The 119,052-nt window shown below is 42.7% G+C and overlaps 1 protein-coding gene across 5 annotated transcripts; it reads left to right on the forward strand.

Moving 5' to 3' along the window:
- Positions 1–25,803: 25,803 nt before the first annotated feature.
- On the forward strand, positions 25,804–96,809 carry ALPK2 (alpha kinase 2). Of its 5 annotated transcripts, XR_008445526.1 has the most exons (13): positions 25,804–25,869; positions 26,946–28,678; positions 56,482–56,755; positions 57,496–60,060; positions 65,988–66,135; positions 68,910–69,037; positions 69,138–69,173; positions 75,167–75,441; positions 75,564–75,652; positions 79,393–79,610; positions 82,620–82,730; positions 85,554–85,602; positions 96,011–96,052. XR_008445526.1 is itself a non-coding variant. In XM_054033027.1 (12 exons), exons 2-12 carry the CDS (start codon positions 27,257–27,259, stop codon positions 96,225–96,227), a joined length of 5,421 nt encoding a protein of 1,806 aa, XP_053889002.1. In that variant the 5' UTR covers positions 25,804–25,869; positions 26,946–27,256; the 3' UTR covers positions 96,228–96,809. The 5 variants fall into 5 exon arrangements, 4 of the variants coding, with proteins under 4 accessions (XP_053889002.1, XP_053889003.1, XP_053889004.1 ...); XM_054033027.1 differs by lacking the exon at positions 82,620–82,730 and having other exon boundaries at positions 96,011–96,809; XM_054033028.1 differs by lacking the exons at positions 79,393–79,610; positions 82,620–82,730 and having other exon boundaries at positions 96,011–96,099.
- Positions 96,810–119,052: the final 22,243 nt, after the last annotated feature.

A 119,052-nucleotide genomic window follows, 5' to 3' on the forward strand; every position in this document is an offset into this window, starting at 1 on the left:
GTAAAAAATATTTCTTTATGTAAAGTAGAATAACAGGTTTACATTTAAATTACCTAGTCCTTTATTCCTGGCTATGAAAAGTATGCTGGGGAGAATTCTAAATAATTTAAATAAGGTTATCATATGGCTATAAATAATAAGGTTTTTCTCTTAGCTGATTTTGCTGGTTATTTGTATGTTATTGTTTATTATAAATCATTCTGATAGAATGGCACAATCAGCATCTGTCCCACTATAAGGAAACGTATGTTTTGTTTCTGCTAAGATTGCCTTCTAGCACTGTGGCATATATATTTAAATCAAAGTTCTATTCTTAAAATGATACATTTGTAAATGTAATTTTTTTCAAAGGAAGGATTTATAAAATACAAACATATACACGGAAATGCATTGGTGTCACTTGGCTATTCTCACATTCTAAGAACACAAGAAGAGACATTTAACTGATTGAGGACCTGATGTAAGATCCATTAAAGTTGATGAAAAGATTCCCATTGATTTTAATGGGGTTTGAATCAGGCCTTGAGAAATGCAAATGTGCACTTCGGTTGTGTATAAAATAACTGTGCGGTGTACCTAAAACAACATAGCATGTTTATTCTTCTGTCCATGTATAATTTACCTTCTTCCATACTGCCTAAATCACTGGATACACTTCCCTTATATTGTAGGTCTTGTAACCACTCTATCTTTATCCGATTCTTGTCCTAAAACTCACTTATTTCATCAGTCCTATCCATTCTATTTTTTCATTGTAACATTAAAAATGCAGTAATAATTGACTGCAAGAGTCTGATCAGGCACAGAGCTGTAGCCTACTGCAAGGTACTGAACACCTTCAATTCCCAGTACCTTGCAGGATGGTTTCTTACCAGACCTCATCAAGAAAAAGAGCAGCACTAAAAGCCCAGTCCTATCTTCATTCAACTTGTCTGCTTTATCTTTTGCTCTACATTTAGGGTCTGATCCTTCAAACACGTACATGCAAGTCATCCCTTTGAAGTCAGTGGGGCAACTAATGTGCTTAAGTTAAGTGTGCATTTAGGATCAGGGTCTTAGGATTGGAAGAGCCTTGGAAGAGAGACTTTAGTCATGCTGCGACCACTGCTGGAATACTGTGTCTAGTTCTGGTATCCACAATTCAATAAGGATGTGGATAAATTGGAGAGGGCTCAAACAAGAGCCATGAGCATGATTAAAGGATTAGAAAACATGTCTTATACTGATAGACTCAAAGAGCTCAACCTATTTAGCTTAAAAAAGGAAGATGGAAGGATGATTTAATTACAGTCTCTAAGTACCTACATGGGGAACAAATATTTGAAAATGGGTTGTTCAGTCTAGTAGAGAAAGGTATTACAAACACAAACCAATGGCTGGAAGTTGAAGCTAGACAAATTCAGACTAGAAATTTTTAACAGTGAGCATAATGAGCCATTGGAACAATTTACCAATGGTCATGGTGGATTCTCCATCACTGACAATTTTAAAATCAAGATTGGATGTTTTTCTAAAAGATCTGCATTAGGAATCACTTTGAGGAAGTTCTATGGCCTGTATTATACAGGAGGTCAGACTAGATGATTACAATGGTCCCTTCTGGCCTTGGAATCTATGAGTCAGTGGTCCAGATCAGGCCTTTTATCTTTTTTTATTTTACCCATAAACTGCCAATGCACACTGATGGTGCTATCACAACAATAACAGTAGTTCCTGAAACATAATAAACAAACATTTGTAAGAAGAAGCCCACATCCTGAACATATTTTCTGCCAATATGATTATTATGATGAGGCCAAGCCATGTTGAAAGATAACTACCAAAGTTAAATAGCATAGTAGGTACTGTAGTTAGATTTGTATTTTCCTAAATATAATGAATAAGTATTACTAAGTAATAGTAAGTATTCTCCTAATGATAAATTACTCGTATGTAATATATTCTATTCATATTCATATCATACTAAAATACTGAAAAAAATCATAGTGTGGAGGTACTGGTCATGAGTCCATAGTTAAGGTTGCATTCTGCAGGGGCTTTATGATGTGACATAAAATTACTGTTTTTCTTTACATATGCCAAAAAAGCCCTCTGCCTGTGATATTTCATATTAAGTTTATGTGCCCTTTGAATTTTCCATTATACTTTGCTTTTTTCCCCATAAAGTTGATCTGTTGCTGAAATTCCCCTGCAACAGTCCCACCATTTTCTGTCTTTTTTGTTTGCCTTTAAGAGGAAGGTCATTCACGTGGCTAAGATGCTAAACTGGGTCTGAGGCACTATGATTTCATTTCCCAGCTCTGTCACAGACTTTCTGTACAACTTTGGACAAGTCACTTAATCTTTCTGTGCCTCAATTTCCAATCTGTATAATGGTGATAATAATACTTCCATTCTCTCGTACTTGTATATTTAGCTTGTAAGCTCTCAGGGCAGAGATTGCCTCTTACTATATCAGTGGTTCTTAGCCTATCAATCATTGTGGGCCGTATATGCGGCCCACAATGTGTTACCTGGGCCATAGGTTGAGAACCACAGCACACCACACATACCACTATGTCCAGGGCCTCCCAACCAGAGATCCCTCCACAGAGTTGGGCCAGTAGCAGAGTCCCAGTGGTGGGGTCAGGTGGCAGGGACCCGGACCCTGTTGTGCAGGGCCGGGCGGCAACCCCAACCCAACCCTACCGCCAACCTGATCCCTGCTGTGTGGGTCCGGGCAGCAGCCCCAACCCAAGACCTTGCTGTGTGGGGCCAGGCAGCAGCCCCGATCCCAGACCCTGTTGTGTGTGGGCTAGGCCAGGCAACAGCCCCGACCGCAAAGCTGGACTCTGTTGTGTGGGGCTGGGCGGCAGCTCTAACTGAACCGCACCACCAATCCCGACTCCAACCTCTGCTGTGCAGGGCCAAGCAGCAGCCCCGACTCTGGACTTTGGTGTGTGGGGCCGGGCAGCAGCCCCGACCCTGGACCCTGCTGCAGGGGATGGGCAACAGACCTGAACCCAACCCCGGACCCTGTTGTGTGGGGCCAGCCAGCAGCCCCGACCCGGACCCCACTGCGTGGCAGCCCTTTACCCCGCTGCCCTTTAGCACACAGCTGGGCTGCAGCTGTGTGCTAATTGGGCCACATGCAGCCCATGGGCTGCAGGTTGAGAACTACTGTACTATATGTTTATACACTGAGGCCCTGATCTCAGTTAGGGCTTCTATGCTCTACTGTAATACAACTAATAATAAAAGTGTACCTTTAAAAACATTGTATAGCTACAACAATTAGTAGATGGATGAATTTTGAGAAGAGTTGGTACATAAGTCTAGCTCTTGAAAATAAATATTTAAGGTGATAATTTCAAGTTATTCATCACGCTGGAACCACACAGCTCTCTTTGCTGTATAAATTCTCTGTTTCAGTGAGCCATTATTGTTGACCTGCAGAAAGGCATGGATGGAACAAAGCAACTAAGTGTTAGGCTAAATTATTTGGCATTGTCACTTTTAAATGTCTATCATTTCAGGGAATTATGGAGAAAGTAAAAAGGTTTACAGGGAAAATGGACAGTAAAGGAGACAAAGGAGTTTCAGGTTTTTTTACATTCAGGTTCATGTGTCACAAAATTATGATGGACTCAGTTGTTTCTGAAGAGCTCACCTTACTTTCTATTCACTTTGACTTCCCAGGCTGTACCAGAGAATGGCAATGTCTGACTTACCTATGAAATATCTGATAATCTTCAATGTCTACTAATCTAATAAATATATCTCAGATGTAATATGGTAAGTGTAACTCATGCCTGCTAGGTATGGCACTCTGTCCCCCTCTAGTGGTGGCTAGGCCAGCTAGAGCTTGACAAGCCTGCTACAGCACTAGTTAAATGAGAGGTGTCCTTTAGCTCACGCAACAGTGGCTGATGTATTAAGCTCAAAAGGTCCCAGATTTGATTCCTACTGCTGACAATCCACTTAGAGGATGTTAGCATTACATTAAAAAAAAGCCTCTCTCATTTTATGTAGATAAAAAAAGACCTACTGTATGTATGATTTAGAAAGATATCACTGTTCAGTTGTATGTGGAAAAATCGTGGACAATATCAGAAAGGCTAAGGTACGAAATATGTTACAACTAGCAAGGGAGATAAAAGGCAGCAAGAAGATATTCTGTAAATGCACTTTTCTTTGTCTTGTTTTTACTTCCAATCTAATATATGTCCATTAGTTAACGAAGAAGGAGAGCAAATAACAGATGACAAAGAGAAGGCTGAAGTGTTTAATGACTATTTTGCTTCAGTCTTCACTATGAAAGTTAACTGTGACCAGGTGCTTAACACAATTAATATTAACAACTGGAAGGATCTCAGGTTAGAGGGAACTTAGGTCCTGTAGGGTCTGTCCTGAGACCAGCACTATTCAAAATTTTCATGAACAACTTGGAGGATGGAATAGGGAGTATGCACACATGACTCCAAGCTGGGAGGAGTTGAAAGCACTTTGAAGGGCAGGATTAGAATTCAAAATGATCTTGATAAACTGGAGAATTGGTCTGAAACCAATAACATGAAATTCAATAAAGACAAGTGCAAAGTACTGCAGTTAGGAAGGAAAAATCAAATCCACAAATACAAAATGGGAATAACTGTTCAGGCAGCAGTACTGCACAAAAGGATCTGGGGGTTATAATGGAACACACATTGAATATGAGTCAACAATGTGACACAATTACAAGAAAAGGCAAATGTCATTCTGTGATGTATTAACAGAACTGTCATATGTAGGAAATTGGAGTCATTGTTCCACTCTACTTGGAACTAGTGAGGCCTCCACTGGAGTACCATGTGCAGTTTTGAGCATCAGACAATAAGAAAGAAGCTAAAAAAAATTGGAGAGTTTAGAGGTGAGCAACAAACATAAGAGGTTTAGAAAATACATCCTATGAGGAAAGTTTGAAAGAATTGGACATGTTTAGTCTAGAGAAAAGAAGGCTGAAGGGGGACATAACAGTCTTAAAAAATGTAAAAAGTTGTTAATAAGAGGATGATGGATAATTGGGCTCCCGAGTGTAGAACAAGAAGTAATCAGTTTAATTTGTGGCAAGGGGGATTTAGGTTAGATATTAGGGAAAACTTTCTAACTATAAGGATAATGAAGCACTGGAACAAGTTACCTAGGGAGCTTGTGGCATTTCTGTCATTGGACGTTTTTAAGAACAGGTTAAACAAATACCTGTCAGGATGGTCTAGATATACTTGATCCTGCCTCAGTGTGGAGGGATGGACTCAATGATCTCTTGAGGTCCCTTCCAGCCCTACATTTCTATGATTCTGGGAAATGAATGGAGCTGTTTAGTGATCTGTTCTCTCTGGGTGAATTTCATTCACCACAATACCTGAGCTAATAGGGTTTGTAAAGTGGAGAATGTGTAGAGGTTAGGAAGATTCTGTTCCCTATAACTTACAGGCAGGGTGTGGGACAAACTGTCTGCAGCCACCACTCCAGCAATCTGGGCTGGAAAAGGGATTAAAACACTTGGTGCAAAAACACTGTCTAAATGGGGCTCATGGTCACTACGGTCAGAGATTCCAAGGCCAGAAGGGACCACTGTGATAATCTAGTCTGACCTTCTGTATAACCCAGGATTAATTCTTATTTGACCAAAGGCCATGGATGGTGGGTATAATAGGCCCGCTTAGCCTCCCCTGGGTCAGTCGCTGCCCCACCGTCGGACACCTGGGCCATGGTGAGTCTAGGGTGACCAGACAGCAAATGTGAAAAATTGAGACGGGGTGGGGGGTAATATGAATCTATATAAGAAAAAGACCCCAAAATCAGGACTGTCCCTATAAAATCGGGACATCTGGTCACCCTAGGTGAGTCTGCCTATTCCCCTCCCTGCTCTGTCCCTTCCCCAAGGCCCCCACTGCTGCCTGGTGAGTCCCTCCTCTCCTCCACTACACCCTCTCTGGAGGTCCCTGCTGCTCACTGTGTACCTCCTCTCTGGTGGCCCAGGCTGGGGGTCAGGCCGGCCCAGGGGTTGGGCAGGTGCTCGGACTAGCCGGTGGCCCGAGGGTCAGGACAGTTTGGCCTGGGATCCTCCAACTGCAGTGTGGGGGGAGGGGCTTGGGGATCTGGTGAGCAAGGGAAGATGGTAGGGATGGGATGGGGTGGGGCCTTGAGCGGAAAGGGGAAGACGGGGGGCTAGCCTCCTCAAAGGGGGGGTTCATCTACCCTCCAGGACAAGAGCCTATCTTTTAGAAAAACATCCAGGCAGGATTTTAAAATTACCAGTGATGGAAAATCCACCACAACCCTTGGTAAATTGTTCTAATGGTTACTTACCCTGACTGTTAAAAATTTGCCCCTTATTTCCAGTCTGAAATTGTCTAGCTTCAACTTCCAGCCCTGTGATAGGGGACCCAGTGACTATCATTGTGACCTGGCAACGTTACACTAATTTTGCACAGGTGTAAATGACTGCACAAGATTGCAAGGCAGTAGATTATCAGGTTCTGTATGTGCAAGATAGAGAGATGATCATCTAATCATCCTGTTCACTGGACAGTATGACACTGTGTTAGCTAACATGAGTCAAAACAGATCAAACTTCTCACCAGGCCTTCATGTCTCATCATCTCCCTGCATTCAGCAGTGCCTCTCTGCTCAGACAGTGTGTACAGACTCTTAACACTTTAGGAAAAAGAGATATGGCCAAGCAAAAACAAGGGGAGAACAAGATGCCAGCCAGAGATCTGCTGGTGAGCCTAGCAGTACTTCACCTACAAAGCTGCACAGTATAGAGCCCTGTAGTAACACAAAATAACACAAATCCTGGGTTGCTCTGAATGTACTCCTTGGACCTCTGGCCAACCAGACCAATTGCTCCCCAACCTGCCAGCTAGTAGTGGTACTGCCGTCCAAAAGCATTCAAAAATCATGTGTCAGGACCCAAAAAACATAAGATTGGCTTAAAAATCAGGAGAATTTTTAAAATAATTTGGGGGAAGGGGTATTTTTTTCTGATTTTTGCAGCTTTGGGATTCACATTTTCAAGCTTCCTCCACCATCATGAAGGCTAGAAATGTGTGTGTGTGTGTGTGTGTCTGTCTGTTTTTTGTTTTTTTTTTAATAAAAGCTGATATTTTTCAGGTAAAAACACGAGTCCAGAAGCTAGGAATTTAAACCCCCTCCAAAAACAAATATCATAAAACTTGCAATAAAATCAGAAGAGTAGTATGGTACCAGATACTGTTTATAAATTCCCAGGCAGAGAAATCAGTATGGAACACAAAGATCTAATCACCAGTTTTGTGTTGTTGACAAGAAAATGGGCAATAAAAGATGTTTCTACATTGCTGATGTGGCTGTTTCAGTGTTGTATGTATTTGCATGTTTGTGGGTAGAAGTGTAATAAAATATAATCCTTAGCCAAGGGAGCCAAGCCCCCGTTTGACACGCTTCACACATACAGTACTCAAAACTGTAGATAGCAGCAGGTAGATTTACTGATGACACAGTTTGCATTGTCCAGCTCCTGTCAGTACTACAAACCATTCAATTCCTATCCACATTTTTATTCACTTTTTTGTATCCACATTTCCAGGCAATCCCAAATCAGAGGTAATTTGTTATAAGGATGGCCGAGATATTAGAAGGCTGAAGGATTTTTCTAAATATAAAGTACTGGAGGGTAACCAGGTTCACACCTTTTACATTTTTTTAGATAAGAACTCACTATGTGGTATAATGCAGCTTCTTCTTTAGAACTCTGTGTGCCAGAAGTTGGGGATGAGTGACTGGGCATGGATCACTTCATGATTACCTGTTCTGTTCCTTCCCTCTGGAAGGCATTGGCCACTGTCAGAAGACAGAATACTGGGCTAGATGGACCTTTAGTCTGACCCAGTATGGCCGTTCTTATGTTAACTTAATTTCCTGAATTTCCTTCTGTTTTTATAGGACAACAAAAGAAAGGTATTTGTGTTGCTGTATGGAAGTTTACAATATAGCCTGACAATCCTTTGGCTATCAAAGCATATTCAAATATATTATTATTATCCCTCATTATTATATCATGTTTTTTTAACAAATAGCTTTCATAGCATATAAGATCTTTAAACGCAAAAAGGGGAACGCTACTGTCTAAAATTTATGCCCAGAAGTCACCAATAAATCTTGACCACAAACTGACACCGTAAGTTTAAGTAACAGCAGTTTTATTAAACCCTCCACAGAATTCCTGCATTTAAGTGCTCAGAGGCACTCATTCTCGTTTGAATTTCCTTAATATTCTCACAGTGCCTAAGAGAGATGTCTTCTGGAAGTCACTGATCATGAGATCTTGCGCGCCTAACATGTACTTAAGCTGCTCATTCATACCCTTAGGGATCATCAATAATCACTGGGATCATCTTTGTTCTAGTTTTCCATAATCATTCCACTTACAGCAGAGCTCTTCATACTTTATCATCTTCTCTTCTTGTTTCTCTTTTATGTTGCTGTCTGCTGGTATGGCAATATCAATTAACAATGTTTTGTTTGCTTTATTTTCTACAATTATGTCCAGTCTGTTTGCCCGCACCATTCGATCTGTGACAATTGCCACACCCTATAAAATCTTAGCCTCTTCATTCTCTAAAACAATTTAATTTTTGTGGTTTTTAATACCAAATAATTCATTTAAATCCATATTTGCCATGGAGGCTACAATGCAGACATTTGGTGACGTCATTGTGTGTCTGTTCAGATATTCTCTTCCAGCCAGGCTCACATAGGCACTCAACACATGCTCCATTGTCTCTTCCATTTTGGAAAACATTCTGCAGTTCAGTGAAAAATTCTATCAGTCAGGTTTGTTTTGAATGTAAGCCTTAAGCACTGCTCTTGTGTACTCACAGTAAGGTTCTCTGTCTCTCTTCTGAGGTATTCTTCTGTAAGCCATGACTCTGTTAATCTTCAATCACTAATGGGTTTGAGCTCTTTTCACCACTGTCCAAGCATTGATTTATGTATAAATCTTTTGAGTCTTTGGCAATTTACATTCTCCTTTCTTTTATGCTTTCCTTGGGCTGGGATGCATGCTTGGCCATCACTTGTTATCATGAACTGATGATCTTTTGCTCTGGCTGACTCCTCATATATGTTCATGTTATATTCTTTGTCAATTGTTTTCTCCACAGATGGCAAACCTTTTACTACATCACACCATCAAATGTACATGCTGTGCCCCTCTTGACTGATATTCATTGCTCTATGCATCTCCAGGAGCTTTCTTGTTTGGATATCAAATTTTTTCTTCTCCTTTTGATTCTACTTTATCATTCCAGCAGTGTATCATATTACTGGTATCTCTCACATATTAATGGTTCGGATCAAATTCTTTGAGTTGAGTTTTGTCCTTTAGAGTAATTATTATTTTGTGTGCAATATTCTTTCTTCGCTTCATGTTGTAACTCGGTTAGTTCCCGGATTCCAAGGTATTTGTAGGAGCCATGCTGAGAGATATCTTGGATAGTACCTTCATTAACTTGTGTGGCATCTGATTATTCATAGATTCATAGATCATAGATTCATAGATTCTAGGACTGGAAGGGACCTCGAGAGGTCATCGAGTCCAGTCCCCTGCCCGCATGGCAGGACCAAATACTGTCTAGACCATCCCTGATAGACATTTATCTAACCTACTCTTAAATATCTCCAGAGATGGAGATTCCACAACCTCCCTAGGCAATTTATTCCAGTGTTTAACCACCCTGACAGTTAGGAACTTTTTCCTAATGTCCAACCTAGACCTCCCTTGCTGCAGTTTAAGCCCATTGCTTCTTGTTCTATCCTTAGAGGCTAAGGTGAACAAGTTTTCTCCCTCCTCCTTATGACACCCTTTTAGATAGCTGAAAACTGCTATCATGTCCCATGCTTCTGAGGCTTCTCTTTTCCAAACTAAACAAACCCAATTCTTTCAGCCTTCCTTCATAGGTCATGTTTTCAAAACCTTTAATCATTCTTGTTGCTCTTCTCTGGACCCTCTCCAATTTCTCCACATCTTTCTTGAAATGCGGTGCCCAGAACTGGACACAATACTTCAGCTGAGGCCTAACCAGAGCAGAGTAGAGCAGAAGAATGACTTCTCGTGTCTTGCTCACAACACACTTGTTAATACATCCCAGAATCATGTTTGCTTTTTTTGCAACAGCATCACACTGTTGACTCATATTTAGCTTGTGGTCCACTATAACCCCTAGATCCCTTTCTGCAGTACTCCTTCCTAGACAGTCTCTTCCCATTCTGTATGTGTGAAACTGATTTTTCCTTCCTAAGTGGAGCACTTTGCATTTGACTTTGTTAAACTTCATCCTGTTTACCTCAGACCATTTCTCCAATTTGTCCAGATCATTTTGAATTCTGACCCTGTCCTCCAAAGCAGTTGCAATCCCTCCCAGTTTGGTATCATCCACAAACTTAATAAGCGTACTTTCTATGCCAATATCTAAGTCGTTAATGAAGATATTGAACAGAGCCGGTCCCAAAACGGACCCCTGCGGAACCCCACTTGTTATGCCTTTCCAGCAGGATTGGGAACCATTAAAAACAACTCTCTGAGTACGGTTATCCAGCCAGTTATGCACCCACCTTATAGTAGCCCCATCTAAATTGTATTTGTCTAGTTTATCGATAAGAATATCATGTGAGACCATGTCAAATGCCTTACTAAAGTCTAGGTATACCACATCCACAGCTTCTCCCTTATCCACAAGACTCGTTATCCTATCGAAGAAAGCTATCAGGTTGGTTTGACACGATTTGTTCTTTACAAATCCATGCTGGCTATTCCCTATTACCTTACCACCTTCCAAGTGTTTGCAGATGATTTCCTTAATTACTTGCTCCATTATCTTCCCTGGCACAGAAGTTAAACTAACTGGTCTGTAGTTTCCTGGGTTGTTTTTATTTCCCTTTTTATAGATGGGCACTATATTTGCCCTTTTCTAGTCTTCTGGAATCTCTCCCGTCTCCCATGATTTTCCAAAGATAATAGCTAGAGGCTCAGATACCTCCTCTATTAGCTCCTTGAGTATTCTAGGATGCATTTCATCAGGCCCTGGTGACTTGCAGGCATCTAACTTTTCTAAGTGATTTTTAACTTGTTCTTTTTTTATTTTATCTGCTAAACCTACCCCCTTTCCATTAGCATTCACTATGTTAGGCATTCCTTCAGACTTCTCGGTGAAGACCGAAACAAAGAAGTCATTAAGCATCTCTGCCATTTCCAAGTTTCCTGTTATTGTTTCTCCCTCTTCACTAAGCAGTGGGCCTATCCTGTCTTTGGTCTTCCTCTTGCTTCTAATGTATTGATAAAAAGTCTTCTTGTTTCCCTTTATTCCCGTAGCTAGTTTGATTTTTGTGTCTTTGCCTTTCTAATCTTGCCCCTGCATTCCTGTGTTGTTTGCCTGTATTCATCCTTTGTAATCCGTCCTAGTTTCCATTTTTTATATGACTCCTTTTTATTTTTTAGATCATGCAAGATCTCGTGGTTAAGCCAAGGCGGTCTTTTGCCACATTTTCTATCTTTCCTAACCAGCGGAATAGCTTGCTTTTGAGCCCTTAATAGTGTCCCTTTGAAAAACTGCCAACTCTCCTCAGTTGATTTTCCCCTCAGTCTTGATTCCCATGGGACCTTACCTATCAGCTCTCTGAGCTTACCAAAATCCGCCTTCCTGAAATCCATTGTCTCTATTTTGCTGTTCTCCCTTCTACCCTTCCTTAGAATTGCAAACTCTATGATTTTATGATCACTTTCACCCAAGCTGCATTCTACTTTCAAATTTTCAACGAGTTCCTCCCTATTTGTTAAAATCAAGTCTAGAACAGCTTCCCCCCTATTAGCTTTTTCAATCTTCTGAAATAAAAAGTTGTCTGCAATGCAGTCCAAGAATTTGTTGGATAGTCTGTGCCCCGCTGTGTTATTTTCCCAACGTATATTTGGATAGTTGAAGTCCCCCATCACCACCAAATCTTGGGCTTTGGATGATTTTGTTAGTTGTTTAAAAAAAGCCTCATCCATCTCTTCCACCTGATTAGGTGGCCTGTAGTAGACTCCTAGCATGACATCACCCTTGTTTTTTTACCCCTTTTAGCCTAACCCAGAGACTCTCAACACTTCCGTCTCCTATGTCCATCTCCACCTCAGTCCAAGTGTGTACATTTTTAATATATAAAGCAACACCTCCTCCCTTTTCCCCCTGTCTATCCTTCTTGAGCAAGCTGTACCCCTCCACACCAACATTCCAATCATGTGTATTATCCCACCAAGTTTCAGTGATGCCAATAATGTCATAGTTGTGTTTATTTATTAGCATTTCCAGTTCTTCCTGCTTATTACCCATACTTCTCACATTTGTATATAGGCATCTAAGATACTGGTTTGTTCTTGCCTCCCAGTTTTGTCCTGACCCTCCTTTCTCTCTGCCAATATAGCCCACACTCCCTCTTGTTTCTGACCCATCTCCCAGGTCTCCATGTTCCCCACTTACCTGTGGGCTTTGCTCATTATACCAATTTGCTCCTCTTTACAGACATCAACAAACATTTAGCCAACCCAACCATAGCTTTGTGTCTTCCCCAAACTTTTCTACATGTCATCAATCTCTGTATCCCCTTTTGTGACCGTCCACATAGTTTCAGATCATCCATGTATAGCAAATGGCTAACTGGTTGTTGCTCTTTGTTGATAAGGTAAGCACAGTTTGTCTCATGGACCATCCATGTCAGCAGCATCATTGCTACCACAAACAGCTTTGGTGATGGGGAAACTTTCAAGAGAAATCCTTTTCTAATTTGAACTCCATCAGCAAAACTCCCTTGCAGGTAGAGTTGAGTGTTCCACTTACCCATAGATTGCTGCAGAAAGGAAATGATCTTTGGATTAAACTTGTGTGTTTTCAGTGTCTTAATGATCTGCAAATGTGGGATGCTGTCATATGCTTTTTGGTAGTCTATTACTTTTAGTACCACCCTAGCACCTAGGAGCCCCAGTCTTGGACCAGGACCCTATTGTGCTAGGCATTGTATAAACACAGACCAAAAAGACAATCCACAACCCAAAGAGTTTACAATCTAAGTATAAGACATAAGACAACAGGTAAATACAGATTGATAATGGGGGAGGTATATAGATATGGGAGTATATATACTATATATAAATAACATTGTACAGAAGTATGGATGGGTAGAAATATGAACAGTACAGAGAAATGACATGAAGAATAGGTAGAAAACAAGAGAACAAACTTTGGAGAAAAATGCCAAAGGAAAGGGTTAAGGGGCAGATTTTCAAAGGTCCAGCGGGTAGTTAGGTGCCCAATTCTCATTGAAAGTCTCCCTTTGTAAGTCTCCCCCTGTGTATAAGAAGACTTTAAGCTCTCAGAAAAACAACTCATGTAAATGTAAAAGAGTTTACAATTAGGGAAGTTTTACACCCTGGTCCTAACCAAACAAAGTAGAGAAGTGAAAACCAATGAGTGCTATGAATGTTGAACAGAGCGGGAGGGAGAGAAAAATATAATTTGAGATACTTAGGTTTACCCAGGTTTGCAAATTTTGGCCAATGGCAAAAAATTCCCACAACCATCAGTTGAGGCAGCATTAGGCCCAGAATTCCCACTGAAATCAATGGAAGCAGGATTGGGTCCAAAACTATCCACAATTACAGTCCTTTCCCCTATTTCCCTCCAAGTAAAGGAAAACAGTTCAAAAATCAGAATTTTCCCTTCCATGGGAAAATTTGGTATTTCAGAATTATTTTCCTGAATCTGAATTGGAACGAAAAGTCAAAATATTGAAAACTTTCACAAAGTGGGAAAACTCCAACCATTTTCAAATTGGAAAGCTTTACATGGAAAACGTTGACATTTTCAATCAAAACAGTTTGACATGTTGAAATAACATTTTTCATTTAAAACAACATTTTAAAACCAGCATTTTCAGTTTTAATCAACATTTTTAAAAACTAGATTTTTTCACTGTTACAAAATGTCAATTTTAAACCAAATTTTTCATTTCAATTTTTTTGATCAATTTTTTTCTGAAATTGACATTTTCCCACAGGATATTTTCCAGTGGAAAAAAAAATTGACAAGCTCAAATAGCAGGTGTGAGAGTTTAAGAAGAATTAGATATATGGGAATTTTTAAAAGAGTAGTAATAAGCTATTTTTGAGACAGAAGGAAACAAACAGCAACAGACAATGCCAAAATTTCAAAGAAGGATAACTATTTAATGACCTGTAATGCAAAAACAACCTTTCTTCCCTTGCCTGAAGAGTAAATGTGGCATTTTCATACCATACTATTGTCTATTGCTCAGTTGCTCTTTGATAGAGCTGGACAGGAATTGGTTTTCCCATCCCATGTGAATTTTTGAGATCTTGAAATCTTTTCCTATCCCAAAATGAGACAAAAAGTCAGAATCTCAAACATTTTTGCAATCCAAAAATCCAAAACTATTTTCTGATTGAGTCAATCAATGGGATTTTGAAAACATTTTGTTTCAATTTCAACTTTAAAAAAAAATTAACTTTTATTTATCTGTCATTATAAATTACCTAAAATTTTTAAACAAAAGTCATTTTGAACTTGAAAACTAAATTTCAAAACTTTTTTTCAAAGAATTTTTTAATTGAGAAATTTGTTGAAGCCAACCCTTTCCTGCGAACAGTTTCAGTTTTGATGAATCAACATTTTCCAACAAAAAAATGTTTTGTCAGAAAATTCCTAACCAGTTCATTGCTGCCTGGCTCATTTGATGGTTTCAAGTCTCTGCCCATCACTGTGCTGCTATATATCCATCCCAAATCATTTCTAATGATTGTTCTCAGCTTGTCATTTTCATACTCATCTCTTCAGTTCTATGGAATTAAGCTTTAGCACCCAGTGCCAACAGTATGGGCTAGTCTACACTACCCGCCCGGATCGGCGGGTAGAAATCGATCTCTCAGGGATTGATTTATCGCGTCTCATCTAGACGGATAAATCGATCCCTGAATCGACGCGCTTACTCCCACCTCGTCAGGAGGAGTAAGCGCCATTGACGGGGGAGCCGCGGCGGTCGATTTGCCACCATCCTCACAGCAGGGTAAGTCGAATAGGATATGCCGAATTCAGCTACGCGAATTTGCGTATCTTAAATCGCACACACACACCCCTTAGTGTAGACCTAGCCTATGATACTGACAAAGAGAAACACTGCAGGCACAAAGTTGGCGGTGAGCAGTGTTGCTGGAACTAGGGGTGCTGTGGCGTCCCCTGGCTTGAAGTAGTAATAACAAACACCAAATACATGGTTTCCATGGTTTCCATCATCAGCACCCCCACTATAAACATTTTTCCAGCACCCCGGCAGTGAAGGTAAAGCATTAGAGCTATATAAGCAAAGCAATCAACAACCACGTGCCTTCTTCCCTGACCCCTTATACATTTTGTTTTTGAAGATTGTCTCTGATTATTTTTTCTTGTTTAATCTTTTGTGCGGCATCATAAAAGAAAAAAAGCAAAGCTGTTTGTAGGCTGGGAGACAAAATCTATTATTAGTGATTGGGGTCTGCTTAGATTAAGCAACATATCAGGGAATAGCCATTGCTTTAAAAGGAGCCTGATGAGAAAATATAGTTTAGCTAGCAGAATTTTTTTTTTATACATCAAAGGACCAAAAAAGGGCACATATTATTTTTCCTTTGCAAATTGCGAGTTTTGTTTATTCTTCCTGGTTAGGGCCACTGGAAACAGTGTCAGTTCTACCACAATTACAACGGGTAGTACTTTACTCATAAGTAGCCACATTGATTTCCAGGCCAGAATTTAAGACAACAGAGGCCAAACACCCCAAATGAGAAAACCTTTTATACATTTGAATGGAGTTAGTATTTTTCTCCTCCTTCCCAGTCTAAAGCAAATTAATATTTCTCAGCAAAAGGATACTAAGTTTGCTAGGAACCCAGTGTTGGATGTTAGTAAATGTTTCATTATTGGTCAGTGGCTAGTAAATGACCATGATTAATCTTTCTTCAGCAGCTAAGATTCTTGTATTGTTACCCACTTTACTTCACATAGGCACACCTTTCTTTTAGAATGCAGACATTTTTGCCTAAAAGCTATTTTTTCCAATACAGCTTTACATTTAATAAATGAAATTTTGATAATCTCTAATATATTCCATTTTACTCCCCAAAAGGAAGGAAAAAATAGCTGTGTCTTGATGTCTGAATTTATAGCAGTTTTCTGAGTGGTACATAAGTAGTTTTCTTGTAATAAAAAATTCCATTGTTGTATCTGACAAAATGTGCAGCAATCCAATCTTATTTTCATATCAAGAACTCTGACAGCTTTCCCCCCAGATGGTGAGATGCAGCTGAACTAAGATAATGATAACTGTATGGTAAAACTGCTTTTAGTAAAAAATATTCATGAGTTTATTCTGCATCAAAAGTAGTTACTGCAGCTCTGTTCAACTGGGAAAATTACTAGGTATTAAAACTTAAATCCATCCAACCAGAGCTGATGCAGCTGATCTTCTAAAAAGCAAATTAAAAGAGATTCAAGAGAATTTTGCAGGGAGTTTTAGAGGAATCAGCACAGCATACAGGTGGGTGAGTGTGTGCATGTAGTGTGTGTGTGGGGGGGATATCTATATTGCTAGAATACTGATATAAATCTGTGAAGAAGGTATTCAACTTTCCCTTAACATTTTTAACCTTCTGGGTTTTTTAGTCTTTCCAAAGATGAAATTGAAAGAAAAATGCAGTCCTGGGGCAATATGGCTCAGGGTAAGGATATGAAGTATTTTTCCTCTAGATTACTGATTCAAACTTGGTCCAGGTTGCTGATGTCTAAAATTCATTACTGTGCAATGGCCTATGTGAAGTGAGTTTACAGTCTTGGCCGGCTTACTAGTGGACGGGTGTCCACATCACTAAACCCCACCATCCACAATATACACTAATCAGCACCTTGCACTCACACTCAGTAGAAGACCAAGAATTGAATGGATTTTGAAATGAACTCCCTTCTTAGAATTAGATGAGGTCCCTCCAGAACAAAGCTGAAGCAGCTGGTAGAAGTAGTGTGGAGAACCTTTCAACCCAGCTGCCTGGGCTGTATCTATTGTATAAGTTGAAGGCTTCTATTTTTCAGGTTGGCACCTCTCAGAAATATTGTATACTTTATACTCAAAATGTTTGCTCCGTCTCCTTTTGAACTGCAGAACGTCTATGGTGGAAATCCCGTAACCAGGCTGAAGTCCTCCACTACAAATTTCTTCTTTGGTTCTTCAGTTCTGCCATCTTCCTAGCTAAACAATTCTACTTCTTCAACTTAATTGAATTTCATGCCCACAATCCCAGCCACTGTTTCACTACCTTTTACTCATTCCTCAAACCCTTCCCTCCTCCTGCCTTTACTTCTCTCTCTACCCAGGATCTCACCAAGGTTGATAAAATTGGTAAAATACAATGTGACCTTCTCCCTTCCCTCAGCTTGCTTTGCCTTCCCCCTTGCCCTCCTATAATTCTCTCCTCCTTTCTCCCATCACAAAGGCAGAAGTTTCTCATCCGTTCTCCTGCCCTAACCCCTCCATTTGCCCTAGTGGCCCTATCCTGCTCCTGAACTCCCTCATGCACACTCTCATTCCCTCCTTTACTCTTCTCCTTATCCTCACACTCTCCTCTGTGTCTTTCCCCTCACAATACAACCATGCTTTAGACTCTTCCTTCTTAAACATACCCACACTTGAACCTACTTGCCTCTCTAACTACCACACCTTCTCCCTTCTATTTCTAAGCTGACTGAATACATTATCTACAATCACCACCTGAAGTACCACTCCTTCAAACCCATCCTAGACCCTCTCCAATCTAATTCTGCCTCTTGCACTTCAATGAAGCTGCTCTTGCCAAAACCTCTAATGACCTCTTCTTAGCCAATGTTGAGAACCAGTACTCCATCTTGATCTTCCTTGGACTGCCAGCTGCCTTTGACACCACTGATCATGCTTTTCTTCTTGAAATCTTATTCCCCTGCCCCCCGTTGGCTTCTTGGTCACAGTTTCATGTCAGTTCTGGGATTGGGGTGAGTGACCTCTCTCCTTAGGTCAGGGTGATCACTTTATACAGTTTCAATTTCTTTGTCTGCCAGGCCTCCTGAATCAAGGCAGGCGAGTCTATGCTACTTCCCCAAAGGATGAAACTTCCACTGACTTGTTTCAGCAGTGGGGATTTGCATTACTTATTCCCCATTGACTTCAGTTCCTGCAGGTACCATCATTTAGCTCACCCATTGAGCCAGGGAAAAAAAATCACTAACCAGCCCATAAAGATACCTATACTATTTATAAAATTGATACAATAGTCTTAGAACTTTCCATGTGTTCATAGTGTAACCCACACACCTCCTGGGTGTGTTGTTCTGTCCCATCTGGGAGGAGGGAGAGCAAGAGCATGCGGTAGAGGCTCATGCACTAACCTCCAAAGGCCCCAGGTTCGATCCTGCCTGCTGAAAACTGGGGTCATCTGTGTTGCAAGTGGGGGCTCATCCGGGATTTCAATTGGGAAGTCTCTGAAGCTCAGGACGTGCTTCCTCAGCAAGGGGAAGTATGTAACTCACACACCTCCTTGGTGTGATGTTCTGTCCCATCTAGTGACACCAAGACCACTTAGAGAGAGAGATTAATGAGTTTGCTGTACAGCCGCAGCCCGGTGGCTTTTAGCTCATGCAGTAAGCTCCCGAGACCCCAGATCCGATCCCGCCCACTGACAACCGGGGTCTGTCAGTGTTACAATAGCATCCATTTCATCTCAATATAATAGTCTGTGAACATGTCATGTTTCCAAAGCATTGCATCTGTCACTATCACAGCCAGACTATGTCTACATTTTGCTGATTCTTTCCGCATAACATCGCTAAGTCAAGGCCCTTCCTATTCATCCACACAGCCAAACTCTCATCCATGCTTTCATCTTGATTACTGCAAAATCCCTCTGGACTCCCTTCTGAGGGGAACAGAGGCATCCATCTGCCAACCTGATAGGATGTCCTGGGAGGTGTGCTGCTTGCCTGGAGCCCACATCCAAAACATTACAGAAAGGTTGCCAATGCTCATCCATCCCTCTAATCTCTACCTTATGCTACTCATCCATGTAGGTACTCATGATACTGCGAGATCTGACCCTGAACAAATCAGCAGTGACTACGGTGCTCTGGAAGCTAGGGTGAAGGAGTCAGGGGTGCATTCATCCTCCCAGTTGAGGGTAAGGGCCCAGGCAGGGACACACACATCCTGGAGATGAAACATGACTGTGCAGATGGTGTTGATGGGAGAGCTTTGGCTTCTTTGACCATGGGATGCTGTGCCAGGAAGAAGGCCTTCTGGAAAGAGATGGGGTCCACCTGACCAAGAAAGGGAAGAGCATCTTCATGCGTTGACTCACCAACTTAGTGAGGAGAGTTTTAAACTATGCTCAATGGGAGAAGGTGACAGAAGCCCAGAGGTAACTGTAAAAAAAGATGACCTTAACAGAGGGTTAGATGTTGGGAGGAACATGAAAAATTACAATAGGTCAAAGGAGCAACAAGAAGGAAACCAGTGGGCAAATCTGATCAATATTTTAGATGTCTGTACACAAATGCAAGGAGTATGGGGAATAAACAGGAAGAACTGGAAGTATTAGTAGATAAACTACTAATTATGATTTAGTTGGCATCACAGAAACTTAGTGGGATAAGTCTCAGTATAGAGGGCTATCGCTGTTCAGAAAGGACTAAATTATGATTTAGTTGGCATCACAGAAACTTAGTGGGATAAGTCTCAGTATAGAGGGCTATCGCTGTTCAGAAAGGACAGGCAAGGGGAAAAGGGACGAGGGGTTGCATTATACATAACAGATATATACACTTGTTCTAGGTCCAGAAAAAGATGGGAGGCAGACCAGCTGAGAGTCTCTGGGTAAAGGAAAAAGGGTTAAAAAATAAGTATGATGTCATAGTGGTGTCTACTATAGACCACCAAATCAGGAAGATGAGGTGGGTGAGGAATTTCTAAAGCAAATAACAGAAATATGCAAAACATTGAACCTGGTAGTAATGGGGGACTTTAACTACCCAGACCTCTGTTGGGAAAGTAATAAGGCAAAACACAAAATTTCCAGTAAGTTCTTGGAATGTATCAGGGACAACTTTTTGTTCCAGAAAGAGGAGGAAGTGACAAGCCATTTCAGACTTGATTCTGACCAATAGGGAGGAACTGGTAGCAAATCTGAAGGTGAAAGGCAATCTGGGTGACGGTGATCAAGAAATGATAGATTTCATGATTCTAAGGAAAGGAAGGAGTGAGAGCAGCAGAATAAAGGTAATGACTTCAAAAAAAGCAGACTTTAACAAACTGTAGAACTGGTAGGTAAGATCCCATGAGAAGAAAATCTTAAAGGCACAACTGCAAACTATTCTGATGCAAAGGAAAGATCAGAAAAATAGTAAGAGGGCAATATGGCTCTATCAGGAGCTCTTTAATGACCTGAAATTAAAAAAACGAATCCTACAAAAAGTGGAAACGTGTTCAAATTGATAAGGAAGAGTACAAAAGAACAGCACAAGTATGTAGGGACAAAATCAGAAAGGCAAAATGAGTTACACCTGGCAAGGGACATAAAAGGCAATAAAAAGAGATTCTTTAAATACATTGGGATCAAGAGAAAGAAAGTGTACATCCTCTACTTAGCAGGGAAGGAGAGCTAATAATTGATGCCATCAATAAAGCTAAGGTGCTTACTGTCTATTTTGCTTCAGTTTTCATTAGGAAGGTTAATGACTAGATATTAATTGCTCACAATTATTATTAACCACCATGACCCTGGGGAAGGAATCCAAGCTGAAGTAGGAAAAGAATAGGTTAAAAAATATTTAGATAAGTTAGATGTATTCAAGTCAGCAGGGCATGAGGAACTAACTGAAGCAATCTCGGAGCCATTAGCAATTATTTTTGAGAACTCCTGGAGGACAGGAGAGGTCCCAGAAGAGTAGAGAAGAGCAAACATAGTATCTATCTTTAAAAAGGGGAACAAGGAGGACCCAAGGAATTATAGACCGGTCATCCTAACTTCTATATCTGGAAAGATACTGAAGCAAATTATTAAACAATCAGTTAATAAGCACCTGGAGAATAATAGGGTTATATAGTCAGCATGGATTTGTCAAGAACAAATCATTCCAAACCAACTTAATTTCCTTCTTTAATAGGATTACTGACTTAGTGGATGGGGGCGGGGAAGCAGTAACATGATATACGTTGATTTTAGTAAGGCTTTCGACATAGTTCTGCACCGCACTCTCACAAACAAACTAGGGAAATGTGATCTAGATGAAATTCCTATAATGTGGGTGCACAACTGGTTGAAAGACCATACATACTGAAAGAGTAGTTATCAATGTTTTTTGTGAAATTGTGTATCTAGTGGGGTCCCACAGGGGTCTGTCCTGGGCCTGGTACTATTCTATATTTTCATTAATGACTTAGATAATGCAGTAGAGTATGCTTATAAAATTTGCAGATGACACCAGCTGGGAGGGGGTGCAAACACTTTTGGAGGATAGATTTACCATTCAAAATGACCTTGAGAAACTGAAGAATTGGTCTGAATTAAAAAGATGAAATTCAATAAAGACAAGTGCAAAGTACTTCCCTTACAAAGGAAAAATCAAATGCACAGCTACAAAATGGGAAATAACTGGCCAGGTGGTAGTATTGCTGAAAACGATCTGGAAGTTATAGTGGACCATAAACTGAGTCATTAATATGATGCAGCAGCAAAAAAGGCTACTATGATTTTGGAGTGTATTTAAAAGAAGGTTGCATGTAAGACAAAGGAGGTAATTGTCCCACTCTACTCAACACTGCTGAGGACCCAGCTGGAGTACTGTGTCCAATTCTAAGCACCACAATTTAGGAAAGATGTGAACAAATTGGAAAGAGTCCAGAGGAGAGCAACAAAAATGATAAAAGGTTTAGAAAACCTAACCTAAGAGGAAAGTTTTAAAAAACTGGGCATATTTAGTCTTTAGAAAAGACTGAATGGAGACATTATAACATCTTCCAATATGTTCATGACTTATAAAGAGGATGGTGATCAATTGTTCTCCATGTCCACTGATGAGCTTAATCTGCAGCAAGGGAGATTTAGGTTAGATATAAGGAAAATTTTTCTAACTATAAGGGTGGTTACACTCTGTAATAGGCTTCCAAGGGAAGTCGTGGAGTCCCCATCATGCAACACACACCTGTCTTGGATGTTCTAGGTTTACTTGGTCCTGCCACTGCACAGGGGGCTGGACTTGATGAGTTCTCAATGTTTCTTCTATCCCTACATTTCTATGATTCTCTCTAGTCTTGTCAAATGCAAGCTTACCCTGCTCAGATTAATTCAGAATGCTGCTGCAAAGATCAATTTTCTAGCCCGTCACTTTGACCATGTCACCCGTCTCTCTGCATCCACTCGCCTGGCTCTCCCTTCTCTATCGCATCAGACATTAGCTGCTATCTTCACTTTCAAGGACCTTCACGACCAATCCCAATCTTACTTATCTCTCATTTACTTTCGAGATGTTGACTTCCACCTCTAATCAGCCCATTAGGCCAGCCTCCATTGCCCACTGGTTAATTTTTCAAATAAGCACCTTGTGCTTTCTCCAATGATGCTCCTCCCACACTTGGGAGGAGCTACCTGTTAACATCTTCAAAGCTCATTATCCTCCTTCAAATCCCTCCTTAAAATTCTCCTTTGCCATGATGCCTACAAAAAACACAACAATGGGTAGGCAGCTGGTATTCTGAGACCACTGCCTATCAGGCTGACCAATACTGTCTCATTTTTAACTTATACTCCCCCATCGGACTGTCTATCCATCTGTCGTCACCTAATCTCATTGTCAAGAGACAATGCTCTTTTTGTACTGCACCCAGCACAGTGGAGTCCTGGTCCATGCCTAAGGCTCCTAGGTGCTATGATAATAAAAATAATAAATAATAAAAAAAAACACCTGGCCTGAGTGACAGTGCTATAAGGACATGTGAATTGAGTACTTGAGCTTTCTGCTATTATGCTATGACTGAGAGAGAGGCTTCACGATTCTCATGATTTGGGCCAGTAGAGTGGTACCCTTGGTGGGAAGGAGCAAAATATCAGTTAGGGCACTTCTGTTCAGATCCATCACCCTGGTATCTGAGCACTTCTAGTAGTGCTTTCAGTGATATGACTAGTGATATGAATGTGTGATTCAGTCTTTCCTCCCCTCTCCCACGCCCTGATTAGACAGCAAAAGCAGATGAATCAAGAGCCTCTATTGTGCTCTGGGGATTTTTTGCCCTTCAAGACTAGTGCTGGGCCTCTGCAAGGCCTCCCCAATTAACCTTGCATCACCCTCTGGAAACCTCCTATACAATGTAATATAGATTAAACTAATAGGATTCTATAGAAATAGAGTTTTATACATGTTACTGTAACATCCTATATAATTTAATAGAGAATGAGCTTCTTTCTATAGGTTTTTGAACTATCCTACAGAAATCTATAGCAGAGATGTAATTCTCTATTAAATTATCAAAGAACCTATAGAAAAATTATCACACTCTATTAAATTCTACAAAACATTTCTATAAGCAGTGCATCAGAACTGGACTGGTTCCATTGCATCAGGGCATTGTTACCAGATTTGCCCGTTACTTTGGGGTACGTATGCTCATTTATTCGGGTTACTCTTCAGGGGTGGGGGTTCTATAATTCTATCAATGTACTGCTTGTGTCACTTGTGTGTTCATATGGAGCTCTACTTCTCCCTGCTGCAAGTCCCCTCCCAGTGGAGCTATCCTGCAGGACCTAGGTTTCCTAGGACTGGGTTTCTCCAACCCCAGAACCGGATGAACACCCTCACACCCACACATACATTAACAGAGCAAGTCTGAGCAGACCGGATCAATCAGCACTGTCAAGCTGACCCCTTATTTGTCCTTGGACTCACTGGGCTGGAGGAAGTAGCACTTTCAAGCTGCCTCTCCTTATATGTCCCTGGGCTCCATGGACTGGGTCAAGCAGCACTTTCAAGCTGTTACCCTTATGCGTCCCAGATTCAGCACGTCCCTATCCCGACTCTCACATCACAATTGTACTGGCAGTAACCTACTTGATGAGCAAACCCCACAGTATTTTGGGTGCTGCAGGGATCTTTAGCTTAGGTAAAAGAAGAGTTGCTCTAGAGTGAATGGGGGAAGCTAAAAACACAAAAGAGTAAAGTTCAGCAAGAGAGAGAGAGAAACAACCAACTTAACCCTAAAAGTTATTTATTGAATAATAGTGATAACTACACAAGGAGAGCCTAAACCAACATAACATACATTATTAAAGGTTAATACCTAAGGTAGAAAGGAAAACAGAGAGAGAGAAAAAAGGGGAATCTCACCCACTCCATGAGGCTTGAACTGGTCGGGTTTCCTAGGTAATGGTGGTAGTTCAGCGTCCTGAGTGCTGGAGACAGGCAGAGCCCCCAGCACAATCAGTCAGGAGAATATGGAGTCCCAGTGGAACTGATGCATAGTTTGGATCTAAGCATCAGAACCTTGACTAGAGGGTGAGTAGGGATTTTTGTAGAGAAAATACAATGGTTCAAGGGAGAACACTAGATTTGTTTATAGGTAAGCTGATGACTTAAGGGTTTTCTTTAGGCTAGACAATAGGAGCTGATCACTTTTGGATATGGGTGGTGTTTTCTTCCAGGGAGCTCACAATGCAACTATGCTTCTTCAGTATTTTGGATATCAATCAAGGATCCATTACTAGAATTGGTCTGATAATTGCAGAGCTAGGTGTGAGCAGGCATAAGTTCATTAACATCTGGAGCAGAGATTCCCATGATGCAGTGCTTCCCTGCTTTTTCTGGTCCCAGAGTTCAGTGCGGTTCTCTGTTCCGTATGCAAATTGAAATGTCTCCCTGTCCCATCTTTCATGCAGCTGAGGCTAGGGGAGTTGTCTCTGCTCTCCATTCTGTATGCTAATGGAGATGTCTTAATCTTGTCACCCTTGTCAGGAGGGGTCTAGGTGTGTCTCCCAACACCCTTTACTGCTCTCTGCAAGTTTTTTCCTCTGATGGGTTTTGGTTTAAGCAGAGGCTGTGGGGGGAGGGGTGTCTTTCATGAGTCAGGCTGGATAGTGCACCCTTGTTCCCCAAGAACACAGAGGTGTCTGGTATCAGCATCTCCGTGGAAGAGGATTTGCCCCCTAAGAAAGGAAAACTGACTGACTTGCAGTGAGCGGTTTACTACAGAGAATGCAACTCCCAAGAAACAAGCCCATACATGCCCATTGCTATTGACCCACTACTAGGCATTAATCTAGTTCCCCATGTGTCTTCATGCTGTCTGACTTTGAATCAGCTCCTAGTGGAACATGGCACAGACAGCAGCTGACAGCACCACTGACTGCTCTACTTAAGCCCCCATTGCAGCAACTGAAATGCAATTGAAAGAGTTTGGAAGGGCAGTGGGGAAGTTTGCATGCTAGGAAAGTAACAGATCAGAAGGTCTGGGAATCTACAGCACGGAGTTAGGAGAGTGAAGGGAGATATTTTAACTGGAAAGGACTCACTGGGGGTTCATCCTCAAAGTGGTTCATCAGATCAGAGTTCAGACGCATTAGGAAAATATTCTGAGCAAGATTTTATTTCAGCTCTGCAAACCACACCTGTTCTGTGAATAAATATAGTACTTTATTTTCTGGGGCTGTTAAACTTTCTCCTTTCTTGAGCACTGAATTCACGCTGAGCTCGAATATGCCACCGTTTCTTACGCTGAGCAGTAAGTATCTTACTCCCGTAGTAGTTCCACTGAAGTCAGGGGGGCTAATCAGGAATATAGTAACTGCTCAGAGTGCCTATTATTTTTACAGAACAAAACCAAAAGATTGGAGTTGAGCTTGGTTTATTTTATTTTGATTTGTATTTGTAATATGCCCATGAGGATTTTTGCTGCAGGAAATGGGTAATGCAAAGCAAACAGTATTATTTTAGATAGAGATTGTCCAGCAACTAAGTGTAACATTTAGAAGTGTTTTTAAAAAGCCTAAAAAGAATAAATACATTTCATTTTTTTTCCAATTTTAAATTATTAGAACCTTTTGGGTATTTTGTTTGTTTTTCTTTTAATTATTTTTTTAAACCATCTTGTGAACCTACACACAATTGTACTGTCCGTGCATGACAGCCAAAAAGTGAGATGTAATATAAATAGGAAATTTAAACTGAATAGTCTGATTTCAGTGCTCCAGCTGCATCAGGCAAACAAGAAATCAAAATGGTAAAAAAAAAAAGAATCATTTAAAATCCATTCAGATTGATTATTCCGAAGTGTTACTAGTAACATGTTTATGGAACTTTTATTCAGACATTGCAGTTTCAAAAAATTATTATTATTGCCCCAGAATAACTGTCAAAATAGCAAAAATGTGTACATATGCAAAACTCACACATATACTTATAGATTCCCATTTACACATGGATATATCCAGATTAGATGCAGGAACACACATTTGTTGCAGCTAAATATATGTGGAAACAAGAATACGTTGGGGGGGGGCTGAAATATGTGTGGTGGCTGTTGTTTGGCTTCGTTTATTTTGCTAGCACAAATTACCTTGGTTACTCCTAATGTGCTCTCACTAAACATCTAAGCATAAAGTAGTGGTTTTTAGTTGTTGCAGTTAGCAATTACTGTCTTTTAAAAACCCTGATTTGTTCCTTTGAAAATTCTTGCAACTCAAAGTACAAAACATAAAAAATAGTACAGACGAGCAAACTTGTGGCATTTATGAAATAAATAAAACGCGTATCCTTTTAAAATTTAGTTTTAAACTCCAGCTATTTTTTTATTCACAGAGCAAGATGCTGCACTTTGTCAGATCGTCGCTAGAAATTGCTTTCGAATGATCCTGTCTTCAGATTTTGTTGAAGTGATATCAGACACAAAATTTACCAAAAATTATTGTCAAACCAAAACGATGATGAAGGAGTTAGTAGAAAGAATGAAGCCAATGCATTCAGTGGGAAGGTTCAGATCAAGCTAGGCAGATTGAGAAACCTTTAGCGGAGAAAAGGAATTGCTCCTATGAGTATCCACTTTAATTTCACCTGAGTTGGCCTCTACAAAAGTCAATGGTTTGTCAGTAGAGCAGCCTATAGAAACAGAGATGTCATCTTCATTGGAGAATCAGTACAGAAACATACCTAGCTTGGAAGACAATATGAATGACAAAAACATATTTAAACTCCAAGAAAATAACTGCTGCACAATGTATGTATCAGAAAATGCAAATGATTTTGTATACTCAAACACTTTAGCTAGTGACGCTGCTGGAAAAGCAGCCAAATGCTACAGCGTTCAAGTGTATTCCAAATCAACAAGTCTAATCAGTAATCATATAGACAACTGTTGCCTTACTGCTGAAAACTTAGTTTCTAGTCAGATCACTGAAGATGCCCAGGCATCTGAACATAGTAGCCTCAATAAACTTCTGACTGAGAATACACTGTCCAATTACCAAGCAAATATTGACACAGGAAATCAGCATAACTTTGTAGAGGACGCCTTTCAGATCTGTGACACTAACTTTGAACTTTATCCAGGTAAAACTCTAATCTCAGCTGATGAGTTTTCTGATGATGACCTTGAGTATCTGGAATGTTCTGATGTGATGACAGATCTTGCAAATGAAATATGGGAAAAGAAATTAAAATTTTTATTAGAAAGTGATGAGGAGGAAGATATAAAGCTGAGTAAGGATTGTGATGGGTGTGATTATTTCCTCAGTGGAATGCCTTGCCGGTTTCAAGTGTCAGATAACACTATGCCTATGGATACCACCATTGGCTTCTGTGGTCATCACTCAAAATCCAAAGAAGTAACTGTAAGGAGAGATCTCTCCACATACAGTCAGTCAACCTTGCAAACAGGGATGACTCTTACTGTTGGGCACCACCAAGATAAAACTACCACAATGAAAGACAAGGAGAAGTGCAAATTGCCCGTCACTTCTACGGCGATTGAAAATGGTTATCCTAGAATTGAAGAAAACAATACAAATAACCACTCAGCGGAAGATTTCTCTATTGACAAATCACAGAACATGGATGTCGTACTTGCAGAAGTGGAGTCCTCCTCTTGTGGCTTAGATAGTTCTCTGACAAATCAAGCCTCGGAGACCATGGTAGCAAATAGTATGGGCAGAGACCTGTCAAATAAGAGTTCACAGCAATTAAATGGGATAAGGAGAAAACTGGCAGAAGAAAAATCTAAGGATGCTGTAGTCAATTTGACAGAGAGGCTGAGAAAAGACCTTTTAACTCTATTAGACCCCAAAGAACTTAGCAAACCATTAAGACACACAGGAGAATCTGTTCAAACTGGAACAAATGTTACGGATACTAGTGCACTGTTTCATAATCCAGGAGGTGCCATTTCAAAACAAAAGCACCAGGTGACAGAAAGCTTTCTAATCCAGGCTGGCTTATGTCATAGACAAGAGACAGATAAAACCAGTCATTGGGAAAGGAAATGGACTAGTGGCCTGTCTGACAAAAATCAGCTGCCAAATGAAAGTGTCTCACCCAGGGTAAGTAAAGCATTTTATAATTAAACATAAAGAGCTTTTCTAGCAACTTGAATGTACTTTATTCCGATTTGTTGCAAAATAATGCAAAATGTAAATTACTTTAAAAGATACTGTTCAAACCCTTGTGAATGACAGCTACTGCTGTGAAGGAAATCTGGTTTTGAAAAAAGCCCAGATAAACCAGAAGCTGTCCTAATTATAGAGAGAGACAGATAATAGTAAAAGGCATTAATGGACAGCTGGATAGGGAAATCTGATATTTAATCTATTGCATGTGTCTTATCCAGGCAATGTCTCTCTCTGCTTAGAAAGTTTCTCAATTGAGTGTTGCAAGTGGAGAATTATACCTTAATATATGAGCATAATTTGAAAAGAAAAAGTGTCAAGTTCTCATCTCAGCTACACTGATGTAAATCTAAATGAGCTCCACAGAAGTCATTTGAGAGTTAATCTGTATTTGCCCTGGTGTTACTAAGATGACAATTTGATCCAAAGGGTTTATGTTAGCAAGAGGGACAGTTTTGATTGTTTTCTTAATAAAAGAATGAAAGATTTAAATTTTCTAGGGAAAAGTGGCTTATTTCTCTTTGTGAAAAGCATATAACACCAAGTGTTCTCCTAATGCTGCTGTATTAAATGTACCAGATACTCAGCTGGTGTAAATCAGCATAGATCCATTGATTTACATAGCGGTACACCAATTTTCACCAGCAGAGGATTTGGCCCATACTTTTTATTTCATGTAGAAAAGACCTAAGGAAAACATTAAAACATAACAGATCGGGCACATTTTGTTCCTTTATCATTTGCTTAGGGGGAAGGATTTTAAAACGGGTGGCAAAATTCACAGGAAATCTTATTTATGAGAAATGCATATTTTTAATTGATAAAAACATACCGTACTTGTGGATACATAATTGTGCCTTCTATTGACTTCAGTGTTTACCTCAAAATCTAATGTGCTGTTAATAGGCTTTTGAAAATAAAAACAGCATAAAGCAAGGAGTAATTTCTTGAAGTGAGGCAACATTCTGCATCTCAAAGGTAGAAAAATGGAAAACTCTCTTTAGGTGGATTATTCTTCACCCTGACCTTTTGGGTGAGATTGAGCATGAAGGGACAAGTAGTAGTAGCCAAACATCATTCAAATGTGGGTGGCATTCAAGTGTCCCATTGTTCATATATTTGGACCTCAGAATACAACTCCTGACTGCCTAAACATCCACACTTTCCCTCTCCTTCTCTCTCTCTTCTCCTCCCCTATAACTACCTGCTGTAACTGCCATGAGACTTCTTCCCTTGCTTTCACCAGGCACATCCCTCTGGCATCTCACTCACACACCCCCATAGCATTTGATTTAAATCTACTCATTTTCCATTATATTTTGGCATGCATGCACTCCCCCACAAACACACACACATGCATGGAGCATTTTTTAGCAGAACATACTTTTCTTCCCCTATTTCTTTCTAGCAAAAAAGGCCCCCATTTCAAAGTGATAGTTAATTTTGAGTTCAGTCATGGGATTTCTTAAACAATCAAAAATAGTCAAATTATTTCACTTGGAAAAGCAGCTATAGCGCCCACCTTGCCATCTGTATTCCTGGTTTTCCTTTGTTACACATTGTATATAAAAGGTGCAGTAACATTTTAACAGTGAATCACACTCTTGTGATGTAAAACACCCTCATTAAGTAAAAACCTACTAAAAATTTAATGGCATTAGGCACAGTCATGGTTGGCTGAGACAATAAACCCAAGCCCTGACGGCCTGTGGTCATTAAGATCCTATGACACTTTTCTCAAAAGCAGGTTGTTAATCTGAATGGCATGGCCAGATTCCAAATTGGCTAGTTATATTCTGGCTACCTGCACTTCTGTGGTGGGTGGGCTTTCTGGCATTTCATACCACATAAATAAAGTGAAAATAAAACAAAAACATACAGACAGATATTAGAAATGAGGATTAACCAAAGCCCTGGATTCAAACACCCTCCAACTGGGGTAAAGGTTAGATTCAGATACAAAATTACAGCAGACTGCCATTTTAGTAATGGGCCGAATCAAAGCCTTAGACCTGAAGACTACCAACTGCAACTTCGGGGAAGTTTGGATTGGAGTTTTGCCCTGGGACCCATCTCTGCAAAGTACATAATGAGCCATAAACCTTCCCATAGTCTCTCAATGTAACATAAGAAAGGAGAGCAAGAATCAACTTTGTACCCTATACACACAGGGCCGGCCTTAGGGAAAATGGCACCCTGGGCGAACTTTCTTTGGTGCCCTTTAAGTACTGGTCCCCGAGCAGCGGGTAGCCACTCAGCAGGCAGAGCAGCAGTGGCGCTGCAGGTGTCATGCAGCCAGGAGGAGGGAGAGGGGATGCGTATGAGAGCCTGGGTCCTCTCCCAGCCCCCTTTATCCTCTCCCCCTGCCTCCTGGGTAGGCACAGCCCTTGTGCAGCCTTTTGGCCAGGGTGCCTCCCCTGACCACAGTGCCCTTGGTGGTCACCCATGTTGCCACCCATAAGGCTGGCCCTGTATAGACAGCCTAGTCTACTTAGGGCTACATTGTGGTATTAGCCTCAATTCTGCAGAGTTAGGGCACAATAAAACTGACTGGGCGCAGAAAGAGCACCATGAGGCACTTCCCAGTTCAGCTGGTGAGAAAGTAATTTGCTATCCCCTTTCAAAGGGTGCAGTATATTCCCCACTGTGCAGTAGGTCAGCTCTGCTGGCAGGATCATAGTGGCAGAATAACCATGGCTCCACCTATCCTCTGTCTCTTCCAGTCCCCTTCGTGGAGCACCTCAGTAGCAGCCTCCGTGCAGGCGCTGGTATTCTCATGGACCTTGCTTTCATGAGCCACGCCAGGAGAGAGGCTCCTTATTCCCTCCCACAAAGCTTCATGACCTCACAACCTCGCCCTACATGAAATGTATTTATTTAATGCACATTGATTAATAACAGATAAACAAAGCAAGCTAGGCCAGCGGCATGACATTGCATACAGAACTGAAAACTGGAGCACTTCAACTTCACAATATACTTGCATTCAAGAGGAAGCAGCTGTCGTGTGCCCAGTCAACATCATCAGTTGGAGTAACGTTGGCATCAGCCCTAAATTACAGCACCTGTCTCTGGAGCCTGCCAAATGTCAGCAGAGTCAGTGAAGTGCTGTTGCAATTGGCAAGTTCACAGGGTTTTGGGGGCATAAGCACTACAACATTTACCTTTTCATAGTTCCACAGAGGTTAAGGACAGAAGGGACCGTTAGATCATCTAGTCTGACCTCTTGTATATCAAAGGTCATGAATTTTCACCCAGATACTCCTATATCAAGCCCAAAGACTTTAGCTAGACTAATGCATTTTAGTCCTCAGGAAATTAAACTGTGTGCCACAGTGAAAGAACAGGAGAGACCAAGGTGCAGAGGAGATGTATGGGGGAGCACACGGGGTCATGTGCCCCTCCAGATTTCTTCTAGGGTTCAAACTAGAGCCTTTAAATTGTGCCCTCCTCACATCAACAGTATGTGTCACCTCTGCCTGGCAGAAATCTAGGAGGCCTGAGTGCAGCATGGATGGTCTCTGAGGCTGGCTCACAGGGCATGTCTCCCTAGAGCAGCAATCAGCTTGCTCTGCTCCAGCCGCAGTGCACCACTGGGAGTGAGGTGGGATTTCCCCATTATAGAGGGGGGAAGGCCTTGCATTTAACCTCATGCAGCTGTGTGGCCATGTGTGTGCGCAGGGGCTGCACCTGCAGCCCTGAGAACTGGGCCCAACTGCCTTGTCCAGCTTATAGAGTCCATCACAGAGCCAGGAATAGAGCCTGGGGGAGGGAGGGGGCTGGGATCCTGCACCCAAAGGCCGGACGGGACCAGGAGCCTGTGGCCAAAGGTGGGGCTGGCTGGAGGCCAGGAGCTGGCTCTGACCTGGGAGGTGCTAGGAAGCTGCTCTGTATTGCACTGAAGAAAGCACAGTGAGTGACCGTGAGGCCATGTTGCAGGCCACGAGGCCGTGTGGCATGCTCCCCCACGCATTGCCTCAGCTGCTAGGGCTCACACCAGAAACTTTAAATTGTGCCACCTCCCACTATCAACAGTTATGCACCTGTCAAGCTGCCACCAATGCACGATGTGGAAACTAGGTCAAATTACAAAGGTTGAATATAAACAAACAAACACAAGCACATAGGCATAAAATTAGAAAGGCCAAGTCACAAAAGGAGATTAAACTTGCTAGAGACATAAAGGGTAACAAGAAAACATTCTAGAAATACATTAGAAGCAAGAGAAGACCAAGGACAGGGTAGGCCTGTTACTCAGTGATGGGGGAAAAACGATAACAGAAAATGTGGAAGATTAGTAGTGATTGGACATCTAACATAGTGAACACCAGTGAAAATGAGGTAGGATCGGAGGCTAAAATAGGGAAAGAACAAGTTAAAAATTACTTAGACAAGTTAGATGTCTTCAGATTACCAGGGCTTGATGAAATACATCCTAGAATACTCAAGGAGCTGACTGAGGAGATTTGTGAGTCATTAGCGATTATCTTCTAAAAGTAATGGAAGACGGGAAAGATTCCAGAGGACTGGAAAAGGGCAAGTATAGTGCCAATCTATAAAAAGGAGACTAAGTACAACCCGGGGAATTAAAGACCAGTCATCTTAACTTCAGTACCCAGAAAGATAATGGAGCAAATAATCAAGTAATCAATTTGCAAACACCTAGAAGAAAATAAGGTGATAAGTAACAATCAGCATGGATTTGTCAAGAACAACCTGTATCAAACCAACCTGATAGGGAAACAAGCCTTGTGGATACGGGGGGAAGTGGTAGATGTGATATACCTTGACTTTAGTAAGACCTTTGATACTGTCTCGCATGACCTTCTCATAAACAAATTAGGAAAATACAACTTACATGGAGCTACTATAACGTGGGTACATAACGGGTTGGAAACCGTTCCCAGAGAGTAGTTATCAGCAGTTCACAGTCAAGCTGAAAGGGCATATTGAGTGGGGTCCTGCAGGAATCAGTTCTGGGTCCAGTTCTTTTCAATATCTTTGTCAATTATTTAGATAATGGCCTAGAGAGTAATAATATTTAGTCCTGCCTTGCGTGCATGGGACTGGACTAGATGACCTCTCGAGGTCCCTTCCAGTCCTACATTTCTATGATTCTATGCCTGTGCAATGGCCAGGAATTAAGTGTGATATGCCCAGATGATCCCAGCAGGCTGCAGAGAAAGGTGAATAATCCCCAACATCCCAGCCAATCTGACCTGGGGAAGGTTCCTTCTCAATCCCAAATCTGGCGATTAATATAACCCTCAGCACGTGAACAAGACTCACCAACCAGACATCTAGAAAGAGGATTCTGTGTACCACCTTACAGCACCAGTCCACAGATGTCCCATCTCCTGCTGTGACCAATCTCTGACACTTCAGAGTAAGGTGTGGGTGTGGGTGTGGGGGGGGGAGGGGAGCGGGGAACATACACATCTGGCCAATTATGTACTGTGGCGGGCGGGGTAAGTTCCTTCCTGAGCCTGACCGACAACTGGCTGAAGTCCTGAAGCATGAGATTTGATTATAATCATTATCTTAATGCAAAGCTGCAGGTGTTATGAGTATGCTGAAGGCAATGAAGTTGAGCCAATTCTCCCCAGGCCTAGGAAGGAAGGGGATACACAGGCTCCAACGCCAGAAGGGAATACCACAACCATCCAGCCCAATTTTGGCTCCCCTCACCCCAAACACACAGACCATAAAATTTCTCCAAGAAGCTGGATTTAACCATATCTCTTAGAAATATATCTAATCTCATTTTATAGACTCCATCACCTCCCTGGCAAGCTGTTCCAATGTTTAATCACCCCCCACAGCTGGCTGACAAAATTATGTCTTATTTCAAGGTTGAAATGTTCTAACTTCACCTTCCAGCCATTGGATCTTGTTATGTTTTTGTCAGCAAGGTTGAACCCGTGCCCCACTATCAGATATCTTTTCCACATGTGATCAAATCACCTCTCAATCTTCTCTCCAGCGAGCTGAATGAACTGACTTCCGTAAGCCTCACATTACAAGGCTTGATCCAGAGGCTGGAAAACATTTTTGTGGGCCCCTCTTTGAACTCTCTCTATTTCTACATCCTTCTTGAAGTGTGGACACCAGAACTGGACACAGTATTCTATTAGTGGTCTTACCAATGCTGTGTACAGAGGTAAGATCACTTTCCTACTTCTACTTAATAGTCTCTTTTCGCATTAAACATTCCGTAGAAAATGCAATGTGTATCTTTGAAACATTTTCCTTATTGGTAAGATCCACAATTCATATCATCTGCAGGCCATGCATTTCACAAGGACTATTCATTACTAGATCAGTTTGCTGGACCCAAATGTTTCGCCATATGTATTGCAGATTCATCAAAACTTGTTTCAAAGACATTCAGGTTTCCATTGGAAATTTGCTGGTGTTCTGGACCAGGGTCCACAGCAGAAAGCCTGCCAACCCCCAGAGTCCTGGCTATATCTGGATCTCTCAGGTCTACTAGACTCGCCACTCCATGGCAGGCAGCCTGCCAGGCCCGAGGAGTCCTGCTGGAGCCAGGTCTCTCAGGACTGGTAGGATCCCTGCTCCAGGGCAGACCCGCCATGGAAAGCCTAGGGACAAGGACCCAAGTGCTTCCAGGGTCTGCAGCTCTGGGGCAGACTAGCCAACTGGACTGCTCCAGGGCTAGGAACCCTGGTGCTTCCAGGCCCCTGAACAAAAAATTATTTGCTCAGTTCTGTTCATTACTCCATTGCGACTAGTGTCTTATACTTATCCTGTTTTTGAACACCTCCAGTGATACTTGCACTGACCTCCTTCACTTGAATTTACACAATTTCTACTTGTCACAACAAAATGAAACTTGCGACTGAAACAAATAAAATAATTGCGATAGCTGATTGAAAAAAAGTTATTTCGAGTAGCACCTCTCTAACCCCTGCTTCTCAGCCACCAAGGTTTGCAGGATAGGCTGTATGTGACTGCAGCCTAGATTCCCACGGTGCTGCCACATTGTCAGAGTTGCTCTGCATCTTTAGATCAGTGATCTACACCATGCTCTGTGGCAAATACAGAAGTGTATTGATCAAAGGCAGTAGAATGGACCCAGCACTAAAGCTGGCTGAAGCTCAGGGTTTCCAGTTTATGGAAAATGTTGGTATTTTTAAATTTAGTTTTGTTCCAAATCACAATCAAACCAAGTATTTCAAAATTTCTTGCAAACCAAAAATGTAAAAAAAATATATATATATTATTTCAGAAACACCAAACTGAGATTTGCTCTCTGGGACAGACAGCTGCTGAGCGAAATTGACAAGCTCTGTGATGTGGGGAAAGTTTGTCAAACCTGACTTGCTTTCACAAGGAATTTCAGTTTTGACAAACCACCATTTTTTGATAAAACGGTGTTTAATCTAACCAACTCTACACAGCATATCGCAATCAGCATAGGCAGTGCTCTAACATCGGGCAAAGAAACGCAGAAAAAGTGTGAAGGGGAGAAACTGGCAGAAGAAAGTTGTGGGAAAGGGTGGAGGAAGAAGAGGTTGAGTGATACAGGAAAGGAGAGTAAGAGAGGCCATTTAATGCCAGTCAAGATGGGACACCTGTCCACTCCCAATAAGATCGAGAACAGCAGATGATTTCACATAGGCCAACAAACAGCTGTCAGATGGAAACAAGTTTAATTACTGTTTTTGAAGATAAAATGAGTGAAGTTGAAAAACAGTAATGAGGGAGAATTACTATGCATAGCCAATATGCTATTTTCAGTCACGTTATAATTATTTTATTTTTTATTCAAATTTTCTAAAAACATGTCTATGCCTTTTGTCCTCACCCGATCAAATAGTCATTGGTGGGTGTGAAGTTTTTGAGTTATTCAAGCACAAGAAAACCTTCCTGTTATTTTTTTAAATGGGGCATGTATTTCCCACTCCCTCCCCCTTCAACTTGTTTCACTCAAAATTGGCTCTTTGGCTGAATCTTTCTTAAAAAAAAAATTCAGAGACGAAGCCTCAGAAATATCAGCGCAAAGTGGAAATTGAGATGATGTTTGGAGTGAGATAAAATAAGGGATTAGAATTGATATACTCTTTTATCTAGAGTTGTTCACACTCAGGAGGTCTGACGTAATGGGGCTCGTGTAACTATTTTCTTTGGTTTCAAACCATGGAGATTGGTATCACCTCTTTTCCCACCCAGAACTTTCGCTTTGAGATTAGAACTTCAAACAATTCAAAGTGAAACTCAGTTTAAAACGCTGATTGTCACTTTGAAACCAGATGAAACTGCAAATCTCATCTAGTTTCAGTATAAAACTCTGGGCCTGATCTCCATCTGGTATGAATTAGTTCAATTATTTGTCTCTTGAAGAACTCACAATGGGGGGCCAAAACTGATGGGCAGTGCAGCGGCAGCATTGCTCCTCCTTGCTGCTGATATGGGGCCAGTTCCTCCACCAGGGGTCTCGCCTAGGGACCAGCTGGGCCTAGTATCACTTCCAATAACCCATGTCCTCTCTCAGGGATGAGGAATGACTCTGTACCTAGGCAGGCCGGACTGGAAAGTGGGGGCTGAACATAGCATGGACTTAGCAGGCAAGACGCTGGTGGTAGCAGCAGCAGCAGCAGAGATGGCTCCTTAGTGACTGACAGTGTGTCAGAAATTTTTGGGGGTACTCCTGGGTGACTCTGAACAAAGTTGGGAGGGAGGAAGGGTCACCAAACTCTGGCAATGAATATTTTCTCTTTACGCAGAATCTCTGTTGTTAGAGAAAGGAATAGATCAAAGCTCAGATCCAAGCACCCCTAAGCTTTGAGGAAGGGCTAATCCGAATGCAGATCTAAGTGTTACCGTATTTATTATTTGCATTCGACTAACAGCCACTATGTGCTAAGCTCTGTCCACACAAACAGGATGATACAGTCGGTGTCCTAAAGAGCTAATAATCTGAGACTTTATTGAGACCAATAGGGAAGTTACATTGATTGTTCCCTGTGCAATCCACTGAACAGCACTTTGTATTCACACACAAAAGTGGTTCAGTCAGTTTTGGGGGAGGCAGCCATCAGTGTAACTTAACCCAGAATTTTACATGGATAAGAACCTGCATTGCCTTTACGAGAGAATGCTCAATCAAGCCATGGTGTGCCTGGGTGGATGCAAGATGCTGGCACAATCAGTGCACTGTCAACTCTGACAGCTGCCAACCTTGAAGCTAACAGTTCCTCCAGCTAACGAATGCCCTTAGTTCACTGCTGAGACTTCCCTCTCTGCTGTCATCCTTCCATTTCTCCCTCCTCGGAAAGGTTCCCCTAGCCACTGTACTGCCTCCACGCCCAATCCCCCAGCCAGCTTCTGCTCCATGGCTCCTCAGCCAGGAGATACCCAGTCAACTGCAATTGCTATGTCTGCCTCCCATCCCATTGGCTATTCCCTGCTCATCCCTGTAGGAATGCCCTTGCTCTGATAGCTGCACTACTCCTCAGAGAAAGCACAGTACATTTGGGGGGAAGCAAGAAACTCATCTGAGCAACATCTTTGTCCCATCCACGAGAACACTCAGAAGCTCTTCCACTGGAGCAAAATGGGAGCTGGCTCCATGGGGTTTTGTGGGAGGGAGCGGGGGTGAGGAGTGGGCACGAGCTGTTCTCTTCAGTATCATCCTCTGCTAATCACATGGATTTCCATGTGGAAATCTCATAAGGAGTTAGTTCTGCTTGCTGCTTCCCTGTTGGTCAATTTTCCTTCTTCAACCCAACTCACATCCACTTACCAGAGTGTAACATACACCATTATTTACATCACTCTTTGAATTTGGGCCATAGTGTAGTATGATAGTTTATATTTGGATATTACATGTAATGTTTTAAGATATTGTCAGAAAATAGTGCAGTGACTGACGTGCTGGGAATTCAGGTAGCAGTGAACACGTGTACCAGGTGACTCATGGGCACGGCAAGCTGTTTGCAACACATGCCACTAAACTTTCCACTGGCAAACACCACAAAGGCAGCTAAGGGAATCATAGTTTGGGGGGCGGGAATGCATTTTTTCCCCTTCATTTGTTTGAAAGCACCAAAGTAGGCAGCACCACTCATGATACAGAGGTGAAATGTTCCAATTTGATACAACTTTACATTAATACAGCACATTTCGTCTGAGAGCGTCAGAGCACTTTGCCAACAGTAATTAGTCCTTACAACACTCCTATGTTGGAGACAAGTACTATTACACCCATTTTACAGAGAGGGAAAATGAGGCATGGAGCAAGTTACTTGCTCAAATTAACATTGTAAGTGAATGGTAGAGTAGCCATTGGAAACCATGAGTCCTGGCTCCAAGTCATCTACACCAACCACTGGACCACTCACACAAGCCCAGAAAATTGCAAATGCCTTTTATGATGCATTAGACTATATAAAGCCGTGTGTGAATACATCCAATCTGTAGGATAAACCTTCCATGGATGACTAACATAGCTACATGTTCTTTGAAGCAGCTCTAGTAATTGGTATCTACAGGTCTCTCACATTACTCCCTTGCTATAATGGGCTAGAAGGAGCAAGTGCTTCAGCCTTTTTCATAGATCAGTCTCTAAGATTAACTAAGTGTTCTCAACAGCTTGGTCTAAAGGATGGAAAAAGTCACGCCACAAACATGTTAGGTCAAAGGGCAAGTTGCAAGAGTGGAAAAAGCTATAACAGGATAGACGGTTTTTCCTCAGGGTTCTGAAGACCTAGAAATGTGGCTTACTTCTGCTCAGCTCTGTCTGATCAGTTCAGCATAATAAGAGATTTGGGATGAGCTATCTAGAGACAACATTGCCAAGCAGAAAGACTGTATTGCAGAACAAAGTGTCCATTTTAAACACCCTGGCCAACATTTTCAAAAGCCAGGCATTTAAATCCATATTTAGGCAGCTAAATGAAATTAGACTGATTTTCGTAGCTGCTGGGCGCCAGCAACTCCCCAGTGACTTAACCGGGAGTTGTGAACACTCATCACCTCTCAAGTAAGTGTCCAGAATTTAGGTGCCTACGTGTGGCTTTAGATGTCCAACTTTAAGCACCCAAATTTGAACATTTGGGCCTATATTTTGTGATTTGAGATAAACATATCAGGTAAGATCCTGGCCCCAGTGGAGACAATAGCAAAACTCCTGTTGACAATAACAATGGCAGGAGATATCTTCCTCTCTAATTTTATTTATAATCTGCTCCCTTTGGTATACACTCTACAATAATATAGGGTTACCATTCGTCCGGATTTACCCGGACATGTCCTCCTTTTTGTGCTAAAAATAGCGTCCGGGGGGAATTTGTAAAGCACTCACAATGTCCGGGATTTCCCCCTCCCCCGGCACAGCAGAGCGAGCGGCTGGGAGGGCTGCAGGAAAGTCCCGGGCTGGACTCCGGAGCAGCTGGAGAGGAGCTCCGCCCTGCATTCTGAGCAAGTGTCTCAGCACAAAGTGCAGCCCTCCCCTTTTGCAACTGGGAGCAGTTTCTGCCATGCAGGGTAGCAAAACGGGAGCAAGAGCACTTTGTGCTGATACAAGGGCAGCTCTCCCCTGCAACCCGGTCCGGACCAGGGACCGGGTTTTGTTGTGCTGGGGAGCTCAGCCACGTGTCCGGCTCGCACAGAGCCCAACACCCTGTTCTGAGCAGCAGGGTAAGGGGGGGCAGGAGAAGGGGCAGGGAGGTTCTGGAGGGGGCAGTCAAGAAACGGGGGGGGCTTTTTGGGGGGAGTGGAGAAAGTTTTGGGCAGTCAGGGTACAGGTAGGGGGTAGGGTCCTGGTGGGCAGTTGGGGGGGGGGTCTTAGGAGGGGGCAGTTAGTGGACAAGGAACAGGGAGTCTTAGGTAGGGGGTGGGGTTCTGGAGGGCAGTTAGGAGCAGGGGTCCCAGGAGGGGGCAGTCAGGGGACAAGGAGCGGGGGGGGTAGGGGGCTGGGAGTTCTGGGGGGGAGCTGTCAGGGGGCAGGGGTGGGGAGAGGGATCGGAGCAGTCAGGGGACAGGGAGCAGAGGGGTTTAGATGGGTTGGGAGTTCTGGGGGGGGCTGTCAGGGGGCAGGAGTGCGGAGAGGGATCGGAGCAGTCAGGGGACAGGGAGCAGAGGGGTTTAGATGGGTTGGGAGTTCTGGGGGGGGCTGTCAGGGGGTGGGGAGTGGTTGGATGGGGCGTGGGAGTCCCAGGGGTCTGTCTGGGGGTGGGGGTGTGGATAAAGGTTGGGGCAGTCAGGGGACAAGAGGCAGGGAGGCTTAGATAGTCCTGGGGGGCAGTTAGGGGCAGGGGTCCCAGGAGGGGGTAGTCAGGGGACAAGGAACGGGGGGAGGGTTGGGAGGTCGGGGGGGCGGGAAGTGGGAGGGGCAGGGCTAGGGCGGGGCTCCTCCCGTCCTCTTTTTTGCTCGCTGAAATATGGTAACCCTAAATAATATGAATCTATAGCTGTTTTACACTCTTTCCAACATTGACATTGCAAATGGGCCTGAACACTTCCAAACTTTGTTGACATCCAGCTCTAGATACAAACTTATCTGCTAACACCACAAGTCAAACCAATAGATCAGTTCCTAACTCGAGTAGAGCTTGGGGAAGTTTGGATTCAAATATGAACTTTGTGCTCAATCTGATTAAAATATGAAATATAGCTGTGTCATAGGCAACATCTGACACATTTTAAAAATAACTGCAATTTTAAAAACAATAAATCCATCTCTGTTAAATTGTAAAATTACCACCTGGGACCCTATGCTGACATTTGTTCTGCGCCATGGAGAAAAGAACTGCACCAAAAAGTTAGAATAAAAAGGATCCATGAGGCCTACTGCAAGGAATAAACAACAACTGAGTATGATGCTATGTAAAGAAGGAAATGTACAGGTAGGGCACCCAAGCAACCTTAACTGCCCTATACTGGTACCAACAGGGTTGGAAGGTAAAGGGGGGAGAGGGAAATAACTTTATACAAATTAAAAATGCATCATTCATAACTGCACGGTTATTTGCATGGGGTCAGGGTTGAGTTAAGGTTTGGGTGCCTTAACTGTGCAATCCCATAAATTAATATTTCAGGATTTCTTGTAAGTTTCACCTGAGCTCTGAATTTCCTGGGTTTATAATACTGATTTGGGAGTAATTATAACCTCTCTGTAATTCCCCCCCCCTTCCCCCGAATTACTTATATGTACTTTCAACCTTCACTCTGTGTTAACATAGTTATTGTCCAGAATAATATATTTTGCTTATTTGATCATTCTTAATAAATCAGTGTCACCAGCCACTTCATATTATTTATTGTGACACCACAGTGATATAGAGAGGCAATATAACCTTCCTGCCCCATGGCAGGATATCCCCAAATTGTATTGGCCTGTCTTGCTGTCTTGCACACTCATGTTTAATGTGCTTTCCACTAGTATCTGTAGGTCTCTTAATACTGTGGCTTTCCAGGTACCTTCCTTTCTTGCTTATGTGTACTCAGGATTACTTTTTCCCCAATTGTATTAGCTTGTATTTTTCCAAGTTGAGTCTCATTTTATTTCCTGTTCATATTTCTAGTCTCTTTGATTCCCCTTGTATTATTTCTCTGGCCTCAAAGAGGTTCCCAATATAGTATTCGTTGTCATTTTCATAAATGTGCTGCCTACTCTTTCCAGATCAGTGATGAAGTTAAATAAGACCAGAGCCTTGCAGCAGCCTACTTGTCACCTCCTCCTACTTGATATATTGAAGAAAACCCTCAATGGTCAGGTATCCACATCATAAAACCACTAGATTTGGCACTAATTCTGTTCTATTCTGTATAGGTTCTTATACTTCCCTCATTACCACAGTGCCTGAGCTCCTTTGTGCATCCTTATGTGGATTCTCATTAGAGAGACTAAACATTGATGGACATGGGTAATTAACTAAACTACCCTCCAGTCCCTGAGAGGCAATCCCTCAACATTGTTGCTTCCCCTGATTTGTGAATAGAGGACTTCAGAGCCCAGAGGTGTTAATCCAGCATCTTTCGCAAGCACTAAAATTCGCTATTTAAAAGAAAGACACTCTTCATGCTGCAACCGAGTGACATTTACTTTTATAAAACATGTAATTGAAGTCTCCTCTTGGGCAATTCTAATGTACGCACAAGCTTGGAACCAAAATACATGTCAGCATCATTCTTCATGCGCTATTAATCACCCCTGCTTTTGATGCCGCATTCATTCTGTATAGACATACACACTAATACCTGCCACAGCACAGCCCATCTACACAGGTTTTCCTGTGCTAGGAACATCAGTGTCCACAAATATGTTTTCTAGTTATTGTCTGTTTCCACACCAAGAAATGGAATGCATATTATTTGCAGTTGCATGTATATTTATTATGATTTAACGCCAGTTAGTAAAAAGATGGCATTGCCCTGTTCAAAAGAATCAGCACACAACAAAGTAATCAAGCTGAAGACCCAATCTAACCAGAACTACAAGTTCTGACACAAAAGCAAACACCATAGACGGAGGCAAGCGACTTATCAAAATAAAGGAATCCATTCCCCATTAATACAAAAAAAAAAAGCAAGGATAAAAAGGGAGTAGCAAATGCAAATATGAGAAACAAAGGAGGGGTCCAAAAACCACCTACCATTATAAATAGGATTTGTATCTTGCCATAAGGCAGTGAGGAGCCACATTGCTATAATCAAAGATTTTGATCAAGAAAGCTCTGTTCCTGGTCTAATCCTGGCTTATAAAGCCAGTGAGAGCAGAGACAGCACTCAGATACCACAGAATGATATGGTAAAAGAACCAGAATAGAATGTTCCCCTGTGATGGTCACCATCTTGGCTGACACAATGAGGACTGAAGCATGGAGCTCCAGAGCTAAAACCATCAGTTGCTTAAGCTGAAGAACCAAAAGTCTCTTGCTGGGGCTGTAACAAACTCATATCTGCTGGAAAATAGGCACAGAGGAGGACCTAAAACATACACTTATCAGTGGGTTACATTCCCTCAGGTACATACCTAGATTATGGTGGCCTATGTCTACAAATATATAATTTTCACTGTCGGGTAACAGTGAGGGAGGAAGGATTATATTAGACTGAAACTGGCTGCATTCCTCACCAAGCCCTTAAATCTTATTACCTCGCCCACTTTGTCTCTCTCATATCCTGGGACTACCATGACTACAACAATACTACAAACTTTAAATCTTTGGCATTTTAAAAGATGTAAGACTTTTGCAAAGAAAGGGTAATTTGGGTGAGGGGGGAGAGGATGCTAGCTGGACTCCAGTGAATTGCGCTTTCATTCTTTGCTCTTTTCATAACAAAGATTTCATTTGTGAATTTTATTTCATCTCTCTGATATATAGTGTGTCCTTTCTTTTTCACTTTGCATGGAGCGGGGCCTACAGCAGAGGTTCCCAAACTGTGGGGCGCTTCCCCCGAAGGGGGTGTGGAGGATAGGCACGGCGGGGCCTAGGCCAACCTTCATGGCGGGCGGGGAGGGAGTGCCACCCAGCCCCTCTCTGCCCCCAGCACTGCTGCAGTCCTGCCCCCAGCCACGTCCCTGGCTCCCCGCCTCACGCCTGGCCACATACTCAGCTGCAGTGCAGCTCCATTCCAGGCCCTGCGCCAGTCCCCAGCCTTGACTGCTGGCTGCAGCTCCATTCTCAGTCCGGGGCCGAGACTGGGGGTGGGGCCGGGAGCAGAACCACACCCGGCCTCAGGCCCAGCTACTGGCCCCCACCACAGCCCATCTGCAGCTCCACTCCTGCCCCAGCCTCAGCCCCTGGCCACGGCTCCACTCCTGGCCCCAGACCCACCCCCCGCTGCAGCCCCAGACTCGGCCCCCTTATCCCTGTCTGTTTCCCTCCCTCCCTCCCCGGATCTGTGGGCCGCTCTCAGCCCCTGCTCTGGGTAGGCGCAGACAGGGCCAAGGGGAGTGTGCAACCCTCAAAAGTTTGGTGACCGTTGGCCTAGGGCATATTGTGCTGCTTAGTTCAGCTGCTGGGCATGAACAAGTGTATGGTCCATATCCTTCTCTCTCCTCTTGACGTGCCCTGAGGGAGGGAACACTCACATTTCTTCTGCAGTGCACTAAGTCATTTCTGGTCAGAGTTCTCAGACATCTTGCTTTCTTTGCTGGACTTTGGTTCCCTGCATGGCAATGGAGCTCACTGAGTGCTGCATACTGAGCAGGCTCCATAATATCTCTGCTGTGTCAGCCGCCACACTGGGTTTCAGATCGCTCTGTCTCTAAGATGTAGTTAGAAGAAGACAAACATGCACCAGCTGCCTTTGAAAACAGGAGATTTGTCAGTATTCTCGCTCTGCCCTATCCAGATTTTGTTTGATCTCAGTTAGCGCCTGTGTCTCTGGTGCACAGACAGGCAGACTGTTTTGGATTTAAAAACTTCTTTTTATGAACACTGAGTTCAGCTGTGAGTAAAATGCCTGCTATTCAGTGTGTTACCATCATTTTCTTTTGGATAGATTTGGGATTTGGCTCTATGCCTACGGTAACAAAGCACTGTGCCCTATTGTAATTTCACAAATTATCACCGAGACAAAACAATGAGTGCAGTTGCTTTTGGAAAAGGAATGAATAAACATGGCCGTGATTCAAATGACTGCAGTAGAACCTCAGAGTTACAAACACCAGAGTTACAAACTGACTGGTCAACCACACACCTCATTCGGAACCGGAAGTACACAATCAGGCAGCAGAGACAACAACAACAACAAAAGCAAATACAGTAGAGTACTGTGTTAAACCTAAACTATTTAAAAAAAAAAGGGGGAAGGTTTTTTTAAAAAGATTTGACAAGGTAAGGAAGCTATTTCTGTGAATGTTTCATTTATATTAAGACGGTTAAAAGCAGCATTTTTCTTCTGCATTTCTTTCTTCAAAACTGTATTAAGTCAAGGTTTAATTGTAAACTTTTGAAAGAACAGCAGCACCATTTTGTTCAGAGTTACGAACATTTCAGAGTTATGAACAACCTCCATTCGTAATTCTGAGATTCTATTGTATTTGGAAAACTCAAAGGAAACAGGAATATTGTATGAGATGGGGAAGCATTGTCATGTTTAAAAGGGTGGCAGAGAAGTACCCTTAGACAAGTCCCATTCCTCCTTTAAACCCTTTGTTGAGTCCTGCCATAGCCAGTTCTCAAGTGTTCTGGGATGCAACACAGGGTGAGGTGTATCTAGAGCCAGAGTATGTGAGAATTGACATGGTAGGGGTGTGCGTAGTTGAAAAACAGATAGCCACCATGCAGCAGATCTTTCAAAATTATGGCATGGGAAGTTTGAATGTTCAACAGGGCAGAGGGTGCAATCAGCGGAGGAAGTCACTGGGGAACGGATGGACTTCCTGGTTCAAGAGAGACACCCCTTAGAAATGACATGCAGGAGCACCCATAAGTTCAGACGCCATCTGGAATAAGTATCCATCCCATCCTATAAGATATTTTTCCAACTGAACCCCCCAAACCTTTTGCCCACTACTAGTGCTGATGCCAGTGTTCTTTGAGACATTCTTTAAATCATTAATATGGCATAAGAATTCCATCCGGTATAAGTTACCTACCCTATGGTATTGAGCATATCATATTCTAGCTCAATTGCTGTAGGGACTAAGGGCAGCACAGTAGCCAAGGATAAAAGATATCAGATATATTTAGGATATAGAGGTGAAATACACCGCTACCTCGATATAACGCGACCCGATATAACACGAATTCGGATATAACGTGGTAAAGCAGTGCTCCGGGGAGGCGGGGCTGCGCACTCCGGTGCATCAAAGCAAGTTCAATATAACGCGGTTTCACCTATAATGCAGTAAGATTTTTTGGCTCCCAAGGACAGCGTTATATCAAGGTAGAGGTGTATAAATATTAACTAATGTTTTAACATAGACCTACAGCACCCTCTGCTTCTCCTGTGGGAAGAATACCCCAACCAATGGAAGAATGTGGAGGAAACCTACCATGCCTCTTCCACAGGTTATCCTCATGGGAGATAATGATCTGAGTCTTACTGCTTATGTGTGTGTGGAGAAGGGAATTGGTGTCTACAAACAACAGCACCTCTTCCTGGCACCATTGAGCATTCATATACATTGAAACAGGAAGTAAAACAAGCAGTCTTCCCTCCACTACCTTTCTCCTTGACAATAATGGATAAGTGGAAATAGAGGATCCATTCCATCCTGCTGCATAGGCCATGGCAATAATCAGTTATCAGAGCTTTGCTTCAACAATACAAAAGTCAAACAGATACTACTTTTTAAAGCTTTAACTAGTGCAAAACTGGATGCCTGTGGAATGGCATATTTATCCTTTCAGTTCTAGAACTAAGGTTAGCATCCAACCCTGGTTAGTAGGGACTGAATGTTATTACCATCTATTGGCCATTTGGTGGCCTATATGAAATGAGTGTGAGGGTCTCAGGTCAGTTCCCAATGGGCCGATGCTCAGATAACCTGTGGATGGGCATGGTATTAATACAGATATAGACAGGGTTAAAAAAATAATCACCATCACACTTCACGCTGATTGGCACCTGTTTGGCAGGTTCATCTAACAAGCCAAGGATTTAATGGGCCATGGATATTGACCTGTCCCTTCATCGCTAGCAATGGTGCCCTTATGTCACAGCTGAGCAGGGGCGGCCCATCCATATAGGTGAACTAGGCGGTCACCTAGGGTGCCAAGTTAAAAGGGGTGCCAAATTAGAGGGAAAAAATAAAATGAAAAAAAATAAAATGAAAAATTTTTTTAAAAAGATGAAAAAAATATAAATAAAATAACGAAGATGTCATTATTTCAATTATAATTCATTTCTCTACATTTCTGATAATTTATTAATATGTCAAATCTTTTATTTACTGCAAAAATAAATAATATTTCAGTAAAAAGAACAGGAGTACTTGTGGCACCTTAGAGACTAACAAATTTATTAGAGCATAAGCTTTCGTGGGCTACAGCTCACTTCTTCGGATGCATCCGAAGAAGTGGGCTGTAGCCCACGAAAGCTTATGCTCTAATAAATTTGTTAGTCTCTAAGGTGCCACAAGTACTCCTGTTCTTTTTGAGGATACAGACTAACATGGCTGCTACTCTGAAACCTAATATTTCAGTGAATTTTTTTTTTTCAATTTGCGATGTAGGGTCAAGATGACCCACTCCGTAATTTTGATAAGCAATAACTCAGCCACAATTAAACACATACGCCAGCGGCAAGAACCGCAATGCTAGTGACACCTAACTCAAATATACATTAAGGTTGCATAGCCGGAAATTCATGTAGAGCGGAGATATCGCGAGTTGATATATGTCAAACGGTCATTTTAACACACATCGCAGGTAGATGTTTAAGAATCAAGCGAATACTGTAGAAAATTGTGTTTCTTGGTGCCAAAGAACAAAGAATAATGTCTTTCAGCATTATAAATCCAAAATATTAGTATCTTTAAGTGTTATTAAACTTAGCGTTATCATTGGGCTGTATAATTATGAACTTTTCTTTGATATAACTGGTTCACATGTAATAAATAAGGCCCATAAAAGAAAAGTAACAGCATTAACGCTTAATAGACTATGAAAGTGATGATGTCCCCCTCCAAGCGGGTAACCGTGAGGAAGGGGATTATTTTCCAAACAACCGGTGTCGGGTTATTACGTCGAAAAATGTCATTTTGTTTCCTTGTAAATGCTGTAACTAACCATTTTAATAGGTAAGTGAGTGTATGTTACTAATCACTGAACCTTTAAGCAGTGAAAAGATGTGTTGGGATGGCTGCAATGTGGTTTAAATCGCCAACCATGTGGTGGGTGTGTCAGCCATCCTTAACCCCATAATGCTTGCAGTCGGGAGCACAGTACATAACAATATTCAAATGCCCCATGGCAGAAAGAGGAAAAAGAAAACCCTCAGGAGCTGAGTATGGAATATGGACCTGAACAACTTAATGAATTTCCCTTCCCTAAGGATGGAAATAAAAGAAAATTCTCTGCTCAGCATTACAAGAGGAAACTCATTATTGGGGAAGAAATTCATCAAAACTGGATACAATATTCAGTGTCAAAGGACTCTGTGCTTTGCTTTTGCTGCAAGTTGTTTAGAAATCAGGCAATTGGTACATCACTTACTGAAAATGGTTCGAAGGACTGGAAAAACATATCTTCAATTCTCTCTTGAAGTCTCTCAATTCAGTCATAAAGGAGCATCTATGTAAAATAACTGATCATGAAACACAGGTTCATTACTTAGGAAAAATATGCAGAATGAACTGATTCAAATCCTAGCAAATGCCATTAAAAACAAAATTGTTGAAGCTGCCCATTCTGCAAAATACTTTTCAATAATACTGGACTGTATACCAAATGCGAGTCATCTTGAACAAATGACGATGATCATTCATTTAGTGGATATGGAAAAGTCTGCAGATGAAGATAATGTTGAAGTGCTCATAAAGGAACATTTTCTGGGTTTCATACCACTGAAGGAGACAACTGGAGCATTTATGACTGAAACTATTCTACAAGAGTTTGAAACAATGTCATTATCTGTTGAAAACTTACGTGGCCAAGGCTGTGATAATAGGAGTAATATGAAGGGTAAAGACAATGGTGTGCAAAGGAGAATGATGGAAATCAATCCTAGGGCATTTTTCGTTCCATGCAGTGCACATTCTCTGAATTTGGTTGTCAGTGATGCTGCTAGATGCTGTTTGGAGGCAAGCAGTTTCTTTGACCTGGTGCAAAGTGTGTTTTTCTCAGGCTCAACACGTTCTGACTCATCATGTGAATTCTCTAACTGTGAAACAACTTAGTCAGACAAGATGGGAGAGTCGCATTGATGCTTTGAAGCCTCTTCGCTATGAACTTGGAAACACTTATGATGCCCTAATTGAAATTTCTGATGATACTACCTTTACTGGATCATCTGGCAATACGGCATGTTCAGATGCAGAAGCTCTTGAAAATGGCCTTTCCAAGTTCAAATTTGTGACTTCACTCATTTTGTGGTATAATATCCTTTTCGAGATTAACCTCACTAGTAAGCAGCTTCAGGAAAAGAACTTGAACATATATTCTGCTATTCAAAAACTGCAGCAAACTAAAAATATTCTGGAGGAATTCAGAAGTGATGAAGGGTTTGAAAGAACCCTGGTAGATTTTCTCGAGCTTGTTGAAGAAATAGACTTTCTGACAGAATTTGAACTAGAGCCAGTTTGCATTCGGCAAAAGAAACAGCAGTTTTCGTATGAAGGACGAGACACCCATTCAGAACCCAAAACAAAGGTTCAAAGTGAATTTCTACTTCGCAGTCCTTGATACTGCTATTCACTCGGTTGGCAAAAGATTTCAACAGATGCACCAGCTAGAGTCAGTATTTGGCTTTCTATATGATATCCACAGTTTGCAAAAGAAAACAGCAAAACAGATAAGAGAATTTTGTATAAAACTGGAGTCGGCATTGACTCATGAAAATTCAAAAGACATTGATGCTACAGATTTGTGTGGTGAGCTTCAGGCTTTTTCAAGACGACATAAGAAACATTCCACTCCTGAAGAAGTACTGAAGCTTGTTGTGAAAATAAACTCAGACAGTTTTCCAAACATTTTTATAGCTCTATGCATTCTTTTAACTTTGCCAGTTTCCGTAGCTAGTGGGGAATGTAGCTTCTCCAAGTTAAAATTGATAAAAACATATCTGCATTCAACAATGGTGCAAGAGAGACTTGTTGGACTTGCCACAATGTCAATAGAGCATGAAATAGCTGGAAAACTGGATCTAAAAGAACTAGTGACTGAATTTTCAAAACTTAAAGCAAGAAAAGTCATGTTTTTATTCGGAGTGTTTTGTAAATACTGGTTAAAGTTCATTGAAAAGTTTTCTTATTTCTTTCTATATTGGATGTGGTGGTAATGGCAGTTAAAGCAGGATAGTGTAATGGATGATTTTGGATTTGTAATAATAAAAATTGTAATTAACATTTTAAATGCATTTTTATTTGAAATCCAGACTGAAATACCATCTAGCTATCATGTACAAATCTATTCTGAAAATTTCATGTCTCTGTTTTATCTGATCTCAGAAACATTGGTTGGACAGACGGACAGATGGACAAACCAAATAATTAAGCCTCTGTTTGAAGGGGAAAAAAATGCTTAAAAAACATTAAAAGGAAAAAAGGGGCAAAATGTTTCCCAGTTTACCAAAAACCTCAGCCTAGATCTGCCATTGGGGTTTGGGGGTGCCGATTGCATGGTTCGCCTAGAGCGCCAGCTGCTGGCGGCTAATCTAGGGCCTCCCCTGCAGCTGAGACACATTGGTAGGACAGCCTGGGGAAATCTGCCCATGCTGTTTATGTCATGAAGGACTGTTGGTTTGGTAGCTTTCATGCTCTCTAAATCCCACAGGAACTGACGAGCTTGAAATGCTCCTTGTCTTAGGGAGCCCTCAAGGAATAGAGGATTTTTTTCTTTCGACAGGTCTTCACTACAGGGGGTGTCAATCTAAGATACGCAAATTCAGCTACACGAATAGCGTAGCTGAATTTGACCTATCGGAGCCGACTTACCCCGCTGTGAGGATGGCAGCAAAATTGACCTCCGTGGCTCCCCGTCGACGGCGCTTACTCCCACCTCCACTGGTGGAGTAAGAGCATCGATTCGGGGATCGATTGTCGTGTCCCGACGTGACGCGATAATTCGATCCCCGAGAGATCGATTTCTACCCGCCGATTCAGGCGGGTAGTGTAGACCTACCCTTTGTTGCTCTTCATCTTACTCTTCTCTCCAGGAGCAGCCCTAGCCATTTTGCTGGTCAAGGCAGAAAATGTTTTCAATGCCCCCAACAATGGCCCAGCAAGAAAAAAAACTTGCAGCTAGCCAATCGCAGCAGAGCAAAAATGGCTGGCCAATCACAACAGAGAAAAACAAACAACAACCAGCAGTACAGCACCCCCTGCAAATAACTACTCTGCTAACCCACGCCTACAACCAGCCCTGCCCCTACCTTCTCTAATTTAAAAGTAAGCAGAACAGACAGAACATGTACACACTTTCTCTTACTTTCATTTAAGTGTAACTGTTTCTCTCTGGTCTTTGGTCCAGATAGGGTTTTGTCAATATTATGGCAAAGCTAGATGCCTGTTTACATGCCTCTGATCTTGAAATTACTTAATCTGAGCTAGGTCTAGGGGAGACACCTAGGCTGCTTTGTGAGTGGTTGAATCCATCTCCCTTTGTGTAATTATGATCTCATTGACTTGCCTATTTGCCAGGATTTTTATCACTTCTTTGCTGCCAATAACCATGCTTTTATAATTAAACCACAAGCAGGGCCAGCTCCAGGGTTTTTGCAACCCCAAGCGTCGGGAAAAAAAAAAAGCCGTGATCGCGATCGGCAGCAGCTCCACCACACAGTATTCTTCTTCGGCAGCAATTCGGCGGCAGGTCTTTCCCTCCGAGAGGGACTGAGGGACCCGCTGCCAAATTACCGCCGAAGAGCCCGACGTGCCACCCCTTCCCCTTGGCCGCCCCAAGCACCTGCTTGCTGGGCTGGTGCCTGGAGCCGGCCCTGACCACAAGGACCGTATTTCCAATGGGAGTCAGAACATAGAATTGTCTTTTACCTTCTATCTACCATCTCATAACAGGCAGTATGACATACCCCACACCAATTAAAATAACTTGTGCTGCAGAGTTTGCATAATTAACCATTGTGCAGGTTTTTAGTGCTTTTTTTCATCTTCCTAGATTCAAGCAGACAGTGCAGTAATTGAAGCAATTGTTAAAATGTACTGAAGGCACTAAAGCATAGAAATTTTCTCTTGCCAGAAGAGGAAAAAAATCAAATCAAGGTTCACAGTTCCAGAACTGTGCTATCTGAAATGACTTGTTATAGAAAATATGAAAAATGACAACACTGAAGTGCTCTAAATTTGTTACAAGGGCCTGGATTTAAGTACTCTACAGTATAAAAAACACAGGGTTCTTAGTCATACACAACTGGGACCATCACATTCATAATCAATCAATAAATTCTCAATGTGGCCACTACAAGACTGAAAACAATATTCCACTTTCAGGTCTTTTACCTGAGGCCCTTAGTTACAGGCTCTTTTTATTATTAATTATTATTATTATTACATTACTTACTGGCAATCAAGAGATGTCTTGGTGCCTAGACACTACAACGATGGACACCTATAAATGCTCAAGACCGACAGACACCTACACAAACACATGGACTAGATAGGCAGAAAGGAGGGTTCTCTAAATAACCTGTAGTTTGCTTATAGCTTCTAGTGGCCAAGAAACAGCTGTCTATTTTCTGTTTCACATGTGTAGGTGGTATGGACTGACTGATCATATGATGTCAGACTTACTTAGCAAGAATTCAGCTGATATTGGTGAAAGGTTAGCTGACTTAGGCTGCAGTGGCTGTAAGCGATGGGAAATTGAGCAAACTTTAAGCTTGCAGGAGGCGATGAGAAAAATGGAGGTGGTAGAGATAAAACTCTAGATGGACAGAGTGCTCAGGACTGGCTGAGAATTAATAGGGGGTTGGAAAATGAAACTCATACTAAGAGGTGGGCCAACGCCCAAACTCTAGATTAAAATCTCCTGAATGGTTGGGAAAGTTTGGAATCTGAACCCAGAGACAAAGTGTGAGACTGGCACCGCTCTCTATAGAGGGCATAAGAGACTACCACAAGAGAGAGACTGAGCAGTGCTGGCTATGGATGTGGGAGCTGTGGCTGGTCATGCTGAGGGTTCCAGGCTCTGTAGAGTGCAGGGTCACTGGGCGAGGAGCTTTGAAGATGAGATGTTTGAAGTTTGCTGGGTGCTGCTGGAGGGGGATGAGGGTCAAGGCCATGAAGTCTTGGACAAAAACCTTCCCTTCCTCCTTTTTCTCCCTCCCTCATTAAAATTATTCAGACTTCTGGGAATTAGGTGAAGGAGAAAATCCTTCCCTCCCCTATTTCTCACAGCACCCAGTCAGCTCCCCATTCTACTTAAGCAGAGCTTCTCTGAAGCTGAGTGGAGAAATGGGAGGGAAGAAGCTGCTGCAGCGGCAGCAGCATGGTAAGAGAAGAAGGGAGTAATCTGTCTCCCTTATCCCCCCATCTCCAACACCCAGAAACTCCTAGCCCAATGTCTCAGCAGCCCCACCTCTGCCAGAACACCCAGCAACTCATCCAGGACCAGTCTGGACCAACCTACCTGCTCCCCGCTAAACAGACACAACACTCATCTACTTTCAGAAAGCCTTACCCTCCACCACCCACTTACTTATCAGCACCCACTCTCTTATCAGCCCTAACCCAGAGACCCCAACACACTATGGTTCCACAGCTCCCAGCTCTATCCACCCAGCACCTGCACACGCATCACAAATTTAGCAATAACCTGTTGCAAAGAACTATCGGATGGATTAAGCTCATGAGAGGAAACAGTGGCTTATTTTGAGTTCATGGGTCGAGAAAAGTTGAAAATCCGAGATTCAAACCCTCAGAAGCTTGGGTGAATTTAATGTCTAGCCCATCTACTATGATAACCAGAAAAATACCTCAAATCAATAAAATCTCAAGGGGGCAGAGGTTTGCAGGAGCATGGCGGGATAAAGAGAATGATGTTCTCACTCTTGTTTAAGGCAGTACTAGGGATGGACGAGTATAAACCATAGCTCATGTTCCTGGGAAATCTAGTAAGCGATAACATGCCAGGTAATTTGCACTACTTAAACAGAGGAACAGAATAGTCAGGTTGGCTCTAGTTTACAAACTTCAAAAATGTTCCTTAATTTTAACGAGATTATAGTCTACTTTGGCACAGGAAAAACATGATTGCTAATTTATGGTTTAAAAACAGCTAGCTAGTGTAACAAACCATGAGTGCAGACAAACACACACACAGTAGTCACTAGCAGGATCAAACGTGTGATCATCACCCTCAAAACCACATCATCCTTCCACTTGAGCTAATTAACAACAACAACCATAATAATAGACGAATAACACATAGCTGGGCGTAGTGGTAATTGTTGAGGCCTGCCACTAGAGGGAGACATGGATCCTGCTCATAAACTATTTGAAAGTAAATATTTTTCAAAAGGAAACTCTAAATTGCAGTTTTTTCCAATTTCTTCAAATTAGGATATACAGTATTGTTCTGGCAAATCAAACCTTAAAACAAAAATCATTAAAAAAACCAATTTATTTCCATCTGGTGAAAAATTATATAGCTCTCCATGTACTGTGAGACAGACATGCTCGCAGTCTGTGTGGAACTGATTTAATGATGAATAGAATCAGGAAAAATACTAGTGAACAATTGCATGGCAGGGCCTCTTAAACAATGATTTAGGAGTGAAAATCTAGTTCTGAGAGGGACGGCTCACTAGTTTAATTCTAATTTCAGGACAGATGTCTGTAATTTTGTAAGTTCCCTGTGGGCCAAAACATTGTCTGACTTCTTAATCAGGTCTGTGCCTACTGCGTACATTAAACTGAATTTAGCTTAGTTTAATTCAAAGTCATATTTATTTTTTTATTCTTAGGTATATAGAAGGAAATGATTTGGGATATTTTGGTTGGGTGGGAGGAATGTGATTTTCTGCCTGTACGTCCACCAATGACGTCCTCAAGGTTTCAATGACCTCATTTGGCAAAAGGCTGGACCTGCCCAACTCTACAGAGCTATTCAGTGCCACTTTAAAGAATAGGAAGTGAGCTTGTGAGTGACAGAAGACACTCCCTCTCCTGCAAGGCTGAGCATGCTGCCTCCACAGTGCCCAGCCTTGGACTAGAAGGACTAAAAGCTCAGGACATCATCTCTAGTTTCCAAGTTGGCTGACTATTGGGCCAGATTTGTGTATTTACTGCTTGGAGTGTTGTTCTAAGTGCACCCAGCGGGACATTAATGTGGGATGTTAGTTCTTCCTCTGAAACGTTTCACGATTGACTTGTCAATGCTGAGGAAACATGTTATTTACATGAGAATAAGATGCAAGACTCACAATAGACAAGAAAAAGAAGCAGGGCCCCACAGAAGCCAGCCTAGACTGGCTCAGTGCTTGATGGGGGCTTGAGAAAATGTTGTATTATTTATTAGTTTACATAGTAATGATACTCTACTACTTGTTAAGTTTAGAAATTGCTTGAGATGTGTCAGAGCCACAGGTTACTCCATAATTATTACAGAGTTTCTTGTACCTTCTTCTGAAGCATATGTATTCTATTCATGTATCTGTTTTATATTGCCACATATCACCATAGTATCTGAACACTTTAAATGTAAAGTAGATTGGCAACAACGAAGACACTAGTGGATTTCATGAAGTCTCTGGCTCTTCCCCTTTTGGGGCTATAAAAGCTCTGCTTGGGATAAAGTTATATTGTGTGTGATTGATTTGTTTGTTAGTATGACAGGTAAAGGGGTTGGGCTTTGCTTGTTTGTTTTTAAGGTGAAGGACTAGATTGATCATTGATCTGATCCAGTATCACAATTCTGATATTCTACAAAGTTTGGATCTGATCTGAACTTCACCTGAATTCAGGATTGTTTAGATGGAGTGTTTTTATTCTGCCCAGGATAGAAAAAGGTACAAGTCAGGAAGTTGACATGTTGATCAAAATTTCGCCAAAGATCAGGGGCATTTGGATCCAGGATTCTGGTTCAGGTCTCTCTAGCAGTTATCTTAATATTTTGTATTTCTCTTTTCCCTGTTTTTCCTAGGTACAGGAACAAGAAACAAACACAGAAAGCTTTATGCAAAGATATAAGAAACAGTGTATGGACCCTAAAATAGACGAGAGTTTCATTTTCACGACTTCTCCAGTAAGGGACATTGCAACAACCAGCCTTCCAGCGTTGAATATGATCAGCAGTGAAAATGGATTACAAACAGGATATGTGACTTTACAAAGCTGTATTCCTCACGATGTTCCCCATGATCAGAGAGATAGCGATCAGCAACAACCATGCGGGGAACAAAGAGTTAATATTACAAGTAACAACAACATTTTTTTAATCTCCTTCTGAAGCATCAGGGATGGCCACGGCTGGAGATGGGACATTGGACAGGGAGAGGCAGGGCAGGGTAGCACCGAGCACACTCTCTCTCTTTCTCTCTCAGGTGCTTGGCTGACTGGCTCTTGCTCACATGTTCAAGGTCTAATTGATCATCATATGTGGGTCAGGAAGGAATATTTCCCCAGGTCAGACTGGCAGTAAGAGGGGTCACCTTTCTCTGCTGCGTGTGAGTGCAGGTCACTTGTCAGGATTATCTGGGTATATTTCATGTAATTAGGGTGACCAGATGTCCCTATTTTATAAGGACAGTCCCGATATTTGGGGCTTTTTCTTATATAGGCTCCTATTACCCCCCACCCTCTGTCCTGATTTTTCACACTTGCTGTCTGGTCACCCTACATGTAATCATTTTCCTGCCATTGTGGGAGCCTCAAGCATTGGTGCACCTCAGTCCTTCCTATTCTCTGCCTGTGGCACATAAGTCTAATCTCCTGTGGGCTGTAATTCTTTGGTCTTATTTTGGTTGTTGGGTTTAGTGTGTGGGTGCTGGGTAGTGGTAGTGGCCTGTGATATACAGAACGAAGGTCAGACTAGATGATCTAGTCTAGTCTGGTCTTAAACTCTATGATTCTATGATGTATTAGCTTGTTTTCTACAGGATTACTGATACTATTACTAATAAGCAAGACCTTTTATGTGCTGTTCTGACTCCTACAGAGCTAAGTGATGGTCAAGGGGACAGAGGAAAAACATGTGGTGCTCTTGAGAACAGTGATACAGATACCTTCTATGATGAACCATGTAATGAATATCTGCCCAAAGCAAATTGCTGTGCAATCCTGGGATCTGTGGAACCTCAGTGTAGAGATTCTGATTCATCTTCAGCACATGACAAGCTATTGAAACCTCTTTATGAAGAAGATTCAGACTGTCACCTCAGATGTGAAAATAGGAAGCTTGAGAGCTTAGAAATCAGTCCTGCAGTTGTCAAAGCCACAGCAGTGAACTTTATCGGAGAGGCCAGTACTGAACATCCTGTTGCAGTAAATATAACAGAAGATAATGAACCTGTCACAGCACTGGCAACTGAACTAAGAACAGCAATGGAGGGTTGCAGTACATCCATAAGAAACACTTCTCTCAGACAAACTGCAGAAACCGATGGTATGGGCCTGTGTTCTAGTACTGGAAATAAAATAGAAGAACCAGCCACTCATGCTTTAACAAATGATATCTTAAATGCCAAGGAGTGGCTGGAGCAGAAGCCAAACAAAGCATTAACTGATGATAATGGATCTATTCAAATGACTGCTGCCCGGGAAGGAAAGCTTGCCTCTAATAATTCTTTCCAACCTCATGATGCAGAATCTCCTCCCAGATTAATAAAGGCTCAAAGTAGTCATTTAGAACAAGACCAAGAACATCTAATTTACATACCAGATAGTTACATTGGTCAATTACCTTATACAGATCAGAATATACATTTAACAAATGATCAGATAATTAAATGTATAGATGAACTATCTACTAAAGACTCTCCTGTTATACAGAGCTACCCAGAAATAAAAGATTGTGTTTATCTCCCTGATCTTGTACAAAAAGAGGATTTATCCAGTAATTCCTCCTGTGAAAATATCAATCAATTTACAGGTGAAAAGAACTCTTCTGTTAAAGAAGTGAATAAAAGTTCTGAAGAGAATTTTCAGGAAAAAGGAAATGAATCAGACCTGAATGCACAAAATGACAGTAACTGTGGCACTTACCATCTTTCAAGAGATAATGACAGTGAAGATTTCCAAAGTGTTTCTGATTCACAGGACTGTAGTTACATTATACAGCTACATAACTTAATTAGGAGTCCGGAAACTGTAACGTATCAGGACAGACTGAAAAATCCAGAGCAAGACAACAGTAAGACAGAGATAGGTGTGCAGCAGGTGGTCTTCAAGGCATTGTCTGAGGAGCAGTTTTTAACTGAAATTTTATTAGAAAAACCAAAAGATGAAGAAAACAAAATGGGTAGAGAAAAGAGAGATCTTGGAATAGATGAGGTAAAAAATATTGCAACTTTAGGTTTCCCAGGATTGGACAGCATTTCAGAAATTCAGCCTTTAGATTCTCAGCAGGGAGCATCAGAAGGAAATGCAATTATCTTTGACCATTGTTGCAAGATTGGGAGAAAGTTAAGAATGGACTCTTCAACAGATTCCACTTATGACTCTGGGCGGGTGGCACCAGTTAGCTTCTTTCAGCCTATAACACATGTTGGGAATGAAAATAATAGTATTGCAAGTCAAGACTGTAAAGATGTTGGTGACAAGGTGGATAGTTCCATCCTTTCCACCCAACATAAGAACTTACAAGAAACTTTATCTGTCTCTGTAGAACCTATGAGCCAAACAGAAGGCTCCACTGTCAACACACTGGTAAAAGGATACTCCAGTGTAGAAAGCCTAGTGCAGTCTGAATCCACACAAATAGTACTTAAGGGGAATGAAAATTTGAACAAGTTGGAAACTACACCTGAACTATTGCAGTGTCAATGCCATAAAACAGCTGAAGAAAACAAGGATGAAACAATCTTGTGTGAAAAGAAAACAGAACAAATTCAAGAAGCCACTGAATATGGTCTAGGTGAAGGTGAAGTAGAGCCTTATATGCGTGCTTTGATTACTCCAGAGGAAGAGGAACATATTACAAGTTATTGTACTGGACAGTCCGATCCATCCCGGACCCCTTCCGCTCAGCAAATTGGAACACCCTTTAATACATACAGGAGTGGAAATACAACTAACTCTACTGAATATCATAAAACCAGGCAATTCATGGCTGGCGGGAGTCAAAACATGATTTCATCAGACCGTGTAACAGGGGTTTTAGTTAGGCTCCCAACATATGCCTCAGAGTACAGTCGTTTTCAGGAGGAGGTGCCACAGAGCAAATCTCAGCCATGCTCTTTAGCATTGACCACAGCTGATCCAGTCACACTAAGAGAAGAGAAGACAAAAACTCAAGAGGGGTCAAAACCCTGCAAGCACTTACTTGTTGGGCCTGAGGACGTTAAGTGTCAGCAAGAAACAGCAAACAGCGGACATTCGGCTGATGGGGGTAAGAAGAAAATGTTGTCAAAGGTGCTGTCTAAGAAACCCCGACTAGAAGCAAAGGAAAACCTCAGCAAGAACTCCAGTTGCTTTAAAAAGGCCCTGAAAGCTAATGCAGGCATAATTCAGAGGAAAGAGAAGGAAGAGCAAAGAAAACTACCTGCTAAAAAAACCAGCAAAGGTAGGAGGGAGCTGTCTGTCTATTGTTGATTTTTTTTTCTTTCACATCCCTCAGACTACAGTATAAATTTCAAAGAAATTTCCAACACACCACAAGCCTCCTTCAGCTAAACGAAATCAGCTAGAGATGTCATGCATTAATGTCTGAAAATGTCCATTCTCTGAAGTAATAACCACTGCTCTACCATGCTGCAAATCTGTTCAGTCCTTGGCTCCCCTTAGTTGATAAATGTATCATATTTTATTAATTTTTATGCCTTTTATAATGTAGTTTCCTCCGTTTCGAGTCAAGGCTCAGGAACATAAAGTACGTTATGATTCCTGAGCCTTGAATCCGAGGGTGCTAAAGGAGTTGGCGGATGAGATTGCAGAGCCATTAGCCATTATCTTTGAAAACTCATGGCGATCGGGGGAGGTCCCAGATGACTGGAAAAAGGCTAATGTAGTGCCCATCATTAAAAAAGGGAAAGAGGAGGATCCGGGGAACTACAGGCCAGTCAGCCTCACCTCAGTCCCTGGAAAAATCATGGAGCAGGTCCTCAAGGAATCAATTATGAAACACTTAGAGGAGGGGAAAGTGATCAGGAACAGTCAGCATGGATTCACCAAGGGGAAGTCGTGCCTGACTAACCTAATTGCCTTCTATGATGAGATAACTGGCTCTGTGGATGAGGGGAAAGCAGTGGATGTGTTATTCCTTGACTTTAGCAAAGCTTTTGATAGGGTCTCCCACAGTATTCTTGCCGCCAAGTTAAAGAAGTATGGGCTGGATGAATGGACTGTAAGGTGGATAGAAAGCTGGCTAGATCGTCGGGCTCAACGGGTAGTGATCAACGGCTCCATGTCTAGTTGGCAGCCGGTTTCAAGCGGAGTGCCCCAAGGGTCGGTCCTGGGGCCGGTTTTGTTTAATATCTTTATTAATGATCTGGAGGATGGTGTGGACTGCACTCTCAGCAAGTTTGCAGATGACACTAAACTAGGAGGCGTAGTAGATACACTAGAGGGTAGGGATCGGATACAGAGGGACCTAGTCAAATTAGAAGATTGGGCCAAAAAAACCCTGATGAGGTTCAACAAGGACAAGTGCAGAGTCCTGCACTTAGGACGGAAGAATCCCATGCACTGCTACAGACTAGGGACCGAGTGGCTAGGTAGCAGTTCTGCAGAAAAGGACCTAGGGGTCACAGTGGACAAGAAGCTGGATATGAGTCAACAGTGTGCTCTTGTTGCCAAGAAGGCTAATGGCATTTTGGGCTGTATAAGTAGGGGCATTGCCAGCAGATCGAGGAACGTGATTGTTCCCCTCTATTCAACATTGGTGAGGCCTCATCTGGAATACTGTGTCCAGTTTTGGGCCCCATACTACAAGAAGGATGTGGAAAAATTGGAAAGAGTCCAGCAGAGGGCAACAAAAATTATTAGGGGTCTGGAGCACATGACTTATGAGGAGAGGCTGAGGGAACTGGGATTGTTTAGTCTCCAGAAGAGAAGAATGAGGGGGGATTTGATAGAAGCCTTCAACTACCTGAAGGGGGGTTCCAAAGAGGGTGGAGCTTGGCTGTTCTCAGTGGTGGCAGATGACAGAACAAGGAGCAATGGTCTCAAGTTGCAGTGGGGGAGGTCCAGGTTGGATATTAGGAAACACTATTTCACTAGGAGGGTGGTGAAGCACTGGAATGCGTTACCTAGGGAGGTGGTGGAGTCTCCTTCCTTGGAGGTTTTTAAGGCCCGGCTTGACAAAGCCCTGGCTGGGATGATTTAGTTGGGAATTGGTCCTGCTTTGAGCAGGGGGTTGGACTAGATGACCTCTTGAGGTCCCTTCCAACCCTGATATTCTATGATTCTATGATTATTCCAACAGAAGCCATGCAATACAATAGCAAACACATTAGTGTCATGTTCTGAAATGGTTTGGTTTCACAATTATGCCACTGCCCTGAGGCTCCCCAGTATAATTACACTGTGTTGGGGACCTAAAGTGTTTGTACTGCTGGTAACTATTCCTATTATTTATATAATGCTCTGGATATGCATAACACTTTGCAAAAATGTAAGATGACAAAAGGCCCAGTTCTGTGCTTGCTTACACCAGTATAAATCCTGAGTGACTCTGCTGAGTCAATGAAGTTAAACTGGCATTAAACCAGCGTAAATAAAATGAGAACCAGGCCACAGTTTCTGTCCCAAAGAACTTACAATTTGGAAGGACAAAACACAAAATGGCAGTAGTGTAAAAGTAACACAATTAAGCATTTATGGTTTATATAAGATTTTGCTGGGTCCGAGCTTTTCTTTTCATTTTTTTAAAATTACATTTCACATTCATGTTGTAACACAAACTACGTTTAAATCATGAAGAGGTGAGGCATGAGAGCAGGGGTGGAGAGTGACTGGAAGGAGGCTAACAAGCTGTTCAAAGACTCTAAGCAATATGCTCAAATAAATTTGTTAGTCTCTAAGGTGCCACAAGTATGCCTGTTCTTTTCTCTAAGCAAGCTAGTAATCTGTTTGAAGGCTCTACAACTAAGACATAGGTCGACCTAGCTCCATCCAGTGCCAGGTTTACAATGGCACCAGTGGCGCCATGCACATGCTCCGAAGGGGCCGCAGCCTGCTTTGCTTGTACTGTGCCCTGAGACCCCACCAGCCCACTGGCTCCCCCCACCCCGCCCACCACTTGCTCCTCTCAGCCTGCCTGCCGAGGGCTCCTCTTCATCCCCTGGCCCCACCCGCCGGCTTCTTTCTGACCCTGGAGAGACCCCAGTGCACCTCCAGCTCTGGGCAGTCTCTGCTTCCCAGCACCTGTGGGGCCCCGCCTGTTTCCAGGAGCTGAGCCACCTGGGACTGGTGCAGAAGCCTGCCCGTCTCAGCCAGTTACGGGGGGACAGTGTCGGGGGCTTGGCTGGTCCCTCCAGGCAAGTGGATCCTGAGGGAGGCTGGCTGGGGCAGGCCCTGGCCTGGCTGATCACACCACTCCCGAGGGGCCAGAGCGATTCCCCCCCACCACCACCCCACCCCCGGGACCTGCACTGGCGGTTCAGCCCAGCAGACAGTCGCTTCCCAGCAGGGCCGCTGAGTGCGGCCAGGAGGCAGGGCATGGGGGGGGAGGGGGGGAGTGTCTGGAGGGCCAGGGGCGGGGTGCTGGGCTGTGAGGGGGTGGGGAAGATCTGTGTGTGCTGGGGCAGTAGGGAATGGGAGTGCTGGGCAGAAGCGCTGTGCATTTGTGGCAGGGTCTGGGGGGTGCTGGGCATAGTGGGTCCAGGGGGGCTCTGGCCACAGGGAAACGGAGGGCTGTTCCAGTGCTGAGTGGAGGGGCTCTGTGGCATGGCATGGGCCCACCCCCGGGGGGGAAGGGGCATGCTGGCAGCACAGGGCTGGGCAGGCCACTGTGCGTCTGGCAACTACCAGTTTGTAAATAGTGCCTTCGCACTGGGCTGGGCGGAGCAGGGCTGCCCCTGCCATGCCATGCCCCTGGCCAGCCGCTCACTCCAGGGACTGACCCCCCTGCACCATGCTCCATTGCCCCCGAGGGCGCCAGGCCCACAAAAGGTTAATCCGGCTCTGGCTACATCACTCAGGGATGTGCCTGTGCAACGTAGCTAGGTTGACCTACCCCTCACTGTAGATGCAGCTAGTTTGATGGAGGAATTCTTCTGTCAACGTAGCTACTGCCTCTCGGAGAGGTGGGTTACTTGCATTGATGGAAAAACCTCTTCCGTTGATATAGGCAGCAACTACACAGCAGTGCTACAGTGGCACAGCTGCAGTGATGTAGCAGTAGAGCTGGATCTCTGCTTTCACCAATCACTTGTTTAATTGAATGAATTCCTGTGTTTATAGGTGAGAGAAAAGATGTCTTCTTGCACGACAATTTTTGTGCTAGCAATGACCTTAAAAGGGGATTAAGGGAGATGTGCTGTAGCAGGCACAATAAATGACTAGTTCTGGTTGGGAACTTTATGCAGGGAGGTCTGTTGTATAGCTGCAGTCCTGTCAGTGTCTGTAATTGACAATGTAGACAAACCAGAAGTTACAAGAGGACTGAGGGGGGAGGGATAGCTCAGTGGTTTGAGCATTGGCCTGCTAAACCCAGGGTTGTCAGTTCAGCCCTTGAGGGGGCCACTTAGGGATCTGGGGCAAAATCAGTACTTGGTCCTGCTAGTGAAGGCAGGGGGCTGGACTCGATGACCTTTCAAGGTCCCTTCCAGTTCTAGGAGATGGGATAAGAAAGAGGGAAGAATGTGTCCAATCCTCAAATAATGTAGTCCATGTAGAATGTAGGTACTAAAAATATCTGTTTAGGTTCTGTGTATTTCCGAATAATATTTAAAGGAAATATCATTCAAAGATTGTTCTGCAAATGTCCAGGCATACAGCAGACCGGGCAAGTTTTATACACCTGTATCTGATCCACTTTGATTTAAACTGTATATTTGTAATCTATGGTTACTGCATGCAACTAACATGTCAACATTTAGTATAGTATTGATGACGGGGTGAATCCGTTCTGGTGTAGTACTTCCCGGCTCTCCAAGCTCTGATCAAGTGTAGTAGTATCTTGGTCTATCCAAGGCCGTGATCAAGCGTCTTGATGTTTTTGGTCTTTTGGCCTCGAGATGAAAACCTTGCCTTTGTTTCTGAGACCTTGAAGTGAAAAAATTCTCTAAGTTATATTCTCTTCTTTTCAGTCCACAGAGGAATGGCCTCTGGTTAAGGTTGGGAGTTCTAGCTCTAGCTCTCACACACACTTCTTGCATGACTTTATGCATGCTTCAGTAAGGTACTTCAAGCATGTGCCTAACTTTAAGCTTGTGAGTAGTCAAATGCTATCTAGACAATAATTTATAAAAATAATTCTTTAGGGGCCACACAAATTATAGATGTATATCCCCTTTCCCACATAGAGACAAACTCATCCAGAACAATTTCTTTGTCCAAATCCATCTCCCATCTTTTCATCTGGGTTGTTTTCTTATCAATGTCCTTTTCAGTCAAAATTGTATGTATTTTAGAAATTAAATCTTTTGTTCCTGCTTGCTCCTGCGTCAGCTCCTCAAATGTGATTAAAGGCCTAAATAGGGCCACCTAATATCCAGATTTCACAGCAAAATCTTTGACTTTTCAATATTGAAAATACGTGATCTTTATATTATTTACATTATTACATCTCTCTTGGTATGATTTCAAATCAGGACCCAAGAACAGCTGCCTGAATTGAGTAATCACAGCTCTTACCAACAACGAACAGTCACTTTGATATTTCCTAGGGATATTTTCCTCATTATTAATGAAAATAGCTAAGGGGAGGGCCTTGGCAGTAGAAATTTAGAAAATATGTCCAAAGCCACTAAGGTAGTCTGGATGAATGAGTGATATTTTATTTTTGGTGACCTACATTTCATTTTAACCCAATCATTATAAATATCTCCAGTCTTGTTCTCATTTTAGCCAATGTTTGCATGTTCAATTATTAACCCAACGGATCACATTTCTTATTGTGATGCATAATAATAAGCCAAATTAGGGAAAGCTAGTCCATGCCTCTTTGTAGGCTTATACAGAACGTTAGAACTCACCCTTTATCATTTGTTTCCATATGAATATTAATAGTGCATCCTGACACGTTTTTAATGTCATTTCAGAGATACCAACAGGAATGCATTGAAACAAAAATAATAACCTTGGGAGGACATTCATCTTTACCAAGGCTACCCTACCTAGCCAAGAAATTTCATATTTGTTCCATTCCTCCAAGTCTTTTATTATTTTATTCCACATTGGAGGGTAATTTGCCTTAATATTTATTCCTAAATATTTTACAGTCTTTTACCCATTTAAATTTATGTAGCTGACATTTTGAGGTCCCTTTAAAATGGCAAAGTAGTAGTAGTATTTTCTGATTCTTAACTGTGGACATTTCATTTCAAGCCCCCAAGTTACTGAAGAAAATCCATGCTGAGCTGTTCCCTGATTGTTCTGGAAATATTAAATTATGCTGTCAGTTCGGGGAAATTCATGAAGACTCCATCGTTACCTGGATTAAAGATTCAAAGTTACTAGCTCGAGTGAATCGAAGGTAAGGAGGGATCCTAACTGGCACTTCCCAAAATATTTTGAGATTATCTTTTGTGGGAAAAAATTAAAGGGTCTAATGATAAACTCTTGGCGAGAGCACTGTAGTGCAATGACTGGGACAATAAAACAAACTGACTAAAACAAAGTAGTCAGAGTTTGCAGAGTGTATTAATAATATCAGACATTGTTTCCCTCCTTCAAGGTAGTTCCTGTCTGCTTGCTTTAGCTGTTTCATATCTCTTCCCATCAGACTGTGAACTACTGAACAAGATCATGCTAAGGTGAAATTCCAGCAGCTGGGCCGAAAGATATAAACAAGTCTGGCTAAGATATGAGAAACTGGGAGATATGAATCTCTAAGGCCTAATAAAAGCAGCTTCTTCGAGGAACAGGAGAGGTCACATCCTTTGAACTTTAAGTTCTGTTTTAAATGGCCCTTTAAACTGACAAGGGTTGGGTATGAGCGAAAATTATCTGACTCCTTAACCCAGCCAATTAAATTATATCAGGGTGACTGGGCAGCAGTGCACCGAGAAAAGTGGAAAATGAAAGTTTTATCTATTCAGGAGAGTTAGGCACCTACCCTCTTTTGAAAATCCCACTAAGCACATGTAGGCACCTAAATACCTTTACAAATATGGACCTTAGTCCCCAATGACTTTCAGTGATACTTAGGGCTCCCTAGTACTAACGTGAGTTTTGAAAACGGAACTTCGGAGCCTAAGTCACATGGGCACTTTTGGAATTTTTACTCCCTCTTCCCGTCTCTTCAGCCCTTTCATTGTGCCCTTTCAATCCACTCCTCCAGTCTGTGGGGTACATTTACACTGCAGTAAAAGACCCGCAGTGAAGCTGCAGCTGGCCCAGGATAGCTGACTGAGGCTTGCATGGCAACGGCTGTGGAGCTATAAAATTGCAGTGTAGACACTCACCAGGTCTCAGGGCCCAGGCTCCAGCTAAAATTGGATAGCCCTGCAGCCCAAGCCCCACACGCACGAGTCAACTGACCCAGCCTCTGAGACTTGGTGCCACTGGGTTTTTTTAATTGCAGTGTAGATGTATGCATAAAATCACAGAAATGTAGGACTACAAAAGACCTTGAGAGATCACCTAGCCCAGCCCCCCTCAATGAGGCAGGACCAAATAAACCTAGACCTTGTACCCCTAGTCTTGTCGCCATATAGACAGTATGCTTTTCAATTGACAGCCTGTCATAGACCGTACACTGATACAACACCTAATACAATGGGGCCCCGATGCTGATAGGGCGTCTCTGGGCACTACTGTAATACAAATAGTAAATAATAAAGGTTAAGAGATAGCTATTTGAGCCTGTGGGTTTTGCCATCTTGAACGTCACTGTTCTTGGAAAGCAGCCCTTCCCTAAATAGCATTACAGCACTAAGCAACAGTGATCCAAGAGTGGCATAAAAATGGGGGTTAGCATAGCTGAGGGCATGTACTAGTAGAGTAACTGAGCAGGTCCCCAACACTCACCAGATCACATCAGATGTGCCATTCTTAGCTGCTCCAAATGATGCTGCAGAGTGGCAAATATATAATACGAATGAAGAGGGAAAGGAGAGAACAGCTGGACAACTTATTACTAGTCCTAAACAAGAGCAGCTTTAAGTATAGACTGGATGCTGCAGGTGGCTAGCTAGGGTGCTCCATTTTACCAGGAAGGGGTGCGTGGATACAGAGTAGTTGCAGTGCAGGCAACAATCCAGGGGTTTATTGCTAAAGCATGAGCTGCACAAGGCCAGATAGCCAGAAAACACATTTCCTACCCTAGAAAAGAGCAGAGGAAAAGAAGTGGGAGGGGTTAGGTGGGCAAATAAAGAGAGGTGGAGAAATCAGGAGAAAGAAAAAGGTAAGGATCCCAGGGAAAGGAAGAGAGATGAGAGGCGACTAGGGAAAAGGAAAAAGATCTGGGAGACCCAGGGAAAAGAGATGGGGAATCCATATTGTTTATTCAGGTTGGGAAGAGGAAACTAAAGATTATTATTGATCTAGGGCCCCAATTCAGCACTTACACACATTCTTAACTCTGATTGAAGTCAAGTTAATGGGAGCTTACATGCATGGCTGAGCAGGGCTGGCCTTAAGCACATGCTTAAAGTTGAGCATAGGCTCAAAGATAAAATATAAGGTGCCGATACACCAGCCTTAGTCTCACGCACACAGTCAAATTCAGCCCTGATGTTAGCAAGCACAACACCTTTGCTCTCATTCATGTCAAAAAGTGGTCCATACCAATATCCAATACCTAGACATGTTTCTTTGGAAGGACGCGCTCTATTTCCATGCAGAGCTGCTCTGAATATCCAATCAACAGTATTTGTCTCAGTCTACAGGAAAATATACTTTACATGCTATGTTAAGAGACTACAGAAAACATTCTATCTTATGACTTCTAGTGTCATGTTCCCCAATACACATGCCCTGCCTGTCATAGCAAGTTTACCTGTGAAATCAATATGAATATTAAAACCTCTAAGAGTTTCTAATATTGTAATATAATCAGATTCTATGTAGATTTGGTAAAAGTATTATTTTCTCTCAGGATATGATGAAAAAAATCTACTGGGCAATACAAAACAGGCTGAATGCTTCCAAGTGGGGTTTGAAAAAACATCAAATCTATTCACATCTCTTCTGAATCACGCTCTTTTCAGCATCATTTAGTCAAAAAAATTGGGTGGTCCTGAGTAAGTTGGTTAGAAAAAATGTTTTAAAATACTAAACTGCAAATGTTAATAACTTCTATTCCAGTGCAGGGGATGATTCGCCAGTGTCTTTGGCAATAGTTCAAACTAGCATAAAAGACCAGGGATTGTATTATTGCTGCTTGAAGAATGTTTACGGAAAGGTGACTGCTGAGTTTAACCTGAACTCTGAAGGTAAATCCCAGCACACTGGCTTTTAAATTATAAGAACAACGACCAACACCATTTGAATTCTGCATCAGTACAGTGTCTCTTTCCTTTTGTTCCCTTGCAGTATTGAAACATCTTTCAAGTTATCAGGATATTGAAGGTAAATACATTCATTGTTTGTTTCGAATACCTGCCCTTACTAATTGGCACACTTTTGTCAATAAAATATAAATAAAAATCAACAATAAATTTGTAAGTATAGATGTTAATAGGCTCCTGAAGGTAAAGGACCAGGTTTGTTAGTTCTTTGCATTGCTCTGGTGATGCAAAACAGCTGTATAATAAAAAACAGATAGTTAAACCAAGCTGACAGCTGCTTTGCATCATCAAAGTGGGCTGATGGTTTCAGTGAATCTGGCCCAATGTATTTCATTTCTCTTAATGTGAAAATAAATGATGAGCAAAGTTACCACTTTAATGATGGTCCCAGGTATGAACTTATGGAAAGAATTTTCAAACAAGATCCCAAAAAAACATGAACAAAAATGTACATATTTACGTGCACAATTGCAGTGGTTTCATATGTAAATCAAATTGCACTTGCAAATAGTAAATTAGGTGCCTGAACAGCTGTGTTCAGGTCAGATCACCCACTTTGCACATACAGTAATGATTCTTACAGTTCTCCCTCCCTTGATCAGAGGAATGAACTGTTGTGTGTGATGCTGGCTGTTCTAGAATTAGGAACAGAATCATTCTTCGCAACACATCTTTTCAGTGAGGAAGTTATGTCTTTTAAATTGTCTCAGGGGAAATTAGTGCATCCACAAAAGCCTGCACTCATCTTTTGCATACCAAAACACCTCCATTTACACACACAAGTCAAAAGATACATAGTAGGAAAAACCCAACATTTTTAAAAATACAAATTTTGTTTGGGATACTAACACTCAGATTTACAATTTCTATAGAATTATAGAAATGTTGGGCTGGAAGAGATCTCGAGGAGTTACCAAGTACAGCTCCCTGCACTGAGCCAGGACCAAATAAACCTAGACCATTGTCTAACCTGTTCTTAAAAACCTCCACTGATGGGTTTTGCTCAACCTCCTTTCATAGGCACCGACTCCGTGGGTGCTCCAGGGCTGCAGCACCCATGGGGAAAAATTAGTGGGTGCTCTGCACCCACCGGCAACCCAGGTCCCCTCACCCCCTGCCCCGCCCTTCCTCCTCCTCCTCTTCCCCCTCCCCCTGAACACGCCGCGTCACCACTCCTCCACCTACCTCCCAGCGCTTCCCGCCCAGCTGCTGCCAAACAGCTGTTTTGCGGCATAGCAAGCTCTGGGAGGGAGGGGGAGGAGCGAGAACATGGCGCACTCAGTGGAGGAGGTGGGGCCAGGACGGGGATTTGGGGAAGGAGTTGGAATAGGGGCAGGGTGGGGGTGGAGTTGGGATGGGGACTTTGGGGAAGGAGTTGAAATGGGGGCAGGGCAGGAGTGGGAGGGATGGGCAGGGGCGGGGCCTCATGGAAGGGGTGGAGTTAGGGGGGGATGGTGGCAGAGGGGGCATCGAGCATCCACTGGCGGGAGCAGAAGTCGGCATCTATGCCTCCCTTGGAAGTCTATTCCAGAATTTAACCACCCGTATCGTTAGAATTTTTTTCCTAATATCTAATTGAACTCTCTCATCCTGCAAATGAAGCCCATTACTTCTTGTTCTAACTTCAGTGTACAATGAAAACAATTGCTCCTCATCCCCTTTATAAAAAGCCTTAACATATTTGAGGACTGTTATCAGGTCACCCCTTCAGACAGGGGTGAAAGTAACTTAATGGACTTACTGGTATGCAGGGCAGCCGGGTCCTGGGCAAGGTTTGTGGGGGTGCTCTGGGCCCCAAGAAGGGGCAGAGCCTCAGGCAGAAGGGGCGGGATTGTGGCCAGACTCCCCCAGCCAGCCCTTCAGTGCTGCCCAGCCTGCGCCAATCCAGGCTCCGGCAGCGATTTAAAGGGCCAGGATCTCGGCCGCTGCTGCAATAGCTGCCCCTTTCCCCTGCCCCTCCCTATCAGCAACCCTACCTGTATGGTCAACTCTGTACCAGTAGCCACTTTCTTACTGGTATGCCATACTGGACCATACAGGCTTACTTTCACCTCTGCCCTCAGACTTCTTTTCCCAAGACTAAACATGCCCATTTTTTAAATCTTTCTTCATTGGTCAGGCTTTCTAAAGCTTTGATCATGTTTATTGCTTTCCTCTGGATTCCCTCCAATTTGTCCATATCTTTCCTAAAGTGTGGCACCCAAAACTGGACACAATACTCAGCTGAGGCCTCACCAGTTCGAAGTAGAATGAGACAATTACCTCCCACATACGACACTCCTGTTAATACATCTCAGAATGTTATTAGCCTTTTTCACAACTGCATCACACTGTTGACTCATGTTAAATTTATGATCCACTATACGCCCGAGATCCTTTTCAGCAGTACTACCACCTAGTCAGTTATTTCCCATTTTGTACTTCTATTTGTGCATTTGATTTTTTCTTCCTAAGTGAAGTCCTTTGCACTTGTCTTTTTTGAATATCATCTTGATTTCAGACCAAATTGTCCAATTTGTCAAGGTCATTTGAATTTTAATGCTGTCCTCCAAAGTGCTCCCCGCTTGGTGTCATCTGCAAATATTATAAGTTTATTCCCCACTCCATTATCCAAGTCACTAACGAAAATATTGAATAGTACCAAACCCAGGACAGACCGCTGCAGGACCCCTTTAGATATGTCCTCCCAGTTTGACAGTGAACCATTGAACACTACTTTTTAGTACGTTTTTTCAACCAGTTGTGGCTTAGATGAAATTACCAGTACTATGTTTCCCTAGTGTGCTTATGAGAATGTCATATGGGACTGTGTCAAAAACCTTACTAAAATCATGATATAGCATGTCAACAGCTTCTCCCTATCCACTAGACCAGTAACCTTGAGACAGTAATTCTGGATGATTACCTAATCATATAGCAAAATCATCATAATATACATTGTCAATCTGTATTGGAAAGTCACGCAGCTTGATTTTCAAAAACTCTGATTAACAGTGGTGGGGGGTTTTGATCACATAGGCACATATTCTAAGCCAACATTCACAATGCATCACATATCTTGGTGAATGCACTTATCACTAAAATTCAGGTCTGGAGTTTAAACACTCCAATATTCGGGAGCATCTGAGCAGAGGATTTAGCCCATTTGACCCATTTTATAGTTAGGGCCAGTTACAACAGTCAGATCTGGTTTGGGATTTTGAATTTTTCCAAACTTCAGAGGTGTTCAGCTCCAGAGCTGTGGCTTGGGTACTAATGGTTATGTATCTGTAGGTCTGATTGTTCTCCTTAACCTCTGAGGATAGGACAAGAAGCAATGGGCTTTAATTGCAGCCAGCGTGGTTTAGATTGGACATTAGGAAAAACTTTCTAACTGTCAGGGTGGTTAACCACTGGAATAAATTGCCTAGGGAGGTTGTGGAATCTCCATCATTGGAGATTTTTAAGAGCAGGTTAAACAAATACCTGTCAGGGATGATCTGAATAATACTTAGTCCTGCCATGAATGCAGGGTACTGGACTAGATGATCTCTCAAGGTCCCTTCCAGTCCTATGATATGATAGTGTTTCCAAGGTGCAGCCCGAGACACAACACTCATCAGAGATTAAATTAGCTTTGACCCTGAATCCTCTTTCATTATACCATTAATACATGATAAATCATCTTTTCCTCTTACACCAGAAATGCCTTCAGACCTTACAGATCAGTCATCAGTGCAATATTTCTTTGACAGTTCTTTCCCATTATGCGTTGCCCCTTGCTGTCCCAATAAAGGCAAAATTCCCCTTAAAGCTAATGGGAGTTTGCAGAATTGTGCCTTTTATGGAATTCCTGTAGTATAAAACAGGTTGAGTTAAATGGACAGATACTTTCGATGCATTTGGTGCACTGCCACTTCACACACAGTAACTAGTGAGATACCACCGCAACATGTCACAGTAATAAAGAAGGAGAAAAAAAAGAGGAGCAATAAGATATTCTGGCATAAAATCTTCCAGTGCTATTTGAACACATGGTATTTGCAAGTTGTCTGCTGTGTAACTTTACCCAAGGAGAAGGGCAAGGATGGAGATCTGGAATATTTTCCCCATGTGTTATCTTTTATTTAATCAGACCGGCACATCTTGCAATGCATGTGCTAAAGATAGACAACGCTTTGCAAATTGGTTTATCATTTCTGAACATACTGTACTAGTCAACTACTTCATTCAGATGGTTGATTTTTTTCTTGTTTCTCTTTGTGGAGTAGAATTAATCATTCACTTCCTCTTTAAAACAAATGGAGGGCTTTTCATCTAGCAATGCTGTATAACTTGATAAAAAAACTATAATTGGAGATAAGGAGCCCTTTTATTAGAGTACTGTATATAGACATACACTGTTCATTCTTTGCTTCAAAGGGAGTCAAAGGTTTACATAGTCTAAATTGGAGATAGTCACTTTTGCAAGCAGAAAGACTTTGGACTGCACCACTTAGGGCTTTAGGTTTTCTTCTCTCACTTTTCATTAACACAGGAGAAGTTGTATGTACATAGAGAGATGAAAGTAGTCCTCACTCTATGTAACTCTGCAGCAGGGTGACCAGATAGCAAGTGTGAAAAATTGGGATACTTTTTTTTTTCCCCCTATGGGGCATGGAGTATAGTTGCCTATATAAGACAAAGCCCCTAATATCGGGACATCTGGTCACCCTACTCTGGAGATCTGAAACACAGGTAGAATTTTTAGTTCATTTTCCTCTACAGTCTTGCCCTTTTCTCCACTCCAGTTTTTTCTTTTACTCTTTTTGTATTTCCCTGCTTCTTCTTCCTCTGATATTTTGTCTGTATTTTCTTGGTAACATTATTCCACACATTTAGAAATTGAAGTCAGTAATTCCCCAGTATTATTCAGTTTTAACAAACTTACGCAGATGTTTGTCATCTCAGTGCAACCTATAAAATCCACAGGTGACAGTTCGAGAAATTATGGTTCAAATTTATGCCTAGTTTCACCCCCACTGAAATCAATGCAGTTACTCCACAGATGAATGTGACACAATATTTTATGAGAGGTTTCAGAGTAGCAGCCGTGTTAGTCTGTATCCGCAAAAAGAAGAACAGGAGTACTTGTGGCACCTTAGAGACATTTGTTAGTCTCTAAGGTGCCACAAGTACTCCTGTTCTTCTTTTTGCGGAGTCTCTAAGGTGCCACAAGTACTCCTGTTCTTCTTTTTACAATATTTTATGGAGAACCTGAGTCTACACAAAACCACCTATGGAATAAAAGTCATAGAATCATAGAAATGGAGGACTGGAAAGGACTCGATAGGTCATCAAGTCCTGAGCTCTGGGACTGATCTGAAAATTGTTATTGATGCTATTATTATTATGTATATTATGGTAGTACCTGGTCCAGATTGGGACCTCCTTGAACCAGGTCTCTGTACAAGCACACAGGTAAACAAGGTTTCTGCACTGAAGAAATCTGAAATCTAAAGTTAATTTTTAAACATTGTTTTTCAAATTGTAAAATAAGCTAATGCAGAATTGACAACACACTCACATCTTCAGGCTTTTCTAAAAAGATTAGGCCTGATTTCCAGGGAGGTTAGGTGTGCAATCACACATGCAAATAGGGCACACCCTAGCTGTGTGTGTATTTTGTAGACTCAATGGCCCAACTTTCCTGCCTTCTCACGGGAACAAAAAATTTGAAGCAAATCACTGCCACCACCAACTTCAGGTTCTCAAGCAGCTGTAGTGGCTTCACCTACATTTGAGGATCCAGTTCAAAATTGCCCTGGTTGTTTCTAAAATCCATTGTGGATTTGCTCCAGCCTACCTCATGGACCCAATAGCTCTCTATTTCCCTCTCTACTCCATCAATGAGACTCCCTCTCTGTCCCTCCACAGTGTTTCGGCATTCTCTTCAGCAGTCTTTCCCCATCAGAACAGCCTTCTTTCCACCTCTTTCCCCTATTCTTTTCCTTTCACTCTTAACAGTCTCTTTCTTTGCAATTTACTGTGCATATGGAAAGATGCTGTACAGAACACAGTTTCATTGTGGTTTAGGTTTGGAAGAGATTGAATTCATTCAGCTCATGTTCAGAGAAGACTTCATCAGCGATAGCTATTTTGGTGGCAACCTGCATGGAAGAATTGCAACGGAAGAGTTACACTTTGGTGAAGGGGTGCACCGGAAAGCATTTCGAAGTAAAGTGATGCAAGGCCTAGTGCCTATATTCAGCCCCGGTCATCCCTGTGTTCTTAAAGTGCACACTGCTATTTCATACGGGACCAAAACCAAAGATGAGCTTGTTCAGAAGAACTACAAACTGGCAATGCAGGTAAACTCCATTTTCCTCCATAAACAAACATTGTGGGAATAGCTGGCTTTGAAATTTTCAAACAGCTGGCTGTGTTAAATGTTTTCAGTAACGCTGCATTGGCATTCCTGTTTGTAATATAGGAATGCTATGTTCAAAATACCGCAAGAGAGTATGCCAAGATATACGCAGCAGAAGCAGAATCTTTGGAAGGCTTTGGAGAAGTGCCAGAGTGAGTATGTATATTATTCTGAGCTACAGTGGCCATCTGGCTCCTGGAAAATATTGCTGGGGAAGAAAAAACAGGCATGCTGAGAACATATGGGGTACCACTGCAGTCATATCTTAGATCATACTTGGTAACGATGAAATGGTAAGAATGATTCTGTCTTCCAATTATAGAGAAAAATAGTAAAATCCAGTGAGTAGCAGAGATTCAGAAGCAAAGGGCCTAATTCCGATCTCACATACACTGATGTAAAGAGTAATCCATATATGTCAGTGCAAGTACACCAGTGTAAACCCAGTGGGAGACGAGAGTCAGACCCCAAAGCTTTCAATTAAAAATAAAACCTAACAAAAAAAACCGTAGAATTTCTGAAAGCTGGTACTAAGTCTCTTCTGTTTAGGCAAGTCACTTGAGCCCATCTGTGCTTAAGCCACAAAGTTTAGCTCTGGTTCTGGACTCTTCCCATGTTTGGGATGTTCATATTGAAGGATTGTCCCAGTGTAGAGAGCGGGTTTGTCTATGTGTGGAGATCAGATTAGTAATTTTAGTACAGACCCGTCGCTGCACCTCAGGTTGGGAAGTGACACCTCGTGAATTTTGCAATAGATATCTCAGATATTTTTCAAAGGATTTGCTGTTCCTGTGTATGGCTACCATATATAGTCAGATGCCCTAAGGATGGTTGAAATTCCACCTGTCCATGACTCACCTCAAGGATAAACCTCACATGCCTGTGAGCAGCCTAAGTCTCCATCTCCTTGTAGAGGACATAAGATATCTGCTTCAGCTGCATCTGAATCACTGAAAAAAATTAAAGTGGATGAGTTAACTATTTTCCCAGTAGTCTCTCTATATATAGTGAAAGATGATTCTATTTGGATCCCAATCCAGAAAACAGTGAAATAAAACAGCTATATGCTGACCCAAAGTGAGCTGAACATTAAGCTAAACCCTGGCTTTATCCAAAACAGCAGGTGGTTTTGGTATCCACACCACCTCTTTCCATCTTTACTAATTAGAATAATTTATATACGTGCCATTCATGGTGGCAGCTATTTCATACAGCACCAGAAGGAAAGAGGAAGGCTGGACTGCTTCCATTTGGTTACTCTGTATGCAGTATGCGTGCTCAGCATGACTGTTTTTTATTTTCTCCATAGCTCTGAGATAAAAGCAGGCAACGCTGCACCACTGAGTTTTAGGGGGGAAAGCACAGCAAAGAAAGGGGTTCTCAAATGAGTGTAAAGGGACCTACATGCCCGAGACTGCATTTAAGAGGATTTTTCGATGGGACCTTTTAAAACCATGCAGTAAGGAAGGGCTATAAGTCTTGCGGTGTTTACTGCAAGCTGCTGCTACTACTACATTGGTGCCTATAAAGAATTTTCCAAATGAGCTCTGTTGATATCACACAAAATGCAGACTCTGGAATGCTTTGCTAAAGCAACTTGTTCAGTATCACACGCTTTCCTTAAAGGCAAATACCATTCCTGGCAGCACCCCTGTAAAGGGAATGAGAGGTTTTACCAAGTGAGAGAAAGATCCTCCTCCTCCAGAACTGCAATCTTTACATCCTGAGCTTCTAGTGAGGACACCGTTGATTCAGTATAAAAGGGTACAGCTGTTCCCAAATGGCAAAGGGAATAACTGGACAGGTGTCAGGCCCCTTTATACCAGCATTCCTGCTCCACACTAGGGCTTTTACCCATTTAAATACATTGGTTAAAATAAAAATAAAAACCACACCCATAAACCAAATAGTTATACCAGTAAAAATGAAGTGTAGACCAGGCCTGAAAGAGCAGTAAGGAAGAGTTCTCCAGGTCCGTGCCCATCTGCTCTATCTCCAAGCCATCTCAGGCCTCCGTATCCCATCAGTTATATGGGCAACACTCCAATTCATTTCAATATGAGCTGTGTGTACCCAAATTATGCTGGGAATCAGGCCCCTTGAACACTGCCATTTCCAGAAGTACTGGACTTCTCCTTGAGAGTTATACTTCTGGGTGTGACCACCACCATTTTGGCATATCGATTTAAGGGATGATGCTGGATGCAGGAAGGCATGTGACTGGAGAGGAGCACACTTCTCTGGGGTTTGCCATAACTTCCTGTAAAGCAGTGACTATTGCTCCATACATTGGTTATCACAGGCACTGCCTGGAGATCTTGTGAGCTGTATAATAAAATATGGCGATGTCTTGTGATAAACTCCATTTGATTTCAAAATAGAATTATCATCATGAGATACTGGAGCCTGATTCTGTGCTTACTAGCATCAGTGTCATTCACCAGTGACATCAGTGGAGTTACTCTTAGGGTTTCTCCTGCCACCCTTCACTGTACTAGCAGGGAGGGCCGGCTCCAGGCACCAGCGTAGCAAGCAGGTGCCTGGGGCGGCCAATGAAGAGGGGGACGGCACCTTCGGCCTTTCAGCGGCAATTCAGCGGCGGGGCCGTCACTCCCTCTCGGAGCAAAGAACCTGCCGCCGAATTGCCGCCGTAGAATGAAGCGGCGGTAGAGCTGCTGCCACTTGCAATCGCAGGTTTTTTTTTTTCCTGCTTGGGGCGGCAAAGATGCTAGAGCTGACCCTGGTAGCAGGGCACTCCTCCGGAGCACTCCTGTGTCACTCCAGTGTAAACAGAATCAGGCGCATTGTGAGGTTTCAATGCACTTCTCAGAAGCCGAGATGCAGCAACAGCAATGAATTCTGGTAACCAAGAGGTTCATGTTGGCAGTGAGATAAGTAGTTTCTAGAATCCTCAACAGATTCAAGTATGTGCTAGCTAGACATGCTAAGCTCATCAGTTTCACTTTATGTTCACTGGAATTTTGAGAAGACTTCATAACTCAAAGCAAAACTTCCACAGTTTATCTGGATTTGGACCGCAACCAGTTTCATATCTATTCCATCCCTAACCATAAAGGAACCTAAGGTCTGGCAAACCCAGCCCACGTTCATGGAAGGCTTTGCAAACCTTTTGACAAAATTAGCTCAAGTTTTGAGTTGGAAAACTAGGTGAGTTTTGCCTGGTTTTGAATTTCCATGTGAAATTTCACCTGGAATCAACTGAGGAGTTCTGAACTAGACACAACTAGAGTTCAGGGATTCTCAGCTCCAAGGCTTTGGCTTGAGCCAGTCTGTACTAAGAATCTAATGATCCCTCAAAAAAAAGTTATTGCACTTCCTCCTCTTGTTGTCTGGCAAAAGAGTTGTTTTGGTCTGAATTTTCAAAAGTGCTAACTAACTTTGGATGCCTCTGGCTTTAGGTGGACAAATTGAGAAACCCAAGAAGTGCCTACTGAAGTGCATCAACACTGATCACAGATAACATTGCCATGGAAGCCACTGGAGGATAAAAGGGCTCAGCACCTTTAAAAATCAGGACTTCTGTTGTCAAAAAGGCACCATAAAAACAATGCACCCAAAAATTAGTGAACACTTTTTAAAATGTAGGCCTTCATTTTCAGAATGTACAGGGACGGCATTAGCAATTATGCTTTGAAAACTTAATGCAGAAGGGTTTAGATTTGACCCAGTAAATGAAACAGAACTTACATCATTTGTAGATCACTGCACAATAGAAGGAGCTAATTCCTATCAAAACGTTTCCTACTATCAAACTTGACTCAGCCCTAGTATCTTTTCTACTGACTGTCTGAAACTGCCTGTTCCTGGACAAAAAGTCTCTCTTACACGTTCCCTGACTGAGATCATTAAAGTTTATTGGGTTCGATTTCAGGATCATTCCTATTTTCCTTGTTCATCGTCCTGAGAATAATATCCCTTATGCAACCGTGGAAGAGGAACTGATTGGAGAATTTGTGAAATATTCTGTCCGGGATGGCAAGGAAATAAATTTCATGAGAAAAGACTCAGAAGCTGGTCAGAAGTGTTGCACCTTTCAGCACTGGCTGTATGAGAAAACCAATGGAAATTTGCTCGTTACAGATTTTCAAGGTGAGAGTTCTGATCCTTGTGACAGTATGTGACAGTTCTGCCATGCTATCACCCTGACACCCAATCACTCAGTATCCCAGTGACTGGACAGACTTTCACAGTACGTGTATGGAGTGAATGGCAGTGAGCCTCCCTGCCTGGGCTTTGTGCTAGCTACAAAATCTGCACTGAAGTTACAACTTGGGCAGCAGCTCAGACTCCGAAGCCTAGGGATGAGGGTAGTGCACTTGAAAGCGCTGTCTACACAGCTATTTTTAGAGCGCTAGCACGAGTCTCACCAACCCATGTCTGTCGCCCCAGGCCAGGAATCTCACTGTCACAGGCTGTGTAGATATGCCTTCAGAGCCTCATTCCAGCACAATTCTATTCTTTGCTGTTTTCAACATATTGAAGTTGCTGAGCATGGTCATGTAACGCTGACTGACCCCAGTCATCGGCAGCCAGGATCAAACCTGGTAGCTCACTTACCACATGATCCTCTACTGCATGAGCTAAAAGACGCATGTCTCTTAGCCAAGGCTGTAGAAGGCTCATCAATCTCTAGCTAGTCTAGCCGCCACTAGAAAGGGACAGAGTGCCACACCAAGCAGGCATGGGTTATTCTCACTCGCTAACCTCATCACATAAAACTACTTCCCCTGGATGGAAACCAGAGAGATTCCTGTTGAACAGCTCATGTCCAGTGCCCTGACTGCACACCTGCCAGCACACTTACTGTCTCTCTCTTGAGTAATTTAATTCCTTTTGTGGCTCTAGTATTTAATTCTTGACCTTTTATCCCCACACTCAGAATCTGAATCCTTCCCACGCCATCAGACATCACCTGCGGTACCCACAAGGCTCCACCATCCATGTCTATCATGCTGTTTGACAGAATGGTTCTCCTGTTGTGTTTCTGTAACTCAGCTCTTTTACAAGGATAGGTTGTTGGCCTATCGCTCAGCCAGTGGGCTGCTTTTTGTCTAGTCCCTACCGTTTTTGTCTGTTGGATAGTCCTAACAGGAGTTAAAACTCCCGCCATCACAGCTCTCAGTGTCATTGAAACATAGAAGCCACCCATGGCATCAAGCATAGTTTCCTGTAAAGTACAGTATTATTACTAGGCATTATAACCCAGACTAGGAGTTGCAGGTGCTCCATACCTCTGAATACCAGGCCACATGTTTAGGTGTCTAAATATGGATTTAAATGCCAGTCTTCAGGCACCAAAGTTGGAACATTTTGTCTTGAGCCTTTATTTCAGAAACACAACGTAAGCAGTGTGACCCAGTGTGCCTTAAAATGCCAACATCGGGGCAGGCTGCAAAAGGGAGAGCAGATAACCACCAGTTTTGGGAGTAACACTGAAGTTAAACTCACCAACCAGTCACAAACTGTGCTCCTGATCCCCCACACTGGTTATCAAGAAGCTGAAAAAAGAAATCACACAGCCTCCTTTATTACATTCCAGTTCTCTGGCTCCCAATCAGCTCATAGGTCCAGTACAGTGAGAAGATATTTAAAAACTTTGCTCACTATATAAAATGTTCTTCTGACCCCAAAAGGCCAGCCACATTACCAGTTCAATATTAGTTTGGATCTTACCCAAAATACCACACTGACAGCCAATCCTTTAGCATCTAAAACTAAAGGTTTATTATAAAAAGGAAGAAAGAACAAGAAGAGAGTTGTTAAATGATAAAGCACCCAGATACATACAAAGACCTCAGCATGCATGTGTCAGGTTCTTAGCAGTACTGGTGAGTTTGCCGGCTTGAAAGTCCCTCTGGAATACATCCACAGCATGGATGAGTCATTTAGTCCTTTGTTCAGGGCTTCAGTTTGTAGAAAAGTTACTCGAGAGGTAAGAAGCAGGAATGAAGACAAATGGAGATGATGCAGCTGCCTTTTACATTCTTTTTACCATGCAGCTTGTACTTCCTTTGTACCAAACACAAGCTTCACAGCACATGGTATGGAAAAGCCTTAGAGTTCTAGGAAAAGCCTTAGAGTTCTAGGCATGCCCCTACCTGCTGTGCGGACTCATCAGGTGTATTCTCTGGTTCCTTTCAACGGGTTCATTGTACAGTTGATGACCCTTGATGGGCCATTGAACAGGCTAGGCAGTGCTGATGACAATCTGTCTGGGGGTGTCACCCAGTTGCACAGCACAAGTTTGGAAATACAGATATACCCGACATATCTATAACTCACAATAGAAAGGTGATACAAGCATATAAATAAGATTATCATACTTGGCAAATCATAACGTTTTCACAGATACCTGACACGGCATATCTAGCACGATTCATTGCAATTTTATAACATTGGTATTAATAATAATAATAATATAAAGTGTGTCACAATTCCATAGAGCATCACATGTGGCATGTCACTAACAGCTCAAAGGCATTAGCTGCCTTAGGTCATGTCTACACGAGCAAGCTTACAGCAGCACAGCCTATGCAGCTGTAAGATCACTCGTGTAGCCGCTCTGCACTGATGGGAGATAGCTCTCCTGTCAACATAATAAAATCACTTCAATGAGTGGCTGTAGCTATGTCGGCGGGAGAACCTCTCCTACCAACATAATGCTGTGCACATGAGTACTTATGCCAGGGAAGCTTATGTCTCTCAGGAGGGTATTTTTTCATACCCTTGAGCGACATAAGTTTTGCTGGCATAAGTGGTAGTCTAGACACAGCCTTAGAGCCTGACATATGCCCACTGAAGTCAAAAGGAGCTTTGTAATGGTTGTAAGAGAAGGAATTTAGGGCATGAGAAACCCTTTGAGCACACACAACCCATCCATTCAGTTGGCTGTACATTATCTAACAGCAGGAGGACAAAAGGGGCAATCTGTCCCATACAGGTATTAATGATGGTATTAGAAACCATGGGTTGAAATAGCATGAAGCCTATTGTACCACTTAAACATTAATATAGGGATAAAATTCAGATTAAAATGGTGTAGTCTTTGTGTCGGTTGTCTACGTGAGGAGGAATTTCACCTTCAATAATTTGTCCTAGGCTACAGACTGAGGGCCATTTTCAGTTCTCAGTTACGCTGATGTCGGTGGGACTGACAGAGTGTAACACACAGCAGGATCTGATGCCCCAAAACAGCATATGTTTTGACAAGTGAGTTCTGAATGGCCCCATGATGTGTTTCGATGGCTGTGCTCTCAACAAGCTAAAATAGTTTCCTAGTTGGAGCTTTAAGTTGGGTCTCTTGGAAGGGAGCTTGTTCTCTGCAGGGCCAGCTCCAGCTCCAGCTTTTTTGCCTCCCCAAGCGGCGAAGCAAAAAAAAAAAAAGATAAAGCCGACCTTCGGTGGCAGCTCAATCATGCCGCTCCATTCTTTGGTGGCAATTTGGCAGCGAGTCCTTTGCTCCTTTGGCAGCACTTCGGCGGCAGCTCAAAGAGAAAGAGAGGGACTGAGGGACCCGCCGCCAGAGACCCGGACGTGCCGCCCCTTTCCATTGGCCGCCCCAAGCACCTGCTTCCTTCACTGGTGCCTGGAGCCGGCCCTGGTTCTCTGGAACCCTAGGCAGCATTTCTCCTCGCTCCACCAACTGTTTGGCTTGTGTTATACTCTCTCCAGCCCGTTCTGGACATATGGTACTCTCATCTGAGTCTAACTGTGTCATTCCTGACTTGCTCCCGCTGCTGTGCTAAGCCTGCTGCCCTTGCAATGCTCCTGGTCCTTTCTGGCCTTGGTAGTGAGAGACTGGAATCAGGAATCACACCTGAGCCTCTTATGCAAACCAGGAAGTCACATGGCTCCAGCTTCCAATGAATCTGTTTGTACAATGCCTCGCACAATGGGGCCCTGGTTCATGACTCCTACGCTCTACTGAAGTACAAGTAAAGAACAACATTGTTCACGGGAATTAGCTAATTAGATGATACCCTGTCAGTATAAAAATATCTGTAAATTACTGTTATCAAAAACTTATTGTAACAAGCTTTTTTGCCTGAAATAACAATTTGAACTAGCATTATGCCAGAGGAACCGCAGTCAAATTATTAAATAGGGACATTGGATTTTCTAAAGTATATTCTTTTTTAGTCTAATTGAAGCATTGAGACCCACCTGATAATTAAAAAAAAATCAATACTAATTACAAGTGCCTTTGGCAAAGTGACTGGAGAACAATACAAATATGGGGTTAGAACAATTAAAATAATACACGGCCTTTTGATATGGCATCTCACATGGGAGAGAATAAAAGCTGTGCAGGGAGGTTTCTGATATTTTCTTTTCTACTCTCTAACGCCAGCCCTGTGAGCTCTGGTGCTGTGTTGGCTTTCTGTGTGTGATCCACACTCACAGGAAAGAAATGAATTAGCTGCTTGCTGTGGCAAGTGCTTTAAAAAGGTTAATTGGCATCCAATCTGGAGTAGGAGAAGTTTTCACATGGCTTGTGTCTCTGTAAATAACCACTCTGGAAAGAAAAAAAAGTCTCACACTCTTACTAAGAGATTTCATTTTACTACAAATGCACCTTAGTAAATCAGAACATTCAATACAAGGCTGACTAATGCCTGCTTTTTACCCCACCACTCTGGGATTTATGAACTGCTTTGTGAAATAAAAGACTCTAAAAACAGCACCCTGTGCCAGCACTTTGCCTTGCCTTTAAACATCTAACATCTGTCTTTAAAACCAATGGAAAAATTCACACCCAGGCTCCTGATCACGTCTGAAGGAATGACCTCCTTATATCTAGAGAACACTGCCGTGACACCATTATGTACCTCGCTCACCCGCATTGTGCAAATATTTGGCCTTTAAAGAAGTAGTCTGTGGGTTCACGAAGTTGTTGAGGGAATAAATAGAGCAACAGTCCTGGCTGGGGTTCTGCAAGGAAAGGTGGAATTTTTCCACCCCCTACCCTTTCAAATTAGAAGGCTGAAAAAACCCCAAAAACAAATGCAAATGAATTAACAGGGAAAAGCCTATAGGACAAACTCCTCCTGGCCTGGTGAGTATGAGGCATGCTCGAGTCAGGAAGCAGAGCCTCTGAGTTAGCATCTGAGCCTGGGAGCTATACGCTCTATTGATTCTTACCTGCTGCTCCAAAAAAGGAGCACCGTGTATCTGCTGCTGACAGCAGCATCCTCACAAAGGGGGACCACTGGGACCCTGTCCATGCTCCAAAACTGCTGACCACATCCCCTTGGAATGGCTTGGCTGTGAATGTTGCAAGGCACATTAGCTTGGTTTCCTGCGGTGCACTCGAGGAAGTGCTAGATCTGTATCCTACCCTATACCTGCACACCTGCTCTGAGGGAGAAGGAGACTCCCTGCATCATCATCTCTCCACAGCACAAGCGCACAACACAGGGCAAGGCTTTGCCCACCCATGGCTAGTAAAACAAAAGTGGGGGTAAAAGTGGTAAGCGCTTTTTGGAAACACTGAGTGAAGAGTTTAATTTAGTACCTGTTGGTCACCCAAAAAACTAAACAGAGAGCAAAGATTATTGGGCCATGCTGCTGATATTCAAAGTGGGTTCCCCATTAGAATACACTGTAGCCCACCCCACCCCCACTTGCAAACATCCAAATCCCAAAACTTAGGAACAATAAATGACCCTTATGCATCTCTTTGCAGATGTAAATGTTCTGATGCTGGATTAGGTGTCCCTTTAAGATGCCACAGTTAAAGTGAGGCTCTCAGTTACCCTCCAGCATAGGAAACATTCCCAAACCTTAGAGCTCCATTTATCACCTTGTTTGTGAATCACTGGAATGCACCTGACTGCTGCTAGTGTTGTGAACCGCACAGACCAAAAACCCTACGTTTGCAGGGAGAATGTTAAAATATTGTAACTACACAGAGAGAACTGAAACAAACTATAATCAATAAAGAATACCTAGCTGCATCTATAAGGCTATAAATCTGAAGACACTCCTAGAAAGTCTGGTATCATGCAAGCTCACTGTTTTGTTTTTTTGTAGGTGTAGGAATGAAGTTAACTGACGTTGGCATAGCAACATTGGCCAAAGGGTGAGTGAAAGACATATTTCTCAATGGAATATATTTGCATTGTGCTTCAAACTCCTCACAGTGTAAACCTGATGGGAGTTGGTGCATTGGATGTTTATGTCTCACCATAACTTTAGGGGGAAAAACAATCCCAATGCAATTTGTGTTAACCTCCTCGCATTCATAAAATAGTAATGGGAACCTTCCTATCAAGAAAACACATTTGTTTTCCTCTTTGAAGGAAAGCGAACGTACTGGAGGTTTTGCTTTACAGAATTTCTTCATAAACACTTTATCTTGGAACAAAGAAGATGTCATTGGTATTCCTCGTAAAATAACAAATAATAATCAAGATTTTCTTTTCTATTTGTTTTTTTATCTCCAATGCAATACAAATCAATAGAATGGTCGATATTTAATACTTCAGTTCCTATCTTACCCACAATGCAAAATTATTTGAAAAAATCAGGGAGACGTGATGATTCAGAGGATGGGTAATGGGATATATTTTCAAAAGTGATTTTGTGTACCCAGCTTGAGATACTTTATAAGGGCTTGATTTTCAGAAGTGCTGAAGAATCGCCTTCTGAAGATCAGGCCCCTTAAGGCACCTCACTTTGAGCACCGAAAAAATGAGGCATCCAAAAATCACTTGTTCTTTTTGAAGTGTTTGGCAGCCCCAGCCTAGGTTGCTTGTTCAAGGCCAGCCCAGCCCAGCTCATAAGTGACCATTACTATCTGATGGCTATTGAAGAACAGTTATGAAACACACAATGTCCCTGGAATGGAATGCATCCATACCACAACTCGCACTTGTTGGCAGAGGCCACGGATTGATGGATACTACAACAAGGTGGTCTGCCCTTTAAGTGCCATGGGTCTGGGACCAGCCAGCCCTGTTCAGTGATCAGACCCAGCTGGGAAGGGAGCAAGTGATTGTGAAAATCAGCAAGTGGCTCAGCTGAGAGGAGCTGCAGGTGAGAGATGGGATCCTGCAGTAGACCTTGATGCAGCGGGAATGAAGAAAAGGGCACATTCTCCTTTCAGCACTGAAAGGGGCCAGGGGGAAGCCTCTGGGGGACAGAAGAACTTCCTTCTGTTTTGACATTTTTCCTAAGTTTCATGTTGAAGAATAAAATGGTTTTCTGGAAGAGATTTGAGCATGGCAGAGAGTCCTGGGCTGGGCAGAAAGGTCAGGAGCCTTCAGATACTGTCATTATTAGTTATGGAGTTGATGATACTAAAACTAAACATCCCTCCCACTTCTGGAAAACGGTGGCACCTTGTCTTATATATAAATACCCCTCTCTCACATTTCAGACTCTGTGTGTTAGTTATTCCTCCCACGACACATTCAGATGCCTCTTGTTTTCTCAGGCTTGACTGTGTGCTCTTGTGAGCCATGCAAGGCATGTGAGGGAGGGAGAATGTCCAATGCAGCTATATCTAGGCTAGTAACTTGATGCACAAAGGAAACGCATTTAAGGATTTGCTGACATTTATTTGATTGCAAAGCAGCCCCCCGCCCGCCTTCTCAAAGACAAAAACCTCTTGGAGCTATCAAACACTGCACAAGGCATTTAAAAGCAACCTGTCTCCAAGTGACTCTGCAATTATTTTAGACCTTCTTAAGAGACAAATATATAGAATCCCACAGCAGAAATAAAAAGCTTAGCCCATTTATGTTATAATTATTTTCCACTTCTCCCAAAGTACTACTGATTTTTAATCTGTAGAGTCATTCATTAAACTTACTGGGTATGCTATAAGATAACAGCTAAAAACACAGTCCCCTTTAATCCCTCTGTGAGGATAACCCATGTCAGGGAGTGGGAACTCTGGGTGAAATCTTGGCCCCATGAATACAGTGGGAGTTTTGCCATTGATTTCAATAAGACCAGAATTTCACCCACTGAGTTTTTATGAAGTCTTCTAGAAGGCATGGAGCAAGTTTGCTCCCTTGGGACTGTAAGTGGTCACTCTTACCACCCTAGTACCCCTTGATGCGAAGTCATGATGTTGCAGGGGACTTCACCTCTAGTGCCCACTTCCTTAGCCCCACAATGGCCTGTCTCTGTCAAAGTCTTTTGAATTCAGTCCCTTTCCAGGGTAACAAAAGTTCCAATTGTAAATCTCAATAAATCCAAATGAATAATTCTTCTGCCCTCTCAGGCTACACTGACATTCTCGGCTTCTTAGCTCCTATCCCTGAGCCCTGCAGAGCTTCTCTGTTGCTTTTTCCTCCCAGCAGGTTTTCCCCCATTGTTGTCCCCTCCCTAGGGACTCTCACAACTTCCCTCAGAGATCTCTCTGGTCATTAGAGGCCCTACCTCACAGCCCCTCCACAAGATCCTAACCTGCTGTCTGTGGGTCTCTTCCAGCCTCATTTCCTCAGACCCTTCCCATGCTCTTCCTCTCTCCTGGGACTCCTCCCCAGATTGAGTTCACAGCTCTGTTTAAGTAGTCCTCTCGCTGCTCCCTGGCATCTGAGGTGAGTCTCCATCAGCCTCAGCTGGGGATAGCTGTCTGGTCACAGGCAAGGCCAAGCCTGGGTTGCCTTAAAGGGGCAGACAGCTTGTGACAGTGGCTTAGGAGCATTCCAGAGTTTCAGGACCTTGCCTTCTGTCCTCTCTAGATTATATCATGGAGCACAGAAGCTAGGGTTACCAGATGTCCCGATTTTATAGGAACAGTCCTGATTTTTGGGTCTTTTTCTTATATAGGCTCCTATTACCCCCAACCCCTGTCCTGATTTTTCACATTTGCTGTCTGGTCACCCTAACAGAAGCAGTCGTACCAGGTCAGACCCATGGTCCATCGAATCCAGTATCCCATCTCAGACATTGGCAGATGCTTCACAAGAAAGTGTAAAAGCCACATAATGGACAACATAGGCAACTATCCCAGACAGTTAGTTGCTGACTCCTCTCCAGAAGCCTGGGTGCCATTATCCCTCATACACATTTACACTAGCAAATATGTCTGAGTGATATTATTATTAATATTATTCACATAAATGTCTAACCTTTATTTAAGCCCTGCTATGCCCTTTAAAACCTAAGACCAGACCGCAAATATCTTGCAGAAGTGAGTCCCACAGATTAACCATACATGGGGAAATCACAAATTTCCTTTTATCAGTTTTTAAATGTCATTCATCTGCTGAGATGTTTAGCAATTCCAACCCTACCAACAATAACTGCTGTGAAATTTTGCACCAGAGAGAGAGAGAGAGAGACCACCACTCTTTCCAATATTATTTTAACAAGCCTGTTGTTTCCTCAACTAATGCATACTATTCTTTTCTCTAACTTTGTTGTATGTGATGTCACAGTTCTGTTCCCTTGCATCTTTCTTGGGTAGATGGTTGTGACAACCACTTTACGTTATAAGCAACAGAGGGTCCTGTGGCACCTTTGAGACTAACAGAAGTATTGGGAGCATAAGCTGAATCTTGCATCTGAAGAAGTGAGGTTCTTACCCACGATAGCTTATGCCCCCAATACTTCTGTTAGTCTCAAAGGTGCCACAGGACCCTCTGTTGCTTTTTACAGATTCAGACTAACACGGCTACCCCTCTGATACTTTACGTTATGTTCTTCCTTAAGAAATCTGTATAAAATATAGAACTGATCACAGCAATAGGTACAAAGAGAAATATCTTTATTGCCTATGTGGTTCTCTATACGCCAGAGACACAGAAAAAAACAATGCTTTCCCCCCAGCCTCCTTTGTACTATCCTAGCATATTCTAGGAAAACCCTTCACATTTCTAGCTTGGCACTTTTTCAAAATTTACATTGATTTTTTTTTTCATTGGCTCCAGAGTGAAATCATTTGAATTAGTCTCTCATCATCCATCTAGAAAATAAAGAAATCAGACAAGTTTTAATTATGTTACGCTGTGCTCTGGAACCTGATGATTTATAGGAAGGCTTTAATGAATGTTATTATACAGCATACTATGGGAAATTATGCTGATGAAAACCCATCTGAGACAAAGAGACAGGAAGATGAGGTGAGACAAAGAATGTACAGTGAAATCTGAACTAAGGATCACCCCAAATAGACACTCTTTGTCTTAAGCAATTTAAATTTCTAGTGTCCTTTTGTTTGACTCATGTTATTTCTACAAGGCAACAGATTTTTTGCTGGTCCTGTATTTTCCCCACATTGTTCATCATTTACCCAGGAGGATGCCTCTGAGTTAATTTTTGCCAGATTGATTTTAAAACATGTTGGGATGTACAGGGGAAAACAAATAGGTAGAATTCATCCACATCACAGCTTAGTGCTAATGGCAATATGATGTAAACAAACAAGTGAGATAGTAAACCCAGTATGTCTGTGAGAGCATACACAGTCATACACAGTCATACTAGGTTATAATTCTGATAATGATTCTAATATTTTTGATTCTGTAAGACAGAGATGAAATGAAACTAATGTATCAGTGTGATAGCCGATGCAAATTCTGTAACCTGCCTTTGCAGGGCAGATGAACTCATTGATCGCATAGGTGTCATATCGAATTCCTTTGAGCCTATATTGAACTTTGGGAAATTTTACCAGAATCATGGCTGAATGGAGACTATTCATAGAGTTTCTGTTCAATTCAGCAAGTAAATAAAAAGCTAAATTCACTCTGACAACACTATGACTATGATTAGCAAAAAAAAAAAAAATAAAACCTACACTGTACTGCTTACATAATTAAGTTGAAAAATACTATCATGTCATGCTGTAAACTGTTATTGATGAATTTAGAAAAGCTGATAGGGCAAACGTCAGGAATTATTTATGTTCATTTAATTTTCCCTAGTATTACTTTTAAAACAAGCGTACAATACATCTAGCAAGAGACAGCCCAGATTAATATTCTGCATAACATTTCTAGCATTGCCCAGTGCCATTAATCGTTTTATAAGCCAGAGATTCCAAGCAGTTAGAGTCTGAACCACAATGAATTGCACTGTCCAGAATTTATTTATTTGTCTGCTCTCCTCTCTATCTCCCCCGCTTTGGTAGTGGTTATGAAGAGACTAGATGCTTACAACATTTAAACACATTTCTGATTAGTAATTGCTTTGAATATCTCTCATGCCTGTTTTATCAGTGGAGTAAAAAGGCACAAAAGCACAAATGTATTAGTTGAAGTGTAATAGAAATGGCCGCGATAAATTTTCTACCACTAGAGGGCAAAGTTTTCCTGGAAATAAAAAAACCAAACCTTGAAAACATTTATCATTTAACTATTGGGAAGAACCAAAGTCAGCAACTTAACTCTTGTAAATATGATATTGGCTCAATTCTTTCTTATATTTAAACAAAAAAAGTAAAATACAATTATCTGATTTCTAGCAGCTTCATGACTACTAACCAACATTTTAGATTAGATGTTAAGTTCCAAGAGTAGCCATGGTTTGTAAAAAACACGAAGGAAATGAGATCATGATATGCTTTTGTACACCCATAGCCATGATGATTAAAAAAGGCTTCAGCTGCCAAATGTAGAATCTAAAATTTCCTCCATGTTTTTGAGCATGGAGAGCTTTGGGGTAGCCTACTGTGGAGAGAAAAGGCACCGCAAAGTTTGAATCTGGATCCAAATGCTAACTCCTTTAGATTTCAGGAGTTTTGGTTTGGGCTTCTCCCTAAACATGAAGGGATTTTGTCATAAACTGCATTCATCAGTGATCTAGCTACTTAATTAATAACACATGGCATGTTAAACAACAGATTAAACATTCTTTCAGGAGCTTGGAAAGGTCATTCGGTGCTCTTGAATGCAATACATATGAAAGCAACATAAGGACATTTCCAATTTAGAAGCCATTCGCTGACACAGACCTCCTCCCCCATTACATGTACCCACAAGCTATAATAGCAGCAGAATGTTTGAATTAGCCTCACTAGTCCTGCCAAGCTGCAGCTAGACTATAGTCATTATTAAGACTTTGCAGAACCAATGATACATTTAGATGTGTAAGTGATGGAGAGCTCTATAGAAACACTGAGGATCTGGATTTTTGAATACCCCAAAGGCTGGGGGTGCTCAGATGCAAGGATTTAATTCTCACAGGCTGTGGTGATGGGTGTGGTATAAAGGGATAAATAGGTAGCTTTCGATGACCCATTGTAAAGATAGGGGCCATTTACAAAATTCAGATCCAGCCCAAGATTTTGAAGCCTCTCAACCTCCAAAATGTGGTGGTGTTTGGATCAGAGGGGCAGGGTTGATTTTGTCCCATCTCTAGTTACTAGAGCAAACAAAAGCCAATTATGATAGAAAAAGGGAAATGGGTGTGATTTGATTTGTGAATAAAGCTGGTGGAATAGTATTCATCAACTTTTTAAACTCTACAAAATATTGGCCTCGTTTTTCATTAAAGACCTAGTCCCATTTGCTGTGAACGTATTCAGTATGTGCTGAATATTTCAGCTGAATAACTCTGAGACTGTGGCTTATTTGTGAAGTTTTCACAAATTGTTCACTTCAAGCATCTGCTATTCATGACATGAAATTGATCATATTCTATTGTTTTTGGTCCCTGATTGGATGATCTGCTCTTTAAAAGGAGCATAGTGAGTGACAGAAACAAAATACGAATAGGAAAATAGTCTGAATTCATTACACTGGATTTTCTTTTGAACGCATTCTCCCATTAGCCAGAGACTAATTAACTATAGCCAACCTTCACAAAACTGGACACTCATCTGCAGTCCCTGAGTTTCTGGGTGCCCAATTTGAGACATGTTGGGCGTAATTTTAATGAGAGCTGAGCATCCAGAACTCCAGTTGAACTCAGTGGACGCTGTGAGTGCTCAGTACCTAGGGAAATCAGGCCCTAAAGGTCTCAGGTTGGGCCCCCGACGTTCGAATAACCCAGAATCAATCATCACTGATGAAAATTTGGGCCTAAACCAATGGACTAAAGAAACAAATAATTTCATGGTTGTTTCCTTCCAATATGTCCTCTGAGACCAATGGCTAATGGACGTGTATACTGATCCTAGAGAAACATTACTGACATAAGAGTTAATAATTTATCCCCACAGACTGGATAATTTTTCTATTTTCATGAGAAAAGAGGATAGGTTTTTAAACTCTACCTTTTCATGACAAAATGATCTCCAACTGTTAAACTGTTGGTCTCGGTACTAGTATAGAAAAGTGCATAAACTTCTTGCAAAGGAAGAGTGCAGGAAAGAGCATGTGAAAAATTCCCACCAGCAGGAACATAATTTCCATGAATGTGGCTTCCTGGAAAAAGGAAATGGTTTCCCCCTCTCAATTGAAAAATAGGCAGTGTCTGCCAGGAGGAAAACCCACCACATTCATGCCTCAGAAATGGGTCATTTTGCACACATCTACAAGAGCAATCACAAAGAAAAGCAACTATCATTCATTGCAGTGAAAGCTGTCAGATCACTAATGGCCCTGGAGATTCCTAAGCATTTAGATTTCTTCCTGCTTAATAGAAGAGAAATGTGGCCTCTCTTTCAGTCCTGCAGCGGAAACAAGATATTTTAAATATTAAAGCAAGCAGATGCTCTCCGAAGGCTCTCTACATCACAGAGGCTCTTTATCCACTCAGACACTGGCACCTGAATCTCTGACATGTACAGTCCTGCACCATGCAGGAGAGTAATTGAGAACCACTATAGAGTGAAGGGGTTTTAACTAGAACTCATTGAATTATTTGTTGTTGACTAATAGTCGCTGTGAATTTGTCCTTTATTTCCACAAATACCCAGAGCTTGGTTGAATATTCATGATTAAACCCCTGTTGGAAGGGGGACTAAGGCTGGCCTTCAGACACAAACAAAACACAACAAAAGGAGAAACAAAACACTGTCTCTTTGAGGCACGCCCTTTCTGATGAGTTACTGCTCTGCCCCGGCCAATTTCCACAGTCGAGCCCAAGGCTATCCTCAGCTTGATCCAAAGGAGAAGCTCTTGTCAATGTCAAGTAGGCTTGCTTGTGAAAAGAACCATCCTCTGATGTGACTGAAGCAGAATCTTCTTGCTTCTAGAGTGGGGCTTGGTCTGGGAGCGTCCTGGCTCTATTCTCTCCCCCCAGGAGCGAGAGAACATTTCATCACAGAGCCCCAAGCTACTTTGCCTTTCTGTTTATAATCTGCCATAGGGCTAGATTGTGAGTGCAACCTACACAGCCAGGGAGTGTAAAGGAGTGGGGGCACCAGGTGCAAGCTACCCTAAACCTGAGTCAGGGTGTAGGGGGAGAGTATGGACTCTGTGCCTGATAATCATGCTGGGAGCCAGCAAAGGGACAAGAAAAGCCAGGGCTCCACACACACATCAGCCAACAGGGCTGGCTGGCAGTGGTGTGGGCAGGGTGAAGTACATGTGATGTTCATCACCTTGATCTGGATTGAACTAGAGGCCTCCAAACCTAGAACCATGAGTCTCTACAGCATGAGCTGAAGCTGCAGCTAAGAACTGAAATAGACTCACGTCCTCTTTGGGTTGGGTGCAGATACATACAGACCAGTGGGTTATATATGCTGGATCAGTTCACGGGCAAATGCAACATACTCCCTAGTATGCAAACAGGCATCGTGGAGCAATTGTAACTCAGAGGGCAAGTCTGAGTTGCATTTCCTTTAGGGAGCTCCTCCTGGAGCAGCACAGATATATGCCACTGCCTACTCAGAGCTGGGAATAAACTCTTCCTCTTGGCCCTAAATGAGTCAAGCGGGAGATTTCTCTACTTCCACCAGACAAGCATCTCTAGAGCAGGGCAGCTCCACCACCTGATTCACTTGTCAGGCAGATAAATCCTCCCCTAGCTGGCTTGGCATGGGTATGTTCACACCACACATAAGAGCAACCTCAGTGTAGTGCTTTTATTCACTACAATTCCCGCAAAAGATTTTTTTTTGTTTAAATATTCAACCAGCTCCAACCTTAAGGAAGGGGATGAAATTGTAAGGTCACCACAAGAAGACAAAAATGGCCAAAAATATCAAAAATTAAAAGGCTGAATTCAGGACTTCCCTTTCCTATTGAAGCTGATCTCCATAAAGGACACCAATAATTTCCCTTACAAGATAATCAGGGTTTGTTGTCTTCTTTCCACATACGTTCCAGGCTGCAATGATTTGTTTAAAATAATTTAAGACAAGATTGTGTGTGTGCGTGTGATTAAACAAAGCAACAAAGTCTATAGCTATATATGTGTGTGTGTGTGTGTCTGTAAGGAAGCAATGGAGCCTGCAATGTGAAGTGCGGGTATGCAGAAAAGCATGACTTACTTTCTGGGTATGTTTGAGAAACCGCAGGATTTGTGTGATCCATCAAAGAGTTTTTTCCACCCTACCGTGGAACTGTGTGTTCCATGATGATCTGACACATGGGAGTTCCCGGGTGGCCTTTTCATCTCATGTGAGATTACTGATGCTAGGAAAGCAGATAGCCTGACATTTCAACCTCCCTATTCTGTCACCTTAAAGGAACAATAGAGATGCAAAATGAAGCTGTTAGCGGTAAACAGAGAAAGATACTGTCATGCTGCCTTAAAAAATAGTTTTTGGTTTCTGTGCCACCTGCTTATCTCCTTTGGTGAATTTTATTCTACAAAGCATGTTAGAACCGACAGGCCCATCCGTCATATGGCGATTGGGCTTTTCTTCTTGGAGCAGACAGCATCTTTATTAGCACTAGGCAGGCTGCCAGGGAGAGAAATGAAATGCCCAGAACGTATTAGGACTGTATATTAGATTGCAGCTCAGATATTTTCATTTTGATGCTACCAGATAAACTGGTTCACGCACAGATCCCAACAGGACAAAGATCACACTCCTGCTATGATTACAAACAAAACAAAACGACTGCCCCTACCCCCCGGAGCTTACAATCTAAGCCAAGCAACAACCGATGGATACAGAGAGATGGAGAGAGCACAAGGGAACGAGACAACATTGGGCAGCTTGACAGGCTGTGTCCCCAGCACACTAGCTCTGGGTGTGAGCAGCAGGGACACTCCTTCAGAGCAATAATGATCACACTTACCCACTTCTGTAGCCTTCTTCTATCTGAGGTGCCCCAAGCACTTTATCAAGATTATACTGTGGAATTTTTCTTTGTTTATAAATGTATCTAAGAAGTTTGTTAACTGACAATTGTATTAGCCACACATTGAAATTATAGCGGGAACACAGGGCTGAGGGCCAGCCTCCTGAGCCTTGTTCTCTGCTCTGCAGCTGACTCACTGATTGGCCTTGGGCAAGTCATTTAATCTCTCTGTGCCTCATTTTACCATCTGTAAAATTGGGATAATACGTCTCTCCTTCAAAGAGGCTTATTAAATGTTGTAGTGTTACTTATGAATCCAAAGTCACACCGTAAACCTGGCTTGAAAAACAAATGTCGAAATCCCCTTTTTGTTCTTCTTCACTGCTGCAGATACAAAGGGTTTAAAGGCAACTGCGCCATTTCCTTCATTGATCAGTTTAAAGCCCTCCACCAGTGCAATAAGTACTGCGAGATGCTGGGGTTGAAATCCCTCCCAGGCAGTCATCAAAAACAAAGGAAACCAACAGCCATGAAAAGCAAAGTCCCTCCAAACTCACCGAATGTACAGAAAAGAGTGGCCAGCACTCAGGCAACCAAGACAACATAGACCTCCTGTCTTCAAAGCATCCAGTAACATTGCACAAGCTCCTCTCTAGAAATGCACAGGTACTGAAGGACATGACTGCGGAGTTAGACTGAGCCTTCTGCATTATACCACCATTTTGAAGCTGTTCTTTGATAACAGCAACCAGGAAACGAGCTGCATAGGTGGCCTAGCAGACTGCAATTCAAAAGCAATGGAAAGTTTTCAAAGCCAAACAAAGCTATCTGCCTCGATTAACTTTCAAGTATTTTTACATCCGTCACGTCAGTGTATATTTGTGTATTTGCACACTCTGTGTCTTGGTCTTTGTGCAGGAGATGGATCACTGGAGCATTTCTGTCCTCCATTCAGCAACTCCCAGATCTCTACGCCAGCGATACTGTGGCATTCAGCAGCTATGTAAAAATAAAACTACTTAAGCCACCACTTAATAAAGGTTTTGGACTAGAGCTCGATACTGGCACTGGGGTCAAGGATGTATGAGAATAATTGCTTTATTTCCTAACTCTTTGCACAATTTTAATCCTTACTATACTCCTATTCCTTGTACTTTTGCCAATTAAATTCCTTTTAAAACAAGCATAAGCCACATGGGTATTTGGATCATTATACACACCTGTTCTCTGAACAAGCTCAGGGATTTAGCTGCCAACTATGTAGCTTTCCTCATAAAGTTCGGTCACCCAGTTGGAAAAATCCTAAAACTGAGCATCACCTGGGAGTTTCTTATCCACAGAATTTGTTTTCTCCCTGAAGCCCTGATCCTGCGATTGGACCCATCTTGCTCCCATCCAGATCCTGCTGCAGGATTGGGGCCTGAGGGCCCAAGCTGCAGGGTGCTGAACACAACTCATACTGAAGTCATTGGGAGTTAAGGATATTCAGCACCTTGCAGTCCCTGGGCTGGGTGTAGTGGGTGGGCCTGGGTTCCCCTACCAGTCACTGGGAAGTGATGCAGGGTGTTGGAGATGCAGACAGACAGCTGGTCTAGAAGCACTTTGAATTCCCCAGAAGGGGAGAACTTTAGTGACCTGGCCAGAGGGCCAAGTCATCAACAGGAAGCTATAACTCCTGGAGTGAGTGGGGCCACAGGGTGAAAAAGATGATGGGTAGAGACACAGCCAGAGGACGGCAATGCCTAGCAAGAGCTAATCCCCAGAGCCACCAGGAGGTGGTGCCACATGCGGTGAGTAGACCCCGTGACAACAAAGGTACAATAGTTTTTGTCTTCACAGGGACAGTCTGAGTTTCTGATGGAATAGCTTAGAGTCAAGTGTGCCTAATGCAAGGGGGAGCCACCATGACAGTCCACATTGACCCAGAATTCCCAGACAATAGTAACTGAGATACTTAGAACAGGAAATTATTGTGGTGACCTCGATTCTCCACTATGTATGAGCGGTGCAGCATATTGTGAAGACTGGCAACCATAGGGATCCAGGTGTGGTTCCCTGAATCTCAACCACCCACGGGGCCTGCTCCAACTCCTGCCACTGGCATAAGGGCCATATCTTATCAGTGAAAGACCAGGCATAGAGGAGCTGTGCTCCACCATACACCCTTGTATCCATACCTACCACCAGACTGCCCCTGATATGTCCCCTTCCTCTCTTTATGCGGGGAGAGGAGGAGCTAGAAGTGAGTTTCTGCCCACTTTCCACCAGAAAAAAGTGCCCCTACCCAAGGGGAATTCTCCACCAGCTACTTATATGGTGCAAAGTGATCTAAACCGGCTGAAGAATCTGGCTCTGTATATCAAATACCACTTTCTCAGGTGCTAAGATACCACAGTGATTGGAGCAGGGTAAGAACCTGAACAGAACAGACTAGAAGGGGAAGATTACAGGCCAGATTGCTGCCATGTACATTTAAAAAGATCACAGAGGATTTTTTAAACTAAGGGCTGGGGGAAAGCTGACAGGCACTGGGTTTGAACAGAGACATTCCTTAGATGAGGATTTATTAATGGGGATTCTCAATATCTCTAGTAAAGAGAAGAGGCTAGAAGTTGATAAAGTCCAAGCAGGAAATGAAGAGAAACAGTCAAACAAAAAGAGTCCCAGTTAATTACATCAGGTGAAGGCAGACAACTAAATATTGACACATTTTAAAAGTGTTTGTATACAAATACTAGAAATCTAAATACCAAGATGGATGGATTTGAGTGCCTGGTGTTAAATAAGGATGTTGATATAATAGGTATCACAGAAACTTGCTGGAACAACGATCATCAATGGGATATGGTAATACCAGGATACAAAATATGTAGGAATGACAAAGTAGGTTACGCTGGGGGAGGGAGTGGCACTATATGTGAAAGAAAGCATAGAATCGAATATAGTAAAAATTTTACATGAACCAAAGAGTGCCATAGAATCTCTATGGATAGAAATTTCATGCTTGAATAGTAAGACCATAGCAGTAGGAATATGTTACCGACCACTTGGCCTGGCTGGTGATGGTAATTGTGAAATGTTCAGGGAGATTAGAGAGGCTACAAAAAAACAGAAAACCCACTGGGATTTCAACTCTCCCCCATGTTGACTGGGTATATGTCACCTCAGAATGGGATGCAGAGATAAAATTTCTAGACACATGAAATGATTGTTTCCTGGAACAGCTAGCCCTGGAACCCACAAAAGGAGAGGCAAGTCTTGGAGCACAAGATCTGGTCCAAGAGGTGAATATAGTTGGACCGGTTGGTAAAATAGCAACCGGGAGTGACAGAAGCTCCATAAAAGTAGCCCCTTCCCCTGAGACCCTGCCTCTGTGCCGCCTCTTCCCTCCCATGACCACTTTTAAAAGTGATGCTGCCATGCCACCCCTCCTTTCCAGCAACCCTCAGAGCTGTCTGTTACAGCTGTCCCCCTGCTGTTCTGTTTGTGCTGGGTGGCCGCCCCCTCCCCCCCGGCCATGGAACTAACCAAAGTCACAGCCTGGCCCTGCTCATGAAAATGGCTTATGCAGACTGACTGGAGCCATTGCTCTGCTCAGGGAGGTGGGGGCTTTTCGCTCCTTTGTCTAGCTTCTTTGTTCAGGACCCGGCTCGGTGTAGGGTGCTCTGCCCAGGTATGCGAGACCTAAAGTGGCCACATAGCTGAGCATATGAGTCATACCTGTGACCCAGAACATGCCCAGGCATGCCTATGCCTACCTGCAGTTTCCCTGCCTTCTCTCCTCCCCTGTATCAAGAGGAGCCAATCAAAGTTACTGGCGGGAAACTGCCTGAATTTGCCCTTAAAACCAGACATTTTCTGATCAGACCCCCGGAGAAGGTCCTTGCTTTGCCACCTGGTCTGATCAGCTGGGGGTCTTTGGGGGGCCCTCTCCCCGCTCTCGTTTGTTTTTGAGCGTACCCCCGTTTTTAAACTCCCCTCCCACGAACAACGAATTTGTGCCTGGAGAACTCCTGATTATTGTAAGCGAATCGAGTCCTCTCTGCGTCCTCTGATTCTGAAACTGCTGTTCCTGCTGCTGCTTTGGGGATTGGTAAGGAAAAACCTCTTGCACACTCCCCTGGTTCTAGCTGCTGGCTTTCTCAGGCAGACCCAAGCTAACTCCTTGGTCTGTATCTGTAATCTGCTTCTAGCTCCGCAGCGCCTTTGCTGCTAGAAATGAGCCTGCTTGCAGCCACCACTAGTTAAACCCCCCCACCCCCTTGAAGCTGTATCCTGGGCACACTCTGCCCTCTGGAACTACCCCTAGTATAAGGTGCACCCATTAGGTTAGATTTAGCCTTTAGTCTAGATAAATTGTAATTTCATTTTGCATAGTTGTGGTTAAGTTAGGTTTAGAAAATTGCTTGCAGTGTACTCTGTAAGTTAGGCTTAAAGAATTGTTGCATTGTGTTTTGTTACTTGCTAATTTGTGTAGTCTTGGTTAAGTTAAATCATAGATAAGCTTTTGCTGTGTTCTGTATAATTGTCTCTCTGCTGTTTAAATTTGCAACCTGTCTGCTCTCTGTCTCTCTCTCTCTCTCTCTCTCTCTCAATCCCTTCACCCACGTGCTCACCCCGCTCCTGCTGCTGCCAAACCTCAATTGTATTACTGAAGTCTAGCATAAAACCCCATTGGTTACCCTTTTTCTCTCTAACACACCTCACATTTTACATTTAACCACTGTGACATATTTTTACCTAGAGTTGTTGGTTATTTAACCAACATTTTACCCATAACTATTAGTTGGTTATATGCTGCTGTGACAGACCCTTTACATAGAAATTGTTAGCTACCTGTTACATTTATACTTCAGTGTTAATTGGTTACCAACTGTATTGTACCCCACTGTATTGTACCCCACTATTGAACCCCCTATCCTATTTACTAAAAGAAACCCCTCCCCAATTGTCTACCTTAACAAACCCCATACCCCTCACTATTAAATTGTCCCTGTTTTTGCATTTTCTTAATAAAGTTTATTTTACACCCCACCAATGCAGTAGTTGTCCCCCAAGATCCCCAACCTGCTGGCAGGGACAAGAGCAACCATGATGTAATTAAATTTAACATCCTTGTAGGGGTGAAATGCCAAAGAAACCCACCACAGTTGCATTTAACTTCAAAAAGGGAAAGTATACAAAAATGAAGCAGTAAACTAGAACTTAAAAGAGTAGACACAAGAATTAAATGTATGAAAGCTGCATGGAAACACCATAAAAAAGGCTCAAACTACATGTATATCCTTAATAATAATAATGAAAAAAAACCAGTAAGAGGACAAAAACTGCCACCATGGCTAAACAGCAGAGCAAAAGAGGTGGTAAAAGGCATCTTTTAAAAATTGGAAGTCAAATCTTAATGAAGATAATGGAAAGGAGCATAAACACTGGCAAACTAAGTTCCCTCTAAGCTGCGCGGTTGCGCAGCAGGCTATCAAGGGCTGCACAGGCATGCAGCCACAGGGCCTGGACTGGAAAGGCGCCTCTCCCCTGGCCCCAGGATGCTGCGACAAGAGTGGGCTGGGGGGCAGCCTGCACCCCAAGCCCCTCCACCCCAGCCCCACCCCAGAGCCTACACCCCCCAGCTAGAGCCCTTACCCCCCACGCCCCAGCCCTAAGCCCCTTCCCACACCCTAATTCCCTCATCCCCAGCCCCACCCCAGAGCCCTCACCCCACCCCACACTCCAACCCTCTGCCTGAGCCCCGAGTCCCCTCCTACATTCCAAACCCCTCGGCCCCACCCCCCCGCTGCACATCACCTCCATATCGGTGCACATAACCAAATTCATTCCGCACATGGACGTAAAAAATTAGAGGGAACATTGCTGGCAAGTCAAGTGTACAGAGTAATTCAGCAGGGCAAAAAAGAATGTGAGCAACTAGCCAAAGACACAAAAATGAAGCAAAGATAATTTTAAGTACATCTGAAGCAGGAAGTCTGCCAAACAATCAGTCGGGCCCGTAGACAACTGAGATGCTAAATGAGGACTCCAGGAAGATAACTCCATTGTGGAGAAGCTAAATGAATTCTTTGCATCTGTCTTCACTGCAGGGGATGTGAGGGAGATTCCCACGTAAGAGCCATTTCTTTTAGGTGACAGATCTGAGTAACTGTCACAGATTGAGGTGTCAGTAGAGCAGGTTTTGAAACCAATTGATAAATTAAACAGTAATAATTCACCAGGACCAGATGGTATTCACCCAAGAGTTCTGAAGGAATTCAGATATGGAATTGCAGAACTTCTAACTGCGGTATGTAACCTTTTGCTTAAATCAGCCTCTGTACCAGATGCCTAGAAAGCAGCTAATGTAATGCCAATTTTAAAAAAGGCTCCAGAGGCGATCCTGACAATTACAGGCCAGTAAACCTAACTTCAGTACCAGGCAAATTGTTTGAAACTATAGTAAAGAACAGAATTATCAGACACAAAGATGAACATGACATGTTGGGGAAGAGTCAACGCACCTTTTGTAAAGGGAAATCACGCCTCACCAAGCTATTACAACTCTTTGAGGGTCAGGGTGTCAGCACGCATGGGGATAAGGTTGATAGAGCTGATACAGTACACTTGGACTTTCAGAAAGCCTTTGACAAGGTTCCACACCAAAGGCTCTTAAACAAACTAAGCAGTCATGGAATAAGAGGGAAGATCCTCTGATGGATCAGTAACTGGTTAAAAGATGGAATACAAAGGGCAGGAATTAATTGTCAGTTTTCACAATGGAGAGAGGTAAAAAGTGGGGTCCCCCAAGGATCTGTACTGGACCTGTGGTGTTCAGCATATCATAACTGATCTGGAAAAGGGGACAAACAGTGAAGTGGCAAAATTTGCAGATGATATAAAATTATTCTAGACAGTTAAATCCAAAGCTGACTGTGAAGAATTACATAGGGAATTCACAGAGCTGGGTGACTGAGTAGATGAAATTCAATGCTGAGTAATGCATATCAGAAAAAATAATCCCAACTATACATCCAAAATGGTAGGGGTCTAAATTAGCTGTTACCACTCAAGAAAGATGTTGGAGTCATTGTGGATAATTCTCTGAAAACATCCATTTGATGTGCAGCAGCAGTCATAAAAACTAACACAATGTTGGGAGCCATTAGAAAAGGGATAGATAATGAGACAGAAAATATCATAATGCCTCTATATAAATCTATGGTATGTCCACACCTTAAATACTGCAGGCAGTTCTGGTTGCTTCATCTCAAAAAAGATATATTAGAATTGGAAAAGGTACAGAGAAGGGCAACAAAAATGATCAGGGGTATGGAACAGCTTCCATTCAAGAAAAGATTAAAAAGACTAGAACTGTTCAGCTCAGAAAAGAGATGACTAAGGTGGGATATGATAGAGGTCTATAATATCATGAATGGTGTAGAGAAAGGGAATACGGAAGTGTGGTTTTACCCCTTCACATAACACAAGAACCAGGGGTCACACAATGAAATTATTAGGCAGCAGGTTTAAAACCAACAGAAGGAAGTACTTCTTCACATAATGCACATCAACCTGTGGAACTCATTGACAGAGAATGATGCGAAGGTCAAAAGTATAAATGGGTTAAAAAAGAATTCGGTAAGTTCACAAAGGATAGGTCTATCAATGACCATTAGCCAAGATGTTCAAGAATACAACTCCATGCTCTGGATGTCCATAAACCTCTGACTGCCAGAAGCTGGGACTGGATGACGGGATGGATCACTCAAAAATTACCTTATTACATTCATTCCCTCTGATGTACCTGGCACCGGACACTTTTGGAAAACAGGATACTGGGGTAGGTGGACCATTGGTCTGATCCAGTATGGCCGTTCTTATGTTCTTAAGTGTTGTCTTGTAAGGCTTGCTATGATCACTGTCTGGATTCTGCCTCAGTCCTGCTAAAAGTGAGGAAGCCTCATCCAGGGAATATTGCTTGGTCCAGAGGTTGAGTATGTTTAGGTGCATATACATGCAGGGCACACTCACTTCTGCAAAGACCATGCCCTCTTGTACTCCTTTGTGTAGGAGCGGCAGAGGGATTTTTTTCAGTATTTCTGGACCAGGAAGATTCTGAACAGCCAACATCTGCCAGGTACTTCCTTTGGTGACTAGAATTTGTCCCCTTATATATGTTTTAGCAGGACATTTGCATCCCTCTCCTTTTCTCCCCATTAGTAATAGGCTGGCTGCTTTCTGTTACCTCACATCTCCAGGAGGTTAGAATTGGGACGGAAAAAAAAATCTAATTCGTTTTATTGACCCTCCTGAAGAATTTCACTTCCCCATTGCACTTATCTGGTGAGTTCACTACTGATGAAAGAACATAGAGGGAAAGGAATCTGCAAATGACTCCATATGGATGGGTTCTATCCCTGCGGCGCTGATTGCAGGATTTGCCCTAAGCTCTTTGGGGCAGGGATTGTCTTTGTATTCTGTGTTTGTGCAGCACCTTGCACAATGAGGTCCTAGCCCATGACTCGGGCTCATAGGTGTTACAATAATACAAACCAATAATAATATTGTTTTCCTTATTCATTAATCAAAAACTCTATCCAAACCTGTTGATCAATAAGTGGAACAGGCTGGAACCACAAATCCGGCTTAGGGATTGGTTTGATTGAGGTGTGCTCATGGAACATAACACTTTGAAAGGCTCTTTAGGAAAGATGATTTTTCCCAAAGAAGAAAAGCACATTTTCCCCACCAGAAACCATCATAAGGGAGTCTTATGAAATATTCGCTCCTGTGGCTGATTGCCATTGTCAAAGTCCATTGATGGAGGGTTAATCAGTGACTCTAAAGAGTCCGGGCATGTTCTGGCTGGGTATGGGTATTTTGATGGGCCTGATATTTTTCAGTTGCCGGTTCAGCCAAGTACTGACCTCACTACTCAAAGGCTAAGTGTGATTTTCTTCTTATTGATCTTTCAGAACAAAAGTGCCTGTGAAGCACTGTGTAATGACAACTATCCATATTAAGGTTTCATGAATGTGGACATCCTTCACGGCTATTAAAACGTTTTGCTTTTCCACTGCCCAAGATTTTATTGATTTTTTTACCATTCTTCCCAATTAATGAGTATATTAGAGATACAATACACCGCTAATACAGTCACAATGTAATGCACATAACAAATCTTCAAGATACCTGTAGTGTGCCCATTGGTTCTTTTTTTCCGGCTTAGGATAGGAAAACTCAAAAGTACACTAGTTTTATACAATGATCTGCCTGCAACAGAACTAAAAAGTTAAAATGAATGACTGTTTCCTAAAAGATTTTTTTTAAATCTCTGTGGCATTTGGATTCACTTTGAAGTGCAACTACACTGAAATAATTATACCTTGACAGTTTGCCACAGGGAAAGAAAATCAATTTTCTTAACTTTATCTTAGCTGAAAACCATTCTGATTAGTTTAAAAGTACCTCTGCTGTGCTGCCTACAAATCATTCCCATCACTACCATCTGGTGAGCAGAGACTTCTGCTTTTCTACTAAACTCAACTCTCTTACTATCTCAGGCTACGTCTACACTACCCGCCTGAATCGGCGGGTAGAAATCAATCTCTCGGATCGAATTATCGCATCTCGTCAGGACGCGACAATCGATCCCCAAATCGACGCTTGTAGGAGTAAGCGCCATCGACAGGGGAGCCATGGAGGTCGATTTACCGCCGTCCTCACAGCGGGATAAGTCGGCTCCGATATGTCGAATTCAGCGACGCTAGAATTTGCGTATCTTAAATCGACCTCCTCCCCACCCCCATAGTGAGGACGTAGCTTGAGCCTCCTATCGCACTTCCAACCTGCTTATCTGTTTCATCCACCTATTTTGTGTTATGCAGATTATGAGCTACTCTGGGGCATTTTGCACTAACTGTCTTTTCTGTTATTAGTCTGTCTGTACAATGTCTAGCACATTGGGACCCTGTTCTTTGATTGAGGTTCCTAGGCATTAGCATAATACAAATAGCAACATTAAAAATAGCGAACCTATGACCCGCACCAACGGAGTACCAAAGACATTCAGTGTGAGTGAATGAACAAGAGAATGCATTGGTTACACACACACGAGAGAGCAAAGAGACTATTTCAAATAATCACTAAGGATCCTGTTCTGATCTCTTACAGATCTAAAGTCCTTTCCTTCATAGGCTGGCAAGTGATTACTCTGCACTATATGTTTTGCCAGTCTGGACCAGTAAACATAACCCAGCATATGTGAAAAGCTGAGGAAAGAGTGCATTTTATCTCAGTTTAGTTCAATGGCCTGGGCTCAGGAGTGAGACTGGAAGGAGTCAGTCTGGAGTAAAGGGGAAAGTACAGCTATGGGGTGAAATCTTGGTCCTATTGAAGTCAATGGGAGTTTAGCTATTGATTCAGTGGAGCCAGGATTGCACCCACGATAGTCAGCTTTGCCCCAAATCCACTCATAGTCCCTCCCAATGTATCGTAGTTGGAGGTTTCATGATCATCAGTGAAATAGTTAACACAGTTGTCAAAGAATGTATCATCCTTAGGCTTCAGTGTTAACACCTTATTGAGATGAATGGGAATAGTACATACCTTTCTTAGAGCTATGGTCTTAGTCAATTTCTGAATGCTCCAGAAGACAGCAGTGCATTGGTTCCCATTTGGAAGGTTACCTTCATGACTATAAAGGTTAGTAATGTTTTTATTTATATTCAAATTTTCATTCATTTGAATATCAACTAAACACACTGTGCATGGGCTAATGATTTTCACCACAGGGTCACATTAGGGGGAAAGAAGCAGTGACACTCTACTTAACATCTCCCCACAATCCCAGGGTACTGCAAATGCTAAAATAATCAGCAATGAAACCATTAACAATGCTGACATTGTAGGTCTCATTGTTAGGCTTCAGAATGAACATTTTGCTTACATTGTCATTTTTAAATATGAATTTAAATTCTGCAGAAACCAAAAGGGTCACCAGAAAAGTCCCAGCGTGGAATGCCTACACATACTGGCTGCTTGGTTTCACCCCCAACTTTCATATCACAGAAGCAAAATGCAAATATATTTGACACGTACATGGATATCTGTTTTTAATCCCAGCAAATACATCCCAGGCAAAAGAATGCTCTCTGAATGGTGTTAGGGTCAGGTGAAATCTCATCAGTGACCACTCCCAAGATTAACTCTTCAGATCTGCAAAGCAGTCAAAAGAACCACCTTTGTATCTGCTAACACAGTGGTTCTCAGACTTTTTTACTGGTGACTCCTTTCACATAGCAAGCCTCTGAGTGTGACCCCCATAAATTAAAAACACTTTTTTAATATATTTAACACCATTATAAATGCTGGCTGCAAAGCGGAGTTTGGGGTGGAGGCTGACAGCTCGCGACCACCCAGGTAATAACCTCACGACCCCTTGACGGGTCCCAACCCCCAGTTTGAGAACCCCTGTGCTAACAGCAGACCCTCATTGTTACACTCATCAACATGCTCAGACTCAGGCACAATGAGCAAACTGCACTGTACGCTGACACTGGTTTTGTAACGTTATGCTATTTGCCTCTTCGTAGATTCCAAGGCCAGAAGCGACCATTGTGATCATCTAGTTTGACCTCCTGCATAATAGAGGCCATAGAACTTCCCCAAAATAATTCTTAGGATGTAACTTTTAGAAAAACATCCACTCTTGATTTTAAAATGGTCAGTGACTGAGAATCCACCATGATCTTAGCTGTAATTTAGGTTGAGGTACTATTGTTTACATTCTTATTACAGATGTTAAGAATGATAAAATATTTAGGCATGGATGATCAATAAGGCCACTACTAGACATTTCCTTTTGTTATTCAAAAAGTAATTCATCACATGACCAGGATACAGTATTGAATTTAGAGATGTATATGTATCTTCTAAACAGATACCTATTCTTAACCTATGTTTTTTCCAGTCTACTTCCTACATAGTTTTTAAGAACTAGAGTGGGCATGATTAAGAGGAGCCAAAGTTTTCAATGTTTTAGTTAATCTTCAAAAGCTCCTTAAGACCCAGGCACGTAGGCTGAGATCCGTGAAGATATTTAGATACTTAACTCCCATCGGTTTCAGTGGGAGTTAGGCACCTATCTACTTTTGAGGATTTGGGCTTTCGAGGTCTAAACTACTTGAAAGCCAATGGGACCTAGGTGCCTGAGGGGGCACTTGAAAAAAAGACTTTGCTCATTACAGGGATAGGCTCTAATTGAAACATTCAGATGCTACTGTTCAAGTTCAGATTTCAAGGAGGGGGAAATAGGAGTTTCAGGTTTCCAGGGCCAAGTTGATCTCTAGCACTAGTCTAGTTGAGTGCCAGATACCAGGTCCTATTCCCTGCAATCCTGCTCACCTACTTTGCAAGTCACTCAATCACTCTGTAGAAATATGGATGGAAGTTCAGAAAGGTAAAGTGGTGGCCCCAAAAAACCTCAGCTGCTGTACTTGGAATGCCCCTGTTCTGTTTCTTTTCCATTCTTTTAGAGAGGCTGCAAGAGAAGTAATGCCATTAAGAAATAGGCAGCATGTTTTCCGGAACGTTCCTCATGTACCACTTAACCAAAGAAAATGCACTTTTGATTAGGTTCTTTTTCGTATTCATGTGATATTGGGAGACTTCTTAGGAGAGCTCCCACTGCTCAGCCTCCCATGACCTAAGAATGATCTGCAAGGCTCCGGATCTATTATTCCTCCCCCTGCCCCAGTCCTCCTCAATTCTTTTTCACTCTTCAAGAAACTTCAGCATATGTAACACTTGTGTGGGTGTTGCAAAGGTCACGCAGCTCTACAATAAAAGCCTCGATAAATGACTTTTCATCTGGAGTTCTCAGAGCGCTACAGTAACAAAACAGAAAATTTAATCTATACAGCTATCATTCTGCCACGAAGCACCACAGGGGTGGAGAACCGTGTGTGTGTGTGATGCTTTTCCTTTATTAGGGCTGCAGACGGAAGCCAATACAGCCCTTGCACCCCCAAAACACAGGCATTGGTGCCCCCTATTTTGCACCCCACTGTACTGGAGTGGGCAAGGACCTGTGAGCATGTTGTGAGTGCGAGGGCTATTCCAGGATGACAGGTTTTTAGTTTCCTGCTGGTACTGTTGTTATCGTAGGGCTATCATGTTCTGGCAGGCATCACACTGGGATCTGGGAGCAGAAGGAGAAAAATAGCATAAAATGTTCTTTGCACAAAGAAGAATCATCTTATCCATAATGAGGCGAGGGCAAGCAACATTGCCATTAACTCCCTAGACAGCACTGCAGGAATGGAGGGTGGGGACGCTCTTTTCTACTCTCTTCTCAATCAAAGGGTGAGAGGCAAAGCAGCTGCTGCTGAAGGCATCACCCTCAGGGCTTTGCAGAAGGGAAGGCACCACTATGCACACTCACTCAGAGCAAGGGCAAGGAGAGAAAGTAGGATTGTCCCCAGACTAGCCTCTAGAAAGCTTTCCCTCCCCACCACCAGTTTGCGCTCATAAAAGGCTTTTTGAAAAATAAACCATAATTATCAGCAGCTACTATGATTCAGCTTCGAGGTTTTGCTCTACAATATTGTGGGTGTGAAATTATTGTGATTAGTGAGTCTTAGGAGACAGGAGAATCTTTGCTTTCTGCAGTGGCGGCTGCTGCATGCAAGCAATTTCCCTTGAAGTGAGCTGAGGTTGCTGTTATGTAACAGAATCAGGTCCCTTGAGAATTAGTGGTGTTGCTAAATGTTTCTATCACCGAGTTAGAAACAAGGGTGGTTGTTCTCAAACACAAAGGAAATGCTCTCAGGAACAGAGGAGTAGTCACAGCAGAGGATCTATCCATCCATCACTGTCTGTGGCACTTGATGGTCAATCAGGAGACTTATTCCATAGCCCTTGCTCAGGCAAAATGCCCACTGAAGTCAGGGTGTAAAGACTGCAGGAGACAGTAGGAGGTGAAGGTAATGTGTGCTGGCTGCATAGCTCAAGAGGGGAACTGGAGGGCAGTGGATGACCAAGTTTCGAGATGGGTCCAGCAACGAGAGAGAGGCCAGGTAGCAAAAGCACTGCGGAATTAAAGATATTTATAGATTTCAAGAACTGGATGCTACTGAGAGTGATTCAGAGAATGGAACGAAAAACCCAGAGAACTGTGGGAGGAAGCTGCGCACTGAAAAATCTTTGACGACTCTGAAAGCAGGAGACTCAGTCAGGCCTTTTGTCAATGAGCCAAAGGCAGGGCCGGCTCTAGGCACCAGCAAAACAAGCTGGTGCTTGGGGCAGCACATTTTTAGGGGCGGCATGGCCGGCGCCAGAATGCTGCCCCTAAAAATGTGCCCCGGTCGCCCTAGCTCACCTCCGCTGCTGCTGCCACAGCGCGCGAAACAGCTGATTCGCGCGCCGCTACTCGCCCTCCCTCCCAGGCTCTCAAGCTTGGGAGCCTGGGAGGGAGGGGGAGAAGCGGCACCCGCGCCGCGGCCACTCGGAGTCTCCCCCTTCCTCCCAGGCTCTCAAACCTGGGAGGGAGGGGGAGATCCCGAGCAGCCGCGGCGTGCAAAACAGCTGTTTCGCGCGCCGCTGCTCCCCCTCCCTCCCAAACTTGAGAGCCTGGGGGGAGGAGGCAGGGCTGGGGATTTGAGGAAGGGGCGGAGTTGAGGTGGGGCCGGGGGTGGGGTAATTAAAGAACGGGGGGTGGGGGCGGCCAAAATTGTTTTTGCTTTGGGCGGCAAAAATCCTAGAGCCGGCCCTGGCCAAAGGACAGATGTAATAAGACAGTTGTTTTCCATAAGGAATAAATAGAGACAATGCAGAGGGACTTTACCGGTTAGTCAGAAAAGTCAGGGCTGATCCTATTGCTGTGCATGCTAACCTAAAAGATAATGACAAAACCCTGCCCCTTCTACTGCATGGCTATGTGACTGAAGCCAGAGAGAACCCCCTCTTCCCTCCATCCACAGGGCCAGCCAGGATTGCAACACCGCACTCTAAAGAGTAGTAAGTTGAGGCCCTGACTGTCACCTGGCCCCCTGAGACATTCAGGGCATGTGCTGTCGTGTTATGCAGGCAGTAGGGAGCCATAATGCACACCCCACCAGATGTTCCCCAGCTGCCCAGAGCTATTCTGCCCTGTGTCCAGTGGCACCTGCAGGCATACATACCTTATACATATTGCATACCATCGGCAGGAGCGGTGCCACCGATGGGAGGAAAGGCCCCTAGACCTGACTAGCCCTGCAACCCCACATGCCAAGTCACAATGCACTCACTGAAATGTGACCCGGTGCCCTCTCCATTACAACAGAGGGGGTCACTGGGCCAAACTTGAATGATGCTGCAACCCCCTAAAGTGAGTGTGGTTCAGTTGTACATACCATGTGAAAAAATCCTGGGGTGCCCTTGCCTGCACCATGTGCCAGGCTCCAAAGGAGGGGTGGTCTGCCAGCTCCAGGCGTGATGTGCATCCCCTAACTACCTTGAGCTATCCCGCACTGCCTCAGGAGGGTGGATCTAGTGCTGGCCCCATATGTGGCTCAGTTATGCCAGATCTAAGCTAGGGCTAACAATGCCAGTTTAACACCTCCAAGAGAGAGAATCTCTGGTTACCACTCTTGCAAATCATTCACAGCCTGAGGTGGTTTTATCAATAGAAGGGTTGTGGGGAGGGGATTGGTTTTTTGCTAATACAAGGGTTATGGGTCAGTTTATGTTATACCTTATTGTTGTGAGCCAGAAATCACCAATGCCTTTCATTCAAGAGAAATGTAAAGAAGCCATTGCAAAGAAGTGGCTGAAACAACAGCAGTAGCACCCGAACACCGGCACATGAAAAACGGGAGTAGACACTGAACAATGTGACCCAAGGATTTCAAAACCAGACGCTCTGACCCAGATTGTTCTTATCTGTGTGAGAGACACAGAACAAGGGGAGGGTCACACAGAGACAGAGGCAACCAGAGACCCAAGCAGTCAGACAGTAACAGCAGTGCTTATAATGTGGTCTTGAGAGAAAGCGAAGAAAGAAAGTGTTTTGGGCACAGAGTGCTGGCTGGAAAGGCAACTTTGTGACAGCGAGCAAAGAAACTGTCTCAGGCCGTTTGAGTCTTCCTGTGTCAGAGAAGCAGGATAATCTTATAACATTTGTAAATAAACATGGCTGCATCAAAGAAAATACTTGGCTCGGTCATAGATTTCTCCTCTTGACTGGAACAACTCCCAACACCCCAAATTTGGCTAACTGCTCAGGTCAAATGGGGTAACACTACTACTCTGGGATAGTTTATCAATTCAGGTTTTTCATTTTTGTATGAAGTTCCACAGCAATAGGTGCTAAATAGGTGCATTTAAATAAATAGACTTTGCATCAAGCTAGACCAGGTGGGTGAGGTAATATATTTTATTGGACCAACCTCTGTTGGTGAGAGAGACAAACTTTCTCTCCGGGGCGGGGGGGCAAGTGGGGCAATTTTACCCCAGGCCCCGGGCCCCCCCACGAGAATATACTATTCTATAGTATTGCAACTTTTTTTTTTTATGGAAGGGGCCCCTGAAATTGCTTTGCCCCAAGCCCCCTGAATCCTCTGGGCGGCTCTGAGCTTACGCAGAGTTGTTCAGGTGATAATTTGCATCTAGCTAAGCATTTATATTGCCTTGCACACCCATAAACTTGGAGCCATCATCGACCGTGTCTCTAAGACATTGTAACTAATTTAAACTACAGGGAAAGCTTAAAATAGGTGCTTGGCTAGCGCTTTTTTTTCCAAAATACAAATCGCCATTAATTTTTAAATCATTTAAAAGTGACCTGGAAAAAGCACTTAGAGAATGTACTCTAGGGAACAATGTTGTAGGTCCTTTCCATTTGTAACTCCCATGATTCTGTGATTCAAGAGCATTTGTCTCTCTTAAAATTGCTCACTTTGCCACCTTTACTGACTGTATTTATCCCACAGCTTTCTCCCCACTTCTCTGCAAGAGCTGTTCCCAATTTAAGGTAGAAGCTGGATCACTGTTGATCAGAATCATCAGCCTTTAACTGCTGCCTCTAATACAGTCTGCACCAGGTGGCTCTGAAAGTTTCCAGAATGCAAAAGAAATCAATAAGTGGAAAGGCTTCTGAACAGGCAGTTCTGATGAGGAAGAGCATAAAACTGTGGGTAGTACTGATTTTAAAGGGTCCCTTGGGGAGCAACCTGTGGTGGGACTATTAACTGGGTGGAAGGATTATCAGCTAGTCTGAAGTCTGGAGAATTCTTTTTACCAAATGCCTAAATCAGGGGTCGGCAACCTTTCAGAAGTAGTGTGCCGAGTCTTCATTTATTCACTCTAATGTAAGGTTTTGCGTGCCAATAATACATTTTAACAGTTTTAGAAGGTCTCGTTCTATAATTCTATAATATATAACTAAACTATTGTTGTATGTAAAGTAAATAAGGTTTTTAAAATGTTTAAGAAGGTTCATTTAAAATTAAATTAAAATGCAGAGTCTCCTGGACCAGTGGCCAGGACCCGGGTAGTGTGAGTGCCACAGAAAATCAGCTCGCGTGCCGCCTTTGGCACACGTGCCATAGGTTGCCTGCCCCTGGCCTAACCTAAGGGCTTGTCTACACCATGCAGCTTTTAGCAACAAGGCTGCATCGACACAGTCTTGTCGCTAAAAGTCAGGGTGTGTAAACGCTCTTTGTCGGTACTTTGTTGGCACTTTTGCCAACTAAATACTTCTAGCCCCGCGGGCAGCATTAGCTTTGTTGGTAGGAGAGTGCTCCTGCTGACAAAGCTGCGTTCACACTGTCACTTGCGTCGGCAAAACTTTTGTCTTTCACAGGGGGACTTTTTTAAGTACCCACGAAAGACAAAAGTTTTGTCGACAACTTCGCAGTGTAGACATACCCTAAAACTGAATGTTAATATGAGGTTGTATCTCTCTCTTCACATCACAAACCAGTCCAATACGTTGTCATTAATAACTGTTTTATAGGAATACATCCCGGGGAGGAGGACTGCATTTTCAATGCAAAAATTTCAGGTGCTCGCAAAAAATGCTCTGTTCAGAAAGGATGAACAATAGAAATGGTTGCAGATGCAAATATAATGTAATTTCTATATGATAAATCACAGAGATAATGCTACGCTTCAGTGAAAGACAACTGCATGAAGCACTCTTTTTACCAGTACAGACATGTGATCACTTGACCTTAAAAATCATTGTAGGCAGGAATTTTTAAAAGAGCATATGCAGGGCCGGCTCCAGGGTTTTTGCCGCCCCAAGCGGCGCAAAAAAAAAAAAAAAAGAGACGTGATCGCGATCTGCGGCGGCAATTCGGCAGGAGGTCCTTCGCTCCGAGCGGGAGTGAGGGACCGTCCGCCGAATTGCTGCCGAACAGCTGGACGTGCCGCCCCTCTCCAGAGTGGCCGCCCCAAGCACCTGCTTGGCAAGCTGGTGCCTGGAGCCGGCCCTGAGCGTAAGGGAAATTAGGTGCCCAATTCTCATTGCAAGTTAATGAGCAAAATTGTCAAAAGTCCCTTGGGGTATGTCTAGACTGCAAATAATACCCACAGCTGGCCCTTGCGGGGCTCAGGCTGTGGGGCTGTAAAGTTGCTGTATAGATGTTCGGGCTCAGGGTGGGGCCCAGTTTCTCGGCTCCATCTCCCTCGTGGGGTCCCAGAAATTAGGTGCCAGCCCCAGCCCAAACATTTACACTTCTGTTTTGCAGCCTGCAGCCCAAGCCCCACGAGCCCAAGTCAGCTGACACAGGCCAGCCACAGGCGTTTAATTGCAGTGTAGACATACCCTAAGTAACTTAGGAGCCAAAGTTCCAATGACTTTCAATGGGACTTCAGCTCCTAAGTCGTTTAAGAGTTTTTCAAAGTTGTACCCAATGAGATTTGTGTGCCTAACTCCCTTAGGTACCTTTCAAAATCCCAACACTTAATTCATAACCTAGCCCAGTAGTTCTCAACAGACAACTCTATAGTTACAGTAATGAAGAAGGGGAGAATTCAGACTCTACCAAATGCTATGGCTGCAGGCTCAACATGCCCCAGCACTGACTTTTTTTTAGCTTTATGTATCTGTGTAATGTTCTCTCTCACCAAGACAAGGGAAAGAGGGGATTTTACAGATCCCTGACCGTCGGCCAACTGGACTGGAACAGGAACAGACAGATGTGAAGGTAGAAGGGGTGTACTGAGAGCACAGAGAAACTCGAGGAAGTAATACTATTTTTACCTTTCTTTCTTTTTGAATACACTAAGCATGTTTATCCAACATAATTTTTGCATCCTAGATTAGATGGACCATTTGTGGGCTACTGTCATTTGTTTATGGGTAATCTAATGGACAAACTTCCTTAGCACAACATATTCAGTCCTTTGAAGATTTGTGAAATAAAACACAGGCTAGATTTGTTTGCAAGCTCTTCTGGGTTCTTGTCACTTTCAATTAATCAGCCAGGTTGTGTATCCATGAACAATAAATATTTCCATTCTAGACCCATTTCTGCTTTGTGTTACAGTTCCAGCATGCTCCTCTGAGCTATCAGAAGTCATTTGGCATTGGTAGTAGGGTGAATGAATAACTGCAAAAACAGCTAAAAAGCAATGGCAGAGAGGTCTGCAAGAAGAAATGGCACACTAGTAGTGCATAGGGCTGTGAGTAAAGTTTCCTTTCCTTTGTTTGTGGGAAGCCTGATGCTGCATTCATCCTTGCAGGATGCTTTTCTTGCAAGGATCTTTACAGACCATGCACAACTGATCTAGCCTGTAAACACCAACAAGCAATCACATCTGGGATGGAACACTACTGGCGTTCTGTGTTTTCTGATGAGCCCAACCTAATTTTTCTTGCTGGTGTTTTCTCTAAAAAGGGAAGAAACTAGCATCATCACAATTTATTTTTCATACTTGTCCAACACGGGAACAAAGCAGTCTTTGTCCAAGGATGTGTAGTGCAGCTGCAGTGGCAGATTTATGTCGTGTTTATATAAAGGCAAGTCGAGTGTTAAATACAAGTTTTCCATGCCTTAATAAGGAGAACTATATAGATGCTATGAATGAAAGGCAATTGCTCTACTTAGGTCACCACTTGCTAACCTAATAGTACAATACAGAAGCAGTGATTATCGTTATCTGCTCTTTCCTGCATTCATTTTACTTAGGGCCAAATAGTCAAACCTAGGTGCGTAAAGTGCTAAGTTGGGCATCTAAGCCAAATGTTTCAAACTCAGGTACTTACAAATAGGCACCTAAATAAGGGCCAGATTATGACACCATTAGTCATGCGAGGTAGCACAGTCTTTCCCAAGTTAGCTTCAACAGGACTATTTGTAGAGACTATTCAACACGAGTAAGGGGCTCATAATCTTACCCTACCTTTTTAAAGATATTGAACACCCCGAGCTTTCATTGACTTCCATGAGACCCACATGCCCAAACACTATTTGCGTAAGGGTTGCAGGACTGGGCCCCGGGTTTCTTTTCTGACAACGTCACGTCAGTTTGATGATTTGGCCAGTGTGTTGTGTTTGTATAACTGACCTCCAAACAAATTTATTTCAGTGCCACAATGGTCTTTGTGAGATCATTTCAATGAGATAATTGAAGAATATGTTCCAGACCAAAACATGTTAATTAAATGCATTAAATACTGACAACACTGCTTAAATAGAGGCTGCAGGTTGCCAGCTATAACCTAACAGAAATCTAAATAAGGAAAGAATTCACAGCCACTTGTATCCTGAATAAAAACATTACAATCCATGAATATAAACATGACTCAGTCAGAGCAAATGGACAGCATAAGTTCATTACAATGTGTACTTTAAAAAGGAGTTTTACAACTGGAAGTACGTACAGCAGAGTGTTTGTTTATTGTACATTATTTTAGCATTACTCATAAAAGAGCATTGTGACATACAAGAACAAACCTGCTTTATTCCTCATCACAGCCAGAAAATGTATTGCTTAAAGCTCTCTTCCTTCTGCGACCTGATGGCTTATCTAACAGTAGCTATTTAGTGTGATAATGGCGTTTGATAGATTGGACACAAACACCATTGTCACACTCCACAGCTCTGGCAGTAAATAGTCCGTAGGAGCTGAAATACGGACAAGTCCCAAACTTCAGCTTTGAGGCTCTGCAACAAACAGACAAAGGATCACAAGTGAAACATAAATGATGGAAACAAGTTTGAAAAATCAGTGACAAGCTACAGCGTGCATTTACAGTACTGTTTAGTCTGGGCATCTTACAATGTTGTACATTACACTGCTAAAACAAAGTTATAATCTGGAATACACTTTAGGTGAAAATGGCACCTCCTTTCTCCACACAGCTGTTCCCTGTGTTTATTTAGTCCCCAATTCAAAGTCAAGTGTAACCAACACCATGGACTTCACTGGACTTTGAATCAGGCCCTTAAGGCACAGTCCTATACCACTGAACCCCGTGGGAGTTTTGTCATTTACTTCAGTGGGGGCAGGATCAAGCCCTTAAGTGACTAAAACAGTCTTTCTTCTTTTTACTCCTGTTAGCCCCATAGATCCAACACAACTAAGGGAGACTAAGCTGCGTTCTAGCCCTCCACCTACAACACCAGAAGCATTGCCCACGAGGTTGCTATTAGTTACCACGGCTCAAACCCATTTGATTTTTATGATGATGATTTACTTGTATTATAGTAGCACCTAGAGTCCCCAGCCGAGGGCAGGGCTCCACTATACAAATACATAGTAAGAGGCAGACCATGCATCAAAGAGCTTATAAACTAAATACACAACACAGACAAAGGGAACTGTGTGTGTGTGTGTTGGGGTGTGTGAAATAAGTGTCATTACTCCCCCTTTTGCAGATGGAGGACTGAGGCACAGAGAGACTAAGCAGTTTACCCAGGGTCACACAGCAATCTGTGGCAAAACCAGCAAATGAACCCAGCTCTCCAGCCCTGCACCTTAACCACAAGGCCATCCTTCCTCTCCAGCTAGGCTTTCGTGCTACATACATCGCCATGGTAACTGACTTCACACAGGCAATGGGGCTGCACAGTTAGAACAGCAAGCACAGATTGCCCTTCAGGACCTGTATTGATGGTGACAATGCAGGGGACGGAAAGACCTCAGCTATTCTGTTCTACTCTGCATAAGTTCTTACACCAAATTCGTCACTGTAGTATCTGAGTGCCTTCCCATAGTTCATTAAGCAACACAACTAACCTCTGTCCCGTGTTTGTTCTCTCAGCGCCAGAAGTGTGAGCGCAGGGGAGTATCATGTTTGAGTAAGGTGGGTTTTTTGAAGTTTGGTTGTTGTTGTTGTTGTTGTTTTAACACCCATGTTGCTATTTATGTTAGGAATGGCAAGGTCAAAGGCAATTATGCTACGGAAGGCTTTACACTTGCACCAAAACATGGTGGGATTTGTGGTGGCCCTTAGCTGCAGGGGATTCATTGAATGCTCTCAGACCTGGCTCATTGAGCAATTTAACCTCAGTGCTAAAGTGCATGTGATACTTACTGTGCCCTCCACCATCTCGTGAACCAAACTAGATGTGTCCTCCTCACTCGCCCGCCAGGCAGAGCCACTGCCACACTCTGTGTGAGCACTGGAAAAGAAAGAAGGGGGAATAGATGAGGGAAACATGAAAAGAGGGGAGTGGAGAAGGAAGGGTTAGGGTTCAGAGTCTCCATCTTTTCTTCTTACTCCTTCTCTCTCTTTCCTGATTAAAACAGAAACCATCAACCCACAAGACACTTCATGCAGGATTGTTGTGGGTATTAGACGTTTGTAAATCACCAATCTCCTCAGATAAAAGGTACCGTATGTAACTGCAACGTCATGATGTATTATTCATAAATAATAATAACAATAACAATTTTCTATCCATTTTCAAAAAATGGGCAGTAAACTGGGAAGCAAAAGAATATATTCTCGCCTTTCTATAGGATTCCTTTATCCCTCTAGAGATGGTGGAAGTTTTTCAGGTGCAGCACAGTATGTGTAATTAATTGCTCATTTTGAACAGCACTGGGTGGGTTTTGATATGTGCTCCATGCTGAAATATGATTCCCTAACAGTTTGCTACGGCTAATGAGAACTTAAATTGTCTGGCTCCAAAAACTGTGTTGATTGGGTGCTGATCTCTTCATGGAAGTGAAGGGAGCTGTTTATTTGAGAGAGACGATAAGACACAGAACACCTTTATAACTGATTTAATTTATCCATCTCCATTTAGACATGCCCTATAAATATATCCCTCTTGTATACATTTTGAACCATGTTCCACCCATAATTAAGAAAGCCAGCAGCTTTCAGATGCTGCCAGAACCAATGGACCAAGAGGATATTCTGATACATCTAGTGCTAGCGTATATCATTTATTCTATCTTATCTAATTTACCCATCATTACAGCACCTAGGTGCAATTGCTGGG

The sequence above is a fragment of the Malaclemys terrapin genome, chromosome 6, assembly GCF_027887155.1.
Source record: "Malaclemys terrapin pileata isolate rMalTer1 chromosome 6, rMalTer1.hap1, whole genome shotgun sequence".
Taxonomy (NCBI): Eukaryota; Metazoa; Chordata; order Testudines; family Emydidae; genus Malaclemys; species Malaclemys terrapin.

What these genes read in the sequence shown, in the direction of transcription:
- ALPK2 (XM_054033027.1), top strand. Translation starts at nt 27,257, where the DNA reads ATGTCATCTTCATTGGAGAATCAGTACAGAAACATACCTAGCTTGGAA. An exon ending in CTAGCTCGAGTGAATCGAAG is followed by an intron (nt 66,136 to 68,909) that starts GTAAGGAGGGAT and finishes CTTCTATTCCAG; the next exon opens with TGCAGGGGATGATTCGCCAG. An exon ending in ACTACAAACTGGCAATGCAG is followed by an intron (nt 75,442 to 75,563) that starts GTAAACTCCATT and finishes TTTGTAATATAG; the next exon opens with GAATGCTATGTTCAAAATAC.